General features: G+C 40.1%; 6 protein-coding genes across 8 annotated transcripts; 4 read left to right on the top strand and 2 right to left on the bottom strand.

The window, feature by feature from the left end:
- Positions 1 to 14,733: 14,733 nt before the first annotated feature.
- Positions 14,734 to 22,308, bottom strand: dynll1 (dynein, light chain, LC8-type 1). Of its 2 annotated transcripts, none has more exons than XM_036529369.1 (3): positions 22,217 to 22,308; positions 19,220 to 19,357; positions 14,734 to 18,644 (listed from the first exon to the last, which is right to left on the bottom strand). In XM_036529369.1, exons 2-3 carry the CDS (start codon positions 19,349 to 19,351, stop codon positions 18,507 to 18,509), a joined length of 270 nt encoding a protein of 89 aa, XP_036385262.1. In that variant the 5' UTR covers positions 19,352 to 19,357; positions 22,217 to 22,308; the 3' UTR covers positions 14,734 to 18,506. The 2 variants fall into 2 exon arrangements, with proteins under 2 accessions (XP_036385262.1, XP_036385261.1); XM_036529368.1 differs by lacking the exon at positions 22,217 to 22,308 and adding an exon at positions 20,642 to 20,738.
- Positions 22,309 to 23,714: 1,406 nt separating this feature from the next.
- Positions 23,715 to 31,557, bottom strand: LOC118778043 (DNA polymerase beta-like). The gene is made up of 14 exons (XM_036529358.1): positions 31,337 to 31,557; positions 30,734 to 30,791; positions 30,480 to 30,546; positions 28,760 to 28,834; positions 28,213 to 28,271; positions 27,960 to 28,009; positions 27,544 to 27,595; positions 27,278 to 27,332; positions 26,798 to 26,870; positions 26,229 to 26,299; positions 25,684 to 25,770; positions 25,444 to 25,508; positions 24,975 to 25,114; positions 23,715 to 24,159 (listed from the first exon to the last, which is right to left on the bottom strand). Exons 1-14 carry the CDS (start codon positions 31,395 to 31,397, stop codon positions 24,065 to 24,067), a joined length of 1,008 nt encoding a protein of 335 aa, XP_036385251.1. The 5' UTR covers positions 31,398 to 31,557; the 3' UTR covers positions 23,715 to 24,064.
- Positions 31,558 to 33,573: 2,016 nt separating this feature from the next.
- On the top strand, positions 33,574 to 45,755 carry LOC118777937 (voltage-dependent anion-selective channel protein 2-like). Of its 2 annotated transcripts, XM_036529199.1 has the most exons (10): positions 33,574 to 33,659; positions 38,901 to 38,972; positions 39,109 to 39,158; positions 39,638 to 39,640; positions 40,139 to 40,291; positions 41,603 to 41,655; positions 42,010 to 42,237; positions 42,903 to 43,053; positions 43,376 to 43,433; positions 44,237 to 45,755. In XM_036529199.1, exons 2-10 carry the CDS (start codon positions 38,906 to 38,908, stop codon positions 44,326 to 44,328), a joined length of 855 nt encoding a protein of 284 aa, XP_036385092.1. In that variant the 5' UTR covers positions 33,574 to 33,659; positions 38,901 to 38,905; the 3' UTR covers positions 44,329 to 45,755. The 2 variants fall into 2 exon arrangements, with proteins under 2 accessions (XP_036385092.1, XP_036385093.1); XM_036529200.1 differs by lacking the exon at positions 39,638 to 39,640.
- Positions 45,756 to 48,042: 2,287 nt separating this feature from the next.
- On the top strand, positions 48,043 to 68,394 carry LOC118777523 (tricarboxylate transport protein B, mitochondrial-like). The gene is made up of 9 exons (XM_036528543.1): positions 48,043 to 48,370; positions 56,829 to 56,936; positions 58,201 to 58,300; positions 63,833 to 63,971; positions 64,416 to 64,500; positions 64,642 to 64,746; positions 65,203 to 65,318; positions 65,830 to 65,903; positions 66,975 to 68,394. The coding sequence occupies exons 1-9, from the start codon at positions 48,259 to 48,261 to the stop codon at positions 67,087 to 67,089; spliced, it is 954 nt and encodes a 317-aa protein (XP_036384436.1). The 5' UTR covers positions 48,043 to 48,258; the 3' UTR covers positions 67,090 to 68,394.
- Positions 68,395 to 75,701: 7,307 nt separating this feature from the next.
- ywhah (tyrosine 3-monooxygenase/tryptophan 5-monooxygenase activation protein, eta polypeptide) lies at positions 75,702 to 86,329 on the top strand. The gene is made up of 2 exons (XM_036528560.1): positions 75,702 to 76,247; positions 82,619 to 86,329. The coding sequence occupies exons 1-2, from the start codon at positions 76,161 to 76,163 to the stop codon at positions 83,273 to 83,275; spliced, it is 744 nt and encodes a 247-aa protein (XP_036384453.1). The 5' UTR covers positions 75,702 to 76,160; the 3' UTR covers positions 83,276 to 86,329.
- Positions 86,330 to 96,637: 10,308 nt separating this feature from the next.
- slc5a1 (solute carrier family 5 member 1) lies at positions 96,638 to 115,041 on the top strand. Its single transcript, XM_036528411.1, has 15 exons — positions 96,638 to 96,942; positions 99,585 to 99,656; positions 100,609 to 100,713; positions 100,856 to 100,915; positions 101,162 to 101,266; positions 101,426 to 101,531; positions 104,050 to 104,130; positions 104,222 to 104,433; positions 105,326 to 105,461; positions 106,300 to 106,407; positions 107,923 to 108,073; positions 108,255 to 108,423; positions 109,018 to 109,233; positions 109,846 to 109,951; positions 114,239 to 115,041. The coding sequence occupies exons 1-15, from the start codon at positions 96,805 to 96,807 to the stop codon at positions 114,451 to 114,453; spliced, it is 1,980 nt and encodes a 659-aa protein (XP_036384304.1). The 5' UTR covers positions 96,638 to 96,804; the 3' UTR covers positions 114,454 to 115,041.
- Positions 115,042 to 120,732: the final 5,691 nt, after the last annotated feature.

The raw sequence follows: 120,732 nt of genomic DNA, 5'->3' as shown, positions 1-120,732 counted from the left end.
ACTGGGTCATCACATGTTGTTCTCTCTGGAGGTACTTCACCCATGACCCAAAACAAAGCAAATGTGCTCAATTACTGTCACGGCAACTACATCACCCAGCCATTAGCACAACTGTTTAATGATGAAACAACTGTCAGTCCAACAAACTCACTGAACTCATGAAAATGTAATACTTGCTTATTGGTTACTACAAGTCAAGGACAATGCAGTGGTCACTGTAAAATGACTGTAGTATTAACTATTTCTGCTGTGCTGTTAAAGTTTTTCATTTTGGTGATATTTATTTTAATAACACGTCTCAGAATAATATATAGTAATACCATTTGCATAGTTTATTTCAAAGGTTATACCATATCCATGCCTTTTATAACATATACAGTGCCAATGACAATCTATCATATCTCTCTCAATATTGCTGTGTAACTTTAGCAAAAATAAAGAATTCAGTAAACTGCACTTGTGCTTGTACCACACCATATACTGGGCATTTACCTTGCATTTTTCTGATATTTGTGATGAGAATATTTTTAAATAATTTAAATTGATGCTTAAATGATCTTAATTGATAATATTAACTTGAGTTTGGAACCTGTGCTACTATCTCCTACAGGCACAGTTCCTCCAGTGGCTTCTATTACATTTACATTTACAACGCTTTTATCCAAAGTGACGTACAAAAGTGCATACAGGCTGGCTCTTGAATCTAGATCTTAGTGTGGCACTCTACCATATTGCCTCCCTCAGGTCAGTATAGTAACTTTAGTTACACATAAACAGCATACATTGCTGTTTCTTACAGCAAAAATGAAAAGCCCACATCATCATCATCAGGTGAGGTATGTGAAAAGTGAAACATTACAGTCGCCTGTGCATTGAAATATAAACATTTCCATGAGGTAATCCTCCATATACATGTTATTCTCACAACCAAGAAGACGTCTGTGATGACAGGGCAGGCACTAGGGAACATGTAACCTCTAAAAGATTAGTACTTTTCCAGGGTCAGCTGTAGGTTTGGAAAAAAGCACAAATAATAATCTTTAACCACCACTTGTGAGGACAATGAAAATCAGAAAATTCCAGTAGGGCAGGATTCCAGATAAATTGTGGTTCATTGAATGGATTTGATTATACCATATGAGCCGTCTCTTACAAGACACAACACGTGTCTAATTGCAAATGTAGACGCATTTGGATGACAATGTAAGGAATGGAAAGTTCTAATGGAGGAATGGAGGATCTAAAAGAAATTTAATGGGTAAATTTAGAGGACTGACAATCAATATTAATACAACCCCTAAGAAAATCTTCCAAAAACATCTCATCAATCTTATGTTCACTTATTTCTAAGTGCAGTGAATTAAAACACGGGAAGATGGGACTTACACTATTAGGCTACGTCGTACCTATCCTATAATTGCTCAAAACAGGCCTAGCTATGAAGCGATGAAAGATGTTTCTGTCCTAGATATCTGTATAGATAGGAGGCTACCCTAATGACAGCAGATGTTTCTAAAACTAAATGTGGACAATTTTGTTCTTTGTGAATGATTAAATTATTTTTTTTACACGAGCGGCCTGTCAGTATGTGTTTATTTTTCAGTGATGTCAATTCAGCTGAGCACTTTCTGAAACTTCAAAGAAAATCTATTGTATGACTATTTTTATTGTTGCAGTATTTCACATGCATCGGAGAAATGCCTATTGTTATTTATTTGTGGAGACATTGTACTACCGTCATTCTGGATCTTCACTGCTGTAGCAAAATATTTGGTAGAGTTAAGGAAGTAAGGGCATTCGATGACATTATATAGTTTTATACGGTTGTATTTGTAGGCTATTTTAGGTCTGAATTTAAACGGCATGTCACCTGCCCTGCGGCTTAATGTCAAAATTTGTTATGTAGGTTCAAGGTGACTTAAACCGAATGACAGAGTATCGTCAAGGCGCCACCCTACGACCAGAGAAGGAAACGCACTGAAGGAACTGAATGAGATTCAGCGAACAAGACGTACTGGAAAAAAACAACGAACTACAGTGGATGAAATCAAAGAATCAGCAATTTTCGAAGCCACTCTCTGAGAGAACTGGAACGGTGTTCTTCAAACGTTGGGAAAAGTGCATGTGTGTCGGGTGTGTAATTCACATTATTTATTTATATGTAATTTAAGTTTTAGATTTCTCTAGATTAAAACATCAAGATTGCTGCAAGAACCTAATGTCAAAGATGTTAAACATCAAAGAAGAATATATAGGCTAGCACTTCATCCTGGGGGGAGGGGGTTCATAGTTAATTCAGTTCAGTATTCAGTTAAATTAATTCAGTTAATCCAGTTCAGAATTCAATTCAGGTTCTGCCGCCTGTAAAACTGTTGTGGTTTTAAAGTAGGCGTGACTTCTGTGCATGTATCTTCCGCTCATGTTTATAAGCCCAATGAGCCGACAGTCGAAACAATAAGAGGGAATCGGCTAAGTGAGAACGGCCGTCCTGAACACCCTGAGTGTTGGGTTTCCCAGCAATGTATGCGAGAGCTAATAGGATGGGGTTGCCAGTTTTGGCAGACAGTTTCCTCCAGAAAAAGTTCGCTAATGCGCCGATGACACGGAGCAAAGAGCCCGAAATCTTCACTTTTGAAGAGGTATGTCAAGAACTGCGAAATGCACCGGTCCGGCATCGAAAAACAAGACGGGTCATGTACCCCACTAATGTTCGAATGTACCTGCCGCCCGCCGAGAAGAGTCCCGTCAAGCGTTTGCTGCTAATTCTGTGCCTTGTGGTGCTCCTGCAGATTTTTGCTGAGGAATCCTACGAAGAGACACTAAGCGAGGCGGGCGGTCCTATTTCTGACACGCCAAATGAAGATTTTGTTTACTCCCGGTCCCAGTTCATGCCCTCGGACTATGCCAACGAGCGTGATGTACAGGTGGAAAACTTTGTCACCGAGCTGCGAGAGACGTTATACGTCGACCAGGAGAAAACCTTGGACCAGCACTTAGATACGACGTGTACCAACTGCGACTCCGAGGTTGCCGGCCCTGTCCTGCAAAGCAGCCGCACCTGCTACGTGATGGGGCTCATCTACTCTGTGTACCGCAGGCTTGGCGAGATGTGAAGGGACGGGCAGTGAGAGAGGCCGATGCTGATGCGAGGAGCGGAAGTCAGCGCCAGCGTGATAACGGGACCAAATTATTTCGAAAACTGAACACTTGAAAAAACTGACTTGAAACGGTATAAGGGAAACGTCAAATAAAGTCTGAAACCACACCAGAAGTAGAGAGAGGTATTACTGAGCTTGGTTTAAGCGGTTAAGCAGACATTCAGAGATGCCCGAGCCCCAGTGCATTGCACGCACCAGCGTGGTGCAACTGAGGCACTGCAGGACATGGGTGATATTGACGGAGCAGATAATGAGGTAACAAGGGTGCCCAGTGCAAGAAAATTATTATTTACTTGTTCGATTATTTCTTTATTTATGTTGCTACATTTAAAAAAAAAAAAAAAGTATTTCTGTGTTAATTTATTTTGGCATGTATATTTATTTTTCACAAATACATGTTATTTATGATGTGAGTTCTTGTTGAATAATAATAAATGTTAAAATGTTTTCGGTGAAGGACTTTTTCATAAATGTTCTACAAATACTATCATTTAAGATGGCAGTTTTATGTCTTATGTAGTCAATATTACAGTGGTGTAGTGGAAATTGCAATCTTAATTGGAGAAAAAAGTAAAGTTCATTCTTTTCAGTCAGCCTTTTAAATATGGCATTATAATTCTGAATAATACACACTCTAGACATTGTAAGAGAGCAGATATAATCATTTAAAATGATTCCTAATGAGGCTTATTTGACCCCCTTTCAATACCATATTCTGCACTGTCTCAAAGGTGTATACAGTATTTTTAAAAATAATAATAAAATCTTTACTTCATCATATTATTTTATTTGTTTATTGCATGAGAGCTTTTGGGTCATGGCATTCAAAATCATTTGCCGATAATGAGATTAGAAAAGATACAGTTAAGATAAACAGTAAAAAAAAGACTGGGTTGCAACAGAAGAACATCAAGATTTTCAGTTTATTTTTATCTTATTGCAACTTTAATTTTCATAGCAAAGAAATTATGTGATTTTAATGCACAAATTTCCATACATAGCAAATTCTTAACAATAAATTGACTCCTCTGGCAGGGAATCAGCATAAATCACAGCTCTTCCCACACTGGGTCATTCATACAGGACCCTACAGTTCTTGCCCTTACCAGCACTTCATTGCCACAGTCAACAACATAATGATGCACACATATGATTAATATGAGCAAACATGAACATTTTTGTGTTGTCATTCCTGAAACTACACTAATTCACCAGAATCAATAAATGTCTCAGCCCACTGAAGACATGTTTAGTTTCTGACTCAAGAATTGTTCACTAAATCGCTGAGATCAAAGCTACTGTGACGTTAGGGTAAGGCCTTACTGTAGATGCAGTTTGTGAGAAGCTGTGGCTTTCCGCCCACGCCATTGCGGCAAATGAAGAAAAACTCCCCTGCATCACCTGCCCACGCAGTAGCGCTTACGTCTCTGCCTCAAATGAATCAGATTGAGGAGCCTGGCTCAGGTCCTTACCGACCACCTCTCATTCATACAGCTTGCATACCAGCTGGGTTATTCATTGCTTTACAACAGATAAAGACTACAAAGGGGAGGGGCATGGAAAAAAACACAGATAGGTCAAGGAAGGGAAAAGAAAGAACTACACAAGAGCTCTACAGAGGAATCAGGCCATGCAGTCTTCTGAGCAGAATCAGAGTGACAGAGGAATTTCCCTCACTTTCACCCCTTATGTGACATTACTGTCATTTAGCAGAAACTCTTATCCAGAGCAATGAACATAGGTCATACAGAGGTTACAATTTTACCCATGTGCATGTATCTACATATATGTGTAAATATATTTATATGTATTTACTGTGACAAGTGTGGGTTAAATACCATGCCCAAAGGTACAACAGCAGCATCCAAATGGAGAATCAAACCAGCAACCTTTTAGTTATGAGCTCTGCTTCTTACCATTATGCCACACTACTACCCAACACTTAATACCATGATGCAAATAGCTTTTCTAGTGACCCATAAACCTTATCCCATTCAGACATACTTACAAGCACTCTTTCACAAAGTTTGACAAACCTGAACATTTTTCTTTTCTGAACACAAAATCAGTCAGTTTGTCCAGCTATCCTTGAGCCATACCCTTCTGAGAGGGGATTACAGATACTCTGTTCTTTATAATCTTATGTCTGTATCTGTAGAACATAATTTGGGACCTGTGCATTTACCTCACAAGATACAGAGTCAGTTAAAACACTGTCAGACATACTGGCAGGCAAGGGCGTAGGTTTGGTCTCAGCATTGGTAGGGACACAAAAACCGAGGGCACATCGGAATTATCTAATGTGACTTCACTCCAAAGATAATGCGAACGAGTTCGTTCAAATATTGGTAGGGACATGTCCCTACCGTCCATATGCAAATCTACGCCCTTGCTGGCAGGTAGTATTTTACCACTGATTTAACTCATGCCCCTTCTGCAATTACTTTCTGTTCTGGGAGTCCATTTTCAACATGAATTATAGGAAAGTGATCATGGCTATTAAAAGAGCTGCATCACAGCTAAATGTATTACGTATTTTGCTTGTCAGTCAATTTTGTCAATGTGGAATAGTGTGGAATTTTTGTGAATAGGGCACCAATTGCCTTTGTAGGCTCCCTGCTTCCCATCCATAGCTTTAGTCCTGTTGAGTCCTCTTTGACCTCTATGTCCCCTTGACCTGAGACATGAACCTTCTTTATATTAAAGATGATTTGTTTGTGAGCTGACATCCCAATCTCCAACAGCGCTCTCATGATTCATCTATGGCTGAAGGTAGGTGTTATTTGTCATATCTTAGAGAAGGAACAGCTATGGGGTAGGGCAGCAGTATGGCATCGTGGTAAGGAGCAGGACTTGTAACCGAGAGGTTGCTGGTTCAACTCCCTACTGGGGCACTACTGTTGTACCCTTGGGCAAGGTACTTAACCCACAATTTCCTGAGTAAATATCCAGCTGTATACATGGACAAAAGTATAACCTATGTAAATCGCTCTGGATAAGAGCATCTGCTAAGTGACTGCAGTGTAATGTAATGTGTAACCACAAGTCACAAACTGAATGGAGGGCCTCAACGTCAAATATTAGGACACCTGAAAAACTGCAAGTGCTGTTTGAGAATCTGTGAGTTTTAATGGGAATGACACAACCAGCAAGGCATTTACACATGCTGTATGTATTGCCTTGCTACACTTTCAGGTCACAACCCTTGTGGAGCCTGCTTGGAATGTGACACGTTTGTCACATCTCTAAATCATTGTCTTAAGGAGTGGCTTGGCTAAACAGAGTATCAGTCACAGGACAGGGAAAGGTGTGAAATCACAAGGCCGCATTCCTTCAATGACCACACAATGGAATGAGACAGATCAAAGAACAATCTAGAGACTGTTCATGACAAAGAATCCACCCAGACTGGGTGAGGAGGCATTACATTACATTATTTGCATTTAACAGATGGGAAGCTTACATAGATTGCAGTTTTTCCATGTTATCCATGGAGGCACTTCTAGGTTAAGTACCTTGCCCAAGGGCAAAGCATCAGTGCCCCAGTGGGGAATCAAACCTTTCAGTTATGAGTCCTGCTCCTTACCAATTTTTCTACACTCCTGACCCATCTAGAAGGGGAAAAGAAACACCAGAGGCTCATGTTTACTGTAAACTTGCTGGGCATACCTGGCAATGAGATCATTACAGAATGAATGCCATGTAGACAATAAAATAAGAGGTCCTGACAGTCTATTTTCAGACTTTCCCCATACCATAATGACAGTGCTTGCATTTGTAGGTTTTATTTATGTCTTATTTATGTCAGTGCTCATTAATTCTTGCAACATTTGGTTATCTGTTTAAAAACATAATGACTTAAAGCTGGAAAAACAATTCAAAAGCCAATGTACAGTGTACAGCATTTTCAGAGAACAGTGTGGTCTACTAGACCTTTGCATTCAAACGTTTATATGAATGAAGGAAATAAACTGAAACTCCATTGAGGTTAGGATAATATTTGACTTTGTTAGCCAGTCTGCAAAACCCAAAATGTATTGTACTTCAATTGTAATTGGATAACAAACAGCTGTTGACAATTTATCATATCATGGCAATATCCATGCTATTACAACGATCGCATTTTCTATGCATGCCCATTACAAATGGGTTAAGTGGAAAATCAACTTTCACAGACACTCAGCACCACCATTTCACATCCTACCCTATCTCCTTCTGTTGTAAATATGTGATAATTGAGAAAAATGGCAAATGCATTTGGTCTCAGAGTGGTTAAATGATTTTGTTTGCTCTCCCATGAGATATTCAATGTGTTCAGTGCAGTGGTGCATTGAATTACACCTCAAAACACACAAAAACTGCCCTCACAAGTTTCAAGCTGATTCTTCTGAAGACATCTTAAACATAGTAGGCTACAGAGGAGCACTGAGTTGGGGATGTGGGCAAGATGCTTCTAAGAACAGGAAGACCAAGGAGGGCAGAGCACTCTTTACTGCCACAGTTTTGAATTGACTGAAGATCTTAGATTTTATCATCAGAGAACTGACTTTTGCGTCACTTCTTTTTTTTTTTGATGATGCTTTTCTGGGCGGGGCCGCTGAGTGTCACGTCCACAGGGGAAATTCTACTTTGATTCAGTTCACATACGAAGAAATATGGGTTTACCCTGTGCTGACACTGAATAAAGACATCACAGAGGCTGCCCACAAAGAGACATCACTGCATCACCCACATCAGAGAGAGGGGGACTCTTTGCTACAGCTCAAAAGATCACAGTGTTAATAATCATTTGGGGAGCTTTACATAAATTCAGAGCCCTGGGGGAATACAGCAAATTGGAATGCTCAGTTGTGAGTGCAACCCTAATAAATGTCATGATTTGTCAATCCTCCTGTTCACTACCCAGAAAGACAGCACCACACAACACTTCCTGCTGGGGGTTCCTGTGCATCAGTACACCAGAACAACAATTATCTTCAAATGTATAGCTGTTATTCACAAAATGCTTACACATGAAACAGAGATCAGTACAATGTTCTCTTCTATTTTTCTTTCCTGTAGCCCTGCCAGATGACAGCCCCCTTAGAGCAGGACCTGAAACCCCCCCCTGGAAGAACTTAAAAACGGCCCGTAGTGCTACATCTTTCCATGTACCACACTGATCAAGACATACTCTACACTGCACTTCCACTCCACATAGTAGTAGCAATGGGAAACTCACAGTGCATCCATAAGACCTGAAATCACCTGAAATCACTTAAAATCCCAACCATCCACTAGCTATAAGGAGATGTAAGGGGTCAGCTGGGTGTCAGCACTGGAGGAATATGAGGAAATCCGGGTTTTCAGAATGTACAATTATGAGCTAGAGAAACACATATGACAGAGAGGGGGATAGGTTCTCAACCCTTACGGGCACCAATGAGTAAAAATCGCATCTCATACTCTCAAATCACATATTTCATGAGAAGTGTCCTTTGCAAAATGTTTCAGACATGGAACAAAATATTTTGATAGTGCATTGTTTTTTTTATGAGATTTGACAGCCACAGTACACATTTTGCATATGTAAAATGGTTTACTTGGATGTGGGACAGACTAGAGACAAGTGCCTCTAATGGGAAACTCATAGGGCAGAACATACATGTATGAAACTGTCATAATGAGGACAAAATTAAGCATCTAAACACTACATGATCTATACAGAATGAATATGCACGACCACCTCTTAAATACACTTTAATTATATGCATACATAGTACAGCTGCAGTGTCCTACGAAATTGCGCCCCATGGTTGTGTAGTAATTAATGGATGCACTGTCATTATCCTTTCTCAACAGAGAACTAAATATTTGTGAATTTGGGGGTTGCCTAGTGACTCAGACATTAAAGATGCTTGGTTCACATGCAGGCCAAACCCTACAGCGCTGGTTTGAAACTGGCCATGTCCTCTGCCAACAGTGATCTGAAGCCCATAGCAGGAGAACAAATTAGTTCCGTTATGTGGCAGAACAGAGCTAGTGGATGCTGGCCAGGGTTTCCTTGCCTCGCTGCTGTGGTGCCCTCCAGTGGCTTGTGAAGGGACTGCAGGCTCTGTGGCATTGATGGGATTGCATCTATCCACCAGCTGGCGTCTGCCCCCCTGTGGTGCACTGTGGGAAGGACACAGAGTGTATCTGAGGCTTGCAATTACCTCGCTTCAGGGGGTTATAGGGAGCATGTAAAGCTTAAACCAGTATATTTGCAGATCCAAAATTAGATCAAAAGGGCAAAAAAGTATTTTTAAAAATTCTGAATTCCACATTCATCTCAAGCAAAACATTCCTGTTTTCCTCTATGTGCATTGTGCTTCATTGTGATCTGATATCCTATTTGTGTAAAGGCATTACTATGTTACAATATGTTTAACTTTCCAAAACTGAAACAGTGACCCTTTACTGAGTGTCAGTGTGTTACTGGTGGTCATCTACAGTACATTATACTATTTAAGGGCATTATGGTTTAAAGCCCTTTTTGTAGCCCATATCCAGTTAACTGTCAAATTTACTCAGCAATTAGGACAATGTACTTGCTGTAACACCGGTGGAAAATGCTGCCTGTAAAGTTTTAGTGCCACCTGCTGCAAGAATTTATTATTGCAATATCATATTATATAAATAACAAGCGGCTCATAAAGAGTCACAGGGCACTTTTCATATAGAGTACTTAAAAACAGGACAGTAGACAGTGGAGCACCACTTGCTGCTCTGAGTGTATTCAGAGCAGTGATGGAGCTGAAGCTAGACTGACAATTTTCAAAAATGTTACTTTGATGTTCAAGAACAATTCTCTCTAAAGCCTTGGCAAGAAGAGACACCTTTAAAACGACCCTAGTTATTAACACTCACCCCTCTTTATAATCTTCCACTAAACACTGCTAACAGTGTGCATCCATTTCAAAACATTGGTGTTTGCCTACTGGCTTAAAATCCATCATCAGACCCTACACACTGGCCAGGTCGCTTCATTCTGCAACTGCAGGATGTCTGGATGCAGTTTGGAATCCTCACTGGATAAGAGAATCTCCTAAATGACAAAAAAGATTTGAATTTGCAAGTGTATGCATTTTTTTAAAATGAGGTTTTTTAATATCAGATTGAACAATAGTAGATTTACATTGTTCCAATGTCATCTGTAGGAGGCGTAGCCTATTAGGAATAAAATCAAGAACAGACAGAAGGATCATTGTGAAGAATTAATCACAGTTTCAATGTGCTCAACAGCTATTATCGAGCTGCACAGATTTTGCCACGTTTTCACATAGTGAATCACTGATATCTGGACAACAGATTCACACCCATTACAAAAAAGGAGTAAAAACATGCTGTAGAATTAAAAATGTAAATTATTGATATTTTTCTGCTGATTTTTTTTCATGTTATACTTTAATCATGTCATGTAGTTGCCAAATAAAAAGAATATATTCCAGAAAACATGGGGGTCAAAGTAATTCACACCCCTGTAATTAATATGTTGCAAATTTTGTGGTTTTCATTTGTGAACAGCTTTGCTGTGTTTTAACCATAAATGTTCACTTGGATTGAGGTCTTGTGATGGATATGATCTGTTGGGATTATTTATTTTATGCTCAGTTTGCCATTTCATTGTGGATTCTGATTAATGCTTTGGATCATTGTCATGCTGGCATGCTGGCAAGTGGCTTCTTGGCAGAGGAAACAAGGTTTCTACATATAGAGCTCACTCGCTGCACCAGGCTCCTGACAGCAGGGTGCCAACATAACAGTTGTTGAATCTAAACCCACTCAACCATGAACAGGCCTCCTTTTGGATAATGGGAGGAAGATGTGATTGTGTACCCCCTCCTCCAAGCAACATCACTATTATTTTGCACTGAAACACCCCCCAAACACACACACACACACACACACTCAAGGTGGTCCCCCTCAGAGTTGAGACAGAAATTTGCAGAGTAGTTTCAGAGGGCAGAGGCCTTAGGTCATTCAATCATAGTCCTACACAGAACAATATCATAGTCTGCACCTTCATTCTTTCAGTGCTCCATAGCTGTACCATTACAGTATATACTGTGATATATCTCAGATTTTATGCATCATTTATTCTTTATCTAGATCAATTTTACCCATTCCATTAATATTTGTGTGATTATCAGCATGGTTATAACACTTTTTGACCGGTCATCATGTACAGCTGTAATAATTTGTTTCGTGAATTCATTTCAGACCATTGGTGTCCCTGGTAAAATTGTGCTTGATGCTTTTGAATATCCATGTTTATGAATCATGTTATGTAATGCTTGTGAAGCTATTACATAAGCTAAAAGAGAACCACTTCAAATTAGGTGTCACAAAGGGAGTGTTCATTTCCTGTAATTTTGGATGTAATTTTATTGAATGTTATTTCTGTTGTTAGGCAAATAAATGAAAAGAGCAATTAGCTAGAGAACAGCCTTCCCATATCAACACACAGAACAAAATAAACAATTTTAATCAGTAATCTAATAAAAGTACCATAACTTTGATTGTACTCAATAAAAACCTATTTTCATATAAGATTTAAGACACAAAACAAAATAACAAGTATAGGCCTACAATACAATGACTGTGATATTATTACTGTGTGCAAATCAGACATTGGTTTGCACTAATATGCTATATTAATGAAATATATATCCCATTTATTTCCATATTTTCCATTGTGAATATGTTTAAGTAAAATGGTTTTGAAATTACTGGGGTCTGGTTCACAATGGGAATAACAGAGAGCGGGTGGTTTATAATGCATGTCTTCACCAGATTTAAGTAATGTAGTCAATGAATCCAAGAGCATACACATGCTATGAAATCATATTATATTATATTATATTCATGTTTTAGAGATTTTAGAAATTGTTGATAGAACTCCTTCCTCTCTGGTAGACAAATATTATTTGACTTTGACTATCACAGTAACTAGTTTTGGTTCAGACAGACCCTCACAGTGTTTTATCATTAAGGCACCCTGTTATCTGAAGTGAATGTGAATGCCCATGTAACCATATTTTCAATGGAAGTAATTGTCTGAGTCTGCAAAAATGGAGGAGACACATGGTACATGCCGAGATCGTTTTCATGAGGAAACAGGAGAGCTGCATGCAAATGAGGTCTCCTCTAAAATGAACTCAGTTTATATGTATCAGTGTTGAGGAGATGATCAACTGTCAAGTTAATATTTTCAGATCATTATGTTTTAGACACTCATGTTACACTTGAATGCAATAAGCTTTAGTCTGACACTGGTGTTCTGGACAAACCTCAGCAGTGTCATATTGATTGCAGCACAGGAGAGATGTCTTTAGTTTTTTTCTGCATTACCATTACCATATTCTGAACTACCATGCATAAAACCCAGAAGCAGGTATCTGCTGGGGTTCTTCTTTGGTGTGAAGAGGGTGACCAAGAAGAGTCACACAAGTCCCAACCCAATATTGTTTTGGGGTTGGAATGCTATTGTCACACAGCCATGTTTGCCTACAGGGCCTTACAAAGGAGGAAGACCTAGGCACCCAAGATTATGGTGCATGCTGCTCCAAGAACATGCACTTCCATCCCCTTGGCACAGTAGAGTACATAGAGAATTGCAAAGTGTCTTTAGAGGAAAGATGCGAAGATTAAATGCAACCACAGTGAACTTTGTCCTTAACTTTGAGCAACAAATTGGAAGTGTTTTCTGATGCAAAATATAATACGCTTTGTGGTTGCTGAAATGAATACAAATGTTCACAAAGAATCAAGAATGAAACACTTGCTGAAATGGGTTCTATACACTTTGTTACAATGGCAATTAAAGCCCCATTCTACCATGGTTGCAGACTGAAGAGAAGCTGGAAGGCACAGCCACAAAGACCATCAGAAGAGACAAGAATCGGGGCACAGGCCTGGTCAAATTACGCTGGTCAGTTTAGGGCTGTGAGGCTCTTTTTCCCTGATTTGCTTATTCACAGGTAATATAAGCAGCAACTGCAAATAAGTGATATGTGCAGTAATATTATGTAATTATATATTTTCATCTGTCGCCCAGTGCACAAAGCCTCATTTCTAATACATAAAGCATATTGCACTCAAGCTCTTAGGTCAGTATGCCCTTCAGTTTACCGCGGTCCTCCATTACTTGCAACGCTGTTCCCATGCGGCTGGGGGGCAGGGGGTATACCGTGTCAAAGTGAACCCGCAGACACAGACATTCAGCCCGGTCTGTGAAGAACACTCGCTTCGCGGCCAGAACATGGATAGAAAAGCTCAGCGAATCAGAACCAGATGCACAATCAGGACCCGCAAACCTGCACGTTTCCTATTGCCCTACCTTCCCTGCAGGAATTAGGATGCATTGTAACGGAGAAATATCTGCAAGAAAATGAGAGCTCTAGAAATGCGGTAGTGTTTCCATTATTAGCCGGTTGCTACTGAATTGCTTGTTTACATACATACTCATTTTAATGTGTGGGCTGAGGGAGCACTTCAGCAATGAACAGCCTCGGACACGGGCAAATTTATGAGACTGGCAGGTAACGACTGACTATAAAGATGACTTTGAGCAGGCGGCCTTGAGTGCTCAGTTTCTTTTTTCATTTTTTTTTTTCGCAGTTTGCGTTGACCACTATCAAATTCACGCCACTATTAGATGATAAAGTTGATCAATCGTAAATCACTACAGTTGTCTATGAGTGTTGCATTGTGAAGTGACGCCATGCTCATAAAATTGTTAATTTGATTTATTGGGCCTTCTGAAAACACAGGTACTCTAAGCATAACCATGTAATTATTTTAAAATTATACATCAGATAACTGCATTGCACAGACAATTTGGTTCCACAGCACACACAGTTTCATTAATTGAAAATAATCCCTGAATACCACATCTTAAACACTTTTTTTTTACAATAACACAACATTGATTGTAGTGCTGAATGTTAGGTAAATTGTTTAAATATGTTTCATCTAACTTGTTCATATTAAACTAAATGCAGTTGAAATATTTGAAGGAGGTGGAAGTACTTGAAAGTGCAGTTAACTTAGGAGACACGACCACAACCGAGATGTGATTCAGACACACTTGGTGAGGTAAGCAGCCAGGGGGCGCACACACAGCGATCAGTCACCCAAGGGGACACAACACACCCAGACCGCATGCACTTTCAATGCAGCCCACGAGGACATCAAGAGGCAAGCAAGAAAGCACGCACACGCTGCTGGGCTCATGAAAAGCGCGCATCCAGCCACACGGCATTGCCCGAGAACAGGACACAAACAGGGGACACAAACAAACACCATCTCTGCTCATCAAGAAGGCACACGCATGCACACATCCAGCAATGTAGATTTCAAGTTGACACACTTGTCACTGCAGATCCGGTGAAAGCAACACCTTTGCAAACCGTGTACACAAGCGTGTTTGACCAGCACTTTCAGCATAGGATGTTGCAGTGCTTAAAATCTTGCAATAGATTTTGACATACACTTGAGTATGTCAGAAATGTCCATACTGAATGCATTCAGAAATAAATAACTACAAGGCCAGGATAGCTGATTAGGAATATTGTACTGACTGGAATATTGAGCTATTGCATCATACAGACAGCTTGGTTTTATAACAACAATAGGAAATACATATTCACATATTGTAATGTTTGAGATGCAGGATGCTGCTGTAGTAGCTTACAGAATGGTATGAGCATACCTTCATGTCTGCAATGATAAACATCTAATTAGGCTTATCAGATTATGCCATTTACCATTTTGAAAATAGCCAAAAATGGTTTCAACTGACCCAGTTTAAAATATTAGTCAGTTGGTGCATATAAACAATACCTGCACTGCAAGTTATTCCCTTTTTTTGGTTTCATACAGAGTATCAAATATCCAGAGTAACCCTGAGGTCTGCCTTCTGTACCATCTAAGCCTCACTTTAACACACAGCTTTCAGATACAACTCCATATGGCCACATATGGAATAAATGGCTGCACCCGGACCGTTTTCAGTTTGTTTCTTATCTTCTGCTTTGTCTCAATTTTCCTGTTACATCATTACAAATGCTCCAATACCCTTGGACTGTCCTGTCAGGATAATCAAAATATCACCATATTCAGCTTACAGATATATCAGTTCATTGTGTCCATTTGCATATTTGCTGTATCTTTCCTGCCAAAGCAATTTACAATATTACAGGCATTGCTGTTGTGGATGAGATAGCAAGGCCACAGTATGCCTAATATGTGTTTTGCTTTGCTTTTAACTAGGCTTATCATGATTCAGTTCATCTGACTGCTTTCAGACCAAATTCAAATTTTCAGTGTGGCAGTCACTTAGCTGCATTGTAATGGATAGCAATACATGAAAGGTTTGCTGTCTTAATTTGAAGATGTGCAGTACCCACCACTACCTTTATGGCGGAGTGTATTATTGGGTTGCAGTACCATTTACTACCATTATAAAAACTGAACAGGATCTATCCTGAAATGCAAATGCACCAGTGTCACTTTCAATACTTTGTCCATTATTCATTTAATTCATTGTGGGTTTTATGCATCTTTGAGTGCATTTGTTTGGCCTGTTTGAAGTTTATCTTCATGGTTTCATTCTAACACAATATACACTACTAAAAGACATTATCTATGACTCTTATTTAGTGAACAAAAAGGCAAGGTTACTCAGACACATATGACCAACCTCATAAGTCTTAGGCTAGAACATACACATTTCCAAAAAACAGGTGGGCTACTCAGTATCGGTATCTCTAACAAACAATTGCTCACACATCCAAATCCTGTGTTCTCCATGTGACAAGATACTTGAAATAGAGAAAACATTTGGTAACACCGATTTGGAATAGTGCCAATTAAGTGTGTGTCTGTGCGAGAGAAAGTTTGTGTGGAAAAATCGTAAGTTGCAGGACTGTTTGCAAACACACATGTAGAAAAATATGAAGAATACCTTATTTGTGCCTGTGAATACTTTGCCCTGTTTGTGGACTGAAAATGCTGCTAGATTGATAATTCTCTTAGAGGTCTGAGGTGAGGATTTCAACAGTGTAGCTGTGTAACTGAAGGCTTAGGAAGTCTGAGGGCGTTAATGATACTTCCTTTTTCAGAAAGTGATATTCCTGACAGAGTTGCCTTCCAGTACCTGTTGGTGGCTAGAAACTGAATTTTAGGTAGTGTGGCTGAGCAAGCACAAACATTTGGCTGTACTTTATACTTGCTGTAGGTGTAAAGTAAAATACTGCTCACATTTGAGCTGGTTTCCATTCAGTAAGATGCTCTGTCTTACCCTCATTGCTGCAGTGTGATGTGTGCAATCGGTCTTTCAGTCCTCCTAGGTCCCTGGGCTATTAATCAAGTGCTACCAGAAGTTTGCCATTTCCACAGGCACCAAGGTATATATCGCTACCATGAACACTTTGAATACTCTGATAGACTTCTTCTTTAAGAAGCTAAGGAGGACTCAGCACCAAGGGGGAGAGATCTTTGCCCCTGCAAAACAGCTGACGTTTCACCCCTTTCAGTTTCAACAGTGGAAACTTCTTAAATTTTTTCCTGGCTGTGGGTGGAGGAGCATCTAGCTTGAAGCACTGGCAGCGATTTTGAGTTTAAACTTAACCTAAGTGAGTATTTGTATGCTCTGCCTTCTAGAGTTCCAAAGCTACTTGTCTCAAAAAGGCATTGATGTTTGGCCCTTAAGGCAAAAGTCTCCTCTCTTACAGAAGTACCAGCTGACAGAGCAGCACACGGAGGACAAGAAAGCTATGGTTTCTCAGCTGCTGCCTTTCATCAAGAGGTTTCCTCGCTAGCAGGTACGCCTGCATGCCTCCATGAGCCTCTCCAACGGTGTCTACCCACACAAGCATGTTTTCAAACACTAATACAGAACTTCAGATATTTGCCTGTTTCTCTCTTAGGCTTTGCCAGTTAATTGGACCATGTAACATGAATGCACCCAAACATAATTGCTGAAAATACTACATCCAAAATTTGACATCCAAAAGCAAGAGTTTTTACTGCGTCAACGTGCATTTCAGTTTCCATGGATTGTCTGTGCTGACATCTACATTCACATATATTTGAATACAAATTGAGAGTAATGCATGGGTTAAAAGTAACCAGGTAAGCTTATACCTTAAACAGGCAAAAAGACTTGCTTTCACTGAGTAGCTCTTTGAAAACAAATAAGATTACGTAATTACACACAAGTATATGCTGATGGTTAATTTTTATCTATCGACTTTAAAATTGACACCACATTAAGATAGAGTGCTTCAGAAAGCAGGATTGTGGTGCAATGCAAATTACCAACAAACTACAAAGCAAAGCCATCAATTCCTGTGATGTCTTATCTAAACTCACTGGATGAACACAGTCCACAACCTTAAGGGCTGGCATTTTGAATGATACTACAGTGTTTGTTAATTTTTAACTGTAATTCACTGCACTTTGTGTATAGTGTAGACCAACCATCCAGTATTGATACCAAACTGTGTCCTACCGTGACACCTTTCGGAGAAGAATCAGATTTCTGGACTTTGCCTTATGAGCCAAAACATTTCTAAAGGCAAATGACAGTGTCCATGACAATGGTCTACTTTATTTGTACAGTCTCTGCTCTCCAGAGATCTTACGACTCCTATAAACTACCTGAGCACTCAGCAAAGGCTTAGGTTTCGTGAAATGTGAGATGCCTCACTCTGCCTGGGAAAGAAAGGGAAATGCTCATGCCAAGTCAAGCAAACATGCAAGAGATTGCCTTGGTGTGCTAATGAATGGACCATTGATACAATGCTTAAAAATACTGACACGGCTATTCATACTGGACCAAAACTAAACGGTCTTTTAGTCATAAATGTCCAGAAAAAACACCCATGAAGACCCCTAATGATAAATCTATCCTCAATTTCAGCAAGGTCATTAGAAAGCTTGATAATTACTCTTCTCACTAATCCTAAGAGCCAAAACTCTTCACCTCTGCCTATTACCCCAATGTTTCCTATGGACCAACCCCAGCATAAATCATTCCATTTCAAAAGAATTCACACAATATGAAATCAAATGCAAACCCACATTTTTTTTAAAAAAACAAGAATTTTATGAGTGACATGTTATATCTGCTGTATAGAAAATCAACAAAAATAAATACAAGTAAGTTTTTACATGACCGTTTCTACCAAAGAGGACAAAGTGGAGAGCAGCACAGAACATACAGGTCCCTGCACCAAAATTTATGACATCTGCTGAGTCAGTCTTATTACTGGTCAGTTGAATTTGAAGGCTTGATTTGATGAACAGCTGCATGTATTTTCTTCACCCAGACTTGAACAGAAGAATGGCCACCTGACCCAGATAGAAGTAGATGAAATGCTTGGTCTCATGGGTCACATAGCTGCCAAAATTTCTACCCACAATGCAGTGCCAAGTGGGATTGTACTTCTTGTCAAACTCCTGGGAAAGCAAAACACAAAAGCAGCGCTTTAAAACATTTGTATGAAATGCTGGGTAAGAGGTCATTATGTAACTCACTTTTAAACTGCTTATTTGCTGTCATTCTGAGGATGTATGAATTAGTCCACATGACAAATGGAACACTCACAATTACCAGGCAATCCATTCCGACAAAGGAAAAACAAGCAGATGGTATGCTGGCTTCTGAAGATGATACTGAGAATGCATTACTCTTCTCTCTTCCGATAAACACTGTGCCCAACCAGGCAGATCAACAAATTTTCAGCTCCAATTACACTGGAGAATTGTCAGGTCAAGCTACATCAGGCACATAATTCCATGTCTCCAGGACACAAGTTCAAAACTTTTTCTTGTATATTAAACAGTACATAAAAAGGTGATCCATCTTTCCTTGACACATGCATATACATTACAGTGCATGTATCCTAACCTTGAAATTTCAAACAAGAACTCACCCAATATTGATGTCTCATTCATTTGACATTTCACCACTTGAATTGGTTAAAATTTCACTATTTCAGTCCTTCTGTACTCAGCTGAAGATATCTCATTACCTTCTTGATGTAAGCAGCTATGTCCTTCTCGATGTTGTACTTCTCCAGGGCCTGGGTGGCACACTCCACAGCATCCTGCTGCATCTCCTCAGACATGTCAGCATTCTTGATGACTGCTTTCCTGTCAGACATGGTGTCCTGCAAACGGCAAACTGGCTGTCAGCTGAGACACAGAGGACTCCTCAGGGTTTGACAGACACCCAATGTGGGCAAAACTCCAACAATGCACTAGAGCTGCCTACATTAAACAACTTGCATGAAAATCCACTTGACTGGGCAAAGCGGGGGATTACAATTAATAAACATTTAAAACCCAAACAAGACCATCTTGCTGACAACCTACGTAGTATTATCAATCAACCTTGCCCCGTGATTAAACAATCAGTCTAAAATGTTTAAATTATAGATGCAAACAACTTAGGAATCACTCCTAAACCCGATTTCCGAGTTATGAGCGAGGTACATGTGGGTGATAACACCAGCATGTCCAACCTTACAGTTACGCCTACTAACGAGTGCGTTTCAAAACGCTGAATGCATAATTTAAGGTCCCGTACAATTAGGTAACAGTGTCTGGCTTGCTATAAGACAAAGGTTGTCCAAACAGGTTGTCCAACACTGAAATGAACATTTGCTTACAACTTAGCTAATATTAAGGTACAGACAGAGCAAACACATCTTAATTTCATATGACGTATGTTATGAATGCATCTTCACGAATCAATTCACCTTAAAAAAATTCACCCCGCGATGGCCAATCTAACTACAGTAACTACAGTAATTTGCCAGCAAATGCGGCTGATGTCAAAAAATGCGGCTTCTTTGAAAATGCATAACTCAAAAATCGGCCTTTCAGTTAACCTGTCTAACTTTTCACCACTTACCTTTACAAAATCACATATGAAACACTCCTGTGAGCGATGCAGCTAATCTTACCGACTATTAACGTTAGGTGCGTAATGTTCATAGATAACGCATGCAGCAAAATTTAACGGTAAAAAACGGTAACTACCCTCTAGATAACCCAAGTCACTGAATGCATTACGTCCGTAAGCTAAGGTTTGTACCCTCTAAATAACTTTACCTAACTGTACTTCATTTTTCTAAAGAACCCATAAAATAACAGTCACCACCTCCATCGCAATAGCTTGTTAGCTAACGTTAGCTACCCAACACAAATAAGACGGCTAGACTTAACTAGCTAACTTACATTTGCTCCGTGGCTACATTGATAACAAAACTGACATAAATAAGAGGCTGGCAAACTAACGATCTAGCTCACCAGTTAAGTATACAGAACCATTCATTTAGCTATCGGTTTTCTCTCAACGCCCGAAATGACTGAATGCAGAATTGCCCTTCGCTCCCACTTTCATTTACATTTGAAATTTTCTGGCTAACAGCTCGTCTAAATATACCTACCGTCTTTTGTAGTGTTTCTGAATATCAGTTTTTAAGTCCTGTTTTATGCTTCAATTCAGCTAACGTTAACCGGCCAGCTGGACCCCAAATCTGAATTCACCGGTATGGTGATAACAGTTTACTTGTAGCTTGACCCCACCCCCTCAGTTTGCTATTGGTTACCGAGAACAGGCACGCTCATTCTATTGGTTATTTAATGAAACTCTCCAGGCGTTTATCTCTGCATTTTATTTCAGACCACAGTCCTTTGCGAGCCAAAGACGCTGCGCTTGTTTCCCTGGCAACCTTTTCGCCTTTATCTTATCTTTAGGAACGCATGCTTCCAATACACGCGACATGATTGTTTAGACATGAAAATCGTCATCCGAATATCATTAAGACATTAAAAGATATGCTTGGAGACAATCTAAAACTTGTAGTTAATGTTATGACTTTATGGAAATTTTGTGTTACTGCACTATTTAGACTCTTAACTTTTTAGCTACACATGCTGGTGTCCTCGGTATAACGTTAGCTTTGTGGAATGCCAAAGCACGACATGAATATCCATAACCACGAGCAGTGACGTAAAAGAATCAGAATCTCTACCAAAACCCTTGGCAGGGACAGAAAGCTGTCGTTACATCAGAAGTCACAGTCACAGTCAAAAGCCTAAAGCCGCACCGGCTTCTCTGGCTAGTCTGGACCGATCTGATGTTAAAGTTAGAGGCGTGTGGACAGCACAGAACGTGTAGGTTACAAATGAATGGAAAAAATAACTAGTGCTCGCAACAGAACGTCAGCGTGAGAAGTATTGAGCTTTGTAGGTTTAATGTCACTCCCCTTTCAACAGTCCTCTACACGTTACAATGTAGTCTAGCTAAGTAACTTACAACGTGACGTGCCTGGATACAAACTAGCCACGTATTGAGCAGTCAAAGGCCACCATTTTCCGATTTTCTGGCACCTGAGATGTTAGACAGTGGTTGATAATATTAAGTTAGCTAGCACATGTTAACATTACCTGGCTCTATACGTTTCCACGGCTAGTATATGGTAGTGCAGTATAACAAATGCTCATTAGACAGCTAGCTGCCAGCGAATACAAGCAAACAACATTAATTGTAAAGTACGTTACGTTAGCTAATCAGCTCTAGACTGGTCTACGGTGAGCTTTTAGTGTAGCAAAAACGACCGGTAGATACAGCTGGCTTGCACAGCGGTGAGTGCAGCCATCGTCAGCTGGGTAACGTTATCTTCAGCATTGCATAACAACCGCCTCCTCATTAATAGCGCCACATCGGTCTGGTATCTATGGAAACGTCCACACGGCAATCACACATTTTTCTAGTGAACGTTAGTTTTTCCACCTACAATTAGCCACAATATACAAATAATTAAAGCACTACAACACATAACACCATGCTAGTCTATATGGTTACTTGTCTAAAAAAATAACCGTGACACTAGCTGGTGTAGTTAGTATAACTATTCATTTTTGTTACTGCTCCGAAGTGATGCAATGCGCAAATCCTTGTATTGCCATTCCAAATAGCATTCGGTTTTCTTTTTTGCATGCTACATTTCGACACTCACCTCTTTTACGGATTCCGCTAACTGTCACTATCAGACGATTCCGACTTGACTTGCTCCCGCTAGTACAGTGTGTGTAGCATCGTAGGGTGGAGTTTTTGCTGCATGATCCTACTCCTTCTGTTCCCTATTGGTTATTTGGAACGGACACGATTCTGGTATTGGCTGTTGAGGACCACTTTTCTGGTTTTTATCCCCCCATTTTATTTCAGACCAGCGTTCTTTGCGTTCGACGACGCCAGGTTTGTTTCCATGGTGATATTATGTGTTTGTTTGACCCCATCCCATCCCATAGGGATCTCATAACACAACTGTATGTGGGATCCTGATTAATCATGAACAGCATTATTTGGACAGAGGATTTGCTTTTAGATGTTAAATCTGACCGGCTAACTAGGGTTTTTCATAAACGCCCAAGTCCCAGTCTCTCCCGCCCCCCCTTGAAAGGACCCTGTCTCTTTTCAACTAAATGGAGACATAGAAGATGGAACAAAAAAATGAAAATTTGGGCACTTTATATACATATACAATTGTAAAGTCTAACACTTTCTGTCAGTATCTGTGAAAATCACTAATCTAAACCATAACAAATGCACGGGCAGATTTTGGAGTACATCAATAAGTCCATTTCATGGTGGTGATTTCTAGAGAGGCTATATAATATCTAACAGCAGTCAAACTTCTGTGCTGGCTTTTAGTTTAGTCAATTTATATAAAAATCTGTGGGAGGAATGACCATTCAGGCCACAGAGCATCCCAGCTCCTTGAGCAACAGAGAGAAAGGTTAGAGCTCTGAGATACTGTTCACACAAGTGTGCTCTCTTTTACAGTCGTACATTAATTTTTGGAGGGAGCAGTCCATTAAAAAAAAGAAAGAACAAAGGAAGTCTTCCCTTATCTTCTTTGACAGATGCTAGCTCATTGTTGGAGATCCCAGGGGACTGCCAGAATTCCAATGGAGCGGGTCATGGCTTGGTGCCATATTGAAATATGCATGGTGGAGTCTCCATCAGGGAATTCTACTTCCACAGCATGTTTCATGGACATGAAATGGAGGCCAGGAAATCCAACTAAAGTGTAAGGTGATGCCTACTGACAAAGAACCCCTCATATCTGAGATGGCATGCAATACATACACAGCATATGTGATACAAGGCACTTTTAGACCCTGTACAGGTGCTAGCCTTCATGAAAAGAAAAAGATATTAGTATCTGTAGACTGCAGTTGGTTCAAAGAACAGAGACAAAACCCAAAGGTTTAGGCTGGAGAGATCCAACAGCAGCAGTTTCCAAGGAGATGAGGTGCTAGGCCAGTGTTTCACACTCAGCATGGATCCCATGTTGCTCCTCTTGAATCTCATTACAGTGTAATGCGTTTGCTTCGTGGACAGATTTACACAGAGACAGCTGCAATGTTTACACTGGACAAGATGAGTTTATTTATCATTTGTGAAGTTCCATAAATTCATTCTTATCTCTAGTGTTTCCTATGTAACACACCTCCATATAGCCTTATACCTATACCCTTTTTACCTATAAATGTATGGCTTCTCAATTGGCCATTTCCTTGATGCAGACAATCTTAGCAGCTCTTGGAATAATTTAAACCATAAAATTCATTAAGACAAAGGCTGGTTAAATAATTGATTAATAAATACACTTCACTTAAAACCTCTACACCTGACACATTCACAAATACACACCAGTACACACCAAACTAAACACAAACTGAAGAGGCATCTCAACATTATCTGCTGTACAGGTTCTGATACAGGGAACCTGTCTGAGAGGACCCCGCGCACACATCAGATGCAGTATGTGCGTCTCCCAAAAAATGCCCCTCTCTGCCTCTCACTCGCTGCGGTCCTTGGGCTCTCTGTATTTCCACTGGATGTAGTCGAAAATGTCTTTCTCACTGTCCACTGGCAGAGGCTCCCCGGGTACGCCTACGATGAGAGATCGAGGGTTAATGGTACTCACAGACAATCCACACAATGTGAACTAAGACACGAACAGCTTATGTTAATAAGCTGCATGTTAATATTGCATATAGATAAAGGAGACCAAGAATAAGCCTATAAAAACTACAAAGCCAAGCTCCTTTGATACTGCATGCTTAATTGTAATTTAATTGATAATTAAGTGAGGTATATCATTCCACGGAGGTTCCTAAATCTCCTTCTCATTCATCATATATTCCAAATACAGCACAGGACAAAGGTATAACACCCTTTCATCCCCTATTATTCCTCTATCGCAAGTCTCTTACATCTGGCAAAAACAGAATGGATGCTAAGCCATAACAATCTTCAGATGTCAATTAGAATATCACCAGATCACAAAAATAACCATTACTTTCAATTCCTACTTTTATAACAAAATTAATTCTCCATTTCACTGCATGGGTACTCTTCAGGTTAAAATTGGGTATGACAGAATCTTTCACTGCATCCTGACATATTGCTTGGAATTCTTTTGGGTCACAGTCCAGGAAGGCTACCATACTTACTGTCCAGCTTTGGTCACATAATCTTTTTTTGTTATTCCTGTCAAGGAATTTTACTGCAACACCCTGACTTGTCTCACATAGCTTTATCATGAGAGTCTTTATACTCAAAACGCATCTGTGATTGCTTACAGCCAGCCATTGAAAATATACTGTCATTTAACTGTTACACAAGCAGATCTTACAAACTGGGAAAACCCTGCAAGACACTCAATATTTGGACATCTAAGAGTGGAAAGTCTGAGAATGACTCACCTGTGACTCCTAGTGGCCGAATGGTGTACTCATTGAGTGTAAAGCCCTTTTCCAGTGCACGAGTCCTCATGTTCTTGTTGAAGATGTCACTGCCAGTGAAGTACAGCACACCACAGTAGTATTGATCCTTAGGAATTAACCTAAGAGAGAATAGGATTGAGGGAATATAATATTCTGAGTTTGACAGGGAAGGAAAGAGAGGTATTTATTTTAATGCTTACAGTATGAATATGTCGATGTGTGTATGATGTTGTGGTGATGTTCAGGCATCTCCAATTTTCAGTTTAAGAAAATCTCAGAAAGTTTATAAATGCCGCACATGACTGAGTGATTTAAGGAACTTTAAGAAACATCTGAAACAATAAAATGTTTATCTCCTAAAAAAAAAATGAAGACCAGCCAGTTCCAGATCTCGCTGTGTGTCACAAGTGTCTGAGAAGACCAAAGATCATGTGATGGTGTGGCTCACCTGATGTCAATGCGCCTGTGAAGATATTCCTCTTCTTCATCTCCACGTGCTAACTGACACACTCCCTGATAGAACAGGATGGGGAAACGGAATTACTGATTTTCCCTAACAATGCATAACAACTGCTAACAGCAGCACAGAACAGCAAAGATCCATGCTAATAGGTCCAGCATCAAGAGAAGTTCAAAATGAATAAAATGCACTTTTCAGCAACTCTGAAGGTACTTTAAAAAGAATCACCATGAACTTTGTGTCTCCTTTGGAGAGAGTGTCAGTGATAAATCCCAATGACTCCAAATGGTCCACAACAGCATGTAGCAGTTTTGGCTAACATAAAAGGAAAAGAAAACTTTAAATATGGCACACAGACATTAGATACTACTTACTACAAGACAAATACATCTGCATCTACTTTCAGTCTGGCCTGTTTTATCAGCATAAAGAAATTATATCACTGTTCATAATTTATGAACAGGTTTTCTCTGGTGCAGCAAAAAATGATGGAATAAAAACAACCATATGATAACTTCAAAGTGTGAGGCCAGACAAACTTTTGAAGAGAGATATTCAACTGGCTTTCATCTCTTTCACTAATTCAGAAAGTGATCTACGAGATCACTGTCCCTTATAACTGAAAAGCTGATTACAGGTATACGCTATGTCTGACATAGAACAAGTAAGTTTCAAATCAACAAGATCTTGCATAATTCAATGTCTCTACACTCTAATGGTGTCTGACATAACACTCCTGTGACACATTTTTCCAGCACAATCCTGGTTTTTACCTGTTTGTCGGTCTGGGAGGTAAAGTTGGGATGTGTCAGGAGGATGTCAATGTCTCCACTGGACTGGGCTCCTGAGAGAGCAGACACTCACAGTTACACACAAAATAGAACACCACACACATGCACTCCCGCACACAGAGGCAGCGAATGGTGTGAGACTGGCGTTGCAAGGTTAGGCCGCAATGAAACAAGCAAAGAGTTCAAAGTGCACAGTGTTTTAGTATGGATTCAGCTTAGTTCAATCTGCCTAAAAACTAAATAAAAATATGAGGAATATATTTTTCATACATGTCAAAATATACTTCATTTCTTAGAAATATGATCAATCATTGTAATACACATAATCACAAATTTAATTGTATTCATATGTATTGCATTTACTATTAATTTAAATATATTATAAAATATATTTTACAATATGCACATGTCATGTATGAAGTTGTGTAAGTTGTGAAAAGTATGTGATTTAACTGTATGCTATGATAAAAATATTCTTATGTTTTGGATATTACAGCTCAGCACATATTACTTTGTCCTAAAGGCTTTTTGAAGGCTGTAGCTGATCTCACCTCGCCTATAGCTTCCACAGATAGTCCCAATATATGTGGGATCCACTAACTTTAGCTCCTTAAGAATCAGTGACTGGTAAGAAAAAAAAAACACACAGCCTGAGTTAGGAGACTTTACACTTACAACCCACACTCCTTACTCTATTAAAATGTCCACAACAGCTTATACATGCTTTTACAATACTTTACAGTGCAAAAATTGTTCATGTAGTCATTCATACAGTCAGTGGACTGTCTGTGGACCACAATATTGTCTCATCTGTTTGTTAAAAAAAAGACAAAATTAAAATTGCTGCTTATTTTTCCTTACACAATACACAAAACAAAAACAAAACTATGTCCTGCTTAAAAAGCAACAATCTGCTGAAAATAAGGATCCAGTGAATAGGACTTGATGAAAGTGAATTAATTGCATGCTTGATGGATAATTGTGATGATGAATAACACATCCATATGCAAAAAGACAGTGGCACCACACACCTCCATCTTCTCCATTTCAGCTCGTGGAATCCTCTTTTCAAAGTCCTCAAAATACCTGTAGTAAAAGGTAATGTTGTGTTATGGACATTGTATACACTGTTGATTACATGAACTGGGCCTGGTCACACACTTACTAATAGGTGCGCAAACACTCAATCACCCACAAATCAGGCACAGATCCATTTACATACCCAGTCACACCCATTGCAAATGACCGCTGCTTAAACACAACACACACACACACACACACACACACACACGCTTACTTTAGTCCAATCTGCTGGTGATGGTTAAGCTTGTGCTCGATCTTTCTCAGATCTGAAAGAGCAACAAAAAAATAAACAAGCAAGAAAACTTCAGTTGTTTGTGCAAACTGAGTAATGAGGTAGGCTCACAAAGTATAGCACACTCATTTCTAAACATTTGTATTTGTTACTCTGAAGTATGATTTAATGACGACAATGAAAGACTGTTCTTTGCAATATTGATACAACTACTGTTATCATTTTACGCTGTAGTTTTGGAGTAGGTGGCAGTAAATATCATGCAGTTTATTTGAACTACACACAACTACTGCAACAGTACAATCAATCGCTTATAAAATGTTACTTGACAAACTTGAATTTAGGGACCAGTGTGCATCTTTGCAGGTGTGAGAAACAGTCAGCAAGGGGGAACATACCATCTAGTGTCTTCACCCCATCTTCCACAAACTTGCGAGCAGCTGCCGGGCTGCAGACAGAGAGAAAGAATGAGATTGACTGAGGGTTCCCTCTAGCTGATTCACACCTCCCCAGGAGTGCTTTTAAGATGCCTTCACTTGTTCTGGGCTACATGTGTTATCTTTGGTCTGGGACACAGTTTGAGAAGCATAAAGTGTCGGTGTGATGGATGTGTCAGTATAATCAGTATGAAAGACAGACGAACGGACATACCCAATGCCTGTGACTCTGGTCAACAGGTTGATAGAGGTGCTGGTGTCATCATTGCGAATCTGCATCAGATTAATAAGTGTTGAGTTATGCTTTTAAATTCAGGCTGCCTCATGCATTAAAATTAAATGATGCAGAACAGTGCAATGACCAACTGAAATAGAAAGGAACATGGAAGCTAGAGGGACAAGCCTTTTTTCTCAATTCTTGCAAAGAAGCAACTTGATAAAACAGGTTAACACAATGACTTGTATCAATAGGTGTCAATATATTGCTGTCTGTCATTAGATATACTGTCTCTGAGTGAAAGCCTTAATTGATAATGTTCTTTGTAGACAAAAAGTTATCATTTTAAGCTGTAGTTTTGGAGTAGGTGACGGTAAATATTATGCAAGGAGTTCATCTGAACTACAAACAGAACCATGACAATCCAAATTTTAGCACCACAATTACACCTTTATCCCACGTTTACCTGCCTACTTCCATAAAAAGACACCTTACTTAGGTTGTAAAAAGATAATTACATAAAAAAATGCTGTCAATCTTTTACCTTTTCAAGCTTCCTCAGTTTCCCTGTGGCTAGGAACTCATCAATCTTTTCTGCAATCTTCGCTCCCACTCCATCCTGTAAGAAGATGGATGAAAACATAAAACATGGACAGGCATAAGAAGCAGTAAAATGTGACAATAAAATATTAACCATGTGATGCCTAATGCAGGAATCTGTTGAAATGTTAGGGCTCTATTAAATCAAGCAGGTGTAAATGCCACAGGATACTTGGAGATGAATGAATGGGAACCATCCTGCCAAGATTTTACATGTAGGAATGCAGTTTATAGCCCAGTAGTGCTGCTGGGGCATAAACATTCTTATCTGAGGTTCCTAATGCTGTAAGCTGTGAAATCAAACACAGATGGTACTGATCCATGCTTACGCTGTCTAGATGTTGCACAAATGATTCAAATTTTTAGTGTTGCCCCAACTTATAAATGTAGTCAACAGTAGTGAAACTGCCACAGCAGACACATACTTCTTTTGAGTGGGAATACTCTCTTGTTTTATGGGAACAAGCCATTTTAACAATTCTTTGCCATCTGAAAGCAACATATGGTAGTGGACTAGCTTGATTTGATACCCCCACCCCATCAAATATGGGCAATATCTACTAGACTAAATAAAACTACTAGAGGTCCATCTCTAGAGTTCATTCATACAATGCAGTCCATGAGCTTATTTAATAGAGTCTGTAAAATATCACTTTCAATTGAATGATAGATGGTACCTTTTAAATCTTCATATTTCTACATCAATTCCTAATGTGTCACACACATGTATCAGAGTGCACTGACATCTTTAACATCTGGAACAAAGACTGTGATTACATTTTTTGCAGGTCAAAAATTACAATAAATTAAAATATGTCTGGGAAGGCACTAAAATGGAAGAAGAATCACTTAAATGTAAAACATCTCTAAAAGATTTAAGATATACATTAGTAATGGCCTATCTTCTAATATTCACATTACAGCTGTATGTGCAACCTTTCAAGAAAATCTGGAATGATCACGCTAAAGTCCCATTTCACACCCAAGAATGAATTTGTAAGTTTATTTAAACTGAGGGACTTCACTGATACTTATGAAAAGGTATAAGAAAGAATATTGTTATGGTTGATAGAGTGCTGGGATGTACTGTGCCTACTGTTACTGAAGAATCATCAATTTCTTGTCTAGATAGCCTGTCACTGCTGATTGTGAAAGTGGCATTTGGTCGCAGCATGGATGATTGCTGCATCGGCCTAATACAGAACTCAGTTCTCTGTGACTGACCTAGTCAATCTAAATTGTGCTTTTCAATCTATTAGGTTCAATAAAACACATAATAGAAGAACTGTCATGAAGTATGGCAACCCACACTTCTACCAGATAAGCCATCTAATGGTCACAGGAGAGTCAACAAACATGATCTGCTAAGATGCTAACTTATAGAGCTAATTGCATACAGCAAAGAACTCAAAACATGACAATATCATAGTTCTTTTTAGAGAACTAGAAACCAATATTAGGAATTGGTTTATCTAAAAACAAACCTGGAGAAAATTTCCCTTTAATAATTAAATTTATGATGGATGCTCATGGAAATTAACTGAGGGCACCACAAATGATTGACAACATCTGAACTGAAGTAATGTTTAAAAACAATCACAAAGACACAGTTCACTCCATGTCCGTGAACCGACTATTTGCGTCACCAGTTTCACCAGTCTCACCAGTTTCTTTGCCTCAGTGCCACTCTTGATCTTCTGAGGGTATTTACCAATCACAGAGGCTGCTTTCCTAGGAGAGAAAGGAGGGTACATTCCAAACTTAATCCTGTTCCTTAGTCTCAGGTATGACACTCAAATTGTTGTTTCCTTCAACACAAAAAAGCCGTTCGGTTCCTTCATCTGTAACGGCGAGCAAGTTCTTCACTGAGTCGGAAATGCCGAAAAAGTAAGGAAGCTCACATGCAGCAGAAACTCACCTGTAAGCATTGTATTTATGGATTGCTCTGTTTACGTTTTTCTCATAATTGGCCAGTTCTGGAGAGAAAGGAAAAAGACAGGAATGTAAAGGTCTTTGCACTTTTCTGTCTGCATTCGCGACTTCCACTTCCCACACGCTGTTAACCGGCATAGTAAAATCTTATCCAATCAAGAATCGCAAAGGGGGGATTTAAATGATTGCGCAAGACTGACGTAGAGGAAGGCAGCTAGCTAGCTATTTTTATACCATTAGTCGGTGAGCAGCAATTAGCTTATCCATAATAGTGTACCTAGCTACGTTAGATAGCGATACTTTACTATCCAGACAGCGATCTTTGGTTGCATGATAGTGAGCTAGATAATTTACCAAATTTAGCAAGCTAACTAGCTCAGCAATAGAAACTGGAGATCACCTTGCTAGCTATCTGGCTATGTTAATTGCGATAGTTGGCTAGCGTTAGTTAAATGCGAATACCACGAATAACACTAAGCTGTAGTTTCAGTTGATACCCTCTGTGTTGGCTAGGATCTACAGCTAACGTTAGCGATCTATCTTGCTTAACGACACAGATGACACGGTTAGCTAGTGTCTCCCAGCCTACCTATGAGGAAGTCGGTAATTCCTTCGTTTAAAGTTTCCTGCGGCGCTTTCCTTTTACTCATCGCTGTTTTTGTGTAAGATATTCAGTCCGATCAGCTACACTGCTATTTGAGATTGATCAGCTTGTCAGCAAGGAGCTAATAGCTAGCAGTAGAGGAACGGTGCATGGAGGGTCGAGTAGAGAAGAGCTGGCTAATTTTGACAGATCAGTAGGCAGCAGGGGGTTCAGAGGCCACGTCACATGTACAAGCGTCCTTAGCTCCGTATTATCTCGCGTTGACAGCAGGCCAGTAAACGACGGCTGCCGGCTTGCTAGGAGTAAGGGAAATGTCAGGAGACATTTTCGTAATGTAAACTTTCCTGTTAGCTTAGGCAGGAAAGTAGCTACATGGTGCCTGTTGTATTAGGGACAACTATACTTTATTAGGCTGTGTTCTGGACTCTATTAACTGGTCACTGGTTGATGTCCAAGATAAATGGTACACAATTTCTTGCACAGCTTCTGCATATGAAACAAAACAAAAAGTGAAACATCATGAGCCAGACTTCTCTGTTCAGCAGATGCAGCTGTCTTCTGAAACACAGTCTTAGTACTGTTGTTTTACTATCATAAATACCACCTATGGAATTTTCTAACTCTTCATGTCACTGTCTCTCCTGCCATCCAAGCAACAAGCACTTTTATGGCCCTGGGCCACGCTGTTTAGCAAAAGCTGTCTTAAAAGATAATATGCTGGAACCATTGCCGCACTGTAATACTTATGATGTCCCTGCCCTGGCTACAGTTGGATGGAGGGTTCTCTTTATGGCCTGCTGGAGCCAACTGTGCCAACCCCTGTCCACCACACTGCCCCTAGACTTGAACTGATGGAATAAATTAATGTATTTTTCGTGTTATTCCACTGTTAACATGTCCACTGTTTTCCAGGAGTCTCTCAGTTATCCCTAGACTTTCTTTTTTTCAAATCACTATATGAGGACCATGTTCTGTGTTGATGTATAGGACTAACAATGTGTTATCACAAATAAAATTTGATTCATTGAAGGCCAATTCTGTGATTTTTGTACTGGTACATTCTGAGAATAACTTCTTTCAGTTTATGTTAGCTACATCAGACAAGAAAAATTCAATCAAACTCACTTGGTAACAAATTCAAGTTCCTTGCTGCTGATACATGCAGACCATTAGTTCACAACTTTTCAGTTAGATTAGGTTTACTTGCTGTTTACTTGTAACAGATGTTCTCAAGAGAATATGCAGGTATGATAGAGAACACAGGCACCTTACATAATGTGCTATTGGATTCATATTATTTGCTGCATTTAATTGCTTTGAATTTAATTTGCTTTGAATGCTCTCTCATAATGAAAGAGTGCTGCATTGACCCGTGGGAAAACGTTGTGCAAGTGCAAGGCAATTGAAGCAATTGCAAGTGTGTAAGCTCACAGCATGTGCCAATTTTGTGTGGGTTAGTTTCCATGTGAGCCTAAGTATTTCTGCTTTTATTTTGCTAAAATGTGGCTATACTGTTTTTTGACAATAATAATTTCCCCCTTGTATTCTCTTGAAAGGGGTCATTTTTTTTAGTCAATTAATTTATTTGGTCATTATCACAGGCAGTTAGATAAAAATGGTTATTTAAGTAAATGAAATCAAGGAACAGGAACTAATTTTAAAACAAATTATGTGAATTTCAAGTCAACAAAATATTTATACAGGGTACATACAGATATTGTTCACAATATAAAATCATTTCATTAAAATATTCTCTTGCAAAAACACATTTATTCCTGGGTCATAAAAAGCTTATCTACGTGTCCCTGACCCCAACAGATTTGGTGAGGGTTACTTCCCTTATTTTTGAGGTTTTGATATGGAAACAAGGACACAAACTACTAACTGTATATTTGATGGGGATATGCCCTCTCAACCTCAATGACTAAATAACTGTAAGTTTGAATCCTTGAAATAACCTCTTCAGATGATTTTTTCCCAGATATGCTTACGTATTGGTTGTAATCACAAAATTATAAACAGAGACATATTTCATTGTTTTGAAATTATTGTCTTGGATGTATGTTTATATTTGCATTTCTAATAAAACTGTACAAACATTTAAGAATTATCGTTGGTTAATGAATGTATAAGGAAACACTTATATGATAATGTATATGTTGCAAAGGCAACTCCATTCCCCGCCCGGACAAACCGCGCCTGCTCAGTGGATATTTTTCCCCTCTTCACTTTCTCCTTCACCGTGCCCTCCTCACGATTAGGCAACGCTGTACACTGTGACCTGCGTGTCCAATCGTAATAGAAAAAGGTAAGAACAGAGGAAACTTGCGATACAGCATTGCACAAACATGGGCAGTGTCATCAAATAATAGTAAATGTCTTGAAAAAATATTTTTGAGCATGGTGAAATGATGGAACATACGTATGTAGCTAGCTAGCCACATTGTGCTGCAGCGTTAGCCAGCTAGCTAGTTTGGCAGTAGTGATTTGGCCTAGCGTGCTAGTTAGCAAATGGCAAAGTACATCAGCTAGCCAGCTAGTTAATACCGTGTGGTGGAGATGAGTGTGCCTTTATTGCTGAATTATAAATATGTGTCCTGAATAGCCTAACTAGCTGACACACCCAGAGTTGCATATCTTGTGATATAACCACGTAGCTAACGTTGGCACTTTTTGAATTGGGTTTTCTCTATCACTTTGTCAATGTCAGTGGTTCTCCTTGCGAAGCAAAGCTGCCGAGCCATCCAAAGCTAAAGCCAAAATCAGTGCGTCAGTGCTCAATTCAATGTCTCGGTCTTCGGATTCAGTTGTACTGGGTTATTTGACTACAATTTACAGATACTCCAAATAGTACATAGCCAATGCATTTAGCTAGTTACTACTGCGTAAAGGTTTATCTATCTAGTTATTTCACTAAGTAGGCTAGTTAAACTAAACAATAACCAGCCTTACTGCTATCGAGATGTGCAGTGCAAAAAGGGGGCGTAAACCTGCCATTAGCTAGCTAGCAAAGATAGTTAGCCAGCAATAGATTAAGCTAAATAGCAATTTCTAAGAGTTTGCAACTGGACAGCTTTGACCAAAAGTGACGCTCTTAATGTATAAACAACTGACACCGAAAGGTTGCTGGCAATTTGCGGGCCTTTGTCTTACGCGTATGATGTCTGACCCTGGTCTGCTAACGCGAGCTAGCCGGCTGCAACAAAGGCAGATTTCTTGTATGTAACGTTAGCTACGCTAGAATAAATACGTGTCAGACGTGTTGCTTGATGGCTATCACTTACCCGGACAAAATTTGTGAGGGGTAACTCGATTCAGGAATTGGTTATGTTAGAACTGAACTAGTATTATAGGGAACCGAAAAATAGCAACGTCTTAATTAACTACAAACAATAAGGACAAGCTAACGTTGCATAAAAACTGCTGTCGCATAGACTGCGAATGGTTTACTCGAAGGAAATTACTTGTGGGCTACATGCTTAGTATTTTTTTTTTTTTTTTTGCTTAAGCTTCCAAAGGACTACTTTAGCAAAATAATGTTAACTTACATGGACACTTACTATGTTATCTGAACCAGAGACTGAAATTCTCCACATACAGCGTTGTTCCGATATCATTGTCTTCTTTCTCTGAAAACGTCACATTTAACATATTATCTGTCAAATCAACATCTAAAACTAAAAGCTTGCTAAAACCCAGATTTTTTTTCTAAACTCCAGATGCAGCTGAGTGAAATTAGTTTTAAAGACCCAGTTTCCGTTAAACCTAAGCAAAATAATGTTTTCCTTATTTCAGTTTTTACAGTTGTATCAATACCTGTAGGAATCGGAATTGTCTCCACACAGTAAATTATACTTTGTATTCTTGGTGTTGAAAAACTACTTTGTCAACCTGTGGAGGCTGAGTAGGAATGTATTTCCTCTTCTGATGAAATTATAATGCACATACTTGCAGTGATAAGGCAGTGTCTACTTTCCAAAGTGCGGTGAGCTGAAATGAAACTTTAATTGATCTGCGGTTCCTCAAACTTGACTTTAAACTCCCTCACTGGCCTGGCCAGAATAAGTAATATTAAAGTGAGTATTGGAGCGTCATGCTAGCAGGTAACAGCTTTTGCTGATTGGGCATGGGCTATGTGGAAAGTATGCGAACGCAGGAGACTTTTCAGTTATTGGATTGTCGTTGAACTGCTTAGCTGAAGAAACCTGTCATCGCCCAGGCTGATGACATTAGGCTTGAAATCGCTTTTCATTTCACAGAGCTACCTCTTGGCATGCAAGAGGATTTCTGCGCTTGCTTGCCGCAGATGGTTTTAGCTGTGTGAGTTCTAAGTTCATTAAGGCAAGACAAGTGTTGTATAAATGTGGATGTTTCTGTTACTGAACAAAAGTAAAGTTGTGCAACTATGAATATGTAATTAACTACTTTGGACATTAATTACTCGTGTTCGTTTACACCCCCTGACTTAGAATAAGGCTGTAGTTGATGTACATTAATACACATCTTTGATTAGTTTTGTTATCACTCAGTTCATTTGATACTTTTTTTCAAATCAATAAGCCAGCCAGTTTTGAACTAAAGCAGTGCAGACACAGAAAAATCTGTACTCTATATGGATATGTGCATGCACACTGGCAACCTTAAATACCTCTAAAAATTGTACCAGAAAATGCAAGTGCTCAATCAGTTGTTTTGGTCCAGAGAGAAAATGTGGATTGTTGTACCATATAAATGTGACGTGTTTCCATACCCCTGATGCTAACCGAAAACGCAGCTGCATGGTTGCTTTGGGAACACTGCAGTGGTGTAAAGGCGTCTCACAGGGGGATTGAGGGTACAGTTACTGCATCATCCATGGCAACATAATTGCATTGCCTTGTTTGGATGTGTCATGCCAAGCTCTTTCGGGGTTTTACATATGAACATTTTGTAGAACATATAATGCGTGGTGTCAATAAATGGAAATATCTACTCTCCCAAAACTCTCATTTAATCTGTTTTCCGCTGTACCATTCGCAATTCATGGAACCCTTGGTTACTGACAAAATAATATACAGAATACCAAATGTAATTCATAAGGGGTTTGGGATGAAAGAAATGAAAAGGGGAACACAAAGAAAAGCAGTAATGGAGAACAGAATCTTGAAGTCACCATGGCTCGCTGAAGGGAAGTGAGGAGTGTGGGAGAGGGGAGGGTGTTTTGTAAATAGAATGTGACCAGGGGGCTGGATAGTCCTGAGCAGACGGACACCAGCAGACAGGAAGAGACACCAGCAAAGTCACCTTCACACTCAAGAGGTTCTGAACTGCCTTCACATTGTAGAGTCCCATGTAAGAATGGCATTGTTTTTTTCCCTTGGTGAAGTACCATGTCATGTAGGCAGTGTGTGCACAGATAAATATAGCACTGGTCACAGAAAGGGAGGGTGGAACTGTTTATGGTATGCTCATCATGCTTTATTGCAGGATGTGAAGATCATAACAGTTTAGCAGTGATCCAGGCAAAATGATGATAATAATGATGACTCTCTAATCTGTTGCTTTGGCCCCAGGGTTCTTAGAGATGCTGAGGTGTCAGGTCCATAGGATTGTGTGTTGATTTGATGATGGAATGGGGGATTGGTGGGGTGACAGGGTTTATAAACTGTGGTTGGGTTGGCTGAAGCCAGTGCTCAAAATTCTGCTCTTAAAAGTGACATGAAAATAGCTAATGTACTGTATAACTGGGAAAGGTGGTGAAGAGTTAGATGTATTTTAATACTTACATTGTAATAGACTTGCAAAGACTTGAGTGCACTTGAAAACTAATTTCAGATTATCATTTCATTTTAGCCAAGAACATTCAAGTTTAAAAGTTACTTTAGTCAACTACATGCAGATCACATCACATAAAAGTGCATATGTATTCTTACACAAGTAGCATGCCTTCCACACCAAGGGGACAATTTTATTTGGCAAAAATTGTATTCCATTTAGTTCAGTGGTATCTTCAACACCACCCCAGCAATTGCCATGTGACAGTCTCCGTGCTACATGCATCTTGGCTCGACTCGTGTGTCATTACATTATGTTCATTTAGCAGATGGTCTTATCCAGAGCAACTTCCAGCACAATAGAACATAAGCGTATCCATGGCAGTGTATCCATGTCGCAGGGCAGTTTCTACCCTGAGGAACTAATGTTGCTGTGTGTGTAACAGGGTTGCAGCAGGGTTTGAACCACAGCCCTTGCTATCCACTCAGTACAACAAGAGATTCAATTAGCTCACTGAATTAAGGCCTGGCTCCCAAGCCAAAGAAGTTAATCATGCTCTGATTCTGCCTCTAAGGGGTTATGTCACATTTTGTAGAGGACACCATTTGCTGCTGAGCACTGCTGCATTTATTTGTCACAGAATTTGTGAACTAAAATGCAACCAGCAAGCTAGGCAAATTCCATAGTTTCTTTGTAAGACCTGTAGGCCCACTTATATGTGTAGGGTACTTTTTAAAATTTTTAAAGGGCAAATGGTAGCTATAGGTTGCTCTATTTATGAGAATAACTTTCAGCATAGTATTGAAGAGTTGTGGATGAACCTGATATCAAATCTTGTGGGCAGAAGCATTGCAAGGGAAGGTGCATTGGTAGGTAGTGTGGTTCGTAATCAAAAGGTTGGTTTCATTCCTGCTGGGGCACTCCTGTTGTACCGTTGCACAAAGGTTCTTAACCCACAGTCACCTCTGTAGATATTCATCAGTATAAATGGGTAAAATTGTAACCTATGTAAGCGGCACAGTGTCTGCTAAAAGACCAAATGGAATGTATAAGGACCACCTGATGTTTTGGCAAGCATCAGCTGAAAGTGCCCAAAACCGCTTTCCGTTTTGGAATGCTCATTTCCGTTTAAAACAATAACTGTTTACAAATGCTTCAGTCATCACTCAAAGTGTCGATTGAGAAAAGAGCCAACAACTGGTTAATGTTAACTGATTTTCTCCATAGGAGCAGATCAGTCATGGAAAACAGGGCATATTTAGATCCTTGCAATCCTGTTGTCACAGTATATGTTTGTATTTTATGTAGGTGGTGTTTAATTTGATATTTATATATGGTACTGCCTTTATGTGTTGAGGATTTACCTGTAACACAGCCCTCTCAATTTCCACAGTGGGGATAAATAATGTTGAATTGAATTGAATTGAAAGGAATATTTATTTAAATGAATCATCCGTGTGCATAATTTACTGTAGCTGTTGTCACATTTTGTTGCCTAGCAAAACACCAGTACAGATCTGCTTGGGAGTGACATAGCAGAACTGATGGAGAGCTAATAAACATATACAAGTTGGTTGGCATTAGTTAATACCTAGGTGCATATTAAAACAGAATTGCATTGGGGGAAAAAAGCACACTGCAGAAGACCTTTGTAGTTGAAAAGAGGTGTTGGCTCACTTGGCTGTTGTTAGAGATGTGATTCTTCAGTGTGTCAAGTACTTGTTGGTTTGGTGTGATGTTATGGGAGTGGTGACATTGCCTCCCCATAATTACTGATCTGACATTCTTTCTGCAGACACCATGGTTGTTCCTCCCGCATACGCCGACCTGGGCAAATCCGCTAAGGATATTTTCAGCAAGGGCTATGGTGAGTGGTCCACGCCCTGAGGACTGTCCAGCAATCACGTGGAATGGATCAGCCCTCACATTTTAGTACCCTTGACTGATCATTTCTTTCATTATTTCAAGTTAATGGCTCCTTGTTTGTCTTGTCTGTGTCCTAGGCTTTGGTGTTGTGAAGCTGGACCTGAAAACTAAGTCACAGAATGGAGTTGTGAGTGTCTTTTTTGCCAGCCTTTTCTGTCCCTGAGCCCTGTCATTTTCTGTCTCCGTCAAAATCCCAGCCAGTGCAAGTCTTTCCCACAAAGCTAATGTTGTAATAACGTTATCTCTTGCTCTGCGGTTGTGAGCTTTGGCCATGCTAATGTAGCACATTAGTGGGCTGATTTCATTTGCCCCCATTTGGTGACTAAATTGAAAATGGTAGCAAAATGGTAACCAGAGAAGTAGTACAGTAATGAACTCCCTGACAATTCCAAATATTTCCAAATGTCTTTGGTGTCCCCTGTCAGTTGATGATCTTTCTGATAGCTTGGATGTTAATGTACCTACTAATCAAGCTACAGGGTATTAGGAAAATGTCATTAAAATTCTGCTTTTATGTAGTTAACTCTTTTATTTAGTGCATGGGTATCCTCTCTAATGCTTTGCTCTTGTTTGTTTTCCTGCTGTCTGTATGGACTACAATGTCAGATGGTAAGAGTGTGTGTATGCAATGCAGACGGACTCTCCCAGGCTGTCTAGAGAGCTGATGGCGCTCTCACTGTTTTTGTCCTCTTCTCCTTCCCCTCTCCTCCCACATTGTCCATGTAGTGCTGTAGGGTGCAGTCGAGTCAATATTCATAATAATGTTTTGTTCCGTGGCAGTTTATGTGTGCAGAGGACTCCCAACAGTTTGTGTAATATTACCTCTTCTCTCCTTGTTTTTCTTGTCCCTTGGACTTTCTCTCTCTTACTGTCTCTCTCCTGCTTTATTCTAACATCCCTTGTTTGGCTTCTCTGTGCCTCCTCCTTACCCCGCTGATGTTCCTCTCCTCGTTTTCCTTTCTTTTTCTCTCTTCGTCATATCCTTCACTCTCTACATCTTGCTGTTTAATGGCCATGTACTCTGACCCCCCTCTTTGACTATGTACGTTCCCCCCCCATCCCATTGCTCTCTTTCTCTCTTGCTGTGTCTCGCTCCAAATTTCTCAGGAGTTTTCTACCTCTGGCTCCAGTAACACAGACACAGGTAAGGCTGGTGGGCACCTGGAGACCAAGTACAAGGTGAAGGACTTGGGCCTGACCTTCAACCAGAAGTGGAACACAGACAACACCCTTGCCACTGAGGTCACCATGGAGGACCAGGTTAGTAAGTCAGACCAAATCACCCAGCTCTAATTAGCTTGTAAAGGTCAGATGTTGTCCCCAAATTTGCATGCTGATGAAAGCTCTGTGTGCAGGGCATTTATCTACTGGAGATGCAATCATGGAAGTGCAAGATCTCTGATTAGCTGATTAGGAGAAGATGATATACTCACAGACACACAAACACACACACACCAGCACAGCCCTACAATTAAATAATCATGGGCTTAAATTCTACAATGCTTTTAGGTACAAAAATTACCCTTTCTCAGGTTACATTTTAAAATGAAATACCACATGAAATCGAATAGCTGGAAAGCTATCTAGCAAATGCGCTTGTTTTCTTTAAAGGCAAATAAATGTTTTCTTACATTATTGAATGCCATCCATTCTCTCTCACTTCTCCCTTTGCCATTTCTCATGGATGGCAGTGATCAAGGTAACTGTGGGATCCAAGTGGCTCTCTGATCCAACTGGTCAAAAGATGAAAAAAAATTATTATTCCTGAGATGAATACCCAGTACATTCTAGTAAATAAATGTGTATTTCATGTTTACAGTGCATTTCACCTTACTTAATGGGTACTTGAAGATGTTTTGCTAATTTTCTGAAATTTTGCATTACCACGTGTGTTGGAATGCATCTGTATATATGCAATGGCATTTTTATCTCTGATGAAATTATGATAGCAAAGTGACTGGTGGAATGCATCTGCTTCTTTAACTAAAGTATACAAGTCATATTAGGAGCAGTGGATCCAGGGTAGCTTTGGAAATAGGACAGTGACATCATCACAATTAACTGATCAATTAGGGTTGGAGTTAATGAGTTACCATTAGCTGTGTGTTAATTCAACAATAGAGATTGAGAGTTGTGACAAATGTAATTAATTTAACTTCTGGAAGTGATTGCTAGTGCTGCCTCAAGATGAAGGGTAGGGATTACTTGCAGAACTTGTAAACACAGAACTCTATACTACCGTTAATGCTAGTAAGCAAATGAATGACATTTAACTATTCAATATTCCCAGTTTGGTTTAAGTTTGGTTGAATTATTGTGACAAACACAAATAACCCACCTTGTTCATGGACCTATTAACATTTCCAGTTGATTGCACTGCGGGGTGCTTTTCATGTTACCCAGGCCTTGTGTCTTTAAATGTTGTCAAACCTGAAGTCAGAAGCCGGCATGGTCACACCCTGTATCCTTGCCAGTAAAATAGGGGGTAGTGATTCAACGAATCATGAATCTTGTGGCCTTTTTGAGGTTATCTCAGTTCAATAATGACTGTTCCTTGTACCTGTTTTATAGCTGGCTCAGGGTTTGAAGCTGAGCCTTGACACTTCATTCGTTCCCAACACGGGGTAAGCTCTGTGTTAGCATTACTTATTAAATTGCAAATTTTAACTTCTTTCAGAACTCATTTGTTTAATTTGTGTAGTAGTGTGAAAATGTAGTACTTTTATTAGACCTGAAGCTTACCTACTGAGGATGTAACCAGGTAACACATTGTGACACCCTCACAATATTTCCAAACATTTCAGAAAGAATCCTTCTATAAAACCCAGGCAGCTTTACATGTGCTGTCTGGGCTGAGGGAGAAATTGCATTGCGTAAATGCATATGTATACTGCATATGGTAACACAATGACCCATTGCAACACACGCAGTGCTAAAATTGCAACAATCCTCATTCCCTGGTGTCTTGTTATCTACAGCAAGAAGAGTGGAAAGCTGAAGAGTAGCTACAAGCGTGACTATGTCAACCTCGGCTGTGACATCGACTTCGACCTTGCTGGCCCAACTATACACACGGCCGCCGTGCTGGGCTACGAGGGCTGGTTGGCCGGCTACCAAATGGCCTTTGACACGGCCAAATCGAAGCTGGCCCAGAACAACTTCGCTCTGGGTTACAAGGCAGGGGACTTCCAACTGCACACCAATGTGTAAGTACATAAGATGTGAACCTTTAGCATACATAAGATGTGAACCTAACAGTGGATAGGCTACAATACAGTGCTCAGCACCTGCTGGTTGAGATTATTTCACTGTTACAAGGCATTACTATTGCAAACAAGTTTGTCTTGACTAATTCCGCACAAACGTGCCAAAAAAATATCTTTGTGAACAAGAATTTTAACAGTGTTATAATAAATGTATTCTCATTGAGAGGACAAAGCAGAAAAACTGTTTTTGTGGTCAGGCACACTAAGTATATATATGGTTATTGAAAACAGTAATACAGTGCATTGCCATGTAATATTGTAATAGTAGTAAAGTATTAAAGTAAAACATTAACAAAATGTGATGTCATTAGTTTTCCGTAATTTAACTGTAAAATGTAAAATAAAATTGATAAAATATAATTCTGTCATGTAGCAATGCCACTGGGTAGAACTAACCCTTGTTAAAACTACAGCCTACTTAATATTACATATTAATTGTGCGCAGCAAAAGGACATTAAGCAAATTACATTGTAAACAGTTGTTTATTGATCACTCATTTATAATGGCATAGTGCCCCATGGTTTATAAGAATAGGAAGGGGCATATTCTGCTGATGTCACACTGGCCACCAGGAGCTTGCACGCTGAAGTTGCTTCTGTTTCAGGAATGATGGAACCGAGTTTGGGGGCTCCATCTACCAGAAGGTGAACGATCAGCTGGAGACGGCTGTCACTCTGGCCTGGACTGCAGGCAGCAACAACACGCGATTCGGGATTGCAGCCAAATACCAGCTGGATAAGGATGCCTCTCTATCGGTGAGTGACAGCCCTGCCCCCTCCACTCACCATCACTGAACAGCAAGGTTCGCAGAACCTGGTGTCCTAGATCCACAGTGCTGTGGGACCAGTTCCTTGCTTTTTAATGCGTTTATAAACTAAATTTTTAGATTTTCAGTAATGCATTCAGCAGTGAGTCAGTAGTTTAGCTACAACTGAGATGAGTATTTTGTGCATCCAGAGTAGGATATCCAGCTCTTCAGCAGACCCTGTTCTGTGTCAGATTCCCGATTAGCGTGCTTCATGATGGCATGGTGTGAATTAGATGTCTAAGCTGTGTATAACCCATCACCCTTCACAGGCCAAAGTGAACAATGCCAGCCTGGTTGGAGTAGGATACACACAGAGCCTGCGACCAGGTAACTTCCTGCCTCCTCTCCTACCTCCTGAATACCTTTGCATGTATAACAGTGACTTTTGCGTAACAACCATTGCGTAAATGAGAAGTAGATGAAAAACTGAAGGAGGTTGTCTCTGGAAATTTTAGAATGGAATGTATTCACATTAAATCAGTACATGCATTCTTCCTTTCACTGAATCACACTTCACTGTAGTGCTTACCACAACTAATATCAGCAACCTGTTTATTTTTACTATATTTAATTCTTCAGTGCTTGTCTATATATGGCCATGTGTTGTGTTAATGTATATATGTGGATAAACAATTTGTTTTAATGATGTCTGTACAAACTATATGTTGTGATAATGTGCGAGCAAGGGCTACCTTTGGATGTAAAACATATCTAATAATAAAGTGTTACCTTGAAGGGACTTGTGATTCTGTGAGAACAAAGTATTGCTGTATGTACCAAGAATGTTTAACCTTTTAAGTACCATTGATTTGGTGGGTGCTTGTAGTGTTTAAATCAACACCTCCCCCCATGTAACAAGGTTCCTTTTTTCACTGTTAATACCATTTCTAAGGCTGCTTATTATCTCTTGCTCTCTCACTGAGGAGTTTCCCATTAAGTCAAAATGAGTACTCTTGTATTACCACTAGATGGTGCACCTTCACTAATAACTAAGTGTGCCCACCAAAGTCATCCACCATAGCCCCAGCTTAAATTGATGAGAAATTGTAGTTGTTTTAAAATAGCAGCCATTTATTATTAATGTGTCTCCCTCAATGTGTCTCTCTTACCCCACCCCTCTCTCTCTTCAGGAGTGAAGCTCACTGTCTCTGCCCTGATCGATGGCAAGAACTTCAATACTGGGGGACATAAGGTTGGATTGGGCTTTGAGCTTGAGGCGTAGAGATGGGGGGAAAAAAAACAAAAGCAAGAAGAGCAACAAAGTGAAGAAAAGTCGAGAACCCACCCTAAGCCCACCAAGAAATTACCCCTGTAACCCCCGGCCCCACCGCATACACACCCAAACACCAGTGTTTTGGCCTTAACAGTCAAATCCACAGTATCCCTTTAATAGCCTCTACTATAAACTGGAAACCCTGCTGAAAGACCCACATTCTTTTCAGTTGTGGACTGTTCCAATAGTCCCGATAGTAATTGCTCATCCAAGCTCTAAGAGTACGCTTACAAAGGGGTGATCGCTTATTAAGGATAAATGCAATTTGAAATAGGTAAGGCTGGAAATAGAACTCAAAAAGGCACTTGAATGGAGATATTTGTGTTATAACTGAATATGACATGTCAGTTAGGAGTTCCATTTCTGGTTCAAACAAAATGGCTGCTGATTTGTCCTCGGATGAATGTATTGCCCCTCTGTGAATCTACCCTTTTCTGTCTGACCTGTGACCGGAAGTAGAAAGACCACAAGGGGGCACAGAAACGATTTTAAGTTATTTTTCTTCCCTAACCAATAGATTTGTTTAATTGTCCTGTGTATCAGACTATATATCAAGACAATATCCTCTTTTCTTTCATTGGTAGAATCTTAGTTTTGTATATTGTTATCAAGTTTGATTGTTTGGTCACCTGCCTGTAATCTTTTCAAATCCATATTGACTTGTGATTCAGATAGGGAAGGAGCTGGATTTGGATTGTATTTTGTGGAATAAATTTTCAATTGTATAATTTCACAGTGAAAGAAGCTGGGAGTCATTTTGAAATGGTGAAATGGCAGACAGTTTTTTTCAAAACAACACCTTGTTAGAGGCCACACTTTCAGACTAAATGAACCTGCTGAAGATTCAGTCTCGACCATACAAAGTTATAAAAGAAAAGCTGGGATGAAGGGAAAATTAACTCCACTGTTCAATAATGCCACTTCAGTCTGGCAATGAATACATGTGGCAATGCTGCACTCATTGAGTACTTTATGTAAGAGTAAAGCTACACTGCACTTCTGTATGGGATTGCTGGCCGCACAAAGGACTGCCATCTCCTGTCAATACCAGAACACAGATCCAAGTTACTTGATTGTACTGGAGTATCAGCATACTTCCAGTCAACCATGTATATAATATACATACTCTGTGCAGAGTTGAGCACTTTCACGGTCGTCAGTTGAATTTCACCTTCCACTAGCAAATGGATTCTCTTCTTTTCAGTGTCCAGATCATGTACGCCAAGCTTTGTACCTTTCACTGCTGTAATCCTCATTACACTATTATTTTCAGTATGATTTTGAAGATTGAGTTGTGTGTTAATACATTACCTCTTTTTATGTTCACTTCTGTCCAACTCCAGTTAACAATTATAATAAAAACACTGTTGATATGAAGCCTCCTTATTTCTCTTGAGCTTGTGTGGTTTATTTATTTTTGCTATATATATAGCTATACATATGCACATGTGCAGCATATATGTGTGGGGTGGCTATTTATACTATGAATTAGTATACTGTAGTTACCTAATATGTTCAGTCAGTGAAATAAATGGAGAGAGAAGTTCAGTTTTGCTTGTAATGTCCAAGAGTGACCTCTTGTTATTACAGTTAGCAGTAGTAACTGTAGTACTTTCTCTGTATTATATTAAATAAACTCTTCCAACAGAATCATTGAAGGTGCCTTTTAAAGCAGGTTCAACAGTAGCTCAATGGTCCTATGTCTCAGGTCCTGTCTCAGATTTATAAATAGGCTTGTCAGTATTCAGTTTTAATTTACTGTATAAACATTCACAAACATCAGTTTTACAAAAGTCAACAGGCTGATGAAAAAACTGCTCTCATTTCCTTTCAAAAACCCACATCATGTATTGTGTTCTTCTGTAACTAAAGCTTCTTACCTAATTGCTCCTGGTTTTAAAAATATGTACCTGTTCAGCCACATCTTGTTGCACCAAGGAAGGTCTTACTGATGTTTGCCAGCTTTTGATGCTATTCTTGGCATTTCTTAATAAAACTGCATTATTCTCAGGGGGTTTATTCTCAACATTGTGAGATTCACAGAGTTCAAGGTACTATGAACATATTTACTAGATGGACCGTCTTCTTAATGTTGCATTGAGTCCAAGTCAGTATGAGATGTCTCCCAATCCATAGTTCACCTATGGCAACATAATGATTGTGGCTGTTGCTTCATTGTTCCAACGCTCCAATCACAGATCTCAGGCAGTGCTGGGGATGGGTACATGGGTATGCCTGGGAGGCTATTCCTACCCTGAAAGAGTATAAATCGCCAAGTGACATCACAGAAGTCACACAAAGATAGGCAATCATGCAGAAAGGAATAAGTTGATGGCGCGGGCAGTGTAGAAGAATACCACTGACCACACAGCATGTGACTTTTTTTCAACGCTGTAAAAATTGCCCGTTGGTGTGGAAGGCATGTCAGACTGCCTACATACCATGAGCTAGGTACATTCTTGGATTATTTGCCTTTGGCTAAAGAATGGGGAGAGACTTTTTGTGTGCCTGTGATGAATTGATCCTTTCACATAAATGAACTATCATAAAAAGTTAACAGAATGCATCTTACATTACTGTTCTAAAGCACATACTGTTCTTTCAGCAATGAGTATTGAATTAGCATCAAGTACAACTGCCGGTTTTGCCCTATTGCTTCCAAGTTCAGGTACTCCATACTGTCAGCCAGATGGAAGCAACTGAAATTCCTTTGTACGGGGGTGCTCCCAATCATTTGAAACTGATTTGGTTTTACAGAGCATGTGCTTCTCACGTTGTGAGGAGGGACAGATTAGTGAGGAGATCATTGTAGTGCCTAAACCAGCAAATCATTGAAATCACAGGGTCCCTTCAATGAAAGGGTGATATAAAGAAGGGTCATCATGGTTTTGCCAAAATCCAAATAGCTTGATTTCCTCCAGAAAAAAGGCAGCCCTTAAAGGCTACACAGACTTAACTATTTTCCCTCTCTTAGTTGCCTGAAGAGTGGCAAAGGGAACAGATCACCCCAGGCTGTGTCTTATTTTTCCAGGGCAGACTGACTATCACTGAAACATCAGCAGCCTACAGAGTGTGTCCCCTATCATTCTGACTTCTGTGGTAATGTTTGCATAGGATGTTAGTTTTGGGAGACCATGCACCCCAGGGGTGGGGTGGGGGGCATCGGTGAAAGACAATCTTCTCACAGCTTTCCTGTTACCCTTCTTCACTGTGTTCTCTTTGCCGGGAAGTCTAAATTCGAGTCTACTAACATTAAATTATAGAATGCCAAATTGCCAAAGCTAAAATATAAAGAGTCTGTAACACATTATCACACAGGATGAAGAGGAGTAGATTAAAAAAAAAAAATCAAACAGCATTTTCGTACAGCTGTGACCCGTTAGTGGAGATCAACAGGAGATGCTTACCAACTCCTTCCATGTTACACGCATTAAAACTGAACATTGACTGTCTAAGTGCGGTTATATATGTGAGTTTTTTAAAATTACGTTGGCCCGTTCCACCTTAATGAGTACGTTCGGCTAGTCTAGTCATGGCGCCTACGTGGAGAAAAAAAAGCGTGATCTGAGATGGGGGGGCGGGGACCATTCACCCGCCTCACCGCCCAACAGGATCTGTGGAAGGACATCATAGGCTGTCAATACTGTTAAAAACTACCTCGGCGAAGAAGGCACTGTCGTTGATATCAAGCTCAATGATAAACATTAGCCAGCTTGCTAGCTAAGTTCGTTACACAGCTAGCCACCCCAGTCAGCTCTTATGTGCGGTCAAAGTTACAACTCGACATTAGCTTACTAGCTAACTGGAAAGTAATTCGGAAGAGAAAACAGAAAGAAATTGTATTTTTATTAGTTAGATATTCAGTTAGTTTTTACGAATATGTCTGGAAACTATACATCTGTTGGCCGCTTCCACAGACCTCAGTGTTTGGCAGCTGCTGCTCCAGCCGGGAAAGCTAAATTGACTCATCCTGGCAAGGCGATTTTAGCAGGTAAGTTTTTCATACTTGTTTTTGTCGCTGCACATGGACACTTACGTTCCTCGTTTACACGTGTCACATCCGCCTTACTTTATATCTCAGTGCGACGACACCCGTCAATTTCACTTTCTACTTCATTCTGATAGGGCGCGTTCATATTCGTTGAACTGCGACCCGAGCTCATCGGGAATTTTGGATGCATTTACTGTCCTGTCAGCTGGGAACGCTGACTGAAATGACAGATTAATTTACTGCTTTCTTCAGTAACTTTTTGGCTGTAGCTATAAAGATGACACATCATGACAGGCCGAGACAGCAAGTACCTCACACGAGTATTCGCATGGCTGATCTGTAGTCCACACCGATTCAACATCAGCTTTCGTAGTCCAGTCTGGTTATTCGACACAACGCTCAAAGTTCACAGTTTACTTTAAAATGGTCAAGTTTCGGATTAAACTACGTGGTGATGTTGTAGACATTCAATAAAATGCGCGCAATGGTCGAGCTTCTTGTCTGCACGACTAAAATACATTTGCAGTACAGTTACCTTCAGCGAAATAGTTATTCTTAACTTCATACATTCTTGTAAAGGCAGTCGTCTTGGAGACCGATTCTGACGACTCTCTACATACATGTGTTGAAAAAGCAATGTAGCCTAATGCACGATTTTATAAAAGGCTTGCACACTCTTCCAGAAGTGATATTTTAGCATGTTTATTCTGTGTACAATTGCAGTTTACCTGTAAATATGATACATTTGGCGTAATATTTTGGCAGGCATCGCAAATTGTCTCAAAACGTACACCTGAGCAGAGGCAAGTATGGAATGCGTTTTGGCATGTTGTGTTACTGGATGTTTTCTTAACAGAGTGCTTCCTTGCGGCAAATTATAGCTCATTTCAAATTGTGTGATACTGTTACTGTAGTGAACGCTATGAGTTCCACTACGTAATGGTATATAGAAAAAGGTAGAGGTTTGGGTATATTTAAAGAAGAGTTGCCTAAAGCAGCCTATTTTAATTCTAGCTGCAAAGGCAAAAAAAAAAAAAAAAAAAAAAAAAATGCGAACTGCGATGTGAAGTCTGCAAGATATAGCACAAGACAGTGAAAATCGTCTACTGTTTAATGTGGTGCAAAACGCTGCATGCTCCATTTTGGCTTTGACAATTCTTCTCCTTTCCAACAGTTGGCAGACTTGCAGTCAGCGCTCTGTTGATCTGTTGTTGCAAATATGCAGTTTGTTGGTGCGGTCGGAATCCCTCCCTTTCATTCTTCTGCAAACCAGATCAGCTAATTAAGTGCAAAGCTATGGTGGTGTGTATTTTCTGAGGGGTGGAGGGTGGGGGCGGGTAAGAGGGCTTCCAAAATAAGACCTCTGTTCTGAGAATGGAATGAGCGGTTTGGATGTCCACTGGAGCCTTAATGACCGTGTTGATCCAAGAGCAACACAGTACTTTTTAGAATAAACCAGTGTATTTTGCATCATGATCCTGGTCCTTGCGTTGGAACATAATTCCAACATGGCAGAGTTTGTGATTATGCAGATATAAGAGGTTGGGGATGGGAAAAAGGAGTGACATTTACTTTAGTACAGACACTATAAATTGTGAAACACTTTTTTATTTTATTATGTGCATTTTTACCCATCTCTGTCACTTTTAAATCACTGGTATAACCTTGGTGCACTAGATGGAATAAAGCAGCCGTTGCAGACCAAGCATGTTGTTGCATGTGTATGCATCTCTATGTGCATGCTGTGTGTTTGAAGATGTATTGGCTACTGTATTATCTGTTAATCAGAGTGTAGGAGAGGTGAATCTGCAAATCTTTTTCTGAACTTCTGGACTAACTGGATGTTCCGGTGGAATGCTGTCGATAGAGTGGGAAGACAGGCACTTTCACTCACTTCTCAGCACATTATCTATGATATAAGCTGCACTGAGAATCAAAGGTATTACAGATTAGCTGTACATTTTGAAAAATGGCCACCCTAAAGTAATAAACATTTATAGTTAAGTTTAAAAGTTAGTGTTAGAATGTTGTCAGTGTGTATATGGAGTAAGTGGAGTCAGTACAGCATACTGATTTCCTTTGTAACTTTTGTATTTTACTATTTCAAATTTCAAGGCCACAGAGCAGATCCATGTCGTAGTATTATTAGCCTGCCAAAACCTCTCTCGCCAGTCCTATTGAAAAAGCTGTGAATGTAGACTGTAGCATACAGCACCAACCCAAGCAGAAGTAAAATCATTAGCAAGCACAGTGGTCGCTGCGCGGCCTGAGTAATTTCACAATCCTCTCAGAGCTGTTCAAGTGCTCATTAAATAGATTCATTGTGTAACTTTAGCGGGCGGTGATTGTCGGCATTGCCTTTTTATGGGGTGATCGGCAGCGGGGGTGGGTTGGGGGGGGGGGGTGATCGGAGCTAATCAGAAGGAGTTCTGTGATGTTGTAGTGTGGGGGAGCTGAGCTGGCAGGCAGCGGTCCTTGTCTAGGCCAGCGGACCCCTGTGCAGGATCTGTGATGACGAACAACACGTTCAGCTCTCCTGCTCCAGCAACCGGCTGGCCCATTGATTGCAACATTCCCCGTAGGCAGTTTCACAGGCCTGGGTCAGGCCTTTGGAAAGACTGCATTGATTTATGGGAGCTGGAGCAACTCCTGCTCTGTGACAAACAGCGCCAGTAAACCCCAGAGAGTGGGAAGGGGGGGGGGGTTACTTTCAGTGCTTTTGTGGGTTCTTTCCTCTGCAGTGTTGTGGGTTGGCTTGTAGGCTCTGTTGGTTCTTCTGCCTTGAAATGGGGGTGGAGTCATGGGTAAGTAATGGTTTGTTAATTACCCTCACATTCACATTCACTCCTCAAAATAAAAGATGAGCTGGGGGAGGGAAGGTCATATTCATTGTTTAATTTAGTTTGTGATCGCAGGCTTACTCCTTAAAAAATATCCTGGTGTCCTTCTTGGTGTAGTGAAAGAGGCAAATCAGCACAGCACTGGTTGCCCAACACTGGTGTAGAAAGGGGAGGCTGCCAGTAAAATGTTTTCCCATATGTCCTGTTCATCTTGTGTGGGGACTTTGCCACTAGTTTCTTTCTTCCCTTGTCTTCAGTCCTTTCAGAGATGCTTGGCAGAAAGCCCTCCAATAGAACAGTAGGACTGAGAGCCATTGATTAAAGTGGCGCGTCGGAAGACAGCATCGGTTCCAATTAAAATGACTCCCCTACTGTGACTGTCTTTCCAATGCTCTGGCTGGCAAAAGAGCTCTCTCTGCAAGAACGGTCAGCTGTACGTTGATCTCACCTTACCGAGCGGTGTGACCGATTACATTTGTTCCCCTCCTTCCGCTAACCCTCGTGTTCTTCCCAGTGGAGGTGGTGTCTGCAAATTGTGATAGTCAAGGCTAAGGCAAGGCTAGCACTTCTTTCTCTTGGGATTTTTGTCTTTGTGTTCAAAAATGCTGTTTGAAAAAAAAGACAGAGGGGACCTAAGGACCAAAAGGTGAGAGGCAGTGGAAATATTTTGCAAACAGGAAAATAGTTGCAAAGTTATTTCTTAAGGCCCCTGAGCAAGTTTTTTTTTCTTTTTTTGCAAGCTCTCTCCACCTCGGAGAATACCCAAGAACCAATCAAATGAGAGCAACATGAACCTGTCACAAGGAACGTGTTTTGCCAGTGGGCAGAGCTTTTAACGGCCTTCTAATAAATCTGAGGGCAGTAGTTAGTCCTGTCTGTTGGAATTCCACCCCCTGCTTCTGTGAGGTTTTTTGTGTGATCTCTGAAACAGTGGTTATCACGAGACCGAATGAATGTAGTCTGCTGATGTAGCAAAACATTAAGCTTTTATCTGCTGAGTGGAGGGGTGCTTTTCAAGGGCACATTGACAGCCAAATCAAGACGCAGTGCAAAAGTCTTACTAGTTTGTTGTTAAGTCCACTTTTGCAAGCACAGAGGGGGATCTTAGAGGTCACCTAGAGTGGTTCTACTAGATGATAAAATGAAGGAAGGTGTGTGGTTGGTCTACAGAGAATTTATAACTCTGATTTCTGATAATTTATTTAGTGTGTGCTTAGTATGTCTGTCTGACTTTCCATCGGTTTCATTTTCTATTCATTGAGTTTCTGCTAGAAATAACTAATGTCAAGCTGCAATTAGAGAAACCCGTTAAATAATAATGATAATTGTGTGGTAAACTACTGGTAATTCTCACATCAAACAGCTCAGGCAACCTTTTACAATAAAGATTCAGAGGTGGGTCGTGGCTGCTCATAGACCCTTCCCTGTCACAATTTGCAGCATAAAACTAGAGTGATTACATCATTCATCCTTTGACACCATTGATAGTACAGAGTAATTTGAGACCAGTTCAAACCGGATCTCGCTGTCTCACAACTGCTCGTGTGAGAGCTGTTGTTTCGGCGTTAAAGACATGTTGAACACCGCTAACTGGTCTGGTCCATGCAAATAGTTGGTCATTTACTCCCCTTTATGTTTTGGGTCATCCTGTTTCCACTGTATTTTCTCACAGACCCCAGTCCCTATGATTGTTTTAACCTTCCATTGCACTGCATTGACTGCAATCTATGTGGTATCAGAGAAAACTGATACAATCTGCAGTATGGTATCAATTCCTGCAACACTCTTTAGGCTCCAGTTATACGAAACATCGTGAGGTTGTTGTTAGATGTTAGAATGCTTAGAGAACCATGTTGGTAGAGATTCATACTAGTTAAGAGATCTACTTTAATCAATCTGAGCAATCAAACATCATGAAGCTCCATGTCACAACACGATTGCTTGAATTTTTTTGCGATTTGGTTAGTGGGTCACCAACGACTACATTTTATTGTGAGGAAAAGCCAGTTTTGACCCAGCATTAGATGTGACCACAACGCACTATTTCATCATATTCATTTAAAAAGAACAGTGAACCACTCAGATCTCTCAGGCTAAGGATTGAATTGTGTAAATACCCATTACCAAGTACAATATATGCTGACTAATGTTTAACCTACCTTGATATGATTAGTTCAAAAAGGCCATTCATATGCTAATATAGTCAATTGATTGCTACAGTCCTAATTTATAAGCACTTACAGCCACTCTGTGGAATCAGCACTTTGATTTGCATAATTATAAACACCAAAGTAAATTATGCTTTCTATATCTCTTAAAGACAAAAAGGATATCAAACATCAATCTGTTATCTGTTTTAGTGTAATCTCTACTCTGGCTCTCATGAAGAAGAGCTTTGAGCCACCCATGCTGTTTTAACTTTGTGGAAGCTCATGTTCATTTGTGGGTCCCTTGTGTCTGCACTGTGCTTTCCTGGTGTCCCTGGTGTACCGCTGACGGTAACGGTAAACACGCGCCAGGCCTTGTTGTGCGTGCAGCCTTGAACCAGGAAGCTCGTGTAAATTATGGGCTTGTGTCTTTTTGTAGATGCTTTATTTGCAGCTTTCAGCCTTGCTGGATGAGTAATCTCCCTCTGACAAACATGTCAGGAAAATGAAAATCATGAAAATTCATTATGCAGACTGCTTGTGCAGTATTTAAAAGCGCTCATAATGTGCATAATTGCTTCATTTTGCTGGAGTGGAGAATAATGTGGATGTCGTAGGCATATATAAGGGAACTGATCTCTTGGTTACCTTCTCTGTTAGTTTCTTCCAGTGCTCAGTCCTCGATATTGGTGGATTTATATGTGCCTGGATGTGTATATGAATTAATACTGTTGCTGACCTCCGGTTAAAAAAATGTGATTTGTAATTGGATTGTCCAGACCCTATCTGCTGAAATGCAGTGCATGCACAGCCCAGTGCCAAGTCTGCGTCAGTGCCCGGGGGCCGACCAGCTCTTTATTTGCACAATGCAACAGTGTGGATATAGGTGTTTGTTGGCAGCTGGCCAGTGGTGATCAGAGGGGAGGCTCCAGTGTCCTTGGCCTCCCACGTGGCTTCCTCCCAGAGGATCATGGGAAACTCCAGCCAGTTCCTGTTTTGTTGTCTCCAGGCAGAAGTTGCCCCATAGTACTGCTGATCTGTTTAGCTGATTAGTCTATAATCATTAATGATATAATTTTGGTAGGGAAATCTGATCCTAGACCAGGGTTTTGGGGCAGCTTATGCCTGGAGCCCATTATGCCCTCACAGCCAAGGGGGATTTGGCCCATGTATCCAAAAGTAGTGCTGTGCTAGAAGGGGATGAATGGATGGGTGGGTGTAGGGGGCAGCATGCTGGATCTGGCTGATTTGTCTGGTCATACAGATGATAAACAAAGACACGAGCAGTGACATAGGGCCACACGCGCCTGTGATTTGCACTTGGAGGAACAGGTGCACTACGCTGTGGGGAATCCCTGCTGCAATGACAGCCTGCTGCTGGGGGAGTGGGGGGGCCCGCGCGGCACACTCCACACTTCCCAGATGGGGTTAACAGCAAATCCCCCCCGGGTGGGTGTAACATCTGACGCGCCTCAAACTGCAGTGTGCCAACCTGCATCAACGCCAGATCATGTGGCACAAGGAGAGCGTAATACTGAGGAGTACTGTGAAAAGCACTCCTGGTATTATGAGCTTATGTTCATCATTAACTTTTTATTTTAGAACCTTTTCAGGTTGGATATTAATAGTCAGTAGTTTTATTTATATATATATATCTATATGTAATTTTTATTCATGTATTCATTTATTCATATATAAATATGCTGTTAAAAGACACTCTTTTTAATTTCATTTTTAATGGATAAAAAATCTACCTCAACCACGAGAAAAAAGAAAACTGACATGAATAATCAAAATCAAGGTTTGTTTAACAATTATAGTTGTTTGTTGTCAACAAATTTTAAGCATCTGGCTCTAATTTTAATAAAATGACATCAAAATTGACATTATGGTGGCCTTGGAATGTATTGGTGAAATTATTTTTCTAACAAATAAAAAAAAAGCCTTTTATTATCACTCACAGACACAGCTAAGTTTTGACTGTTGCTGAAAAGCTAAAGATTAGACACGTGATCTCTCTGCAGCTTTTGTGCTTGTGTGTCTGTATGCAGTGTTTTTAAAGGACCAGCTTCCGGAGACAGAGATGCAACTGGGAAACCACATTTTAAGCAATGCATAATTAGCCTTTTGGAGGCTGCATGTATTTTAACTAGATTATCCTACTCTAGCTCAAATATAGTATTTTCCCCATGTTTTCCTGCAGTGGTGGCAGCAGTGTCCCATTGCCACAGTCTCGCAACGCTGAGAGAATTTTGGTTTTGCTAGGGCGTCCATTTTGTCTGTGAACTTTTTCTGAAGCTTTATGGCTCCATTCAGTGACTGCGATGAAACCTTGACCTTTCCCCTCCTACCCCCTGCCTTGACCCCTCCCATCATCTGACAAGTCAGCATGTCGCCTGGGGGCTGAGGGATGGGGGAAGGGCGTGTGACCACAGCAAGTCCAGTCTACCAGTTTCTGCATGCTTGGGGTGCCTGAGGATTTGCCGATTTGCTTGTCCAAACACTCAGCATGTCTCCCCTGAGGTGAAATGCATGTTTGCTGAAAAGGCGTCCTGGTACTTGCTAGTTGTGAATGGCATTTCAAAAGGGGCTGGGTGAAACCTTGAATATTAGTCCCGCTTTTTGAAATTGCAGAGTAGCTGCTGCGAGAAGTTTGCTGCTCCGCGCATAACAGCCCCCCAGCTGGAAGGGGTGTGTGCGGAGGGCGGTGTTACACAGAGCCAATGACAGCCAATCGCTGGCTCCCTTTCTGTTTGAAGTTGATCTGCAGATGTTTGTAAAGGTGGCGACGGCCTATTTCAGTGTCATTGGAAGTTTTAGTGCACGTGTTGTGACACTTCTCTTGTGTCAGTCTATTTTCTGAAACTTTTCCTGTGGACATTACCAGCCTACAGTACCACTGACAGAGACAGTCATTGAATGTGTAAGAGTTATATTTTGTTTTAGAAAAAACACACAGTTAACAAACACCTTTCAAGACAGTTTGGAGCAAAATGAAGTACATGAGCTCTTTTTAAATGTATAAATATAAATGTACTTGATTCACTTAATCAGAGGAGGAGGGCTGACTTTAGTGACTCAGATGGAGAGTATCTGTAGCTGGCTTATAGGGCCTGAAAGGTCCTATGCAACATGTGAGCAGGTTAGCTGTGGAAACATTTCCCTATTCATAGCACAGCCCACTTGATAGTGAATAGATTCCAGATGGAAAATGGCAGTTCATATTTTGGTTGCCATTTTAGCGCCTTAGATAAATAGGTGATCATTCTACCGGAACTAATGAAATGCCAGTGCTAGAGTCAGTGCAGGGCGGGGGCTCGTTTGAAAGGTCTGCGCTATCATAATCTGTCCTGATAACCTGCCCTCTGTTCATTTCAGCCAATGGTGATGATGACTGAGCCTCCTCCTCTGATCTCTGATGGTGTGTATTTGGGAGCTGAGATCGGAGGCCTCTGTCTGTCTCATCTGTAGGTGGGATCGCCGGGGGCATTGAGATCTGCATCACCTTCCCCACAGAGTACGTGAAGACCCAGCTGCAGCTGGACGAGAAGGCCAACCCGCCCCGCTACAAGGGCATCGGTGGGTGTCTAGCCGAAGCCGCTGTCCCCTGCCGGCGTTCTCCAGTGTGTTTGTAATGCAGAAGCCACCTCCCCAAGGTCTTTTATCCTGCTCTTTGCCCCCGAGTCATTATCTCAGAGATATTGGTTTTCTTCTGAATAGTCTGAACAGTGCACAAAGGCCGCATGCTAGTACACCATTGTTAATACACACGTCACATTGGAAAGTTTAGATCTTTAGGTTTGGCGTGATATTTCAGGTTGCATTTCTGTGCCCTTTCATGCTTTTCACAGTTGTCTTCAAACAGATTTCTTACTCTGACTGCATGTTCAGCTACCACAGTAAGAAACTATAATGTATTGAACTGGATCAGTCAATGCCCATCCATTAAAGCACTTCACTACAGATAATGGGAAAATGCACAACACCGATGGATCCATTTCTCCATTAACCTACCACAACCCTGATATCCCCATGACATACCTACTTTGCTTTGTACATCTGAGGCGGGTCAGTGCATTAGATGTGCCCTTTGAAACCTGGGGCCTTGGGCAATAACATGTTTGTTTGACTAAGCCTCAGTACTGTCAGTTCCCTGCTGAGCCTGAACTCTGTCCAGCGCTGGTTAATGTGCACTCCTATATCACGCTCGGGGTTAAAAAGTTCTAATGGTGAAATCTGGCACCTTCATCAGAGGGGCACATGTTCCGTTCTGGTTGCTCCAGCACCTCACGTGGCCCCTCCTATTGAAAGCACGTGGCTTACAGGGCCATAATTGATTGCTTATGCATGTTCGATCCATTAGTATTTCCAACAGGCTGTCATTACTCTTGTGTGTGAGCTAGCACATAAATTATTGCAGCAATCGAGTCTGTACACAGCCTCTTTATGGATCATGTTTGTCTGGAGTCTGTTAGCAAGACCTGGAAGAGAAATTTAATGAGATGTGTTATTAGAGATGTTCTCCTGTGTCTGCTGTACTCCTGCCTGTAGCATCCTATGCAGAACATATTAGGGTATAGTTTTTGTTCTAAAATCTTTATTTTACGAAGAATTATTATTAGTCATAAAAATGTTTTATGAAGAATTAGTACAGGACATATCAGTGCTAGCTTAAAGACCTGGAATCAGTGTTATGCTTAGTATGACGGTCTACCACACTGCCTGGTTTTTCCAACGATACACGCAATGCAGGTGTGTCAGCAGTATAAATGGTGTGCAGACAGTTTGGTATTTCTCCAGATGGAGACCAGACTAAGGCTGGTTCTGGCTTTCTCCCATGCAGCGGACTGTGTGAAGCAGACAGTACGGGGCCATGGGGTGATAGGACTGTACCGGGGCCTTAGCTCGCTGCTCTACGGCTCCATCCCAAAAGCCGCCGTCAGGTAAGCACCCTCCCATCATGCGTCTGTCCCGATACAGGGCGTGCCTGGTCTGACTGGCCTCTTCAGGAGCCCCTGGGGCCTGGAGCATTTCTCCCACTGACCTCAGTGTGTCTGTGTGTGTGTCTTGGATTGGGTAGCCCTTAAGAGTGGATCTCCCAAATCAGTTCACACAAGGACAAACTGCACATGTTCTACATCCGGCTGGTTTTTTTTGGCCTTGTGTCACAGCTTTTCAAGAGCCAGCAGAGGGGTTAAAACCATTCTAATCAATCACCCTATTCATTCAGTTAGATAAGCCGAATGGTTTTCAGTTTGGCATCTAGAGCTATCTTGGTTGGAACTTTCTCAAACTGAAATCAGCAGGAAGTAAAGGAGTTATCCAAAAGTAGCTTTAAAATTGACTTCAGAGCAGAGAACAAAGAGTAATGATTAACAGAACTTAATTTTGATTCTAGGATGTATTTTTACTCACTTCTTAATGCAAGTAATAGCTTACCAGAACTTGTGATATAAGCAGAGACCCTTGGATTGTTGAAGTCCAGGCTTGACACAGTACCTGATGCACTCCACACAGCGGTCAAAATGACCACATAGCCTGTTGTCATCACTAAAGTTTCTTATGTTGTTATATTCTCCACAGTGCCCTACTACAACTGCCATGAGTTTAGAATGTACAAAGAGCACTTGCCCAGACATTTCCTGTAGAAGCAAATTATACCTTTTCTGTAGTCAGTCAAGCACTTCCTGAGGCAGTGAGTGTTTTTAGATCAAACTTCTCAGTGTGTCGGTCAAAACTATTTATAAACATGTTGGCGTTCTCCTGAAGCTTTAACAATGTGTATTTTCCATTTTTGGAAACTGTGTCACATCAAATGAGCTATGAGGTGAAGACTACTCTCCCCTGAAAAGGACACACCCTGTTGTAGCCATCCAGAGTGACAATTAGAGAGGAGACAGGCTTCTGTGAAGCTGCCACTTTGAGTCCCCAGTGGAGAGTCAGATGCCTTCTCCCCAGATCAAAGAATATGCATTTTGCATGTATTGTTCAGTAAAGCAGAGCTCAGCAGCTGTCTCCTGAATGGATGGCACTATCAACAGTCTGTGCTTTCTTCCACCTTCAGCTAAGCTCTGCAAATGACTGGTAGGAGACCGTTTCCTCAGTGTCTGAGGAAGGGAGGGAGGAAGGGAGCTGTGAAAATGGATGCTGTTGTTTTATAGCTCTGATAGCCTCACTCTGCTTCTCCGAGCCCATCTGGAGCAGTCAGCATGTCTCTGGGATGAGCTCGGGTCAAACCACAGCAGAAGCCCACGAAAAGAGTGGCCTGACAGGGTGTGGAAGAGGAGGCTCAGCTGTGCAGCGAATAGCAGACGAGACTGCCTGGAATTGGAGGATAAGATTGCATAATTTAATCTGTAGGAGGCAGGGCGATGGATGGATGGGGCAAGAGAATCTGTGAGATGAGCATCGGAAGAGGGTGGTGATATATTTTCAGTCCTACCCTCAGATAGTGAGGACACTGTGGTAACTATGTCGTGCATGAAAAATGCAGCCCCTCAAAAAACATGAATTCAAAAGTGGTTGATTGCACACTGGCAACTGTTTGTGAAGACTACATGTGACTGCAGAGGATTACTTGCAAGACCACTGAAAAAGGTGTCAAAGGCCAAAAGCCAAGTGCTGCAAGCTGGTGATTGACAGGCAGAGAAAGAAGACTCCTTATTCACAACCAGTTCTTGAGTATCTTCAAGCTCTAGTGTGCAAGCAGTCTCTACTGAATCCATGTATTAGGAGGAGGTATATTTTTCACATATGACAGCTTTCATAGTCTCTTTGCTATCTGATAGTAGGACTGAAAATGAATCAATGCCTACTGCTGTTTCGGTAGTGGTCAGAATAATTGGAAAGAACAAATGGAGTGAAATATCTTCTGGTTCAAGATGAGAATAGAAATAAAAAGATGAACCTCTACTCCAGATTCTGGTAGTTTAAGCAGCCCTACGTGTCTCGCTATAGGTAGAAGCCACATCAGTTTATCAGTTTAAACTGTCCTCAGTTTAAATGAATGAAGCCAGCCAAATATTTTGAGATTGAGAGGGGACCACAGACCCTTGACAACCATTGGACTAGGGGCGTATGGAGAAATCGTGCTGTTGCTCTGTTTCTTGTAGGGCTACCGCTTTCATTACCTGGCAGTTAAGACCATAGGACAGAACAATTTGTGTTCATTAAGTCTATCGACCGTCCTTCTAGTTAATTATAGAGTCAAAATGCTGCACCTTTCATCCTGCAGCTCCTCCTTGCATGAGCTGTAAAGATGCATGTCAGTTTTAAGCATTTTAACAAGCCTCAAAGGAAATAATTGCAAGAACATCCTGTAAGAGTTGTTATCGACAAGAAAATCATACAAGACACTGCAGATGGCTGTAATTACTGTAGCGTTTTTAAGAAGCGGTTGATTACAAGTTGATTAGATGACGGGGAGATCGTGCGGGCTTAAGCTGTGAGAGCTCTCAAAAGAAACTAATCAAAGAAATACCAAATTATAATATATTCATATCTAACATTTTATATCTCAACATTAACACACCCACCTATCTTACTGTTGGCCCAGTAACAAGAAATATGAATGTATAAGTGGCCTCACTTATACATCACAAAAGTAATTGACAATTAGCAATTGGCAAGTAAACTCGCAATTTGTTGGACACAAGTGTTTTTATTCTGAGTGAAAATTCATTTGCATACTTGTTGGTTGATTATTCCGTTTAGTTAGTCTTTAAGCGCCACTAGCTCGTCTAGTTAATAATTAATGAAACTATTGGTATTAGAAGCTTTGGATAAATGGTCCTAATGCATCAACTAGGCCAGTATGTTGCTGGTGTGTTTATTTGTGCACAGTTTAGGTTTATATTAAATGCCTGTAATCCACAAGAACCCTTTGCTCTGGTTTTCTAGTCAATTACTTCTAGTATCTTCAGTGTATAAATGTCCTTAGGACACTGAAAAATCTTGGGAAATGGTGCCCAAATCAGCAACAGTGCTGAGAGGCCAGTGTTCTGTGCCTCTTCAGAGGAGGTACACTGGTCCATTAGCTGACTGAGTTGCAGCATGGTGTTGCATTGGTGTGCCAACCCCCTGCTAATGTGCTTGTGGGAGCTGCTCGCAAGGAGTTGGATTGATTAGGCCGAAGTGGCTGTGATTCTGCGCAGTACTTGGGTACTTAGCCTATCTATTAGCATGAATGAGTCAGGGGCTGCTTTTCCTGCCTGTACTTTGCACAGCACTGGGGTTTATGGCAGTGTATTGGAAAGAGAATTTTTGAGTAGCTGCTCCTTGGAAGTATTACTGTGAGTCCTTATTAGGTTCTATAAATAGTGAACATGAAAACTGAAATGTCTTTTTTCCTCACTTTAGCTTTGCAGTAATGCAGGTGGTGCATTGCAGTGATGGACTCTTAATGCAGCCTAAGAACCCCAGACACTAAAATAGACAACAGAAAGAAGCTATGAGAAGCTATCTCTCATAATGTGGTGTCTGTATTTCATTGGTGAGAGAGGTGAGATTTGTGGAATGATCCAGCTTGGTTGACTGCAACCAAAAAAGCTTCTAGAACGGCTGCTAAAACTGCTTTGTCATTGTGAGTCATCTGACAGTCACGTGCCAATCGTACAGTTTGTACCACTCTGCCCCCCCCACCCCACCCCACCCCACCACTGCCAGCACAGAGACGCAAGGACAGTGACAGTCTGAGACTGAAGAGGTCCCCTACATTGCTGGTGCAGCCTGGACAGACCCCAGAAACAGACAGTGACAGAACGGCAGGCACTCTGGCTCAGTAACAGTTCTGTTGTTCTGGTCAAATACAAAAACATTGCTGATAATGCTGCACATTGCATTTATACAGGGCCTTTAATACAAGAGTCTTTCCTACACAGTGACACTGTCCAGTGCCAGTGTGCAATACCCCTTTTGTAATTTCTTTCAGTGTTTACCATTTAATGTTATTTATACACTTTTTAGTCTTTTCAATTTTATATTTAACTAAATGTACCCAATCTATTCTTATTTGTTTGTTGAGGTTCCCTATAAATCTTGCTTTAGTTTCTCCTCTTACCTGTCCCATAAGTATAGTGTAAACAGGCTTGCTTTATGCCTGTATGTACAGATAACGATAGGTTAAAACAATGCACCAGGAGGCACCATAACCATTTTGGGCCAAAACACTCTGCCCACTTCAAATTCAGGGTAAAGACAAATATTTACTTAGCCAATTAATCTGGGGCGGGGACAAAGCCATGGCATGGCTGAGACTGCCAAATCAAGAAATAATGACCTCACACTCTGTGGTGTTTGCTGTTGAATTTCTAATGACCTTAACGTGTGAGGATCTGAGTTGAGTGCTTCATCCACACTTGGACATTAAATTGGGTCCTTTTGTGCTTGTTGTTAAAACCAAAAGGAATTGCCAGTGTCAGGGGGAAAGGTTTATTCATAGCAGGAAAGCAGATGCTGAATATTAATTGAGCCAAACAGAAGGACGCCTCATTACTCTGCAAAATATGGAAATTATCACCAGCAACCTGGGGAAACCCCCATCTAACTCAGAATAAAAACATTTGAGCTGGCTACCTAGGGAGAATATGAAGTGCTCCCTCCTTGGTGCTGTGGCATCATTGGTCACCTGCTAAGTACTATAAATAGGTCCTCTTATGCTGTTGAGAACTTCCTGAGGCTCCATATTCAAAGCGCTACAATTTAAAAGGTCATTAAAAGTGCAAATGCATGAACTCAGGAGTCAAAACTTGTCACATGATGTTGAATTATGACTATGCAATAAAATGCTAGTGACCCAAGTGAATTTACATTTTTTTTTAATTAATTAGCTCAAATGAGCTAGCTAACGTGTAGACATGCATGAGGCTGTTGTTGGGCATATGGGTCAGTCTGATATGCCAGTACAGTACGTTTAGTGCATTTTGCCTGTTGAGTACATTATGGTACATTGTTTATGCAAATACGTAGGCTACTGTACATGTTGAAGTTAGGATTCAAATTAAGTAACAGTTGCTGCATCTGAAGGAGTGTGATAACGCTGTTGTGGTACAGAGAAAAAGCACAGACACTTACTGTGTCTTATCAGTGTGTTATCAGCCATGAGCTCCTAAAAACAGGATGCGTGTTCAGAGGACTTTTTGACTTTTTTTTTTTAGTATTAGTGATTACAGCATTTTGCTTATACAATATTTGTATTGGGTAAGGGGCTTGGCAGCAAATCTTGATAATCATGGCCAGAGCTGCTGTGGTGAAAACCTTCCAAGGGTCCTCTATTTGAGGATAGTTGGTGTAAAACATGCCAGAAGTCACCTTAAGATCAACATGATCATGATCCAGTTTAGTCACAATTGGTACCCAGGGCAAATGAGATGGGCAAGGTGTTGGCCTGTAAAAACAGCTTCAGTTGCTGTTTAATTAAATTAACCCAAGAAGCTGCAGCAGGAGTGCTGTGACCGTCACTGCTCCTGCCCCCTCAGGTTTGGCATGTTCGAGTTCCTCAGTAACAAGATGCGGGATGAGGCGGGGAAGCTGGACAGCACTCGGGGGCTGATCTGCGGGCTGGGCGCCGGTGTCGCTGAGGCTGTGGTGGTGGTCTGCCCCATGGAGACCATCAAGGTGGGTGACCAGGCGGCTGTCTGCAGTGATTTTTTTTTTTTTAAGGCAGGCCTAACTGAATTTAAGGAATGTCTGACTGTGTACAGGACTTTGATGTGTCTCATTTCTATAACTCAGCTGGCATCAACTAGTAGCATTGAAAGATTCAAGATTCAAGATTCAAGAACTTTTATTGAAAGCAGGATGCTGACTTTAAGTCGTGCAGAAAGGTCACATGCAGAGAGAGTTGTGGTGTAGCATTAAGTGTCCCGCATCAAGTGTAATTAATGTATTTATTCTAGAGCTCATCTCTCTAATGATTAACTTGTTTGAGTTCAGAGAAGCCATGTTCCCTGCACTGAATGCATATTCATTCTGTTCTGTTGAAAGGTGTGCTGGGCTCATTTGCATTTTTATTTGTGGGACACTGTGAATTCTCATTCAGTGCACATTCTGCACTTGCAGGTTAAGTTCATCCATGACCAGACTTCAGCAAATCCAAAGTACAGAGGATTCTTCCATGGAGTCAGGGAAATTGTTAGAACTCAAGGTAAGGAGGAGAAGCCCATAACCCTGCATACACTGCCCCCTCCTGGCCATTGGAAGCAGTGAACACATCTTAAACTCATGTGCTTCCATTGTCCTGAGGGGTGAAGGATTATTTATGTCCTGTTGAATTGATTTCTTTCAGGGCTCCGAGGAACATATCAGGGACTGACAGCAACAGTATTGAAACAGGGCTCCAACCAGGCCATACGCTTCTTTGTCATGACCTCTCTTAGGAACTGGTACAAAGGTTAGTACATGGTTTACACCATTGTATGTAAACCCTGCTGGACTAAAGCAGAGTGATTTCATCCTGGAAATACAGTTGAACTGGAAATATGTTACATAAGCATGCCCCTTACCTAGCCAAACCAATTCAAATGTCTGGACTGCTTTGTTGTGTCAATACTGCACTAATGTTTTGTCTGAATGCTTATGTCACCTATACCTAAATAACACATGTAGGTATAAAACAGTACAGGTTGTGTAAAAGCAGCCTTCCTTTTCAGATATAAAAATGTGATCAATATCAGATGCACTCTACAGCAGTGTGCTTATCTAGTAAGGACAACTCTTTTGTCACTGGTGAAAAGTCCGCTGTGGTTCAGGCAGGGGACCTGAGTGACAGACATACCCCTAACAAAGGGGTCAGAGGGGTAAAGGGTGACCTGTTCTCAGTGCTCCTTGTGTTTGTAACCACCTCCAGGTGACAACCCCAACAAGGCCATCAACCCTTTGGTCACGGGAGTGTTTGGTGCCATCGCTGGGGCAGCCAGTGTGTTTGGGAACACCCCACTAGATGTGATAAAAACTAGAATGCAGGTATGAGGCGAAGAATCCTATCTTTCTGACTGTTTTGAGGCTCCATTCTCCAGGCCAATCCAGGAATCTTCTGGAAAAAGCTAAGCCCATAGAAAGCATCTTCATGGATCAAAAGCTAGCTTTAATAAATTGGCTTTATATGGAAAAAGATACAGGGATGACTGTATTAATCTCCCTTATTGTTCATTGAAAAAAGCTGCAAGCTGTTTGGCTTTGTGCTGGGAATTAATTTGTAAAGCACAATTCTTAGCACAAAGCCAAACAGCAGTTTAAAAATCTAATCTCAATTTTCTGCAGCCAACTGGCTGAGGAGTATGATGTAGAGCAAGCACTTCTTGGCTTGAATCCATTTTCTGCTTAGTTGGAATCACATTGTTACATCCTCTTCAGAACACTATCTCTTTGTGTTAAATATGCATTATCCAGAGAAGCTGCAAGAGAATTCAGGCCTTGATCAGGTTTTCCAGTTTGCGAGGTGCGAGCCATTAACATAGGATCTCTCCCAACACAGGGTCTGGAAGCTCACAAATACAAGAACACTATGGACTGTGCTGTACAGATCATGAGAAACGAGGGACCTGCAGCGTAAGTGCAACTAGAACCATCTCGAGTTCACAGAACTCCTCTAGTTCCCATTCACAAATTTAAGTAGGTAGTTATGTTTAGCAACTGTAAATAGTGTACAACCCCTTAAAATTAATCTAGCTAAGAGCTACTACTTACTTATTGCATTTTTAAATTCATTACCCAAAATTCACTGTTGCAATTTGGGAATTTATTTTTAGCACTTTGTTGCAAGGAGACCGGTTCCCTATAAATGTCTGGTAAATGCTATTTAAAATGCTATTTAAATTAATGGTTAAAAATACTGGCTACCAACATCCTCTTACATTGGAAGGGTAAGAAGAACCCTCTGCTGTCTGGACTTATTGTGGAGTAAGCGATCTGGGCTCTGATTACACCTTTTATGGCTGCAAAAAAGATAAATGGTTTTAGCATCGTCAATATGAAGGTAGTGTCCGCTTCCCTTGCAGTGCGAGGTTTATGGTATGTCAGAGGCTATCTGTCAGAGGTTTCTAATCTTCCTGTTTATATCAATATTATCTACCGAACTGCAAGGAAATAAATGTATCGGCTTTACAGAATACATCACTTTATATTTATGTTTACCCGTGAGCAGTGGTGACATTTTCATAGAAAGGCTCCAGAGAAATCACATGTTGCTATGACAGTGATAAGAACACTTTACCAGCAAATAATCATCATTGAAGAGCTTGCCCTCTTTTTATTTACTCTTGTCCTTGCTCACACTACTCTAGTGTGGACCACAATAACTGACATACTAAGGAAAACAGTTTCAGCATGTAAATGAGAGAATCTGTTAAGATTTCAGGACACTGTAATGAGTCAGGATGGTCAGTACATTTTCAGATCAAAACTGCTTTCTTGATATGTTTCAAAGTACCAAGATATTTTCATTCAGTTTCATAAAGTGTATCTCATTCAAATAAAACAAGTTTATGGTTTGTAATGAAAATTCCACATTAGTTCACACATTGGAGAATTTCCTCCAGACTAAAAGCTGAAAGAAAGAAGTCTTTAAATCTTACCAGTTATACTGACTCAAATCTATGTTCTCCTTTTTGTCCTCAATAGATTCTACAAGGGGACCATTCCACGTTTAGGTCGTGTGTGCTTGGACGTCGCCATAGTGTTTATAATCTACGATGAGGTGGTAAAATTGCTGAACAAGGCTTGGAAGACAGACTGAGAAGGACAGTAACATGATTGGCTGAGCCCGTAAAGCCTGACTCCCTGACATCACTGTGGGAACACTCTGTTAATGGGAAAAAATGTTTGCCATAGGCAGTTCTTTTAAAGCTAGTAACACTTTAACTAATGTGTTAGTATACCTAATTTTTTTGATATTTCATACTTTTCTATTCTTGTGACATGAATTCTTTTACCTGAAGGTGCTCTGTTCTTCTGTTGTGCTTTGTTTTCTTATGATGGCCAGCTGAGCTAAAAGGGTTTGGATAGCTAGTGCCCAATTGGGTGTCTCTTATTCCAAGTAAGATCATATCTCATCGAAAGGTATTTCGATGTGACATTTTCCCTGACAAACATGCCAAAATGTCACTGGACTTTGCTTTTAATTGTGCAGACGACCTTAAATCTGTTTTTCTGAAAACCTGGCATTTTCATTATAAGCTTAAAACAAATGCCTTGTGATGAGAGCACAGACCTAATCTTGAAATTTTTTTTTGCTCTGGCATTGTAGACCGGAATTGGCTGCGTGACACCCTGATACAGTTACTTCATGAAGCAAATCTTATAGTTGCATATGCATTTTTGGTCTTTTCCAAAAATTCTATTTTGATGAATTTACACAGATACCAAAAACATTTTCATCTCAAAGTTTACACTTGAATTTTTCATTTATATTTTGCTTTGCACACCGAAGTGTCTCCTTTGAGTTATCACCCTTCTACCTCAGAGTTCTTCAAAATGATCACCTACTTACAGTGAAAATTTCAGAGCCCCAATACACTGATTTAAACATCTTGATTTTAATCTGATAAATGGTGCCAATTTTTAATATTTTGTCAACAGATTATGAATTTTTTAAATTTAAATTTAAGAGCAGGGGTCATGCCCTGATATATATATATATATATTATATCAAATTCTGGCCATTGGGAAGGGCAAACATGTAACTCCAGGTCACAAAACATTTTAGAAAATTCCTTTGGTTTTAATCTGCTTTTTGTGATGAATGTTTTAATGTATGCATGGAAGAAAAAATTCCATCGCTTTGGCGTAGTATTTTAGGATGCTGTAGACCACTGCACAATGCATACAGTACCAGCAGAAAGGTAAATCCACATTTCTGACACATTTGACATTGCACGATTAATTTCAGCACAACACTCTGCATCAGATTCCGGTCTGTGTTTTCCCTTTCCCATATACAGCAGTGCTTTGCAGTAATTTTATTTGTCATCTGCTGCCAACAGTGCCTTCAGGTTAAATTCATCATATTGATTTTTTTTTTTTTTTTAACTTATTTTAACTTCCAGCATCTGTTAATCTAAAAAAAAGTTTAACCTTCTAGTCATATTAAAATGAGAAAATAATCAGGATTTCATATGCAGATCCCATTTTACTCTAACAGATATTTTATATAAATATCATTATTTCAAGAAAAATGTATGAAATATTCTTGAAACGGGAAGAAAATCTCTCATTTGAGAAAAATGTGAGCCATAGTAAAATTTTCTGGCTATTTAATATTTTTCATATGGAATTCCTCCATATTAAATATTGGTAAAGGCATCTACATGCTTTAATGTGAAAAGCATGAAATCCTTTGTCTCATAAGCCACAGAAACAGAATGTATAATGACCTATATGTTGATACTGTTATACGGTGCATTTTCTGCAATGTCTCCAACATGCTTGCAGTTTTACAGAATAACTGTAATGCTGTTTATCGACTTGCATATGAACGGTCAATCCCCTCACTGCGTTTATTCCTCAGAGTTCCATGTGTGACATTACCACCAGCGCAAACGTCAATGCCTTCTGTTTGTAATGTCATAGCAGCATTTGACATCCATTCTGTAGTTTTTCTTTGAATGTATTTCTTGAGCTCTTTCCTAGAATAGACTTCTTCCAAAGAGTATTTGAGCTCCGTTCGATCGACTGTATCACTACCAATGACTTCAAGCTCAACTAACTGTAATCGAGAGAGCACTGATTTATTGGGAGGAATTGATTGGGTGTTGCCTTAATGATTCTAATAGTCTCCTGCAAATTTTGGTATCATCAGACAATGGAACGGAACAGTTCCATAGTGGAACACTAGGCCTGATTCTGACAATGAGAATGGCAGACATTCTAAACTGAGCTATTCATGTCAAACAACTGGGAATCCTTAAGGTGATTTCAAACTCTGTTCCTCAATGGCTACATGGTACTATATTTTTCACTCAGCCAGTGTCTTCATGGGTCTAATTATTTGCACTGTTGTATTCACTTGTGGGCTCTCTCACACCTTGAAAAGATAAAAAATGAAATGCTGCAAACAGTGGCCCTTCACAAAGGTTTACATCCACTAAGTGGCAAATGTAACGATGATCAATCCCTTCTGTGTATCCAGAATGGAATCGATGATGTGTACTTATCTGAAAACAACTGACTTGCTCATAATACTAGTTTTTCATGTTGTACCAAGAAACAGTGGAGTACACCAGATTTACTTGTAAAACAAATGTAATGGTATGTATGCCTGTGCATATGTGACTATATGTGTCAAGAGCGCGTATTCACTTCCACTTGTTTTGTGACACGACCAACAAAATGTGCCTTCAGATCATATTTATGAATGTTGGTGTCAAAATATGTCCTTAATTCAATAAATTAAGCAGAAACACTGGTAATGTAATCGCTTGCTTCTGTGTTGTGGAATGTCCAAGGTGGCCCAAGAGAAAAGCATATTTTACACTGTCTCTAGAAAATAACATGCAGAGTTACAACACATAGAATATCCTCCTGGGATATTCGGGGGGAGGATGAGACCGTGGGGAGACTCTGCAAGACCAAACTCAACAGAGTGACAGGTTCACCCAAGGACTGTTCTCATAATTATATTTTGTTAGGTTCTCCTGTTCTAAAAGTAGACACTTGTGATCAGGTCATGTTACCTGAAACGCAATAGTCAGAAACATGGGACAGTTGGCCAGGTTCCAATAAAACGCTGCAACACAGAAACATGGGAACACGGAAATACAAGACCCAGGCTAGGTGAAACATATTTCTATTTTCACAATAACAAGCAGCAAATGAACTTATTTTCAAATAAACTAGAATTTAGACATTTTAGTTTTTTTTCAATGTGATATACTTTATCAGGGCTAGATAACCTACATATTCTTCATAAAATGCCCTTCACTTACAACGTTTTCTGATGCAAACTGTATCTTAGTGCACAACATTCCATGGTTATGACTGGTTTATTTATTTATTTATTTTGTAATGATATATTGCATTAAAGACCAATAACACTTCTCAGCTCATTTAATCTATACAATTATTTGCTTATTTTCAGAGAAAATGTCACAACAATATAAGTCATAGCAGGCATAAAATGAAAGGTCAAGAAATTATGCCTTGGCAACAGAAAATAGTCTTGAGTGATATCAGCAGAAGCAATGAGATATATAAGGGAACTATGCTTGATCTAAGACAGAGAGGTCTAAATGAAGCACTTCACTGTTGCATGTAATAAGACATTATATAAGCACTTTGTTTTTAAGAGGAGGAAAAATGCTCATATGTTTGGCAAGCCAATACATTCATTTACCTAGTGATAAGGAAGGGTTTGTTATTCATAGCCACTTTAATTTTCTAATTCAAGTGTACAGTGCTTGTAATCTATTTTATCTTCAAATAAGAGGTGGAATAAGTGCCATTGCTCTGCACCTTAATAAAAAGTGTCAATCACTTTGGTATACATCAGAATTGATAGCAGCACTACTTATTGCTTGAGTGGAGGAAAACCCAACCACAAAAGCGACTGTTTACTGAGTGTTTTGAATCTGAAAAAAACTAAAACTACTAAGGGTTATGTGACCTCATTTAGTTGTAATGTAAGACCTTTATCAATTATTAATCTCACATTATCACCAACTCAAACTGTCATGAGCTTTGCTAAACACCCATCTCTAATAATATCTCTGTTGATACAATTTGAAAGAAATTGTACTTGCACTAGACAAATATTTACCAATGTTACAGGCAACTATCAGCAGGCATGATCGTCAGCTCTTGCCTCCAGCCCGCCTGCTTCTGCAGCCAGACCCTGCCAATTGCGTTGCAGGTGGCAAAATGCGCTCGCAATTGTTCCTTGCATTTCCCTTAAAAGGTGTTTCTCCTTTACTGGGAGACAGGCATGGGCCGCCTGTTTGATAATAGCAGAATCCTACCCCACAAAAGGGGAATTACAACCAAACCAGGCTCTAAAACGTGAAAGTAAAACACATCTCATTTCAAAGACAAAGACAGCAGTGTTTTGGCAGGAGTAGGAGTACACAACCCAAATTTGTGAAGAAAGGAGTTATGGAGTACAGAGAGGTTGCCAGTTTTCCATCTGTCTTGCTGTCAGCTAAAAGGCTGGCGCACATAAATATGATTCCTCTGCTAGTAAATATTAGACTGATATGGATCATTGTTGGTTTGTCACCATAGCTCTGTTTATGACATATAACTTCACTCTGAGACATGTCCAAGACATACATATTTTGTAGGCTTGAATTCAGTAAGGATTTATCTCACAGAGTTATAAATGTAAACACTTTAAGCATGGGATTTACTGACCTGCCAGTCCACATCTGTAATCTGCCTTTTTTTGGTAATTCACAAAAAAAAAACAAAAAAAAAAAAAACATCAATTCTCATAGTCACTCTCACCACATTTTGTGGATTTACTTTTCATTGTTCTGCAAATTGACCTTCTCCGAAGTGGCAGATTGCCCAGCGCAATAACTGTAATGACACTGCATCTCAAAACTGGGCCAGTCTCCCATTTCCACATAATGCAAAATGTTATTAATGTTATTAGGTTAACGCCGGGTAAATGTGCTCTTATTGAATTCCCTGCATTTGGTCCGTTATTTTAAAATAGGAACAGCCCATTAGGCTGTGCATTTAAGCATAGTGCAACAAGCTACCACAGAATCAGGCTGAGCGTGAGTAAACACTACGGCTGTCTGTCACTAGGGGGAAACATTGTCCGAACCTGGAACAAACAATTTATGTATGTATGTGTGTGTGTGTGTGTGTGTGTGTGTGTGTGTGCACGCGTGCACCTGTGCTTGCACGTGTGCATAGATGTAATAGGCACTTTTTCTACAATTTAGAAAAATCTAGTTTCACTTTTTTCATATTTTATTTCGTGATTAATGTTCTATCTGCAATTTACAAAAGTTTAAATATCAATGCAACTTTGTCTTTGTGTTACAGTGAAAACTTGTCTTTCAGTTCTGTGTCTGGGTCTGAGTGTATTTCTCTGTATATATCATCCAGGCATGATGCCTTTCATTCTTTAGAACTGTCTCATTATCACCTCCTTATTTGCACCCAAAGGAAATACTGCTAAAAATACACATAATATTATGCCAATAAAAGGATTCTCTTCTGCTAAAATAACAACTGGCTGTTGGTTATTCCCAGGAGCCAACAACTTTGTCAATATTGTTTATTGTACTATTAGGAACTATACACGCTATCCTCATTTAGGAAATTATGAAACAATTACAGTGAATATGATATCCAGTAATATTTACAGTTAAAGCAATACATAAATACAAACACATTTCCCTACAATGCACTTAATATACAAGGACTGATACAGTTCAGATTAAAAACAAGGCAATGAAAAACCTTGTTCTTCTAGGAACATACGAGAGTAACGCAAATTAAAGGAATTAAAGACTGAATGCAAGAAAAAACTTAACTAAGAGTTAACTGAACTAAGGAATTTAGGAAATGGAGAGGTATTGCTTATGCTAGTGTATCATTAGAAGACAACGACAACAGTGAGTGGCTGTGCAGTTCTTAGACCGGCTGCCAATTCACTGCACCATTGGCAAACTATATAAAAGAAATAACTTAATAATGGAATGAACAAATGGATGGCAAAGAGGATGCAATAAGCAGATGGTAAAATGATGCATTGAAGATAATAAAGAACAAAAGATAAACACACCAGTAAACACAGGAAATGGTTTTCATTCTAATTTAAGCACTTCCAAGGAAGCAAGTGAGGGAAGCTGCAACTATGTGTGAATATCCTCTCTTTTTCCACGATCTCTTGTTCATAATTAATTCATATAGTCTGCTCTGACACTTGACTGACAGTGTGTTTATGCAGTAATGGGTCATAAATAAAAGGATCAATTGAGAGATCCATGTGTTTCTCTCCCTCTTATGTTGCTGTTTGCATGCCCCACTGTGTTGATGGAACAGCTGACATTCACCCAGGACTGTGTGTTGGTCAGCACAGGCCTGGTTTCATAGATCCTGCCTTACTGTGGATTGACTGTTGGTGTTCACGACAGACATTGTTAGCACCATAACAAACATTGTGATTCTAACTCTTTGAGCCCATCTTCCTGACACTGTGCTGTGGAAGTCTGATTTTGTGATTATTTGCAATATAATCCCAGTGCTACCTCTGACACTGCTGTAATACTGCTGCTTGTCACATCCCAGTTTGTGCACAGGCTGTCTAGCCTGAATTATTTTTTATTAAAATTCAGCATCAAACAAACATTTCCATAGGATATATTTCAGATACTATATCTATATATCATATATTCATGTTTGCCACAAATCTCCACATAGTACCTTTCAGAGGTATATACTTATAGAAACGAAAGAACAAAGAAAGAGAAAAAACTATGTACAGGTAGGGAGTGATCTTTTCTTTACAACATAATAGGCTATCTAGCCTGACACTACCAAACCTCAGTGTGGACTTACTATCAAAACTTAGATGTGGTTGTCTTTAGGATCCAAGGAGAGATTTTCTTGTTCCTCATGATGGGTCTTCTTGTGGTTTTTCACTTTCAAGACCAATTTTCTCTAAATGGTAAATATCTGTAGCACATTTCTTCATCTATAATCCACTGTATCTCAGTCTTGTTTTAGGCCTTACTTTTCCCAACATCATTTCATAAGATAGTCTTCATATCATTGTACAAATCTGTGTATATACAAAGCACTATATAAATTCAATTGACTGGCTGGCTGATTGATTGAAATGGGTGTGAGACACAGCAAATCAGCAGCTGTAGTCTTAAACCACACGACCACACAGATTTAAAAATAATATAGAAAGCCACGAATGGGCTTTATCTGCTCTTACTTGACACTATCTGTGTGTAGCGGATTTAGAAGATTTTATAATAAGAACACTCCACACCCACTTTCCAGCACTCTGATGCAATTTCAAAGCTACATTAGTCCAAACTTTACTCTGCAAAAGGGCACAAATGCAAGCTTCAGTTTCTTATTTCTACCTGCAGCAGTTCAATTGTTGAATTCTAATGACTAATAAGGTGTGTGGGTGTGATTGTGGATACTTGTCAGGAGTGTGTGGGCATAGAGTATGTCAGTAATTACTGTACACAAATGAAAGTAACTGATTTTAGAAAAGAAGGTTCATTATCATGTTTTTATCAGTCATGACTCAGCTACTTGTCTTTTTCTATGTCTTTGTTGGCATGTTTTGAATGACTGATTATATATATATATATATATATATATATATATATATGAACACCTGTTTAACATTCCATGTGCATTGCGCGTGATAAATGTCAGCATTTTTGATGAAACCATTTTTTCAATCTTTTCAATTTCCTGCTAGATCAATGACATATATCTAATATAACTCAATGATTATGTCAATCTACACGTCAAAGGGGATGAAGATAGAAAGCATATATGAACCAGCCATCTCATGCTGATGGCTATGTCAGTACTACACGACAGCGCGATTACAATCGTGCTATTAGAATCAAACACGGCACATAACTTTGCACATACTGTCATTCGGTCACTTTGTCAGCCTCGCAGTTGAGTGGATGAAACTAGGAGGGAGGAGGCAGGCTTGAGTATCTGTTGCAGGGTAGCCTACATTATGCGCTGCGATGAGGGTCTGTGTATCCAAGCCACTATGTGGCAAGGAAAATGGCTCTGATCACAAAAACCACTATGTGTGCTGCACCGAGGTCATACCTACTGTCTGCTATCTGCAGGCGCGAGTCTCAGATCCATTAAGATTGCTGTATAATTTATAAGAATTCACTTAGTGGGGCGTAACACGTGAGCTCCACTAACCTCTCCCTAGTATTTGCGCACTGTATGAGAATACATCTCTAAGCAAATTCAAGTCTGTAATATTTGAATCTTAGAAAACTGACACATGAAATTATCTAAATCACAACAAAGTGAAGTTAACAGGCATACGACACGTAACGTTAGCCACTCAGTACGACAGACACTAAGAAAGATTAACAAAGTGTGTAATAAATAGAACGGCAGTTCTGTGCTTCAAAGCAGCACTAACGACTATACTACCGTGCTCCCAAACCTCTTTTTCACCATTCCACCGTTAACTGGATCAATACGGATACTGCACCAGTTGCTATTCGGGGAGGTCAAAGTACCTCACGCCCTGAGCTGCTGCGACGAAAAATGCAGCACGTCGCACTGCGCAGGTGCACGCCTTCTTTCTGCGATTCTATTTATAGAAGGTGACGTCATCATGAAATATCTGCGACCACCCCCCCCTCCTCTCCCCCCGGGCTAAGGGGGAGCGCAGAGCGTCGGCGCGACTGCGGCAAAAGTGTGAGAGGAGAGAAGCGCTAGTTTAGCACAGATTAGGGGAGCGTGAGGAAGAAGTGGGGGAGAACCCGGAGTGACCGCCACCTAGAAAGTGAGAGGCAAGCGAATCTGAAAGGGAGACAGGCGCATAAGAGGGAGGTAACCACAGTTAGCTGTAGGATTTCATGCTCCCTGGGAGGACACTATGAGAGTGTAGCTGGCCAATTGGGGTAGCTAACGTTAGGCATTGCATGTACTAGATATCTGTAGTTAGGTAGCTAGCGTCTGATCGCTTGAAGAAACTGACTTGCATATTCCAATAACTTTAACTGTCTTTTCAGTCTGTCCACCAGGAAACGAGCCAAGAGTGTGAGTTGTGAGGAAGATACGGCTATCAGCAGCCTGTTGTGAAGAGTATAGAGGCAGTGTAGCTATAGCTAAATCGCTAGTATGGTGGACAGAGAGCAGCTCGTACAGAGAGCCCGTCTGGCGGAGCAGGCGGAACGGTATGATGACATGGCCTCCGCGATGAAACTGGTGAGTATCCCTTTCAGTGTCATGTATAACACATGAGAATGTACTTTATTAATGCTTAATAAGCAAGGAGCCCAAATGATGTTCATCATGCTGTCAGTACTACTGCTGGCTAGCGTCCTGCTGCATTTGCTTCACAATTAGCTATGTTAGCTAACTGACTTCAAACTGTATGAAATCAGTGCTCTGTACCAAGCTGGTTCACTATGGTGCTTCACAGCTAGCCAGCTGTGTGCTCCGTGGACTGGCTGACTAGCCAGCAGTCTTAATTTAATGAAATCTGGGCTACAAAAAGGGCTACATAGTGAAAAAGAAAAAGATCTCTTTGTCATCTTTGTAGCTTGCAACTGTAGCTGTTATTTCTGTCAATAAAATGAGCTGTGGTTCAGCCTTATTTTTAACCTCTTGCCCATGTACAGTACTCAGACTAAACAGCTGTCATTTACCTAACTGGCTGTATTGCAGTGATCAGGCCCTTTTAATGGGAACCAGCTAGCTGCTGTAGTGCAGTTCTAAGTCCAGTCTGGCCAAATGTGAGCTAGCAATTTTCTGGTCAGTTGTCTGCATACAATTTGTTACATGTAGTTATCTTTATCTCAGGAGAGCCTGGTCCCTGGGCAGTGGGAGCTCCTATATACCTACCATTAGCTGACCTAACGTTAAGCAGCTAACACTCTGTGACGCGGGCGGGACCACGTAGTTGCAGCAAAATGGCACAGACAGTCATGCAGCCCAACTTCGCTGGCACACCTCTTAGGAGCTGCCCCAGAAAGACCTTTTCCAAGCTCAGGGAATTCTATGGCCCAAGGCACCAGAGTAGCGCCAAATTCAGGTCTGGCTGACGAGCAGGTCACTGAGTGTGGGCCTTCATCCGTCCCGAGCCGAGGTGTTTCAGAGTTGGCACCATTTACTAAAGCCTTTTGCAGCTGTCAGATGAAATCTGTTTGGAAGTATAGCAGGGAGTGATTACTCTGATGCATTGAATTGTGGAAAAACTCTGAGTGAAATAACAGTCGTTATTAAATGATACTTATCTAATTCTTAAAATTCAGATCAATTCCACAAATATGTGAAGCATTTGCTGCACTGGCTCTGGTTCCTGGCCTCCGCAGTGTACTTCTTTTTCCATCCCCAGTGAACCTATAGTGCGGTTTCATCAGATGCTACACCAAACAGCTGACCTGTAGCTCCTCTTGGGGGTTTCTTTGATAGAACCTCTCAATTTAAAAATGCACTGAAAAATGCACTGAAATTACACTGAAATTTGTGCATTTTTACTGAAATAAAATGTAAATGTAAATTGCTTCTTGCTGTAGGGCGTAGGGTGCCCTAAAGACGGGATGGGGCTGAAGTGAACACTCCACATCACAATGGCAAATATCGTTAATAGAAGTCCTAATAACAACCGTATGTTGATAGGCTTATGAAAAATAATATATTTACAGTAAAGTAGGCTTCTGAGTCTGAGTCTGTGTATGAAAATAATGTGACTACCAGGAAAGCACAAATTGACTATCCAAATTATACAGGCTACTTTTTGTAAGTCGCCTTGGATAAAAGTGTCTGCTAAATAAATAAATGTAAATGAAAGAACAAATGTACGTTTTAGACCATTCCCAAAGACAGCCCTTTATCAAGTTTGTGAAATGTCAGGTAGGTTGAACAACATGGTCACTAGACCCATGCAAAGTTCAGGCATTGAAAGGCCAAACATCCTACAGCATATCTCACAATTAGTTTAAATTTAGCCTAAGTGTTGTAGAAGGCTTAGTGAAATATCTGTTAAGCAAATGTCAAGTCAGTATGTGACATGGTTTGGCTACCATATTGCATTATCATGTGAGCTTTTGTACTTTATTGAAAACGATGTCTACAGTGTAGATCAGATTAATGAAACTGCCAAATGTGCTTTATGGCATGAATACTTTTGATCAGCTGAAATACACACAAAAAATAGAGCTGATTATTTCACAAATCAAGCTAGGTAGCTACCAGTGTTAAGATACATGAAAATATGTTTAGGTGCCATTGGTATACTTTTATCATACATAGTTATATGTTGTTTGTATTTCTCAGATGGAGATATGGTATTTAAACTGTTTGTCATCCCACCAGCTAGCAGTCTTTCTTCCTTACTCTTATAAATTATTTGATTTTAAATGTGCTAATATCCCGTAATTGCTGGCTGTGACTTGGCTCCCATAATTGTTGCTTGTGTCTGTTAAAAGGTAAATAAACAATTAAAATGACAGTCTGTAGTTTGTCTATGTGTTGAATTGTGCTGAGTGGTCCTCCCACTCCATTAGCCTGTATAATTGGGGGTAGACTGTAGTTAATTTATTTATAGGTTTAGAATGCAATGCTTGCTTTTTCATCTTTTTCCACAATATCCATTGTATCCGGTTCCTACCCTTGTTTTAGGTGCCAAAATAATGCTTGTCAGTTGACCAGACAAGACAGCTCAAGGCTAAAGAATCTAAATGTATCCCTTCTGGCACCACTAAATCACAAATGGTCCGCTTTTCTTCCTTAATTAATCCCTTACAATCCCTTACAATGTGTTCATGGTCCCTGTGCATAGCATTATTTTTTAAATTTGTCGAAGTACATTTACAGGGCAAAATGAGTTCTGCCCTCTTACCAGATTGGCAAAATTTTTGGGTAGCTAACAGGTTAGGAAGCTACAGTAGCTGGCTAATACTGTTTGCAGGTACCAATGTGGGTAGTGGCAGCAGTGTAGCATAGTGGTTAAGGAACCAGACTCGTAACCAAAAGGTTGCCGGTTCAATTCCCTGCTGGGGTACTGCTGCATTTGCTCTAGGTAAGAGCGTCTGCTAAATGCCAATAATGTAATGTAATGGATAGTGATTATGTCTTAGATACAAATAAAATTGCAATTTGAATCTGATATTCCCAAGGTAACCTGCTACCTTTGGCTGACTAAAACTGTGTTATAATTAGGGAAGACTTTTTGACTGGCTTGAAAACTGTAGTAGACAAATGTATGTTTAGAGTAACCATAGAAAGTGATCTTAGGTAATTTATGAATCCTTACTGTTAGCCAATCTGGTTTTCTTTAGTTGTATGTATACTTTCCATTCAAAGTAGAAGGCATCAGCTTCTTGTCAAAAATGGTGTTCAGCACTTTGATTGATGAGTAGTGTAGTGAGTCAAAACTGTACCAATCATTTAAGATCAGCACACTATATAATAAAGGTGGACAACTTACCAGATAACTTGTGGAAAACACGTCCATTTCAAGTAGGCTGACTGCCAAACATCTTACCAATGGAACGATAATATGAAAGTTTGTAGTATTTAATTGCAATTAGTGTCAAGTACCAGTAATATACAGTATTTGGAGCTGAATTCAACTTTTTTGAATACTTTTGAATATGATTTTTCTCCACTGCAGGGCCTTTGAATATGATATAGGCTCAAAGCACTCATCCCTATTTGCCGTTATGCCTTCACCGTAATGATCTCATTTCTCATTTTTTGAAATTTATGTAAAATTCTGTACATTGTAGAAATACTTCACCTCTCATGTGTTCATTAAATGTTAATTAAACAGTGTTTTAATTAAACAGAGTAGCCATAAACCAGGTAATTGCAGCAAGTTAAGTGAATTCCTTTTATTGAAGTGCTTTCATTTATTATTAGTGTGGTAAATGGGAGAAAGAAAGAAGGCTGAAAAAGCTAAAAGCATTTGAGGATTTTGAGGATTTTGAACATTTTGAACGGAGAATTGGGGAACTCTATGTGACTGAGACATTGAAGACAACATTGCCTAATCTTTGACCAGAAATAGGCTATATATTCACCAGTGAGCAGTGCTAGATGTTCTATGCCCTCTCAGTCTAAAAGTTAACAGTGATGTTATCTTTTATTGGCGCACCTCAGGGTTTAACACGTTTTCTCTGTGGTGACTAAGCGCTGTTGTCCAATGGTAATAAAAAGCTAGAGAAAACCTTAACTCTGGACGCACAAGCTGAAATGCCAGAACTGCCAGAAATGAATGAGGAATAGATCACAGGCAGCAATATCAATGTCAGGGATGACCAGGCACTTTTTTCAGTGTGCGCTGGCCAACTCTTTCACATCTGCAAATGTGCTGTGCGCCGACAGGTTCAACCCGGGATATTCTCTATCAGCGTGCGTATCTGAGTGTGTCCGCCTCTGTGACGCATGCCGGACTGCCCACAACTCTTTTTGAAGAGTGGAATATGATTCCGCAGGGGCAAATCAATGTCCCTGTGACCTCTGTGTCCAGCTGGGTATAAGCATCGCTAAATATAGGCCCCCATTAGGGCTGTAGCAATTGAACATAAAAGTCTATGAATATTGCACTGAATATAGACTCCCACTTATCATAGTAATGGTAATTTCACTACAAATGAGAACAACAATAAATGCCGAGTATCCTCCACATAGTAAACTATATGGCTATTTCTTACAAGCAGGAAAAAAATCTATTGTCTATTCTCCATTTGCATTCCATTATCCTAATTCATTCCGATGTTGCGAGTTCCATGTGTTAAGATTCATGAGAGGTGTCTTCAACAGCTCATTTAGGTGTGAGGGAGGTAGGCATTTCAGCACAGTGACTGTTGTGTGGATTAGTTTTAAAATTACAGCATGGAAATTTCTGCTAGTTCCTAGGTCATTGCAGCATTGACACAAAAACTTAACTGATTTAATGGTGTGTAGACTCAAAACAGCAAGCCATTTGTTGCAGTTAATATTTCCTCCTTAATTTTTTTGTTTGCTCATTTTTAGTTAGACTGAATCATGGTAGTTGAACAGAAGAGACGTTTAAACATATGAAAATTCACAAAATCTGCTTAGCTATGTGATGAATGAGATATGTTATATTGCAATATTCACTCAGATAAAAAATAAATTATCAACACTGAAAATTAGCCCCTGTATCATGAAATGACAGCCTTGCTGGGGTGAAAGGGGATTCTGAGATTCCGTACTATGTTACTGATATTGACACAGCATTTTAGTACATCATGGTAAAGGCATGCTATAAGTTAGCAACTCTCTAATACCCTGAAAAAACCTACCAGTAGCAATTCATTTGAATGGAGAAAATGCTTAATATTGTGGTCACTCTGAACACATGAATGCTTGGAATGGTGACTGGTCTAGTGTCAATAGTTCTGTCCATGGTATGACTGAGGACTTTTTGTGTGTTTGTCAGGTTTGTCAATATGCCACTTTTAATTACTGTCAACAGGTTTAATGGCGGAATTCTAATCCATGAAATTTCTTTATTCATGAATGTGATTAGTAGGAATAATTACTGCAGCTTCTTGAGAACCTATCACTATCACATGGTGTTTGGAAGATGTTTTTGGAGCAGTTGCTTGCAGATCAGGCTAGCTAAATGATGACAATGTATTCAACCTGCTATTATTCATATACAAACTATGTAGCATACCGAAAGCAATTCCCTCTTGAAAAAACATTGAAATGAAGTAATACATATAAACTCTTCATGATGCCCCATTTAATTAAACATGCCCACATTCAGCTTGGAATAGTAGCAGGCAGTGAAAGGACAAGACTTGGCCATGCTGTCAGACCCTCCTTTCCATCACTCAGACAGGCTGTTACATAATAGGCCTTTCAGGCCTGCATCATCACCCCTGATCCATTTCACACTGTGAATGAGACATTTTTGGAAGGGCCATTTTTAACAGGGAGTTTTGGCATGCATCTGTTAAGGCGTGTCTCTCAAACCAAGCCTTGGGAACCAGAGAAGCCCTTAACTCTGCAGGGCAGGGAGCAAGTGTACTGCAGGGTAAAGTGCACCTACATGTGCTGCAAAGCCTCGCTTATGTCACCACCAGAGATAAAAAAGGTTTCAGCAGGCCTAACAAGTTCCAAGAAAGCAGGCTTGACATGTACAGGAAACAAATGCTCAAATAATTACGTGGCTTGTTGATAGGTCGGTCTTTAGGGTGTACGCCCTGCTATTTGCTTGTGGTCACTTTTTCCCCCCACTCAATCCAAGCAATACTTCAGTTTTGCCATTAGGCTGCCATCAGTGATTAAATGGAGTGAGTCATAATTTTATTTTTTGTTGTTGTATGAAACGTAACTGCTGATTAAAAAAAAAAACATAAATGGGTTTTGGAATCTGTAAAACCAAAGATAATTTGGCACATCATTGTGGATAATTATATCTATGAAATCTATGAAATGAAATGTGGATAGCAGGCAGCTGTCTTCTTAGAGACTGCATTGTGGTTGGCAACGGTTATGCCACTAGTACAGCCATGGTTGGACCCTGCTCCTGTTTGGTGTATATGACCCCCCCCCCCCCAGGAGTCTCAAATCTGTTTTCCTCTCTGTATCGGCAGGTGACAGAGCTGAACGAGCCCCTGTCCAACGAGGACCGCAACCTGCTGTCCGTGGCTTATAAAAATGTGGTTGGGGCCAGGCGCTCCTCGTGGCGTGTCATATCCAGCATCGAGCAGAAGACCTCGGCCGACGGCAACGAGAAGAAGCTGGAGATGGTGCGGGCGTACAGGGAAAAGATCGAGAAGGAGCTGGAGTCGGTGTGCCAGGATGTGCTCTCCCTGCTGGATAAGTTCCTCATCAAGAATTGCAGCGACGCACAGTTCGAGAGCAAGGTGTTCTACCTGAAGATGAAGGGCGACTACTACCGCTACCTGGCGGAGGTGGCCGTGGGCGAGAAGCGGGCGGCCGTGGTGGAGTCATCGGAGGCGTCCTACAAGGAGGCCTTCGACATCAGCAAGGAGCACATGCAGCCCACTCACCCCATCCGCCTGGGCCTGGCCCTCAACTTCTCTGTCTTCTACTACGAGATCCAGAACGCCCCTGAGCAAGCCTGCCACCTGGCCAAGCAGGCCTTCGACGACGCCATCGCTGAGCTGGACACTCTCAACGAAGACTCCTACAAAGACTCCACCCTCATCATGCAGCTACTACGAGACAACCTCACCCTGTGGACCAGCGACCAGCAGGACGACGACGCAGGGGAGGCCAACAACTGAGGGCCCCGTCCTGTTGTCACCACTAGCTACCCCCCCACCATGGTCATTCTCCGTCTGTCTGCACCCTTAAAAATGTTCCCTCTTGACATCCCAGGCAAAAGCTTTTTCCATCTGTGGGCTCTCACCTTCCTATAACCCATATTCTTAGCCTTCCCCAGCCACGCCACCTTTCCTTGTTCACAAGACTCCCACCTCTTTCCTGCTCTCTCCGAGCCTTTGCAATCACAGTTGTTATACATCCTCCCCACTGCCATGTCCTGAATGGCACCAGAAGCATTTGTCTGCTCCTCCTTTCTGCTGTCTTTTTCATCCTTGCCTTTGTGTGCGCACTGCTGTCTACTGTATTGTTTGTCTACTGTCCTCAGAGCTGGATGTCTTTATTGCAAATGGTAATGGATTTTTGTTGGAGTTTTGGTAGGCCCAGAGCCTTCATTTGCCTATACAAAAAAAGATTTCTGTTTGCTAGAGCACATTAAAACTTTACCATGGGAAAGCTTTATTTGGGGCGTGCGTTTCCAGTGCTTTGTAGAATATCTAAATGTAAACAATACGAAGAACCTGCTTACCTCTTTAATGTGTCATATGTGGGGGTACATCTGTGTTTAGAAGCCAGGTGCCGTGTGTCGTTTGTGTGTGCCTGTGCGTCTGTGTCCGTCTGCACCTCTGTGTATTCGTGTGAAAGTCTGTCTCTGGCCCAACTGGCCAGCCGGGCGGAGCCGTCATCGTGCAGGCTGATCGTGGTGTCGTCATGGTGGGTTTGGCAGCCCCGTTACAGTGCAGGTGTCTGTGGGCATGACGAGTGCAGGTGACAAAGCGAAATGTCGTAGTCTAAAGCAGGAGGTCAGACCGAGCTTCTATGTCTGCTTCAGCTGGGGAGGAGAGGCCAACTGCACGCTTCTATGCACTTTAGCAAATTAGCCCTCCGTGCCTCATGTGGTGGCCACGCCCTGACTGCATGCATCATAAATAAGTAAGCAGAGAAAAAGGGGGAGGGGTTTCTGGGGAAATGCCCATGACCTCTTTATTGCCTATAGTTGCATTTAGTGCTGCAGAAATGCCTTCAATGTTTCCAGTGTTCAGACCGCAAGTCCTGAGAACAGCAATGAATTGAATGAAACACTAGCAGATGACAGGACAGATACACCCTGCAGATAACCCCATTGCTGTGCAGACAGAAATTGGGATATGAAACACCTTGTGATATTGTCAGGGTTTGTTTAACATAGAAACCAAGGGGCTTTAATCAATGGAATACAATGGTGAATTCACTGATCAATAATGGCTACTTGCACAAAGCCTCAAGGCTTCAAGACAAGGGGAAGCCACCTTTGTCTGTGGAAGATGTCAATAATGCTGGCATTAGTCCATAACTGGCTCTAATGTGCTTGAAGAATAGCGTTTATTTGTCTGTGAATCTACCAGTGAGGGGGATATTAACCAGATTTATCTGTGCTATGATCAAGGCTGTTGATGAAATCATTATTCCATTGATCGTGTGCTGGTACTGTCATAGTGACCATAGAAGTAATAAATGGGAATTCAACGAGTCCTTAATGTGGAGGATCAAAGACTTAAGTGCATGCAAAACAATGCAAAAGCAGCAACAATTACCACAGGCAGAAAAAAACTCCTGGATCAGGCTTTTAAAAGAGGGACAGTTTCCTTTCCTTCTGTGACATCAGCAAAACCTCTCACATGACCCCCTCAAGCTGTACTTGTTTCTCCTTCCAAAGACATTTTTTAGGCCAAATTTGTGTCTTCATTTCAGGGATAGTTTATTAAAATGATCAGCTTTTTAAACTTTTTAAGCCTACCCAGGCTATTTTAAGGATATTGACTTTTGTCTACATTTATACACATTCACATGCACGATTGCAAGCATTTTTTTTTCCACTGAAAAACGGGAAAAAGCCGCGCAAAGTTTGCCCCTGTTCTGCACTGAATCAGATTTTAGTTTAAGCCACTTCTGTTTGGTTTCCCTTGGCCATATGGTAATCTGTTGTTGTCATGAACAGTTTGACACCTGATATAAGCTCAATCTTGGACACTTCATGTGTCATATGGATATTGACCCTTATCGTTCCATTGGCCATTGTCTCCAGACTTTTACTGCTTCAAATTTGTAAAAAAAAAAAAGGTCCACTAATGACAGAGAAGGCAAAATAATTTTCCTTGTGGTCTTAATGCATCAACCAGGAAAGGACGTGTATAAATGTATCCTGGCAACTCGACACAATTTCTTTGGCCAATTTGCCTACTGTTAAGAGAGGGTACAAAATGTCAGCTTCCGTTGTCTAAAATGTTTTATGTGTTAAACCTCATATAAAGTCATAAGTGCTCTGACATTATGTGCCGTGACCTTTGACAAATTTTGAAGCCACTGGTGAGTGACTGCAGTTCATTGCCAAAAGCATCTGCATGTAACCTTGCCATTGACCTTCAGAGGGCTGGGCGCTCGGCTTCTCTGGTTTGCTCTGTGTAGGTTATTTTTAAGTGCATTCATGTGGTTATGACAGACTACTATTAGTACTAATAATTGTGAAACTTCACTTCCTTTATGTCCAGGTCACTCAGTGTTTTCTGATATTAAGCATATTTCTATGTGCAAATAGTAATTTATCAAAGTCCCGGGCTCCCTGTTTTAATCATTTTAATTCAGATATAGAAAACATTGGAGTGTATTCTTTTATGTTATAAAAATACTGACTGAGACTTTAAATGAGTTCATCCAGCAAATCTGAGAGGGTCATGTTTAAGGTTGTGTTGATTTCACAAATAATTGCCCAGAATTTATATTTATTTCACCAATTGTTTTGCTGATAATGAAGTTTTGAGGTACTCAGATATGAGTTGAGAAAGCAAAACATTGAAATGAAATGTTTTAATACAAAAAATGAGCATTTAATGACAAGTTGTGGTGGTTATTTTCTTGCTTTATTTATTTATTTTGTTTTTTTTTTTTTAAACCATTGGCTAACTGGTTGGGTGCTTGCAGTGTTCCTTTTGGCCAGACTGTAATAGACTGTGTTGATATGGGCAAATTAAAAGCCAAACTTAAAACAGAATGGAAATTTTCTGGATAAAAAGGATTGAAATAAAGGTTGCTTATGGTGTACTGCTTTGGCTGGATTGGTCCTTTCTGTGTCTCATGGGAGTGTGTGTGCGCTGGAGATGTGGGCAGCTCTTTTAGATTTCACTGCACACATACTTGAAATTTCAGTGTTTATGATGCACTTGTCCAGATTATAGCTGTCAGTTTTTGATGGAGAAGTACTCCATGGAAATTTATTTATTTTTTTTTTGCTTACAGTTAAACGTGATTTTGAAGGTTCATCTTAACAGGAATGAAATAAAGGGTGAGTAGAGACAATTTGCGGCTTCTTAAATAGATTAACCATAGAAGTGTTGTGCTATAAACAGAAATAGTAACCTATGCAGTATCCATGTCATTGGCCCCATTTAGTCACACAATTTTAGTATGATAGATCTTCCTTACCTGTGACTATGATTTACTATTTGTAAGCAGAAATTTCCTTGTCTGTATCACTTTTCACACATCTAATTGGTACACTCAGTGGGAGGCAGCCTTGATGTGTGAAGCAACAAGGATGCTTGTTTGAAATGTTCATTTACCATTGACCTACATGTAAACCTTATAATGTTTTTCTTTCTTCAACTAACCAGCAGAAAACTGATTTACCTGCTGTAAACGATGACTAGAGCAATCAAAGCAGAGTTCATGCTTCCTCCTGGTTCAACATAGGGGTTTATGGGTCTGGTAGATTATCATCTGTACTAAACTGTCACTCTTGAAACACGTGATAGCACAGTGAAAATCTGTGTACATTAACTTTACAGAGGTCATGCAGACACTTTCTGCAAATCTTGTTTCTACACAATCTGATTGCAAACAATGCAATACTGTATATCAATAGGATAAGGAAATAATATTCAAAAACTGTAGTTAAACCATTTTAGAGAGAAGGAGGTCACAATGATACCAAGTGTCTTAATTAATATTACTGTCAGGATCATATGCTTAAAGAAAATTGCTAAAATTGCTGAGACATTGTAAGCTATTCCAACCACCAAACGACCCACCTATCATAAGAGAGTGGGAGAACATCGCATCTCACTTAGCTGCACTAGCTCTATTGCCTGATCACCTGCTGTCCCACCTTCACTCCTTGTGACGTCATTGTTCTGGAGACTGTTGCCATGGTGTCCTCCTAACGTTGCCCCTCGAGGAAGTGGTTACCTTGGCGATGGGTAGATGTCAAAGGAACCAGTTGCTATGGAGATTTGCAAGAAAAGCAAAGGAGGATTGAAAGTATTAAGAAAGGAAAAAAGAAAGGATGGTGATATGTAGATAGAAAGAGAGAAAGGGGGAGGAGGAGATGGAACTGGAGCAGTAGAGGCCAGAAAGAAAAACAGAAATTTGTGATATGAAGACTCAAAGGAGAGTCAGAAGGTGGGATCAAAAACTGACTGAAGTCTATATACATGTGAAAATTATATCAAGAAATAGTTTATACCGCAGTGCTATGGAGACAGTCTGTTGTCCTAATGACTTATGCGCTGTATATGATCATATGGCTGTCTACAGCATTTTGATTCCTTAGTTTATCTTCAAGCAAGAAAACACATTTTTTTCATGGATACCAAGACTGACCAGTATTCATTATGTCTTTATACTTATGCAGCAAATTGAGTCTTTCAGTTTTTACTCTCCCCCGTCAAAAGGTCTTAATTAAACATTTTCACAGGGACAGGGTAGTATTGCAAACACGACAATACCACAGTAGGGCTGGCTAAAAGACAGAGTTGTTCCACCTCAGAGAGTAATCCTCACTTTGGATTACATTATTTGTTTAGCACATGCTTTTATCCAGAGCAGCTGACATTAGCCTACATTTGACATGAAATCCATTTAAACAGAATTTGAATGTTTACTGAATTCAGGTTAGGTATCTTATGTCCCTTGCTCAAGGGTGCAATAGCAGTGCCCCACCTGGGAGCTGAACCAGCAATCTTCAGGTTCCAAGCCCTGCCCCTTACTGCTACAACACACTGCTGCCATTTTGTTGTACAGTTACACATTCCTGAGCTGTGTGTGTGGTTGTGAGTCCTGTCTTTGTTACTTCAATGTACAGAATGATACAGTGTATCTTTGCTAAACCTTTGCTCTTAATTAACAATCCTTGACTGATTTGTTTCAGATCAGGCACTTACTATGACTTTGGTATTGGGCCATTGCCATTGTAGTTCAACAATAGAGTTGATTGGTATGCCTTAACACACAATAGACTAGTGCAAAAGACTGCTTAAATGTTACAGGAGGTCATTGATGTCTTTCTCCAATCTTTTTTAGTTTAAGGTTTTGGACACTGCTCTGAGGTGACACAGGGGTTCTCTGGTGTCAGTTAATAACCTCCAGGACAATCACTAAAAACTGACCCAATGAAACTTTTTGAGGACATGCCTGTCATTTCTTAGGTGTGGCAGGCTATACTTTCAAAGATCCGAATGCAGTGAATAGTTAGATCCGTCTGGGCCATGAGATTGGTCAGAGGGAATATGAGTCTACTGACGTGCTGTGCCACTGACTGTATGATCTCAACCTGTTTTATTTTTATCTGTGTGTGTGTGTGTGTATGTGTGTGTGTGACATGGGGACTGAGGATAGTGAAGTGTTCACCACCCCAGCTGTTGCAACATGATGCCCCCTCAACCCCCACTCGAAGCATCCCTGCAGAATGACTCTGATGCTAAGAAATGAATCTATTCTTATGCAATGACCAAGCGCTCCTTCCAAAGGTGGTCTACTTTTCCCAGAAGAAGGCAATGAGCTTCACATACCAAGGAGGCCGGCGTGATGTATAGCTTTGGACCCATGGAGACACGGTAATAGTCAGCAACGTCATGGCTTACAAAATCTGGCAGAACAGAATTGGGAAATACCTCCCAATACATCATGGCGTGTACTGAGCACCCTGTTCTGTCAAATTCTGTTACACCCTTGATGAAGTCAGTCAATTGAATTCTACATTCAGCGTCCACAATGGTCCTCTCTCATACTTACTGTGCAAGTCAATGAAAGCCATTTGTCACTAAATTGCAGCAACAACCTTTTTTTCATTAACTGATGTATTTCAGCAAGGCATAAAGCACATTTTTACAGAAGTTATATTGAAATCCAGCACTACCCTTAAACTGTCTATTGAAAGTAATGAAAAGCCACTTTGCACTATGATTCTACAGTGTATCTCATGTTTCATCTGCTAACCCTCACTTTTTAACTGTGGTTACTTAGTATATATCCTTGCATTGCTGTCTTCTGCCTCTCCTGGTTTCCCTCTGTCTGTATCGATGTGCTGTTTACTGTACCCATGTGGCTGCTGCCCTCTGCTGGCAAATGGTGGCACTACACTATTCTGGTAATGTACTGTACTTGACAGGTAAGATTTGACTGTCTATACTTTACACTGAAATCTGTGGTTCTGCTTTTTTGAGCCCAAATGGTCTGGTAAAAGGAGATGTGTAATATTATATTCAATATTTATATCATCATTATATAACTTTGTGTTTCTTGTTTGACTCCTTAATCCTATTCACTACCAACATGTGCAGAATATTTGTGAGCAAAATATGTTCCAGGGCTGCCTGCTTGTGATAAAATACAATTTTACCAATAAAATTACAGATGCCTATAAAACCTTGAAAATATGGAATACGTAATTACAAACATGTAATGTGACAAAATAGCTCATCTTGAATGAGACATAAAAGTAGCAAAAAGCGTTTTCTTCTCTCAGAGAGAGAGAAGTGTATTGTTATATCCTATTGGCTCCTGTTGGACTGCTAAGCAAATGAGATTTCTGGATTGCTGGACTCTATAATGAAGGCCATGCATCAGTGTGCTAGAGTAAAAAAAAAAACTGGTGTGTAACATTGCCTAAAGTGTCTAACATTGCAGAGCTTTTGCTAAATACTCAAAGGTAGCATTATATGAAAGAAAACATAAATGTGCTGCTGTTGAAGGCTTTTGTTATCTTTCTCCCTTTGACTCATTAGCCTTTTTATGTAAGTGAACAACTACCAGTTCTTGTAGCTCACTTTAACTGCCCGCTGAACCTGACTCAATAGTTTCATCTGAGTTTTCTGACTTTTTATCTTCAGCGAAATACACTAGGATTCTACTGCTGGCTGAATTCAATTTCCATACTGGTGGTGATTCAAGTTTGCATGCTGCAGGGTATTTGAATAGCATGAAAAAGTCATGACATTCAATTGCCATGTGTTTGGCACACAGGTTGATACTGGAGCAAATGCAGACAATCTGAAAAGGATGAAAGTGCTCGTAATGTGAAAACAATCTTATAAAATGGCTGCAGCTGAACTCAGATGACTGACTAGTGTCTTGTTATTGGGAACTGAAAATCAGATGAATCTATTGCACTTAAATCTTGAAAGTCTTGCTTCCAGTGTGAGGAGGGACGTTTTGGTGTTATTCGTGCTGCCAACTTGAAATCTGAAGTACATGTTTAGAAGAAAACCCTGCAGCAACATTTTCCTTTGGTTATCGTTTCTGAACGGGTTGTCTTCTCTTTTTAGACAGGGTCTGTTGCCACGCCACAAGCTAGGGTATGGGTTTGCGTCAACTGTCATTTTCTCCACAGAGGAAGGACTACATGAAGACAGCTTTGAAGGGGTGATTTAAATTGAAGGCCTTAAGCTACTTTCTCATGTCATCATCACTGAAGTAGGGAAGTCTTTTGAGAGAGAAGGCACTCCCCTCTTCTTACTGGGTGATTTTTACACTGTATTCAGAATTTCTATCCATTTCCTGTGGTTATTATGATAACCCTTGAATCAGAATTCGAAGGATAATCATGTCACTACTCACAATCAAACACGATGCTTAGCCTGAATGCCTGGACCTGATTAAGTGAATCACTGGCCACTACAACAGACTGAATGTCACAACTGACCTTCAGTCATAACACGGTTAACAGTTAGCATGCTAATGATTCATTTATTTGGTACAGGCTTAAAATGCTCTGATTTAACAAGAAATTTTGTGCATCCAGTGTGAATGTGACACATATCTTCCTCGTGAATATTCCTTCAAATCCAAGCCTTGGACAGTGGTCTACACTGACCACAAAATAATCTCTATATTCACTTTCTGCAGCAGCCTTATGGTGGATAAGAGAAGAGACATAGAAATGAGACAAGGTCAGAGAGCAAAGAAAGAAAAAGCAACAGACAATGAAAGAGAAAGGACAAAAAAGGGGGCAGCAGTGTGGGTCAGAAACATTGATGATAATGCTCCGTCTTCTCTGCTCCTCACATGATGATGGAGCGGAGAAGGTGAAGGAGTAGGTTTACCAATATTCAGTTGCTTCATCGTAGCATTCAATCATTGACTAAAGTCACTTTCATTTGAATTCAAGAACAGAATTGGAATTACATAAGCATGGGATTGATGTGGAAGGAGATAGATAAGGAAAGACTTCAGGGGGAAAGGTCAGGGGCTGGGCCAGCGGGGATTACACAGAATACGCTCAATTGCTTCATGGCAATAACTTAATAAGTGCACAGTGTGCGTGAGCCAAAGTGTGAGTGTGAGCGTGTGTACGTGTTCTCGTGCCCTTACATGTGCCTCTTTCCACACTTGGTTATCAATCCATTGAGTAAAATCTAAACTGGGGGATGATATATTTTATTACTGAAGTTATTGCACTTGTTTTAACGTGAGCGTTACCTTTACTATATGTAAATTCAGGCATAATTTTGTAAATTGACGCTATATGTACCCTGGCTACAAAAAAGAAAATTAAAATTAAAATAAAATTAGTGTTCAGGTGTATAGTAGCAGAACAGACAGGAAAACCAGCTGGGTATGGGCTCAAATCTCCAGCGGGATGTTGCTCTCGCAAGCAGGCTTTTGAGCAATTTTGACTTTTTAATAATCTGGCTGTGTGATTAGGTATAGTGTAAGACGGAAAATATGATTATCCCTACATAATGGTATGTACCAAACATTTACTATAAGTCTCTGTGTTTTCATTGTGCATACAGATCATTCAAGTTTACAGCAGAAAGCCTCCATTGATCCAGAATTACAATGTCAGAGAGAGTTTGGAATGAAAATGAAGGCAAGGCACTGTAAGAAAATCTGAAATGGCAACAAAGAATTTTTCCCATCAAACAATTTATCATTTTTTTGTGTTGTCGTCATCTGTTTAGTTCGTTGTTTCAGAGAATGAACTTGTGATGAGGAGCTGAAGAAGATTCCTTTGTTCTTTCCTTTACCTTGATTTCCCTGTGGCTTAATAAACACCTCTTTGAAAAGTGTGGTTTGCATCCTGCTCTTCTCCACGTCCTGTCATTCCTAATGCAGAGTTAATCGTGTCACAATGCTGACTACTTATACTGTAATGCATGTGATAGTAAATGTAAATGTATAAATATTTATACTATATTCATATTAAAATATCTGTCTTTATCTCATATTTATCTGCCATTGTTTGTAAAGAAAAAATAAATTTCTAGCCATGTTCAGGAATGTAGATCCATAACATTGTGTCTGTGTGAAAATAAGGTTCAATTCCCAACAGTCTGGTTGGGAAACAAACAACAAACAATGTTTCCAGGAACATAATGTGTGTAAAATGAATTCTAAATTCTAAATGAAATTTTGAAAAATGTAGTAAACAGCATTTTGTATGTGTTTGATAATTAAAGACAAATCAAATTTGTTACTCTCTGGTTTGAGCCTTTGAGCATTGATAACCACACTATTCCAGCCCAGAAAATGATGAGTACTATACCTGTCATTCAGGAATAGAGATAAGCCTAAAATACTGTTCCTGTCACATATCACACTATATTAAGAGGTGCCCTTGAAATCTTGAAAATATCCAATACAAGCACCAAATCTATCGCCACCTGAGCAACTTACAACCGAGCTCATGTTTGCATAAGATATTTCTCCTGAGATTTTTAGGGAATTTTCCCAAAGGCTTAAGTTTCACACTCGAAGGTGTGTTCCATTTCCTGCTTTCTTATGGCACTTCTAAAAAAGACACAATTGAACAAATGTGCTGTTATAGAAGGCCATCATTGAACAGTGTGAAGAGTGTGTTTTCCAGATGAAGGGACAGCATTTGGACAGCATTTCAGGCAAGAGCCTGAAAAAGGGAATCTCTGGATGCTTGGGGCCAGAGAGTTGCAGATGTAAAACAAGGGAGAGACAGTGAGTGAGTGCCAAGAGGCAGGAGCACATTATATGAGTAAAAACAGCTCACACAGGAAGATGGAAGTACAATGGGTTTTTTTATGCAGGCTGAGAAAACTGGCAGGGTTGTTTATCGAGAGAGGGATTGCCTGTAATTATATTTCCCACACTTCCGTTTGAAACTCTGTATCCTGTTGATGGTAGAATTTACAGTATGAGGATAATAGTCAATTCAAAGACCTGTGCAGTGATATTGTAAGAATTATATTAACAGTAATATTTTAGGACATGGTGTACACTATTTATTTCCTGTGCTATAATCATTGCTTTAGCCATAATTAAATGTGAATAATCCAGAACTTCTGTATCTCAACCTGTGAGGCTTCTGTAGTTGGCAGGTATTAATTTAGTAAAAGGAATGTGTGTATGTGTGTGTACGTGTGTGTAAAGGCGTGAGATAGAGAATGTGTAACTTGAATGCAAGTGAGTTTCCTGGTTAAGAAAGAGATGTACAGGACAGGACTACCTTTGATACATTCCAACATTTTATCACATTAATAAGTGATGGAGCTGATGTGGGTAGCGGAAGTCTATACAGCTCATGCACACAGTCCATGCCACACAAACAGGATGTGGAGCATTTTCGAATCCCAAAACAAATGTAGGCTTTCAGGTGTGCACATTTATGTACACAATTAAAAATACCTATCTTATGAGCACATTTCCTTAGTGGCCCAGTCTAAACCACTTGGTCTTGAGAGGTATATTTGTGCTATGGGAAATGTGTATCTTTATGAAACACTTAAATGCACAGTATTTGTACGTTAAGTCCCTCAACAAAATAGAATTGAATATGTTTTCAAATCATTGAATTTATGTTGATTCTCACAAATACTTGAGGTGATGGACAATTGTGATGTAGCTAGATTGAAAAATGAACCTATTATGCTCTGTGTTATTTGGGTATGAGAATGCTATTTAGTATTTGGCATTTACATTACTTATCACTCATCTGAAATGAAAAAAGCATGATGACTGATGTAACAAAACATGAGAGATATAGCACTATTTCCTTTCAGAATGCCTCAGAACAAACTCTGTTGTTTAATCTAAACAGGTTTTTATCCACATTTTGGTCATGCTCAATTAATCAATAGGAAATGCGATCTAAGACTGCCATGCTTACTGCATCTGATCTAATGGGATTTTTTTTTCTTCATTCAGTGTTTTGAAACTACAGAATCCTGCTGAAATCAACCCATCAGATCTTGCATTCCTGTGTTTTGATTATGCATAGCTGTTGGAGGGGGTTTCCATTGAAAAGTAAAGATTACCGGGTTGTCACATAATTGGTGACAAATTATGTTAACAAACTCATCAGACAACTTTAGGAATACGGTTTTTCTCTTCATAGAGTATGATTAGTTGGAAGTCAGGCAGAATTTAACTGAGTCATTTGGTTTGAAGATGGAAGACTGTATATTACGTTGGTCTTATTTATAGTGACTTATTGTACACAGCTTATAGTTTTATCATATTGTCACTTCATATGGCTGAGTATTTATTGCAGCAAGTCGGGTTAAATACCCCAAGGGTATAGCAGCAGTGGCCCACTTGTGAATCAGTGACCAGTGGGAATTGTATGGCAAGATGGAAATGGAAATAAAAGGCTTGGAAACAAACAAACTAATTAATAACCATGAAGCAACATTAATACAGAAAATGTATTTATTTTTCATTTTGACAGATTTGATCCTCATAGTCCTCATGGTCTTCATAGCCTCAGTGTAATATATTAACTCCAAACTCCAGTTCTCAGTGGTTCTTTTGACTCTGGTGTATCAGCTTCTGATAATACTATTTGCAGTTCCAAATGAAGATATGGGAGGAGAATTTTCATACAATTCCTATGCAATCAATCGAATTTACACAAACCGGTTATATCCACAGCTATAGAAATCCCACTTCCTACGTTTATTCAGTGTCAGCTGTTCACAGCATCTCTCCAACACCTGTGTCTTTTCTTTGTATGATGTCCAATTTGGGGATTAACACCCCCAGCCTGTGGCCAGGTGCAATCCCTTCATCAGATTCCAAACCAAATTTAAGTACCACTATCCCTGCATCAGTTGCAACCTTCATGCATTGATTGTGTGGACATTCATATTTCCTGAATTGTTTAAATCTTAAATAAGTGTGGTAAAATACAGTCTTGAATCTAAGTGTGGTGAGTTTTATGCAAAAAGGGGAAAATACAGCAAAGCTTAACGAATATGAAATACTCAAGTGCACTCAATCTAGATAAATCAATATATATTCTTGCATGTGTCTGTGTGTGTATGTGTGTGTGTGTGCATGTGTGTGTGCATGTATGTGTAGAAAATTAGAACTCAGAGTTTATTCTTTTTGCCATCTGTATGATTGTGGATATCTGACAAAACTCATTGACGGCACATTATGTGCAATTACATTACATAACCACAAACCCTGCAGGCATAATAATGCATTTGAAACAGTAATGAACTCTTTGGTCAGGCCACCATCATATCATTATATCAGCGAAAAAAAGAACTTTTCTTTTTTGTCAAAGTCCCCAAGTGTCCTGATAACATTTCTTTTGGCATGCCTTTGTGAAAAGGGCCCAAGATTATATAGTTGTTTCTCAGCCAAGTTTGGGCTGAAGTGCCCAAGTTTAGTGATTGAGAGGCAAGAAATGCTCACCCACATCAAAGGCCCACACAAATTACTTTGTCTACACCAGATATTCTCAATGTGGGCTTGGTCACCCACTTTGTATGCTGGCTTTAGCCTTTCCACCAAGTGAAAACGACATCGTAAATGCTGATCTGAATGTTTGTTTCCTGCATTAATTTTCCATGAAAAACATTTTGAACTTTGCAAGAGCATGATTCATACTTACGCATAAGCTTGATGACCTCTGTTGTGTAGAAAATATCCCAAATGCCGACCTTTTTACTTGATTTATTTTACGGTAACACATTTCTTTCCTTGACAGGTTTCCTGGTGAGTTGATCATTAATAAGTCTGGGGTTTGCTTTAGTACACATTCACTGACTAACACACACTCACACACACACACACACACACACACATCCATGCACACTTCCAAGCACACTATCATTGACTCTCTCTCTCATTAGAGCGCACGCAAGCGTACATACACTCACATTATACTCACAGGGGTTACCTGCTGGATCAATATATAAGAACAGGGGAGTGTGGTACTTTGGCTCCTTATCCCCTGTTACAACAATCAACAAGCAGAATGGCAGAGGAGTACTTTGGATTTTCCTGGGTCCGTAATATAGAAAGAAGCAACAATGCGACCGTGGCCATAAACAACCCAGCTGATATTTCAGTGATTGTGATCTACTTTCTGGTAGTCCTGGCTGTTGGAATATGGGTGAGTCTGAATCTTCCAGTTTGCCGGTGTGCAACTTTACTGTGACTAACAGTGGTGTTTACTGGCTTGGCAATAGTTAACCTTGGTCAACATCACAGAGTACACAGTTTTCGCCTCCAGGGACATTGAAAAAACAACCATATAACCTAGAATTTCCATAAGAATGATTGAAATGGCTTGCACCAGTTATTCCCTGACTTCCATAACAAAAACAAGAATCTGGAAAGTGAATCTATAATTATCGAGCCAAAAGAAAATGTGTATGTGTGCATGAGTAGTAGTTTGAGGTCGAAAAACTGTGCTACCACAAAAATTAATGGAACTTAAATTAATGGAACAACTGCTGCATATAGTACATAATTTATGTATATACCTGATTTTTTATTATCTGTAGGAAAACCACAATTTACTTATTGGGTATGACCATTAAATAATTAAAAATTGTTGCTGAATACTATAAAATGGGTAGGATGTGTAACAGTGTATGTCACATGTTCATTCATTTATTTTTTGGGTTGCATCGGAACTGCATTGGCAGTATTCTGGTGAGTCTTAAAAGTGAATAGGAAGAGCTATGGTTCTAATTAATGATTTCAAAAGAAAAACTGCTCACTTACCGCAGAGGAAAATGAATTTGTTGGTTTGTGTTCAAAGGTGCATAGAGGTGGGGTTGAAGCTATAGAGAAATTGTGATATTGTAAGGGCCAGTTTTCTACTGTTGTGTGCATGCTGTCATTGCTTTTGACTGCTTTTTCCCTGTTGTGTTCCCATACTCACACAAGCTTCAGTTAGATCTGCCATGCTACCACATGAGAATTCAGCTTGCTCTGATGCAATATTGTATCTATTCATTTCTTTCATAGTATCTTGGGGGATTTACAAGGCCATCATGACAACACACATAAAGTGCACGTCACAAGGGCTACAAACACAAGGACATTTTCAGCACAGCGTATCACGTAATACATCGGAGATAAAGTGTCAAGCTGGAAAAAACAGGATTTGGTCACCGGGTCATTTTGCTGGAATGCAGTGCTAATTCACATTTCTCATGAATAGTTTAAAAGAGTGGCAGTGGAGTTCCTGAGTTCTTGTGCTCTTGCTCTCTTTCTGTTTAACTGCTGGTTAACATTACTGTCCATAGGCCGGCCACCTTTTGTCCAGCCATCAGTGTTTTTGTATTGTGCACACACTAATTAAAATTCAACACAATTAACTGTCAGACATGTTCTCAGCATCTTGGCATTATGAAAGATGCACTGGTAAATAGCAGAGTTATTTTTTTTTCTGCAATGAGAAAATACAGAAGATAGATTGGCTTGTTATACATAACTACAGCAACAATGACAAATGAATCCATTTAGCATGTAAAGATGTAATATAATTTAAAAAATGCTTACATTTTTAAATATCAAACAATGCAAGATGTTTCCTGAGGATTCATTTAAAATGAAACTTCCACAGACATTTTTTGTGAAAGGTTAAGTCTCTTTTCACACATTTTCTCACTTTAAAAATCTTTATGACATTTATGCTTTAAATACATTGCTATATCAGCATGTTTCCTGTTTTAGCTACTCAGATGCATTATTTACATTGTGTAATGCATGAGTAGGTTCCCCCAATGATTCACTTTCAATATACCTGAAACATTAATGTCTGGGTGAACCAAAAGAAGGCAAAATGTTGACAAAAAGAGGTTACAAAAAACCTTTGCACTGTCATTGAAAACAGAGAGGATGTAAAACTGTGCAGGCAAACAAACAGTAACAATCTGAATTCCAGGATGTTTTTGAGGACTTGGCTTCACATTGTGTTCAGTGATCAGCATACCGCTGTATATATTTGGCAGTATGTCACTGCCAAAAGGTGTAGGTCATGTCTTTGCTCTTGTCTCTGTCAACCCCTGCAGAACATAACCTGCAGATGCAGCTCCTCTCCTGAGGATCACTTTGAAACCGCTGTAGTTTTGCAGGATTATACAATTTGCACTTTTCTTTAATCACTCTATTCATTTTTATCACTTCACTGTATTGGTCTGCAAGTTCTGGCTGATGTTCATAACTCCTGTCACAACCAGTCCAGGTTTGTCAGAATGACTCTTCGCATGTGCGTCCTTCAGAGAGCATATGGTACTAGACTATACATTATAACAGAAAACAACCAACAGTGTCATTTGCTCTTATAATGAAAACATAGATATGAAGCGCATCAACAGCATGCTCCATTCCAGTCATTCAACACAAGTACATTTATAGGCAAGCTGTAATTACAGACCTGTATGATATGATGCAATCACAAGAACTAGAGCATTCATTTTCACAGAGCATTTCTCAGTGGAAGCCATTTCTTGCATCGAAACACCATTGATTTCTCCCTATTTGATGACTTTGGCCACAAGTACTGACAGCTAGGTGGAACCTATTGCCAGAACCTATATTCTGTCATCCTTTGAAGCCTGAAGAGGGATAAAAACATACTATTGCTTTAAGTCATGGTGAAGCAATTATAATATATTATTTATTACAAAATTGCCTGTGTTGCTGCTCAGGTCGATTATAATAACATGACTGCACAGAGGTAAACTGCTGCTACATGCTGGAGGAAACTACTGAAATGGTTCTTCTTCTTTGCTCTGACAGGCGATGCTAAGCACCAACCGTGGGACGGTGGGCGGGTTCTTTCTGGCAGGACGCAGCATGGTGTGGTGGCCGGTGAGTGGGGCTCATTACGGAGCGAGGGGGAGGAGATGAAGGGGCAGTGTAGCATAGTGGTAAGGAGCACGACTCGTAACCGAAAGGTTGCCGGTTCAGTTCCCTGCTGGGGCACTACCCTTGGGCAAGGTACTTAACCCACAGTTGCCTCAGTGAATATCCAGGTGTATAAATGGGTAACGTGAAAAAATTGCAACCAATGTAAGTCGCTCTGGATAAGAGCGTCTGCTAAATGTCAATAATGTAATGTAAATGTAATGAAGGGGGAATGTTACAGGAAAGAGGTGACAAAGAAGTGAGGAAAGAAAGATTATATTTGTGAGGAAAAGGAAGAAAGCAAGTTGGGAAAATAATAAAGGGATAACCCTAAAGAGAACAGTCAGATGTAAAGGAGAGCAGACAATGAGAATGGATGTATTTATCACCTTTATCAGCTTCCCCTCCATCCTCTGTAGTCATTGTTTCTAAAAACATTTTGAAAGGACTGTGGCCCTCCTATCATGGCCTCAAAACACTGCTGGTAATGACAGATTCCACTACTCCAAGGGTTCATGACCAGTATCATAGGGGATTTAACAACCTGATCTCATGTGAAAAGAGGTTTTGTAACTTCCTTAATCCTTAATCTACTATATATAGCAGTTGATTCTATTCATCTCATCATTGCAAATTCACTCTGACATAATGCATGGAGTGGAGCACTGAAAACAGAAAGGATAAAATGGGTTGGAGTAGGTATGTCCACCGATTACTGCCCAGAATATGTTTTTGTGTGTGTAGCCGCAACTGAAATATATATGTATATATATATATATATATATATATATATATATATATATATATTTCAGTTGCGGCTACCATATGAAAATATACAGTGTGACATGACTCCTAAATAAACAGATTGCCTGCGTTTCTGTTTCCCCGAAAATGGCTGATCTGTGTCCCTCTGCAGATTGGCGCATCCCTCTTTGCCAGTAACATCGGTAGTGGCCACTTTGTGGGACTGGCTGGGACTGGCGCTGCCGCTGGAATCGCCATTGGGGGATTTGAGTGGAACGTGAGTGCCATCACAAGTGACTAATGAAGTCATTTTATTGTAAAATTACTGTTGTAGGAGTAATAATGGTGGCAGTATTCAAAGTCTTGATTGTATCATTGAGAGTCTGATTAGCAGAGACTGAGGTGAAACTGTGTTGCAGGCTCTTGTGGTGGTGATAATCCTGGGATGGATTTTCGTGCCCATCTACATTAAGGCTGGGGTAAGTACCTGTATGTGTGTGTGTGTGTGTGTGTGTGTGTCTATGTCTGTGCATGTGTGTTCCTTTGCTTGTATGTGTACACATTTACCAATGCCTGCATTTCCTCTGTGTGCCCATTTTTGCCCTAGGAAATGTGTAGTTGTACACACTTCCTTTTTGAGTTCCACGTGTGTGCTTCGTCACCTGTATCTGTGTGCTCTTTGTGAGACTCATACGCAGGTTCTGTGCTCTGCTGGATCTGCCTAGGTTGTAACAATGCCTGAGTACCTGAAGAAGCGCTTTGGGGGACAACGCATACGCATCTACCTCTCAGTACTTTCCCTGCTCCTATACGTCTTCACCAAGATCTCTGTGAGTCCCTGCATTGGTGCCTACATACATGTAATGTTTTACATTATGCCCTCTATGCAATGTAGTACTGATATTTGAATGCCATTATTTAATATTTCAAAGACATTAACAGTGTGCCTCTTCCATCTCAGCATCCCTCATTTCTCTTCTCTCCTTCAGGCGGACATGTTCTCTGGGGCAATATTCATCAACCAGGCCCTGGGGCTGAACATTTATCTGGCGGTCATTCTGCTGCTGCTGATCACCGCTCTCTACACTGTCACAGGTCCTTCTGTCTGACAGCTGGCCTTCCCTCTGTCGCAGATCTGCCCATCTGTGTACCTATCTTTCTCTCATTTCCTCTTCCTATGTTTATTACGCAATTACACTATTACACTATATATTGGATTGTCACTATATATTTATATATACAACACTGAGTTAAAAAGCTAAAAAGACAAATCCAGCATGTTGAGGACAATGTATATACTTGTCTACAGATATATGCATGGATATATTTAGGGTTGGAATAATTGCTCTTTGGGTGCATTCACTTCACCTCGGTGTAATTGGTGAGACAACTTGACAACCTGGAGTGACAGCTCGGAGCAACAAGTGTTCATGCGATTTCAACTTTTTAGGAATAGTCAAAACTGGAAATTTGAGGTCATTTGTAAATTCTTGTTGAGGCTTGTGACAGTAAAAATCAGATTATTCACAATTAATAGATATTACCTCATTCTGAAGGACATCAAGGAGTAAAGAAAGCTATTTTGTGTGATACAGTTAACCTGTTAGCTTTCAAATGATTCTGTTATTCTTTGGATAAAAGCAACTTACTAACAATAGCATAAATATATATTGCAGGTCTGCAAATAAATAAAAAAGTATATCTACATATAGTTAAAATTAACTATAGTAAAATTATGGTTTTGTTATTAGCCATGGCTGTAATTGTGGCCATTCGTCTTAATATTTCCATGGTATATGACATCAAAGGTCAGGAAGTAGGAGAAACCTCAGAAAGGCTCAGAGATGATACCTGAGTTTCCAACTACCAATTGCGGATTAGAACAACTTTTGTACAATTACGCTGATATGATGTGAATGCAGCATTAGTGTTGGTTGGTTTTGGTTGATTTTCCAACAGCTTTATAAATCTCAACTGCCAAATTTAACAGGTATCAGTCAGATTTGATTCATATCAATAACAACATGGATAACTTAATTTCAAGCTAGCACAGCAGTACTATGGCACAACTATATAGAATTAAATTTTAGGCTGCAACATTAGGATTGTGAGTGTTACCCAGATGAGTGTAGGCTTCATTCATCTCACAGTATGTTCTAGGTCAAGCATTCAGGTGGCCTGTGTCTGTCTCATCTGTTTTGAGCTATTTGTGTCTCTTGTGTTGTGTAGACAACGCTACCCATGTGTAGGGGACTGAGCAAATTTATGTAGCCTCAGTAAAGGACTGAGTCATGCTGTCATTCATTTTTGTCTAGCACACCTTTGGGAAAAGGCATAAGGAAACACTCTGGGCCAGACATACCATTTCTCAGCCAATAGAAACACACCCATGCTTCAGTGAGGCAGTAGGTAATAGGACAATAAAGGCATAATTGCTCCTGTAATCTCCAGTACAGTATTCTTATCTCCACAGTAAGGCAAGTCTAAAAGGGTAAAGTCTGTCCTTTTTGTTTATGACACTGAAATCAGCATACGATAATCGAAAACTGCTCAAAAACAATCTGTCCTGACTCACAAGTTGTCTGCTTACCTCAAGCTATTTTTCCATGGCAATCAGCAATGAATCTTACTCCATCACTGTCAGATGTCACGATACGCTCCATGTATGGCTCTGTCATTAAGCCTGATTCTCTTTTTCATTTGCATTAATGCACATGATATGTCAGTCAATCTGCTGTATTCTCTGATAAGAGCAAGCTTTTAACTTATGTTTATCTCCAACATATCAATACGTGATCTTTATTTGAACGCAGTTGGCAGCTACACAATGCCCTTTGGCGATGTTCACTTTTACACATATATTGATGCATATTGTATTGTGTGATACAAAAAAATAACAATGCTCTGGAGGTGGATATAAACCAAACCAGTGTATTTTTGCTTAAAAAAATTAACTTGTTAGGATTGATTTGCCAAAACAATCAAGTACATGCACAGCTGGGCTTATGTCCAAGACCAGCGTGGTAGACGGTATGTCCTGCTCAAACAGAGCACCCCTCCCCAAAACAAAAAACAAATAAGAGAGCGGCTGTCGATTGCAAAGTGAATTTTTTATTGTGTTGAATATGACTATGTGTGTACACAGTATGAATTGCTTGAATGCGGGCAACAACAGAAAAAAATGGAATGAAACTGGCCTGAAAAGCTAACAGAGCGAAGCTTGATGGCTTCTTTAGACAGTGCTAGGGTATGTGACTACTCCCCAGCCTAAATCAAAGCTAGTGGAGCATTATGTGGTGTGTCATGGCATGGACACCGCCTATGTATACAGCTAAACTCAGGAATGGAAATACCTTGTTGCTGTGGTGGAAAGCACTGAAAGATACAATATGTGCTGCCATCAGGTTATGCAAATAGTTTGCGGAAGACAAACAAAACTGTGGTGCCCTGAAAAGTGTACTGACATGTTGAAGCAACCCCTTAGCCATGGCAGGGGAACTTACTCACTGCAACTTCCTTGTGTTTATGGCTATATCTGTGTTGTATTTCGTATGCTTTTCATGCCTATGTGTTACTAATTGCTGTATGTGTATGTGTGTGTTTGTGTGTGCAGGAGGCCTGGCTGCTGTCATATATACAGACACCCTGCAGACGATCATCATGGTGGTGGGCTCCTTCATCCTCATGGGCTTCGGTGAGCACTCCTCCCCCTCTGCCTCCACCTCTCTCTCATGGCAATTACGGCCACATCACAGTGACACGCAAAATCTCTCCTGTCTCTGCAGCTTTCACTGAGGTCGGGGGTTATGACAATTTTGTGAAAAAGTACATGGAGGCCATCCCTACGGTTATCAATCCCAACATCAGCGAACGTTGCTACACCCCGAGACCGGACGCCTTCCACATCTTCCGAGACCCCCTCACTGGAGATATGCCCTGGCCTGGCCTGATCTTTGGCCTCACAATCCTGGCTACGTGGTACTGGTGTACTGATCAGGTACTGCTCACACCAGCTGTCCTTAGGGGGCAGGAACACATGCATGGTCTTGACACACAAACGCACACTATTAAAAACAATATTGAAAACTGCCAACAGATGATTTTTATTCAATTAAATATCTTTTGTATTGTATCTAGAGTAGCACTGCACATTGTTTAAGAGAGTGCTGTGTGCAGATGATATAATATCAATAGTTCAGTAACATAAACCAAAAGGAAGTGGGACGCATTTTTGTGTTCAATATGAAATTGTAATGCTGGCAGCTCTGTTGGGTCATCATAAATTTCCCCATGTTCAATAGGAATGTGCAGAAAAATGTGCATTCTCTGTTATTTTTTTCAAAGCTTCTTCCTTTTCATCCCAGTGAGGTTTTGGCCATGGTTTTTTATGTTTTCAGAATAATTGTCAAAATTGAGGAAGCACAACTACATTTCACAGGGAAACATTTTAAAATGGATTTAGCAGTGGCATGTGACCCCACCCCACCCCACCCTCAACCCCAATACCCAGCCAGTCCTGTCTGCCTTGTTCCCACCTTTGTACTCCTACTGCAGCCTGTTTTCCTCACTACCCTCCTTCCTTCCTGCTCTCTCTCCATCTCCTGCCCTACCCTGCCCTGCAGCAATATTGCCCATTCACTTCCTGCTTCCTTCCCTTCCTACCCCTCTTGCTGCCAGAGTTTCTGGAGGAGGGAACAAGTTTATTTGCCAGTGCTGGAAATCTAAAACCGGTCTCCCTATCTACAGCACAGCGAAATTACCACATAGCTAACCCCCCCACACCATCACCTAGATCACTGGGTCACACTTGCTTGTGCTGCTTTCTTCCTCTGACCCCGCTTGCCTGTCTTCCTCCCACTAACATACCACTGCCTCTGCCCCTCCCTCAGGTCATTGTGCAACGCTGTCTGTCTGCTAAGAATATGTCCCACGTGAAGGCTGGCTGCATCATGTGTGGCTACTTGAAGCTGCTGCCTATGTTTCTGATGGTGTTCCCTGGCATGATCAGCAGGATTCTGTACACAGGTCAGAATAATGGCCATGGGGAGGGAGGAGCCAGGCAAGAGTCAGGAAACAGCCACTTAAGGGGCAGGTCACTGCAGAGCAACATAAGCGTAAGACTCCATAGGCTCCTGCTGGTGAAAGACACAAATGCAATTCACCTAGAATGCAAAAGATCATCCACATTAGAGTATCCTCCTAAATGGAGGAAACCATGGAGGTAGGGCATACGTCCAGACAAGTCGTTTCTGGTCTTGGTACTGGGGACCCAGGGTGTTTGCTGCTTTTTGGTCTTCATGAGCTCAAGGAAGTAGGATTCATAGAGCTGGTAACTAAATACTGTATGGGCATACCTCCAGGGTTTAAGCAGCAAATATTAGCACAAATGAATTGAAGTCATGAGTCTGTTTGTCAGTGCTGACATTCATCCAACAGCACAATCTGTAGCAGATAAACATCTATCATGATAAACTTTACTGTTGTGAAGGAAATTTGTCTTAGACACATGATGCTTGGTATGTAGAGAGGACAGTACATTTCGATAGGTAACTCACCAGCACAGCATAGCAACAAATTGCATGTTGCCCATCAGACATACATTAAAAACATTACACACACACACACACACGAATGGAATTGAATGAAAACCAGCATGCAGGATGTATCTGGATCCCGCAGACCAGGATTTAGAAACACTTATCTACACTGCAGACTAGACCTACAGTTGTGAAATCAGAGCAGTTTAGTATACTTGTCATACAGTATGCCTTGCAGCAGGTTAAAGATGGATGCAGTGTTCAGGGGAACAGACATGTTGTATGATGAGTTCTGACAGATGCATGCCTGCTGTCTTGTTTTCCAGATGTGGTGGCCTGTGTGGTCCCAGAGGAGTGCCAGAAATACTGTCAAGCCAGTGTGGGATGCAGCAACATTGCCTACCCTAAGCTGGTGGTGGACCTCATGCCACAAGGTAGGCCATCCAGGACACCATTCATACAGTACCTTCATACAGCTAATGCGTGGCAGATGAGTTCAGATAATAAAGTGATTTTATACTTCTCAAGGATCTCCTTTCCTCCTTGGATAGATCCTCTCTCACAAAGTGGCAGGAAAAATGGCAGAGTCAGTAGCAGCAGTATTATTAGAAGCTGTAGCAGCAGTAGACATGGCACTATTAGCAGCGGTAACAGTACCAACAGTAATAGTAGTGCTTAAAAAATAGAAGACATCAAAAGTCAAGGGAAAAAAAGAAGAAAGAAAATGAAATCCAAAACCTAATATCATGACAACTTGCATGTGTGAAGTTACAAATTTTGTTCTGTATGATTGGAACCAATGGAGCAGCGGTGTGCATAGCATGCTTTACATTATCTGCAGCTAGTCATTACTGCTAATAGGAGTGAAGGAGACAGGGAGGGGATTGTATCTTAAGTCTTAAGTGGGTGCACATGTCTTGTAGACTTATTGAGAGAGAACTGTGTACAAACAACACACTTATGCACAGTGACAGTGCTACACAGCCTCACCTGCACTTTGGTGTTAGTGCACAGCTCGCTTAACTCTCGCAGGCTGTGTCCACCTCTTAGGTCTCCTGTTTACTGAAATGATGCGTTGTGATTATTCCTTTGTCCTTTGCTAGTGTACATATGCCATGTTCCTTTTCATGGAAATTGCATTCTACAGTCATACATATATTAGAAATAATAAAAAATCAACCACACTTTACTTTGGCATGATGTTATTCCAAGTTCACTTTTCTGAGGGTCCCACAGAAGTTTTCACCTGACTGCTCTGACCCCTGGCACCTCACTGAAGTGATCTTATGCTGTGCTGACAGATAAATGTTGGCTAGACTGGGATGCATTCAGCCCCCAGATTTAATTCATTTCCCCCTATTGTCACAGGTATCTGTAATATGACTATGTTCTTAACAGATATAGAAGACAGATATTACTAATAGGCCCAGGAGCTCTCAATGGCTGGAAGTGACGAACATCAATTTTAGACAAGGATTCTGATACCCACTCAAGCTCAAGGGGGCCAAATCCCTTTATTCCTCAAAGAAAGGACTCTCACCATACAGCAACAATCATCATATAAGTGTTTTTCACAGCTAACCTATACAATAGACAGTAACTGTGCCAGGCATAGTAGGGAATGACGTCACATTTCACGAAAATGTAAATGTTAGCAAAGTGCTATAATTTAATTTTTTCATATTCAGAGGTACTGCACAATCCTTTGATATCAAGGTATACACTGAACGGAAAGCTGGAATGGTAATTTGCTAGTAAAAAGTACATAGGTGATGCAAGAAGTACTCTCGTGGCATAGCACAAATGCAAGTTAATTTATGTCTCCAGTATCACGTTCTTGACGCATATAATGGTCTATTTTTTTTTTTTTACCAAATAAATCTCTCTTGCGTGACAATGTCTTTTTTTGTCTGCCTCCCTCCATTGTGATAACTCCTCTCTCCCCGCAGGTCTTAGAGGATTGATGCTGTCTGTGATGTTGGCATCTCTTATGAGTTCACTGACCTCAATCTTCAACAGTGCCAGCACCCTCTTCACCATGGACATCTACACCAAAATTCGCCGCTCTGCCTCTGAGAGAGAGCTGATGATCGCTGGCAGGTACCTGACACATGCTGCAAGGGGGTCTGTGTTTAGTGTACCAGTGAGGGTACAGTATAGGTGTCTGTGTGCACATGTATGTTTGTGGTTGTGTGAGAAAACTTCTCTGTGCTTTACATACATTTAACTATGTGTGGGTTTATATGTGAAATTGTTTGTGCCTGTGGTTGTTCATGGATAGGCTGTTTATCCTGGCACTGATCGGGGTGAGCATCGCCTGGATTCCCATTGTTCAGACAGCCCAGAGCGGCCAGCTCTTTGACTACATCCAGTCCATTACCAGCTACCTTGGCCCACCCATTGCTTCAGTTTTCCTGCTTGCCATATTCTGCAAGCGTGTCAATGAGCCGGTACGTTGTGGGTTTAAAACCGACTGTTGCTTTCATTGCAACACAAATGAGCCCTACGTCCTTAGTGTCACTTCCTTTTGAAATCTACTTGCCCTGCTCCATATGTTTTCATGTAAGACAAAACCCTTTAATATCACATAGATGCCCAATTACAATTACATCAACATTCATTCATTCATTCATTAATCAACACTGGCTTCTAAGCATAAGGTGGAAATAACACACAATTTTGACAAACATGTAGCCTGCATTCTTCAACCAAAGGACTTTATCTGTCATAGAGTTTTAGTTTCTCCCCCTTCCAATAAAAAAGTTAATAACTAAATTGATAGTTTGTTGCCCACCATTGTTAGCTAGCTAAAGTAGAGGATATAAAGTTCGATTAGGAGAATTTGTTTAAATTTGAATAATCATGGATTGATGCCAAGAGAATTATCTAAAGCCATCTAGACAGTCAGTCCCTTTTTGAAATTCAGTATATGAGAATACTAACTGCACATTCTTTGCCACTCCTGGTTTTTGTAATTAACTAATTGCTGGCATTTAGCTGATTATTTTAATATTGTTAAAAATTAATGGTCTTCCCTTTCACAGGGCGCATTCTATGGGTTGGTGATTGGATTGGTCGTTGGACTGGTGCGAATGATTGCAGAGTTTGCCTTCGGAACTGGCAGCTGTGTCAATCCCAGCAACTGCCCCAAAATAATCTGTGGCGTGCACTATCTCTACTTTGCTCTTCTGCTGTTTGGACTCACCTGCCTGTTGGTGCTGGGAATCTCCCTAATGACCAAGCCCATTGATGACAAGCATGTGAGTGCAGTTCACCCACAGTATGCCTTGAATGGGTGACATGTTCTGTGTCCATGTGCAGTCGGGGAGATGCGACTGCATATGACCTTTAGGAAGATGTATAGATTTTGTAGGTGTGGTGTATGATGTATGTTTAAAATTTATACCAACAGTACACACTGTTTCCTCCGAAAATGATTCTGTTGGTACGCATGGGATTATCCTATCCAAGGTGGATGTCCATCAGATAAATCCCCAATGCAAATTTCCCTGTATTAATTTAGAAAAATAGTGATTTCACTAAATAATTACATGCAACACATAAATTAACAGGGAAATGTACCAGCATCAAACCTTTGACAAACAATCAATATCTGTCATGTGCTGGTCATCGAACTGTTTCGTTAACAAGCAGACATCCTGGGGTCACGACTCACCGAAACATGCATTAAGAAAGTTATTGTAGTCATTTCATATGCATTTCTTACATCCAAAAGATTTAGCTCATTGACGTGCCACTTTCCTTCCAGCACCTGAGAAAATGGGACGTACTGTGTTCACATTCTCTCTTGCTCGCTTCCTTGTTGCTCCACACTGCTCACCCCATTTGTCCTCTTTGTCCCTCTGTGCCAGCTGTACCGGCTATGCTGGAGTCTCAGGAACAGCACTGAGGAGAGGGTGGACCTCGAGGCCGACGACTGGACTGGACAGGCAGACTCCCACAGCCTGGATGTGGAAGGTGAAAAGCACTTCAGATTCTTTCAAACTGTACTTACTTCCCCACACTGCTGGTTACAACCACTAGTTACACTCCCCACTGCAGTGAAGGTAAAATACATTATAACAACAAGTTGTGGTGGGTGAAATTCACAACTATTAACTGTTCCTCAGCGACAGCATAACCATGTACTTTTGCCCAAGATAGATTAGATACATTTCTTATTCACATATGCATATGTATAATTTGGGTGAGAGTGCTAAAACGGGAGGGAAGTTTTCAGATGCGCTCCATTCAGTATTCTGTTGAATCCCTGTGAGCCAGTTTAAAGTATAAACGTTGCATTTGTGTGGAAAGTTTACAATCTCTCAAAGGCATTGATGCTGTTTTTATTAGCACAAGGTATGGCATAAAGTGAGCACCATGTGGAAGCTTTATAAACCTTCACTTTTGTTAAACTTTAAACAACCATAAAGTAGTAGTTTTATTACATACTGCATTAGATATAAAGTATATAAATATAGATTTATATATTTATATATATAGATACATATTGATTCTTGGAGCATAAACATAATGCTGCCAAATATGAGAAGTTGCCTCGTTACGCATATGCGCAGCATGTATCTCAGCGGACAGCTATGTTGCACAACATAAAAATGAAAACCAGTGCTGTTCAGTACATTTACTTACTTGATGGGTTCATTCTTCCTGACCTGATATTACCACTCATTTGACAATTCATTTTAATGATCTATGTCATTCATGTAAATTACAGTCACTTCATTTACTGTGAGTAGATCATAGGTAACTCTTTATCATTACTGCCAAAAAAATTTGACTTAAGTAAGTGGCATTTGGATAAGCTTGATAACTATGCTATAGTCCACCATAAACTCTGAACAATAGTTTACCTTTGCTCTATTCTGCTCTGCCATGTTACTAATTCAGTAATATACTGTACCTTCTTCCTACTTGTTTTTTATTCACCTATTCAAGGTATGACAGCATGTGTGTTATTTCTTCAGATGGACTGCCAACTATGTTTTTGCTTGAATTGCAAACAGTTAACAGCAGCAAAAGACATTTTCTCTCATTGGCACACCTCCAACTACTGCGCTGTCTTCAATCCTTTAGCCGTGTCTATTGCTGTGCAGAGCAACATTGTTTTTATGCAATACCAAATTCCAAGTTCTGTTCTCACGTTACATAGTCACATAGCAGAATATTTTTTTTCTAATTACCATTCTCCTCATGCGTCTTCATGGGTTGGGCCAGGCAATATGCTGGCCATTGCATTCTGTGATTACTTTATATTGACTTATATATTGATATATTGATAATTGCCTGCTTTATGAAACTACTCCTCGTAACTCATTAACTCATTAACTTCAGACTCACTGTGGCTGCATTGAATCTGCATTTTTGCATTGCAACTGGCATCTCATTAACTGGCTCTGCGTGGGTAGCAGGAATGGGACTGTGTGGTGCATTGACTATAACAGAGCATAATTTTTTAGCCTTCGCATGGCGGTGTGGAGGCCCTCTTTGGGCATATTTCTGTGAGCTCATCTGCTGGCAAAGCAAGGCCTTGTGACGGGAGGCCTGGAGGTCACTGTTACTTACATGTTCCAAGAACTGAATCGCCCTTTATTTGTGTTCATTGAATATTTATGTGGATATTAGCCTAATGCATCCCTGAAAGCATGGGTTGGGATTTTTACTACATCTGTTTTATAGAACAGTAGGTGTCTATCAAAATTGCCTCTATTCTTCATGCTGACTCTACACTTGTAGCACTAAGGGAACATTCACTAGATTGATCTGAATGTACAGACTCTAATATCAATTGTAATTTCAATATAGATTCCTCACATTATGTTCCTTGTGTGCATCTGCATTTTATTACCGTTTAATACCGTTTAATTGGACTGTACGTTCAATTATGTTGTTTCCTTAATGTGAAGTTGTATTCAAACCCCTAAGATCTTTTTCAGTTCTGACTACAATGGCAGCAGTGGTAAGCTCTCCTATGAATACATTTATAAATTTCAGCACAGCTGTCAGTAAAGCAAGTCAATGACTTCTTTATCTTGTAGAGTGAATCAAGGCACAATAGATTGCACTGGCATTGTGACTAATTCATTGATACATTGTGTGTACATAGCTTTTTTGTTATCATGTTATAGACTTTAGCCCTCCTCATTTCCAAGAAATCACTGTTCTTTTACAATACCACATTGCAGTAAATGCATTTTGAAAGACTATAAAGGAGACAAACATGTTTTATTACTCTTTAGAACATACGCATCTATCAGCTTGTGCACTTATAGTGAATATAATCATTTGTTCTGTTTGGAAAAGGAACTTTGGCTCCCACTCAACACATTATGTTTGTTCAGGTCCTACTGTACTATTTTGGCCAAAAATTAATTAATTTATAACATAATTGTGATTCAAGTATTTGTTCATTTTTCTTTCAATTCAAAAATAAAAATGCTTAATGGGGACAAACTCAATTGTTCTAAATCCAAATCTGACAAAGCACTGAGTGGATGAAAACATCTAAACAAGATGACTCATTAGTCCTGTTTTCCAAGTCATGTTATTAGTCATACTTTTGCGGTTTAGAACAAAGCTAAAAGTGGGCTCAAATTTTCAATTCATAACAGCTATTGTTGACCCTGAAAAAAAGAATGAATGATGAAAAATTAGTTATGCTAAATTATGCAATTGCATTTAGATCCAGACTTTTTATGAAAGCTATGTAAACACACAGACTTTGTAATATTTTCACTATGTCATATACCTCTGTCCTTCTTAATTTAAAGCACTGTGTACATCAATAATTTCAGAGGAGGTGCAAATATAGATGGAGGGTTCACTGCTTTCTGGTTAGAGAGGATCCAACAGGTCCCACAAGTATTTTTAATGATAAATTTGACATTTGTCTTTTTTTTATTATTTTGAAAGTGAGAAATTAATACAGCTGTACAATGATATGCACAAGTTATGCATCTACAGCGCTTTCTGCTTTTAACTATGTGATATCCAGCCACCAAAGTCTTCTGCTCAACTGACTGGAATACCACTATGCCTTGCTTACTATTATAGCTTGTTACATAGCACTGTGAACTTTTCAAGTAAAAACAAACAAACTAAAAACTTGGGCTTAGCTCAATGGCTGTTACCTGAGCACCTGTGACCACAAATCATGCAATCATTGGCAAGGAGCACGCAACGTGTTTCCTTTTTATTATTGTTCTCCAGAAGGCCTGCTTGAATATACATTACCAATCACAAGTTTGGACACACTTTTCTTTATTTATCTGTACTATTTTCCACATTTTAGAATAATAGTAAAGCCATCAAAACTATGAAATAGCACAAATTACATTTACATTTCTTCATTTAGCAGACGCTTTTATCCAAAGCAATGTACAAAAGTGCATATAGTGGGCAAACAACAGGCACAAGGGCAAGATGTGTACAGGTCATACAATGCAGATAGTGCTGAAGCTGAGCACAAGGTCAGTGTAGCAAGACAGAACTAATCTGATCTAAGCTTACATAAAACGAATAGAGTCACTGGGACAATAAAGTGCTGCTATACTACTTAGGCAAAAAAGTACTACAGATACAACGTAAGAGATACTACAAGTACTAGCCAAGAATCTTAGATTTACAAGGTCAAATGGCAAGGGTGTCAGTCCAGGTAGAGTTTGAAGAGGTGTGTCTTCAGCCCATGTCTGAGAGGATGGAGTGAAGGAGTTGTTCTCAAGGGGGTGGGGAGTCCACCACTGGGGGGCGATGATGGAAGAGCGATGTTGAGAGGAGCGTGGGCCTTTCGTTCTGTTGGTGGGAGGAGCGAGGCATCCGGATATAGCAGGGCGAAGTTGTCGAGCAGGTGTGTAGGGCAGGATGAGGTCCTGGAGGTATGTCAGGCGGTCTTTTATGCAACAGAAAAGGTGAGGGTCAGAGTTTTGAAGCGGATCTTGGCTGCGACCGGGAGCCAGTGGAGGGATCTCAGTAAAGGGGTGACGCGGGAGAACTTTGGGAGGTTGTAGCTCAGCCTAGCAGCTGCATTTTGGATGAGCTGCAGCAGTTGAATGGTGCAGGCTGAGAGGCCTGCAAGAAAGGCATTGCAATAGTCCAGGCGGGAGAGCACGGTGGCCTGTCAAATGTCTTTGAATGCATTTTCCCCATTATTTTATGTATATATAGAAAAGAAAACATTGAATAAACAAAGGTAAGTGACTTAAGGGTGCATTGTAATCTGTACTTTACCTGCTGTTCTTATGTCTACAGAGCCCTCTGAGGACCAGGGCTTCTGCAAGAAAGCCTACAACTGGTTCTGTGGCTTCGAGCAGAGCAAAGCCCCAAAGCTGAGTCCCGAGGAGCAGGCTGAGATGCAGAAGAAGCTGACAGACACGTCGGAGCGCCCCCTGTGGAGGAATGTGGTCAATGCCAACGCCATCATCCTCCTGGCAGTGGCAGTGTTCTTCCATGGCTTCTATGGCTAGCCTATGTCCTTACTTTTGCTATCAATGGGTCTCGTAGCAACACTATCTTGTATTATTCTCCAGATAATGAAGTTAACTGAAATAACTGTAAAGGAATAACTGAAAAGGAATCCGGATTCATGGTTCTGATCATCTAATGCAGGAGTAAACTGCTCTGTACAGTGCTACAGTGCTAAGATATACATCTGTCTCCATATTTTTTCCCCAAAAAAGCTTGTAACTCCTTTTCAAAGACTTCAGTTAGAAGGCCAGTGTAACTTCTCCTGTCTTATCTTACAAAAGAGTTTTCTCAGCTTGCAGTGCGTTTAAAGTATCCCTTTCACACAGAGGTGCTAATGGTATTTTCTGGTTTTCATGTTTCACCAGTAGCTTGGGAGCTAAAATATGCACAGTGACTACATATTATTCAAACAATACCTCCCAAGTGATTTTACTGAGTAAAGTTTGTCCTTAGAAACACTTTCTGCTGATGTTTATTTATTTGTATTAACATGCCATAAACTATGTCATAAACCACTTCTTTCTTATTTTGGAAATAAATGCCGGAAACATTGTGGAATAGAGTAAAGCGACAATAAGAGAAAATTGACTGGGAAGTGATTGATTGTCCTATTCACTCTGATAGAAGCTAGGTCATCAGAGTTTGGGTGTATTTTTTATGTTCGCTAAAACAATTTGTTTGGTATTTACCGGCAAAGCCATTGTAATTGCACATTTACAGTCATTCCATTGTTTCCAGTCCTTTCGCTGTCTGAGTAATGTGACCTTATTTGGTTTCTGGGCAAAACAATACATGGACGCATCCGCTGTGCTTAGTACATAGTGAACATGTTTTTCCTAATGAGTAATAAGAATCCTGGAATGGGCATTGGTTCTCTTCTCAGTTCTCAGCCTGTCAGAATTGAAAAGTAAATTTTCGTTTTCTTATTTTACTTGTTGACACAAAATTGTCTTGTTTTTGGTGATGTTTTAATAGTATGGGATGAAAAAAAATGCTTGAGAGACTTTAAACTCCTGACTACCAGGTCTGCCCAGTTAACAAGCTCAGAGCGCTGACTGCCTCTTTCCTGTAAGTAGAAACTTTTTAAAAAGTTATACATTTGATCCCAAACAGGGAAGAAAGTTAAAGAAGTTAAAGAAAATATTTTAGCCCAGGGATGTTATGCACAACACAGGTAGTTTTAAATTTAGACATTGTGCAATATTTTAAAGTGATAACACAAAGGAATGCTTTTTCACTATGTGAAAACATTGTAGAGCAGCCACTCAGGTGGATAAATGGAAATAATGAACTCAATAAAAGCCTTTTAGGTGAACTGGCATAGTTTTTAGATTCTGTTTGAAGGGCACATATCTCTTAAATCAAAGTTCAGCACTGTGCCATTTCCTCATTCCTCTTAGGTATTATTCTATTTCATGTTAATAAATGTCTGAGTGGGTATTTTATGTGTAAATAAATGCGGTTTGAATGGATTTGTCAATACAATGCCTCTTCTCAGACACAATGATTGTGGTTCTTTCCATAGCTGCAATATCCCTGTCTCTACTACCCCCTGCAGTCAATAACTTTACCCTACAAGCAAAGTACCCAACAGTTCTCTGAAAGGTCATATTACTGTGTATTGGATAAAAGTGAATGTGAAAATTTTAGATTCAGGACCCCATGAAGAACAACAGATGAGTGCACACTATTGCAAAATAATGTAAAGGAATAAACTTTAACCATAACACCAGAAGAGGTCACAAAAACCAGCCTCGAACAGCTGAAAATAGTTGACTAGTTGAAAGGTTTTTGCAGGGTAAACACTTGGTTATTGTGTACATATTTATTGGGAAGAACAGATATATATCATCAACCTCACTATTTGTATTGGTCTAAGAAACAAATTTTAAGCATTTACGTACAAGTGTTTAGATCAAAATGTGTTTGAATGCATGTTTCCCATTATCTTAATCAGGTGGTACAGGTGTTACATGTATGTATATATACATACATATTCACACATTGATTTGAGTGCCACTGCATCACAGTTCACTTTTACAACAATTCACTACTTCACCAGTTAACCTGGTAAAGTTCCAGTGCTGTAAGTGGTTGAGTGCATGTTAAATCATAAGCATTGCTAAACTGTCAAGGACAATACCATTGGCTTTATTATACTATGTACACTGAAGAAAAAGCATTAATATGATAATATTATAATATCAGTAATATGATAAAAGAGATTTTGACAGGAGATTCTTCACAAAGAGTGTATAGGTAACTGCCAATACAGGAGTAAAACAAAAAACCAAACACACAAAAACACCAAAAATGTGACCATGTGCTGAAGGGCACCTAGATAGGTTTTCTACCGTTCAATACAAAACAATTCAGAAATGACATTTTGCATGTTTTATGCATAGACCCATTAAGTGTGCATGTGTTGATGTGAGAGCCACTCACAAATTCTAATTGAGATTAAGAGGAGTCCTTTGATATTATACCTTCTTAGCCATTGCCCAAATGTGAAGGGTAGTCTCAATGTTTCACACTCCAGCACAGGTGCACAGTGATTAGAAAACATAGAATACAATGTATAAATTGTGAAACATAAAAGCCACATTACAGATGGAAAATTGTAATTATAATGACCCCACAGTGTTTCACTATAACAGTACTGTCTACATCACAACAATGTGTTTCATGACAAAACTGTCATGACTACTTTTGACAATAAAGATGTTGCAATTTCAGCAATGTCTGGTTCCTCTCTGTTTTACAGAGGGAGCCTGATAAGAAATCACTCACAAAGAGACACAGAGTATAAGCATTATAAGTAGTTCATTCAAAATCTGCAACAAAGAAGCAACAAGTTACTGTATCCTTTTTAACATAATTACAAAGTAATGATTAATGACAAAGTGGAACTGTGAAGTATGGAAAAAAATATGCTTGCTATTAAAATAACAAATGAACACTAACATTGTACACACTGAACATCAATTTACTTAATCCATTTATTTTCATATCACAATTGTTCATACAATATATGCACAGAACAGGACTGAAAAGATGTGGCTGGGCTACTGAAATTCTGCTTGTAATGTCATCTTTTCCTGCAATGCATTTTAAATAATATATTAGTGGTGTCTTCTTATTTGCCTGCTTTTTAAGTCCAAAAATTTTCCCCTAAAAGTGCATGAGTGGAATGCTGTTGCTTATTTGCGAGTAAACAGATCTTTGATCTGGGATCATGCTGTGAGCTGCGATGTTCAGCGTGCCACTGCGACCGTAAGACACGAGCTCTGTGTCAACTGCTGCTGAATATAGCCCGCTAATCAGACCCTCCTGCTGTAGTGGGATTACAAAATTGTGTCATTTCAATGTAGGTGGTTCTTCATTCCGTGCCAGTGAAACTAATATAAGCATGGGCGCGTTATAAATAATTCCAAAAGACGTAATCTAATCACACATTTCCTTTAATATCTCTAAAAAGAGACATTTTTATTTCTCAAATACCTCTACCCACTTCTATTTGGTGTCTTGTGTCAATGGGAGGCAAGGAGTTGGCATCACTGTTATAGTAGGCTACTACCATCACAACAGTGAATGGTACATATGTCCTTGTAGCTGAGCTTAGTAGAAGGTAGTGATCAGGATTCTAAAGGCAAAGTTCTAAAGGAAAAATAAAATCTAATACACAGAAAAGTTTAAATGTTTAAATGATGTATGTTTATGCTGCACACCAGCCCTGATATACACTTTGTCTGTCTGAAGGTGAGATTGTAAAGAAGTCATGGAATGACCTGCAAAGCTCCACGGGTGCGGACATGACACACATACATACTTTTGGGTGAGTTAAAGGGAGGTGAGTTTGTTTGCCTTTCTGTTAACTGAGTGGATCCTGTTTCCATGTGATCGCTACCTCAGACAGGAACAATGTCACTTTAGTGGCAACCTGCTGTTCATGCTCCAAGCGGTCTTCCAAGCCTTCATGTTATCCTATGATGTTTTAGCAAAGAACTAACAAATTGGTAATTCACAATGCTTCACCCACAAATGGGGAACTGTGCCAGCTAATTATCTATATATTGAGTGGGAATGTCACCAAGTGTACAGTCATCCATGAAATATGGCTGGTGAGCAATGCTCTGTAATTAACATTTCTCCCTCTGCAAATGGAGGCCAAACCTGCTATTTACCTTTATAGTAAGCAGGGATGTCTACAAGCATATAGTCATTGATGAAATATGTCTGACAAGCAGGATCACATTAAAATTACTTGCCAGATTTTGAAAAGTTAAAGAAAAAAACACCCAATAATAAGGGCAAAAAAATAAAAAATAATAATTTCCACTAACAGCCAGGACATAAAGTAGTATGGCAACAATTCAGCCTGAACAGTCTACATTATCCCCATAGGGTCTGGCATTCAACTCCTGCAATTGTGGTTGCAGTTATGTCTGGAGTTTATTAAATTGCAGCCATTACTTGGCTTACTATGTTGCTAAGTACTGCAGTAAATAACTAGAATGGGTATAAATAAAAAGATCAATAGTAAATGGAGATTTCTGAGTATATAAAACCAACCACTTGTTCAGCAATGTAAACCAAGCGTGTCTGTATTCTTCACCAGAACAAACTACCACGAGCGCTTCCCATAACTCTTCTTGACTCCACCCTGCTGAGGAATGTTCCTTGATGTTCCCCAAATGTTCTGAACTACTTCAGCTGCATGTTTATTTCCAACTTGTTAATGTTATTTAAAAAAAAAAAAACTTTGATATGTTTTCATAACTCTCACATGCATATCTCTCAATCTTTTTTAAAAAAGCTCTTCACAGCTGTGGCCATAATAACTCGTGATAAGAGTGACAAAATTGTAGTGTTATAGCAGGAGCTTGTCAAAGGTTCTGGATTTTTTTTTTTTTTTTCCCGATTTGCGGACCGTGCACAAGCCCTATAAACTGAAGCTGTGCATACATGGTCAGTGTATGTGTGTCACATGGGTAATGAACACAAAGTAACCAAAGCATACTTGCTACATCTGGAACGTAAGTGAGAAAGTAACCCTTTCCTCTCTGTGCTTCACAGACCGCCAAGCGAATTTGATTTAATTTCAGTTTATTTCAAATCAGTTTGAAAAGAAAAAAACCAGGAGGCTATATTCTGTTTGGAGAAAAGCATCAATACTTAGTGGTATGTTTTGATATGAAACCACTGAAAATTATGCAGAAAGTGTTAGTAAAGGGAGTTTAATGCTAAAATTTCACCACATTGGATGGAAATGGGTATTCTGGTCACAACACCATCCATGAGCTCATTGCCTATATTTAAATATTTAAATACTCCTACAGAGGTCAGACTGAGCTCTTCCCTATGGCTGAATTCCTACAACTTTCCATAAACATGCCCCAACATGATTTCGTCTTAGGTTTAGTTGAGTTTAATTTCAGAAAATTAAATAAATATCACACTGAATAGATCATGAAATAGCCCTAATATTGTATGGTAAACCTATGGTTAATAGTCTCAAATGCATGAGATTTTAACTCTTTTCACATTTGCAGATAGCACTGTGAATGGTGTACTAGGTGACAGCAGACAGGCATAGGAATGAAAACAAAAGGAATTTAGCATACACCTCTTCCATGCCTTCCTGTCAGGATGACTGGAGCAGTTTGTCTCTTGTGGCCTGCTGCTTGACTCTCAAAAGGCATGATGGGCCATCTGGAAAAAAGAATTTCCTTTGCTGGTTGTGTCAGAAGATATTTACTGAGCAACAATGTGATAGCGACAATGGATGCCACTAGGAATTCCCTGATCAGTAAAAGCCTTCATCATTCTTCATCTGTGAGGCCTTGAATCAGAGTGGACTGTGATCACAAGTCCACAAAACAGTTGAGATTTCCTTATTCCAGGCTGCTGGATTTTTAGGCACACATTCTCCACAAGTGATGAAAGAGTCACCTCAGTGCCTTATATTTAGGTACAGTAAGAGAGCAAGATGCCAGTGGCCTCATGGCTAGATTGATGTGTATTACTCAGCTGTCTCACGATGGAATAAATGAGAAAGCAGCTTAACAGTGTAGAGGAAGAGGGAGACTGCATTTTCCTATTTTCTCTCTGTTATCATCCTACTGCAAGACCACAACCTACTGCTGTTTCTTTCTGCTGTGAGCTAACCGACTAGCAGCCTCTCCACTACACACATACACACAAATACATTGTTGTAACTGCGGATTGAATGAAATATATTTTTATTTCTTTAAATGTCAGTCAAGGTGGATATTATG

Source organism: Megalops cyprinoides, chromosome 5 (genome assembly GCF_013368585.1).
Source record: "Megalops cyprinoides isolate fMegCyp1 chromosome 5, fMegCyp1.pri, whole genome shotgun sequence".
In the NCBI taxonomy this organism is placed as follows: Eukaryota; Metazoa; Chordata; class Actinopteri; order Elopiformes; family Megalopidae; genus Megalops; species Megalops cyprinoides.
Note: the sequence above shows the minus strand (reverse complement) of the source record. Positions and strands in the feature narration are given on the sequence as shown.

What these genes read in the sequence shown, in the direction of transcription:
- LOC118777523 (XM_036528543.1), top strand. Translation starts at nt 48,259, where the DNA reads ATGTCTGGAAACTATACATCTGTTGGCCGCTTCCACAGACCTCAGTGT. An exon ending in TGGCAAGGCGATTTTAGCAG is followed by an intron (nt 48,371 to 56,828) that starts GTAAGTTTTTCA and finishes TCTCATCTGTAG; the next exon opens with GTGGGATCGCCGGGGGCATT. An exon ending in GCCCCATGGAGACCATCAAG is followed by an intron (nt 63,972 to 64,415) that starts GTGGGTGACCAG and finishes CTGCACTTGCAG; the next exon opens with GTTAAGTTCATCCATGACCA.
- slc5a1 (XM_036528411.1), top strand. Translation starts at nt 96,805, where the DNA reads ATGGCAGAGGAGTACTTTGGATTTTCCTGGGTCCGTAATATAGAAAGA. An exon ending in GGTGGACCTCATGCCACAAG is followed by an intron (nt 106,408 to 107,922) that starts GTAGGCCATCCA and finishes CTCTCCCCGCAG; the next exon opens with GTCTTAGAGGATTGATGCTG. An exon ending in GAGCTGATGATCGCTGGCAG is followed by an intron (nt 108,074 to 108,254) that starts GTACCTGACACA and finishes GTTCATGGATAG; the next exon opens with GCTGTTTATCCTGGCACTGA.
- LOC118777937 (XM_036529199.1), top strand. Translation starts at nt 38,906, where the DNA reads ATGGTTGTTCCTCCCGCATACGCCGACCTGGGCAAATCCGCTAAGGAT. An exon ending in TATTTTCAGCAAGGGCTATG is followed by an intron (nt 38,973 to 39,108) that starts GTGAGTGGTCCA and finishes TCTGTGTCCTAG; the next exon opens with GCTTTGGTGTTGTGAAGCTG. An exon ending in ATAAGGATGCCTCTCTATCG is followed by an intron (nt 43,054 to 43,375) that starts GTGAGTGACAGC and finishes CACCCTTCACAG; the next exon opens with GCCAAAGTGAACAATGCCAG.
- dynll1 (XM_036529369.1), bottom strand. Translation starts at nt 19,351, where the DNA reads ATGTCTGACAGGAAAGCAGTCATCAAGAATGCTGACATGTCTGAGGAG. An exon ending in TAGCTGCTTACATCAAGAAG is followed by an intron (nt 18,645 to 19,219) that starts GTAATGAGATAT and finishes TTGCTTTCCCAG; the next exon opens with GAGTTTGACAAGAAGTACAA.
- ywhah (XM_036528560.1), top strand. Translation starts at nt 76,161, where the DNA reads ATGGTGGACAGAGAGCAGCTCGTACAGAGAGCCCGTCTGGCGGAGCAG. An exon ending in TGGCCTCCGCGATGAAACTG is followed by an intron (nt 76,248 to 82,618) that starts GTGAGTATCCCT and finishes CTGTATCGGCAG; the next exon opens with GTGACAGAGCTGAACGAGCC.
- LOC118778043 (XM_036529358.1), bottom strand. Translation starts at nt 31,397, where the DNA reads ATGAGTAAAAGGAAAGCGCCGCAGGAAACTTTAAACGAAGGAATTACC. An exon ending in ACCAGAGTCACAGGCATTGG is followed by an intron (nt 28,010 to 28,212) that starts GTATGTCCGTTC and finishes CTCTGTCTGCAG; the next exon opens with CCCGGCAGCTGCTCGCAAGT. An exon ending in CACAGGCGCATTGACATCAG is followed by an intron (nt 25,115 to 25,443) that starts GTGAGCCACACC and finishes ATTCTCTCTTAG; the next exon opens with GTTAATTCCTAAGGATCAAT.